Below are 110,302 nucleotides of genomic sequence, written 5' to 3' on the forward strand. Positions count from 1 at the left end.
CCGGGGTCGGCGGCTCCTTCTCCTGCGCACTGCAGCGGGCGGGGGATGAATCAGAGCCGCGGGGGGAGGGGAAGGGGGAGGGGGGACACTGGTGGGGGGGCCCGGGGGGCGGGGAGGGGGCCGGCTCTGCTGATGCACTGCAGCAAGCGCCCAGCCGCCCCTCTGTGTTTGTCCCGCCCATCTTCCCCGCCCTCCGCTCTGCTCTCCACCCCCCACTGCTGCACGCTCCGCCCCAATCTTCCCCGCCCTCCCTTCGGCTCCCCCCATCGCTGCTTGCTCCGCCCCCTATCTTCCCCGCCCTCCTCTCCCACCCCACCCTCGCTCGCTCCCCCCTCTTCCCCCCACCCCCCGTCGCCTGCTCCCTCCTCCCATCTACCGACCTCCCCCTGCGCCCCCACTCTCCCGAGCCCTGTTCTATTTCCCGCCCCTCAATGCCTCCCCCTTCCATCCTCAGCCTAGGAGTAGGACCCCTGGGTCCTGAGCCTGGGAGCTGACGTTGGGAGGAAGACACCTGTCAGCTAGTCGCTCTGCTCCCGTCTCTCTACTACTCAAAACCCTTCATCGGTCAACAGAAACTCCAGACTATATGCTTCAAAGGTCCTCACCATCATCTTACCATCTTCCACTCTTCTCTCCCACTACACCCCAACTGGCTCTCTGTTCCTCTCTGGCCAACCTGTTCGCTGTGCCTCATTCTCATCTCTCCCATAGCTGACTTCTTGCTCACCTGCCCCTATTACTGGAATTCCCTCCCCTTTAGATCCAGAAGACCGCTGTTCTCCCGATCTTCAAAGCCCTCCTGAAATCACATCTCCTGTGGAAGGCCTTCCTTGATTAATGTCTCACCTGCCCCAGGTCATGTCCTCCCAACAGTCAGTTCAACACTCATGCAATCAAAGCCACCCAGAGAATTTCTGTTCTTATGGACTTAGACACCCTTCCCCTAAGTAAGCACTTACTCGTTCACCTATCCATCTTTCTAGGTTCTTTCTTCTGTCTTTAAATTATTTTGTGTCTGTCTCCCCCATTAGCCTAAGCTTCTCCAGGGCTGGTATTGAGTCCACTGATTCTATTACTTAGTACACTGCTCTTCAAACAGTAAGTGCCAGATAAATGCCATTGGCTTCTTGGTGGCAGCTGGACCAGGCCTGCCAGCTCTCCCTCAGCTAAGACAACTGGCCGCCTCCTTTCAGTCTCTCACCTGCCAACCTCTTTATTCCTATTGGCTAAGAACCCGCCCCACCCCGAATACATACACATACGTATATACACAAACTCAGGGCAAAGGGTCCCATGTACCCAAGGGTGTGTGTGTCGGGGGGGTGGGAGAGAGAAGACTATGACTGGATTTGGGTAACACCATATGTGTGTGCATGACTGTGTGTGTAGCTTCATATGTGATGCCATGTGTGCATATTAGTCCCACAGTCACTCACATCCAAAAGCATACACAAACACATACACCCAGAGACAGAAATACATACATCCATGCACCAACACAGACAGACAGACACACAAGAAACATAGTCACACACGCACAGAGAGACTAGCCAACCCCCTGGACAAGACAGAGAGCAAGAAGACAGAGGGGCAGAGGGGAGAAGCAGATGAGAACCTCGGGGTAAAGAGGACAGAGACTCCTTTGACTTCAGCTCTCATCTCTCTGCCGACATCCAAATGTTCTTCTCCAGACCCGGCCTCTCACCTAACCTACAATCCTGCATTTCCTCTGACCTCCAGAACATCTCCACTTGGGCGTCCTTCTAGATTTAATACGTCAAAAAATGAAGTCTTCCCCTCTCCCCCCTTAAGCCCGCACCTCCTCTCCCCTCCCCATCTCTGCAGACGACACCTCCATCCTTCCCGAGCCCGAAGGCCGCAGCCTTGGGGTCATCGGCGACATCGCCTCTTCTTTCGGATCTGACATCCCCGCACCTGTTAAAATCGTGTCAGTTTTTCCTCCACAACATTTCCCTGTTCCTCCCCCGATCCGGGTCCCTAGCCCGGCGCTAGCACTGTATGAGCCTCTTCCCGGGTGTCCCCGCTCCAGCCATTCGGACCGTCCGGTGCAGGCTCCACGCTGCTGCCCCGATCACCTTCCTGAAACGCCGCTCAGCACACACCTCCCCACTCCTGCAAACCTCCGGTGGCTTCCCCTCTCCCCAGGCATCGAGCGGAAACTCCTGCCCAGCAGCTGCTAGTCTCGCCACTGGCTCTCTCCCTCAATCAATCAATCAATCGTATTTATTGAGCGCTTACTGTGTGCAGAGCACTGTACTAAGCGCTTGGGAAGTACAAGTTGGCAACATATAGAGACGGTCCCTACCCAACAGTGGGCTCACAGTCTGGAAGGACTAGACTCCTCCTAACCTCCGCTCTCGTCCCCCATTTCTCCCCAGCTCGCTCCCTTCGGTCCCCCCAAATTCACCTCCGCACGGTCTCTCGGCTGTTCCTCCTCCAGCCCCACGGTCTCGCTGCTCTCCCGGCCTGGAACTCCCTCACCCCCACCGCATTCACCGGATTACAGCTCTCCCGGCCTTCGAAACTTCCTGAAATCCCCACCCGCTCCGCCAAGGTGCCTTCCTTGATTCATTCATTCATTCAACCGTATTTATTGAGCGCTTACTGTGTGCAGAGTACTGTACTAAGCGCTTGGGCAGTACAAGTAGAAGCAGCGTGGCTCAGTGGAAAGAGCCCGGGCTTTGGAGTCAGGGGTCATGGGTTCGAATCCTGCCTTTGGGCAAGTCACTTAACTTCTCTGGGCCTCAGTTCCCTCATCTGTAAAATGGGGATGAAGACTGTGAGCCCCCCCGTGGGACAACCTGTTCTCCTTGTAATCTCCCCAGCGCTTAATACAGTGCTTTGCACATAGTAAGCGCTTAATAAATGCCATCATTATTATTATTATTATTATTACTAGTTGGCAACATATAGAGACAGCCCCTATCCAACAACGGGCTCACAGTCTTGATTCATTCCCGAAACCCGGGTAAATCACTCTCAGCGATTAAAGACACAGATATAACCAATTATCCGTTCAGTTATCGGTTCACCTATTCCATCCTGACATGCTTGGAGCTGGCAGAGCGCGGGGCTGGGCGTCAGAGGAGCCGAGTTCTCGTCCCAGCTCTACCACCATCCTTCTGGGTGACCTCGGGCAAGACATCGAGCCTCCCTGGGCCTCGGTGCCCTCATCTGTAAAATGGGCCGATGAGACCCGTGGTCTCCCTCCCTCTTGGAGGGGCCAGAGTGAGGGGGGTCCTATCTGGTCACGCTGCATCCACCCCAGCGCCGAGCAGGGGGCTTGGCCCAGGGTTAAATGCTGAATGAATCCCGTCGTTATTGCTGTTACTGACTGAGAGCTGCGGCGGACGCCTCCCTGCCTCCCTCCGCATTCCGCTCGGGCCCCGGACGCCTCCCCACGCCGCGAGAATAATAATAATGATAATAATGATGGCATTTATTAAGCGCTTACTATGTGCTAAGTACTGTTCTAAGCGCTGGAGAGGTTACAAGGTGATCAGGTTGTCCCACGGGGGGCTCACAGTCTTAATCCCCATTTTACAGATGAGGTAACTGAGGCCCAGAGAAGTGAAGTGACTTGCCCAAAGTCACACAGCTGGTAATTGGCAGAGCGGGATTTGAACCCCTGACCTCTGACTCCAAAGCCCGTGCTCTTTCCACTGAGCCACGCTGCTTCTCTAAGAAGTCACTCCTCCCCTCCGGAGCGGGCGGGCGGGCGGCCAGGGACCCCCGCGGGGCACTCCCCATCCGGGACCCCCCGGGGGGCTCTCCCGGCCCCGGGGCCCGTCCGCAGCTCCGACCACCTGCCCAACCCCGCGGGACGCAGTCAGGCCGGCGGAGCCCGGACCCGAGGGACGCGGCCGGCCGAGGGCGAGGGCAGGGGCGAGGGCCGGGCCGGGCCGGGCCGGGGGCGAGGGCCCGCGTGGCTCCTGTCCGACCCCAGCCCCCTCCGGCTCTCGGCTGCAGGCGGCAAAGCTCCCCTCCTCCCCGCCGCCACTCCAACGGGCTGGCGGCGGCGGCTGTAATCACAGCGCTGGGCCCCGGCGGCTCCCCTCCCTCCCTCGCTCCCTCCCCGCGCCTCAGAAAGAGATGGAGCCGGTAATTACTACTAATGGATTCGCCCCAGAGGGTTGAGCGAGGCCTAGGCCGGGCGGGAGGCCGGGGAAACCGAGGCCGCGGAGAAGGCAGCCTCCGGCCCCTTGTGGCCCCGCCCCTCGGCCCCCGCTCACTCCGCCACCTTCCCCCCTCATAATAATAATAATAATGGCATTTATTAAGCGCTTACCATGTGCAAAGCAACGTTCTAAGCGCTGGGGAGGTTACAAGGCAATCAGGTTGTCCCACGGGGGGCTCACAGTCTTCATCCCCATTTTACAGATGAGGTAACTAAGGCACAGTGAAGTGACTTGCCCAAAGTCACACAGCTGACAACTGGCAAAGCCGGGATTTGAACCCATGAACTCTGACTCCAAAGCCCGGGCTCTTTCCACTGAGCCACGCTGTTTCTCTGTGGCCTCATCCCTCATCTGGCCCCGTCCCAGGACCCTCTCACTCGGGGCACGTCCCAGGACTCCCTCACTCCACCCTTCCTCCACTCCTCTCTCTGACACCGCCCCCACCCCTCCTTCCCCCTGGCCCTGCCCCGTCTCCGTCACTCCTCCCCTCCCCACTCCAGTGTCCCTGCCACCCCCCCACCAAACTTCATCCCAGATGCCCCCTGCAGCCTCTGGGGAAAGGCCATCTGTCTCACCTGGAAGACTGACGGCTCCTGGAGGGCAGGGCCGGAACCATGGCTGCCTCTTAAACACTGCCCTCTCTCAAGCATTTAGTACAGCCCCCTCTGCTTAGGTATCTAAGGCATTTACTGAATACTCTCTGGCTCTAATAATAATGATGATGATGGCATTTGTTAAACGCTTACTATGTGCCGAGTACTGTTCTGAGCGCTGGGGGAGTAATCAGGTAATCAGGTTGCCCCACATGGGGCTCACAGTCTTAGTCCCCATTTTATAGATGAGGTAACTGAGGTACAGAGAAGTGAAGTGACTTGCCCAAAGTCACACAGCTGACAAGTGGCAGATCCGGGAATAGAACCCATGACCTCTGACTCCCAATCCTGTGTTCTTTCCACTGAGCCACACTGTTTCTCTAACCAAGCAGCAATAGTAGGGATCGGTGGCCCTACTGAACCAAGCAGCTGGGAGGGTGCAGTGGAGTAAGAACCATGGTCCCTCCCATCAAAGATCAGTCAATCATTGGTATTTATTGAGTGCTTACTGTGTGCTTGGGAGAATACGATGGAGTAAGTAGACACTCTCTGTCCTCAAGTACCTTACAATCTAAACAGGGAGGCAGACATGAAAATAAATCACAGGCAATGTAAAAATACATACATAATGCTATGGGGTTATAGCATACTCTCCCACACACTGCTTCTAAACTCGTCTCCACCACTAGTCAGCTGTGTGACCTTGGGCCTATTACATCACTTCTCTGTGCCTCACTAACCTCAGCTGTAAAATGGGGATTAAGACTGTGAGCCCCACGGTGGATATGGACTGTGTCCAATCTGATTAGCTTGTATCTACCCAGTGCTTAGTGCAGTGCCTGGCACGTAGTAAATGCTTCTCCCTGTCAAGAAGCAGTGTGGCATAGCGGAAAGAGCTCAGGCTTGGGAGTCAGAGGTTGTGGGTTCTCATCCCAGCTCTGCCATTTAGCAGCTGTGTGACTTGGGGCAAGTCATCTAACTTCTCTGTACAGTTACCTCATGGGGATTAAGACTGTGAGCCCCATGTGGGACAACCTGATTAACTTGTATCTACCCCAGCGCTTAGAACAGTGCTCGGCACAAAGTAAGTGCTTAACAAACCTGTCTCTCCCCACTTCAGTCTATACTTCACGCTCCTGCCCGGATCATCTTTGTGCAGAAACGCTCTGGGCATGTTACTCCCCTCCTCAAAAATCTCCAGTGGCTACCAATCAACCTACGCATCAGCCAAAAACTCCTCATTCTCGGCTTCAAGGCTGTCCATCACCTCGCCCCCTCCTACCTCACCTCCCTTCTTTCCTTCTCCAGCCCAGCCCGCACCCTCCGCTCCTCAGTCGCTAATCTCCTCACCATTAGGCCTCGTTCTCGCCTATCCTGCCGTCGACCCCCGGCCCACGTCATCCCCCTGGCCTGGAATGCCCTCCTTCCGCACATCCGCCAAACTAGCTCTCTTCCTCCCTTCAAAGCCCTACTGAGAGCTCACCTCCTCCAGGAGGCCTTCCCACACTGAGTCCCCTCCTTCCTCGCCCCCTCCCCATCACCCCTACCCTACCTCCTTCCCCTCCCCACAGCACCTGTATATATGTTTGTACAGATTTATTACTCTATTTATTTTACTTGTACATATTTACTATTCTATTTATTTTGTTAATATATTTTGTTTTGTTGTCTGTCTCCCCCTTCTAGACTGTGAGCCTGTTGTTGGGTAGGGACCGTCTCGATATGTTGCCAACTTGTACTTCCCAAGCGCTTAGTACGGTGCTCTGCACACAGTAAGTGCTCAATAAATACAATTGAATGAAAACAAATGCCATTATTATTATTATTGTTTAGACTGTAAGCTTGTTATGAGTGGGGAAAGTGTCCACTAATTTTGTTGTATTGTACTCTCCCAGGCACTTACTACAGTGCTCTACACTTAGTAAGTGCTCAACGAACACCATTGATTGATTAACAAATACCATTTAAAAAAATACAACTGACAAGATTTGGTGACTGACTATGCAGGTTGAAAGAGGGAGATGAGTCAAGATAAATGCTCAAATTGGCAATTTGTATTCGTACCTAGTAAGTGCTTATATTACATTACTATTATTAGTATTATCATCATCATTATTATTAGAGTGATGGGAAAGTAGTGGGGGAGGAGAGGGTTTGGGTGGGAAGGTGAGAAGTACAGTTTTGGGCATGTTAAGTTTTAGATGGTGGCGGTACATCCATGCAAAGATGTACTGGGGACAGGGGGAGGTGTGAGATTGCACAGGAAAGGAGAGGTTGGGGTTTGTGGAGTCAATTTGGGAATTGTTGGCACAGAGTTGGCAGTTGATGCCGTGGGCACGAATGAGCTCCCTGAGGGAGTGGGTGTAGATGACAACTAGAATGGGATCCAGAACTGAGCACTGAGGGGCCTCCACAGTTAGGAGGTGGAAGACTGAAAAGGAGCGAGGCCTAGTGGAAAGAACATAGGCCTGGAATCAATCAATCAATCAATCGTATTTATTGAGTGCTTACTGTGTGCAGAGCACTGTACTAAGCGCTTGGGAAGTACAAGTTAGCAACATATAGAGACAGTCCCTACCCAACAGTGGGCTCACAGTCTAAAAGGGGGAGACAGAGAACAGAACCAAACATACTAACAAAATAAAATAAATAGAATAGATATGTCAGAAGTCAGAAGACCTGGGTTCTAATCTTGACTCCACCACTTGTCTGCTGTGTGATATTGGGCAAGTCACTTAACCCTCCGTGCTTCGTTCCTGTCATCTGTAAAATGGGGATTAAGACTGAGAGACCCATGTAGGTCATGGACTGTGTCCACCCTGATTAGCTTGTATCTATCCCAGTGTTTAGTACAGTGCCTGGCACACAGTAAGCATTTAATAAATACCATTAAAAAATACAAATTAAAATAAAGTTGCAAGCAATAGAGACTAAGGGTTAGTGAGAGGGGTAGGAGAAACAGGAGAGGAGTGTCAAAGAAATCACAGTTGAGTGTTTCCAGGAGGAGGCGGTCCACAGTGACTAGGGGTGCCAAGAGGTCCAGGAAGATTAGGAGGGAGTATAAGCCGTTAGATTTGGTGAGGAGGTCATCGGTGACTTTGCTGAGAGCATTTCAGTGGAGTGGCAGATGGGGAAGCCAGATTGCAGAGGGTGAGGAGAGGAAATGGAGCCAGTGGAGCCGGGGGATGTAAATATCCCGTTCCTAGAGTTTGGACAGAAAGAGTAGAAGGGAAATGAGGCATTAGAGAGTGAAAGGCAGAGGAGGACCCGGTGAAAGGGATTGAGAGGTTGTGGCCAGAGAAACCAAGGATGGTCCACAGCATCAAAGGCTGCTGAGCAGGCACAGATGATAAGGTAAGAGGAAGCAGGCAACCTGCGTTGAAGGTCCGATAGATGGATTGGAACCAACACGAAGGAATAGATGAAAGGAACAGATGGAGGTTGGAACTGGGCGGGGAAGAGGGTGGAGGCGGTGATGGCTGTATTGGTAGAAAGGAAGGGGACACAGTGCAGTGTGGTCGCTTCGGGCCACTGAGGATCACTCGGGGACACGGGGATGTGTAGCCCGTGTGGGTGTGTGTATGTGCCAGGAATGGGGATGTGTGCAAGCACAGCCCTGGATTAGTTCAGCCCAGATCCCTGGGCTCCTCTCCCTCTAGCTCCCTCCCCACCCAAAACTCCCTATTCTGAGCCAAGCCACTTCTGCGAGCAGCAGCGGGGGAGGGGCTCCACCCTGAACCAGCCCAGTTTGAGGCGACCGCGGGTGCCAGCCTCCCCGCCAGAAGTCGTTCTGGGCCAAGACGACCCCGGCCTCCCTGCTGGAAGTTGTTCGGGGCTGCGGTGGCCCAGGAGTCTCCTGCAGCTAGCTGGCTGAGCTCAGGCAGTCTGGCTCTGGGACGGGCAAGGGGTGAAAGAGAGCATCTCCCCAACCTCAGCAGCAGAGACCGGAGCCCCGTGGAGGGGCAGGGAGGCACAACAGTCAGAGCCAGGTCAGTGCTGGACCAGCTCCCCGCTGGGATCCGGTAAGATCTCACGGCCCCCAGCCTGCGTTGGGCCCAGACAGCTCCGACAGGGTCTGCCTGACCCGTTGTTCCCCCAGCCCGTGGACCACGGGGTCAGGCACTTTCCCAGCCACGACCCTGGCTTCTGCCACCCCTCCCCAAAGTCTTGCTGGCAGCATCTGTGCCCCAACTCACCACCCCTCCCCCGTTTGGGCAGGGGAGTGCAGTCCAGTTTGTTTACTGTTTATTGAAGAGGTTGAACGCAAGGGGGGAAGGGAGGAAAATGGAGGGGGAACGGAGGACGGAAGGCCAGAGGGTCACTTGTAAAACTCGTGCTCCTGCTCGTCTTTCTTGATGACCGTCTTGTATGCCTTCTCGAAGTCCTTGGCCAGGACGATGTAGCGGTTCTCACGCACGGCCAGCATGCCGCCCTGTGGGACAGGGGTCGATACGCCGGGGTCAGTGCCCCGTCCTCGGGGCCACGTCACACTTGCCGCTCTCCCACCCCGCCTCCCCGAGGATCTGGGAACACGCAGGCCCAGAGGACATCTGACAGTGTCGGGAAGAGCAAGGTGGGAGACGGGGCGGCAGAGGTCAGGGGCAGCAGGGGCCGGGAGGGACTGTGAGTGTCCCTCAAGGTTCAGTTGAGGTCTCTATCTCTTCTCACCCTCTCAGAGAGCTCATCTGATTCCGTGGCTTCAACTACCCCTTCTGCACAGAAAACTACCCAATCTACCTCTCCAGCCCAGACTTCTCCTGCCCTCTGCGATCTGACACCTGCTCCTGCCCTCAAAGCATCCGTATGTGGAAGTCCCAAGCACTACTAAGCGCTGAAGGGGATACAAGATGATCTGGTCCAACACAGGGCACAAAGTCTAAGTAACAGGGGGGACAGAGACTGAATCCTCATTTTTACGCATGAAGTAACTGAGGTCCAGAGAAAGGAAGTGACTTGCCCAAAGCTCAACAGACAAGCAGTGAAGCCAGGATTACAACCTTGGTTCTCTGTCTCCCAGGCCCGGCTCTTTCCACTAGGCCACACTGATTCTCCCACTGGGCCACACGGTGGAAAATGTTCAGTCCGCATTTCCCCATTCCTCAATACTCATGAGGAGGTTGCCAATCCATTTCCACATTAGGCAAACTCCTGACCTGTAGCTTCAATCAGCTCTCTCTCACGAAGCACCCTCACTTCTCTCCCACTACACCACAGGCCGACACCTAGCTCCTCTCTAGCCAACCTGCTCCCTGTGCCTTATTCTGATCTTTCTCACAACCGACCTCTTGTTCACACCTTCCCTCCCGCTCCACATCCACCCGACGACTGCTCGCCTCATCTCCAGAACCCCACTAACATCGTCCCCTCCTCCAGGCAGCCTTTCCTCATGAATCACTCAACTCCACAGCCTATTTTCCTCCCAACTGGCAGTGCAGCAGTCCTGGACCCTCACCTCCCAGGCCTCTAGCACTTCAGTCCTGATATTTATACTCCGTTGCATCTTTCTACTTGTAATTTATTTTAGAGTCTATCCTCCACTAGATTGTAAACTCCTTGAGGATAGGGTCCTGTCCACTACCTTCAGTGTTTAACACAACTGCAATCAGCTTCCTCACTGACCTCCCTGCCTCCTGTGCCTCCTCACATCGGACCTTGGATCTTTCAAAAAAAAGTATTCAGTCCACATTGCCCCGGTTCTGACAAACCTCCAAGGCTGTCCATCCACCTCCGCAACAAATAAATTCCTCACCACCAGCTTTAAGGCACTCAGTCAGTTCACTCCACCCTCAGCCCCCCAGCACTTAGGTACACGTCTTTATTCCCTGCCATTTACCCTATCTCTATTTTACTGTCTGTCTCCCCACCTAGACTGTAAGCTTCTTGTGGGCATAAAGTGGGTCTACTAACTCTGTTGTACTGTACTCTCCCAAGCATTTAGTAAAATGCTCTGCACACAGTAAGCGCTCAATGAAAACCGCTGGTGGATTATCTGACTAGCAAGGAGGAGGCTGGGGCCAAGGGGAGGGTCTCACACCTCCTGGCAGATGGAGTTGATGTCGGCTCCTGAGATCTTGTCCGGTCGAGCAACATCTGGGCAAACGATGGTCAAGGACACACAGCCGAGGGGGCAGTGAACCCCCTGCACCAGCCTTCTTCCACTTTCCCGGCCGCCCAGGAGCCTCCTGGCCCCCCTGAGGCTCCGGGGAAGGGAAGGAGACCCCCTCCCTCCCACCCCTCTGGGTCCCAACCCACTGGGCCCCCCCCCATCCAACAAGCCTGGCTCCCTGCCCATCCCACAGGCACAATGCAGGGTCTCAGGTGGATCTCCTGATGGCTGTCCCCAGGAAGGATACAGTCCTCCAGGTCGACCTCCTCAGACAGGTTCATCTTGCTGGTGATGGTGGAGAATATGAGGCGCTTCTGCCTCCGGTCCGGCAAGGGGAATTCGATCTTGCGGTCCAGGCGGCCAGGCCGCAGCAGGGCGGGATCCAACGTGTCGGCCCGGTTCGTGGCCATGATCACCTGGCGGACGGAGTGAAGAAGGTGATCGTGCAGGGGTGGACGGCACCCGCTGCTCCCACCCAGCCAGGCCGAATTCCCTGCTCTCCCGGGCCCAGGGAGGTGACCCAGTCAGGCCTGGACAGACTGTAACCCCCGCTACCCCCCAGCCAGGCCGGGGCAGGCCCCAGGGCTCTTCCCATGCATCGCTGCCCACCTTGACATTGACGTTCTGGTCGAATCCATCCATCTGGTTGAGCAGCTCCAAGAGGATCCTCTGAACCTCACGGTCAGCTGGGGGAAACAACAGGTGGTTTCCAGTCAGGCCTGGACGGTTCCTCCCTGGCCCACCAACCCCAGCCCCGTCTCCAGGCCCACCAGCCTCACCCCCAGTCTGGGCATCAAATCTCTTGGTGGCGATGGCATCAATCTCGTCAATGAAGATGATCGCGGGGGCGTTCTCTTTGGCGAGGCGGAACACATCCCTCACCATGCGAGGACCCTCACCCAGGTACTTCTGGACGAACTCGGAGCCCACCACTCGGATGAACGCCGCTGCAGAAAGAGTGTGCTCAGCCACGGAGGGAGTTGGAGTGCACACACAGAAACCCCTAGATGAATGAGTGTTCAGACGGACTCCCCTCCCGCCCACCCTCAAGAAGAGCGGGTGCTCAGACTACCCCCCCACCCCGAGGAGAGCAAGTGCTCTCCCTACCCCCGTGACTCCCCCTGGCAGGAGAGCAGGAGCTCAGACAGACACCACCCCCCAGGAGAGTGGGAATACAGGCAGCCCCTCAGCCCTGGGAAAAAGCAGACTCAGACTCCAACCCGGAAAAGGGTAACCCTCCCCCACTTCTGGGAACTAGATATTGTGCAGCTCCTGCAGGGGCAGAGCAAGGGGGTCTCACCCGTAGTGTGATGAGCCACAGCCTTCGCCAGCATCGTCTTGCCACAGCCCGGGGGGCCGTACATCAGCACCCCTCGGGGGGGATCGATCCCAATCTGAAAACAGCAGGTCCATGACCCTGGCACCCAGGCCCTGCCACCCCCCGACCTCCTTCCTGCCCCCTCCATCATCAACGCCACCCCCTCACCTGCTTGTACAGTTCAAAATGGGTCAGGGGCAGCTCCACGGCCTCCCGCACCTCCTGCTTCTGGATGTCCATCCCACCAATGTCCGCATACATCACATCTGGCTTCTGGTCTGGAGTAGCAGAGGGGACAGTGACCCCAGAGTGAGCCGGCTCTCCAGTCCTCCTCCTCCTCCTGGGACCTTCCCTCCCCGCCTCCTTCCCTCCCATGGGGCAGAGCTATGTTCACCTGAGGTAAGCATCATGATACTGCTGTCGGCCTCGGGAGGCAGCACATCCACCAGCGCGTTGCTGTGCTTGTGCAGAGCAACCGAGGCATTGGGTTTCAGCAACTCCCGGTCGATAGTGCTCAAGATGCGCACATAGTAGTTGGAGCCTGTGGGGACCGGGGGAGAGAAGACGTGGTTGGGTGGAGCTCAGGAAGGGTGAAAACCCAGGCCCGGTGCTCCCATCCCAGGCCCGGTGCTCCCACCCCAGGCCCAGTCACCCCCGGCCCCGCACCGGTGGTGGAGCCCACGATGGCTGTGTTCTGGTCCACGGCCTCCAGGAACTGGCCGATGACCAGCGGGATGCTCTGGATCCGCTTGACCTCCTCCTGAGCGTGGAGAAACTCCTTCTTCAGGTTCTTCTGCTCATCTTTGATGTACTCCTCCTGCACCTCCAGAAACTCCAGCTCCTGCTGTAGCTTCTGCGGGCCGAAACAGGGGATGGTGGGACGGGGGATGGTGGGATGGGGGAACGCTGCAATGGAGAGTGGGAGGACGGGGACAGAGCCGTGGTGGGTGTTCTCCTCCCGCTCATCACCCTGCAGTTCTCTTCAGATGCTTCAGACCCTCTCCCCGACTTCCCAAAACACACCCACACCCATACACGCTCGCGCACCGGGTCCCCCGTACCTTGTAGCGGCTGTACAAGTCCTCCAGGTCCTCGGGTTCCGGGCCCAGGAAGGACAGGGCCGTGTGAGGTCGGGACACGGCCAGGGCGGGGGCTTCATCCTAAGAGCGGGTGGGAGTCACGGGGAAGCCCCGATATGTTTGCACATATTTATTACTCTACTTATTTATTTTACTTGTACATATCTATTCTATTTATTTTATTTTGTTAGTATGTTTGGTTTCGTTCTCTGTCTCCCCCTTCTGGACTGTGAGCCCACTGTTGGGTAGGGACTGTCTCTATATGTTGCCAATTTTACTTCCCAAGCGCTTAGTACAGTGCTCTGCACACAGTAAGCGCTCAATAAATACGATTGATTGATTGATTGATCCAGCTCGGTTCAGCAGTGGCTACCAATCAATCTGTGCATCAGGCAGAAACTCCTCACCCTGGGCTTCAAGGCTCTCCATCCCCTCGCCCCCTCCTACCTCACCTCCCTTCTCTCCTTCTCCAGCCCAGCCCGCACCCTCCGCTCCTCTGCGCTAACCTCCTCACCGTACGGCCTCGTTCTCGCCTGTCCCGCCATCGACCCCCGGCCCACGTCATCCCCCGGGCCCGGAATGCCCTCCCTCTGCCCATCCGCCAAGCTAGCTCTCTTCCTCCCTTCAAGGCCCTACCGAGAGCTCACCTCCTCCAGGAGGCCTTCCAAGACTGAGCCCCTTCCTTCCTCTCCCCCTCGTCCCCCTCTCCATCCCCCCATCTTACCTCCTTCCCTTCCCCACAGCACCTGTAGATATGTATATATGTTTGTACATATTTACTACTCTATTTATTTATTTATTTATTTATTTATATTACTTGTACATATCTACTCTATTTATTTTGTTAGCATGTTTGGTTTTGTTCTCTGTCTCCCCCTTCTAGACTGTGAGCCCGCTGTTGGGTAGGGACTGTCTCTATGTGTTGCCGACTTGTACTTCCCAAGCGCTTAGTCCAGTGCCCTGCACACAGTAAGCGCTCAATCAATCAATCAATCAATCGAATGTACTGAGCGCTTACTGTGTGCAGAGCACTGGACTAAGCGCTTGGGAAGTACAAGTTGGCAACATATAGAGACGGTCCCTACCCCACAGTGGGCTCACAGTCTAAAAGTGGGGGGGGGGAGGGGGGGATAAATACGATTGATTGATCCAGCTCGGTTCGGCAGCCTCGCCCCCTCCCGGCGGGGCCGGGCCCCTGACGTCACCCCTCAGGGGGGTATGACGTGACGTCACCCCCCCCCGCCCGCCGTGACTCGACACTTTCCGCTAGCCGCCGGGAGGAATCCCGAAGCCGCCCGTCCCGGGAACGCCGGGGGAAGCCGCGAGGTTTCCTCCTGCGGCCCGGGGCCGGGCCCCGTCACCCCCACACCCCCCCCCCCCGGGGCCCCACCTGTGCCTTCTCCACCAGGATCCCGATCTCCTCCATGGCTCCCGAATGCCGCGGTCTCTTCCGTTCCCACTTCCGCTCCTGCGCAGGAAGTCCCGCCCCTAAGCACCAAACGAAGATGCCGGGACGCGCTGCCTCCTGGGAAATGTAGGCTAGGGCCCGGATCCCCTTCGTCGGGCCCGCCATTCGTTACGTTCTCGCGATAACAGCCGGGCTAACTACTGCCTGCTCTTTTGCCGTGTGACCCCAAGAGATCCGAGATGAGGGGGACTGTGGCATCCCCTCAGGCCACAGTTCTGAGTTCCCGGTCAATGCTCCACTTAGACTCCCAAATCTTTCTCTCCAGCCCGGACATCTCTCCTTCACATTGTTGACGGCACAATCAATCAATCGTATTTTATTTTGTTAGTATGTTTGGTTTTCTTCTCTGTCTCCCCCTTCTAGACTGTGAGCCCGCCGTTGGGTAGGGACCGTCTCTATGTGTTGCCGACTTGTACTTCCCAAGCGCTTAATCCAGTGCTCTGCACACAGTAAGTGCTCAATAAATGATTGATTGATTGAGCGCTTACTGTGTGCAGAGCACTAGACTAGGCGCTTGGGAAGTACAAGTTTGCAACATATAGAGACAGTCCCTACCCAACAGTGGGCTCACAGTCTAAAAGGGGGAGACAGAGAACAAAACCAAACATACTAACAAAATAAAATGAATAGATATGTACAAGTAAAAATAAATAAATAGAGTGATCAATCAATCAATCGCATTTATTGAGCGCTTACTGTGTGCAGAGCACTGGACTAAGCGCTTGGGAAGTACAGGTTGGCAACATATAGAGACAGTCCCTACCCGACAGTGGGCTCACAGTCTAAAAGGGGGAGACAGAGAACAAAACCAAACATACTAACAAAATAAAATAAATAGAATAGATATGTACAAGTAAAATAAATAAATAAATAAGAGTAATAAATATGTACAAACATATATACATATATACAGGTGCTGTGGGGAAGGGAAGGAGGTAAGATGGGGGGGATGGAGAGGGGGGCGAGGGGGAGAGGAAGGAAGGGGCTCAGTCTGGGAAGGCCTCCTGGAGGAGGTGAGCTCTCAGTAGGGCCTTGAAGGGAGGAAGAGAGCTAGCTTGGAGGATGTGGGTGTTGTGCCGAGAATCAGCGAGTGAGACCCAAGTAGAAATTTAGAAGTGGATTTTATTAGCGCGCGGCTGCAAGGGGCCAGGGACCCAGATCAAGCAGCCCTGATCCCATTCTCACTGCGTCTTTTATTCAGTTACAGCAACATGGGAGGGAGCATTTAGGAATTTCAGGAATCCAATTAGGACCAACAGGATGCTGTAAATTCTCTGTTTTTACTGCCTTGTAAAGGTTGTTGTTATCTGCCATATGGCCTTGTATAGATAGGTGTGTAAATTCTGTTATCTTCTGTTGTCACTGTCTTGTCAGGATGTCATCTGACCTAGGACCTTACATAGATAAGTGTTACTTGTTTAATGGCCTTGAAGGCATCTGTTGCAGACAATACAAAAAGGAGTTGTTCTCTCAGCCTGCACAAAATGGAGTCAGTCATGTCAAGTCCGCTAGTGGACAACAGGGATGGCTTTTGTCAGGCAGGTCAGGGTGGGGGAGGCCTTGGTTAGGCAGGTTTTGTGGCGGGAAGTTTTTGCGGGCATTCTTCTTCTGTGAAGAAGGGTGTACAAAGGGATGGGAGGAAGGGATGGGAAAACAAAATGGATATCAGACAAACCCGATCACAACATGGGGAGGGAGGGCATTCCAGGCCCGGGGGATGCCGTGGGCCGGGGGTCGACGGCGGGACAGGCGAGAACGAGGCACGGGGAGGAGATTAGCAGCGGAGGGTGCAGGCTGGCCTGCATTGTATCAAGAGATCCGAGCTGACTGTGGCAGCCCCTCAGGTCACAGTTCTGAGTTTCCCGTCCATTCTCCACCTAGACTCCCAAATCTTTCTCTCCAGCCCCGACATCTCTCCTTCACATTATTGACGGCACAATCAATCAATCGTATTTTATTTTGTTAGTATGTTTGGTTTTGTTCCCCATCTCCCCCTTCTAGACTGTGAGCCTGCTGTTGGGTAGGGACAGTCTCTATGTGTTGCCGACTTGTACTTCCCAAGCGCTTAGTCCAGTACTCTGCACACAATAAGCGCTCAATAAATACGATTGATTGATTGATTGATTGAGAGCTTACTGTGTGCAGAGCACTGGACTAAGAGCTTGGGAAGTACAAGTTGGCAACATATAGAGACAGTCCCTACCCAACAGTGGGCTCACAGTCTAAAAGGGGGAGACAGAGAACAAAACCAAACATACTAACAAAATAAAATGAATAGATATGTACCAGTAAAATAAATAAATAAATAGAGTAATAATCAATCAATCAATCAATCATGTTTATTGAGCGCTTACTGTGTGCAGAGTACTGTACTAAGCGCTTGGGAAGTACAAGTTGGCAACATCCAGAGACAGTCCCTACCCAACAGTGGGCTCACAGTCTAAAAGGTGGAGACAGAGAACAAAACCAAACATACTAACAAAATAAAATGAATAGATATGTACAAGTAAAATAAAGAAATAAATGGAGTAATAAATATGTACAAACATATATACATATATACAGGTGCTGCGGGGAAGGGAAGGAGGTAAGATGGGGGGATGGAGAGGGGGACGAGGGGGAGAGGAAGGAGGGGGCTCAGTCTGAGAAGGCCTCCTGGAGGAGGTGAGCTCTCAGTAGGGCCCTGAAGGGAGGAAGAGAGCTAGCTTGGTGGATGGGCAGAGGCAGGGCATTCCAGGCCCGGGGGATGACGTGGGCCGGGGGTTGATGGCGGGACAGGTGAGAACGACGGGTACAACTCCTCCAAGAGGTCCCCTCTGACTAAGCCTTCCTTTCCTCTTAATAATAATAATAATAATAATGGCATTTATTAAGCGCTTACTATGTGCAAAGCACTGTTCTAAGCGCTGGGGGGATACAAGGTGATGAGGTTGTCCCACGGGGGGCTCACAGTCTTCATCCCCATTTTACAGAAGAGGTAACTGAGGCACAGAGAAGTTAAGTGACTTGCCCAAAGTCACACAGCTGACAATTGGTAGAGCTGGGATTTGAACCCATGACCTCTGACTCCAAAGCCCAGGCTCTCTCCACTGAGGGTAGGGGCAAGGGCAGGGACGGGAGCAGGGGCAGAGGGGCAGGGGCGGACTAAATGGACCCTTTGGTCCCGCCCCAGGTTCATCGAGGGGAACCGGGTGACTTCCATCTCCAAGAACGCGCTGAGGGGTCTGCGCTCCCTGACGCACCTGCTTCTCTTCTCCCATTCCCTTCTGTGACTTGCTGTCTTTATTCATCCCCGCACCCAGCCCCACAGCACTAATGTCCGTACCTGTGATTTTTTATTTATATTAATGTCTGTCTCCTCTTCTAGACCGTAAGGTCGCTGTGGACAGGGAATGTGTCTGCTTATTGTTATATTGTACTCTTCCAAGCGCTTAGTACAGTGTTCTGTATACAGTGAGGGCTCAATAAATACGGTTGACTGACTGACTTCCCTACAGTCTGCCTCAGGACTTGTCTACCTGGGTGTCCCGCCCCGCCCCGATGCCTCAAGGTCAACGTGCCCCGAGATGAACTATAGTCCATCCGTCCCCACCCACCTCTGTGGTGACAATAATTAATTAGTGGCATTTAATAATAATAATAATGATGGCATTTATTAAGCGTTTACTATGTGCAAAGCACTGTTCTAAGCGCTGGGGAGCTTATTGAGCTTTACTCTGTACATAGCACATGGGAGCAGTGTGGTCTAGCAGAAAGAACATGGGCCTGGGAATCAAAAGATCTGGATTCTAATTCCGCTTCTGCCATTTACCTGCTGTGTGACCTTGGGCAAGTCACTTAATTCATGCATTCATTCATTCATTCGTATTTATTGAACGCTTACTGTGTGCAGAGCACTGTACTAAGCGCTTGGGAAGTACAAGTTGGCAACATATAGAGACGGTCCCTACCCAACAGTGGGCTCACAGTCTAGAAGGGGGAGACAGACAACAAAACAAAACATATTAACAAAGTAAAATAAATAGAATAGTAAATATACACAAGTAAAATAGAGTAATAAATCTGTACAAACATATATACAGGTGCTGTGGGGAGGGGAAGGAGGTAAGGTGGGGGGAATGGGGAGGGGGAGAGGAAGGAGGGGGCTCAGTCTGGGAAGGCCTCCTGGAGGAGGTGAGCTCTCAGCAGGGCTTTGAAGGGAGGAAGAGAGCTAGCTTGGTGGATGTGCGGAGGGAGGGCATTCCGGGCCAACGGGAGGATGTGGGCCGGGGGTCGACGGCGGGACAGGCGAGAACGAGGCACAGTGAGGAGGTTAGCAGCAGAGGAGCGGAGGGTGTGGGCTGGGCTGTAGAAGGAGAGAAGGGAGGTGAGGTAGGAGGGGGCGAGGTGATGAACTTCTCTGAGCCTCAGTTCCCTCTCTGCAAAACAGGGATTCAATCAATCAGTCATGTTTATTGAGGGCTTACTATGTGTAGAACACTGTACTAAGTGCTTTGGAGAGTACAGTACAACAAAATCAATAATATCAACAATAATAATGATAATAATAGTAACTGTGGTATTTTGTTAAGTGCTTACTATGTTCCAGGAGCTGTACTAAGCGCTGGGGTGGATATAAACAAATCGGGTTGGGCACAGTTCCTATACCACATGGGGCTCACTGTCCCCATTTTACAGATGAGGTAACTGAGGCACAGAATAGTTAAGTGACTTGCCCAAGGTCACACAACAGACAAGTGGCAGGGCTGGGATTTAGAATTTATGACCTTGTGGGCACTTAACTCGTCTACCAACTTTGTTGCATTGTACTCTCCCAAGCGCTCTGTACAGTGCTCTGCACACAGTAAGAGCTCAATAAATGCCATCATTATTATTATTATTAATAAATACCACTGATTGATTGACTCATCCCCAATTCCTCACTGCCTCAGCTCGGACAATAGATGGGGGAGAAATGGGCAATTCAAAATGTCTGCAGTCCAGGAATTGCCCCATTCATATCCTCTTCAATATTATAATAATCATAGTACTTGTTATAATAATTATAGAACTTATTATGTGCTTACTATGTGCCAAACACTGCTCTAAGTACTGGGGTAGATACAAGTAGAACATAATCTGTGTCCCACATAGGACTCACAGTCCTAAACCCCATCTTACAGATGAGGTAACTGAGGCCCAGAGTAGTGAAGTGACTTGCCGAAGTTCACACAGCAGACACGTGACAGAGCTGAGTTTAGAACCCATGACCTTCTGACTCCCAGGACCCTGCTCTATCCACCAAGCCACGCTGCTTCTCCAGTGCCCCGGGCTCCCTCCTTTCTCGGCTGGAGGTGCCTGGCAAGGAGGTGCTGATTTGTGCTGGACCCAAGCAGGGAGGGAGTAGACGATGGGACCAATTTACCGGAACTCTGAGCTCCTTAGCTTCCATCTGCAATGATCAAAAACCTCTGGGGGCCACCCCTTCCCTGGACAGGAGGTGCCTGGCGAGGAGGTGTTGATTTGTGCTGGACCCAAGCAGGGAGGGAGTAGACGATGGGGCCAATTTACTGGAACTCTGACGTCCTCAGCTTCCATCCACTGCAATGATCAAAAAACCTCTGGGGGCCACCCCTTCCCTGGACATTCATCAAACAGTCCTAACTAGCTTCAAGGTTCCCTACCAGCTGTGCGCAGCCCTCAGCACCCAGTAGGCACCCAGAACAGTCAGACCTCTGAGAGACACATGCCAGGGTGGGCTGGGGTCTTCTCTGCCTGCACAGGGACAATGGGCAGCCATAGACCAACGGAAACAGTCGCAAGGCCAGTGGCCCACAGAGACCCCTCTCGGAGGGCCAAATTGGGTCGGGCCGGACCGAGCCTGGCGGCGCCCGCGGAAGGGGCTGCAGCCCGCGCCGGGACAATCAGTCCATCAGTCAATCAATCAATCAATCAATCAGACCAGCTCCCTGCTGCGCCTGCCCCGGTGTCACACACAACCCCGGGCTTGTGAGGACCCGCACAGGATCCGTCGGCCCTGCATCTGTCCAAGTCATTTTCCTCTCCTAACCCAGTGGTCCGCAGGTCCTTCTGCAGGCCGCAGCCGGCTCCTCGGCTGCCCGGTCTGGTGCCCCAGCTTGGGGGCAGAGCCCCTCCATGCCTACCATCGCGGAGTGGCATCCCCTCCCCGGCCCAGCTTCCGCCCCCACGTCCGCTTTGGTGCCGCTCCGCCTCCTCCCTCTGGCCTGGAACTCCCTCCCCATTCCTATTTGACATTAATTAATCAATCAGTCAATCAGTCAATCAATCAATCATATTTATTGAGTGCTTACTGTGTGCAGAGCACTGTACTAAGCACTTGGGAAGCACAAGTTGGCAACACATAGAGACGGTCCCTACCCAACAGTGGGCTCTCAGTCTAGAAGGGGGAGGCAGAGAACAAAACAAAACATATTAACAAAATAAAATAAATAGAATAGATATGTACAAGTAAAATAAATAAATAGAGTAATAAATATGTACAAACATATATACATATATACAGGTGCTGTGGGGAAGGGAAGGAGGTAAGGCGAGGGGGAGGAGGGGGAGAGGAAGGAGGGGGCTCAGTCTGGGAAGGCCTCCTGGAGGAGGTGAGCTCTCAGTAGGGTCTTGAAGGGAGGAAGAGAGCTAGCTTGGAGGATGTGGGGAGGGAGGGCATTCCAGGCCAGGGGGATGACGTGGGCCGGGGGTCGACGGCGGGACAGGCGAGAACGAGGCCTAACGGTGAGGAGATTAGCGGCAGAGGAGCGGAGGGTGCGGGCTGGGCTGGAGAAGGAGAGAAGGGAGGTGAGGTAGGAGGGGGCGAGGTGATGGACAGCCTTGAAGCCGAGGGTGAGGAAGAGTCAATCAGTTGCTTTTATTGAGCGCTTACTATGCCCAGAGCACTGTACTAAGCGCTTGGGAGAGTACAATACAACAGAATTAACAGACACGTTTCCTGACCATAACGATCTTACAGACTATCACACTCCCCAACTTCAAAGACCTACTCAAGTCCTATAGTCTCCCTTGACTAATTCCTTATTTCACCAGGCTATTTACCCTCTCTTCTGCGTCTCGCCTATGCACTTGGGTCTGTATCCCTTAAAGCAGTTTGATACTCACCCTCGTAACACTTAGTACAAATCTGCTACTCTGCCGTTTCCCCTATTTGTAATTTTGTTTTGTCTCTCTCCCCAATTTGACTGTAAACTCCCTTGAGGGCAGGAAATGTGTCTATGTAAAACTGTAAGCTCGTTGTGGGCAAAGAACAAGTCTTCCAACTCTGTTGTATGGCACTCTTCCAAGGGCTTGGAATAGTGCTCTGCATACAGTAAGCGCTCAATAAATACCATCGGTTGATTGATAGATTAATTGATTGGGATGGGCAAGTCGGCCACTGTCACAGTTACTGGAGGCCTGAGAACACGGGTATACACGGACATGAACCGGACATGGGCGTCTGCATGCATATGCGGAATAATGCTCCTCCTCAAGCCTAACTGCTCCCCCACCCGCCCCTCAGCCCCCAGATCACGGGCTGCGGAAAGACAAAGCTCTTCCCCGGGGCCCTTACACTCCTCCTAATAGGGACGGCTGAGGACCGGGCGGGGAGGAGGGAATCTGGCAGTCCTGAAGCCCCCTCCCCACGCCCCAGGAGTCCAGCCGCCCGAGGAAGGCGGACAAGGAAGCGGATGTCCCGGTCCGGGGGGCGGCACGGCCCCGGGGACCAAACAATGACTGGGAGGGGCAGCGCAGGGGTGGGCAGCGCCGAGGGGAGAGTGGGGAGAGAAAGGCCCTGAGGGGACAGGATCCCCGGGGCACATCGCCGACAGAACCCCGCCCCCCGCCCCACTCCTATAAACTCTCGCTCGCCGGCTGACTTCCTCCTGCCACAGCCACCACTGGGGCCGGCGAGTCTGGGGCCAGGGTAGGACCACACTCTCCATCCTGACCTGGTCACCCCCTAGCCAGTGTCGCGTGTATGTGTGTGTGTGTTTCGGGTTGGGGGGTTCTAGCCTCATTGACCCGCTCCATTCTCACTGTCCAGCTGTGACTGGGCAGGCACTGTCCTCACTGCCCGGCTGTGTCCGGGGGTGGGGAGAGGCCCTGTCCTCACTGTCTAGCTGTGTCGGGGGGGAGGACTCTGTCCTCACTGTCCAGCTGTGTCCGAGGGGGCCTTATCCTCACTGTCCGGCTGTGTCTGGGGGACGGCCTGGCCCGGAGGTTTTGAAGGATCGAAGAGACGTTGGTTCCAGCTTCTTTTACCCAGGGAAGATTTGGAGGTTGGGCCCGGCTGAGATCGTGGACAATGAGGGCAGCTGTACTGCTCGTTCTGGGTGAGTGTATGTGTGTGTGTGTGTGCGTGAGCACATCTGTTATGGGTGTGTCTGTGTGTGTGACTATCTGTATCTGCTGTTGGTGAGAATGTGTGTGTGTGTGCGTGTGCACATCTGTTATGAGTGTGTCTGTGTGTGTGACTATCTGTATCTGCTGTTGGTGAGAATGTGTGTGTGTGTGTGTGTGTGTGTGTGTGACTATGAGCATCTGCTGTGGGTGTGAATGTAAATGTGGAAATGTGGGTATCTGGATGTGTATGAGTGTCTCTGTGTGTGTTTGTGTGTGTGTGTTTGGCTCATCTCCTCCATCCGACTAGCCAGTACTTTGGGATTGCACCTTCACCTTCTGGCCCTAGTCCAACACCAGCTGGGGAGGGGGAGAAGAAGGAGGAGAAGGAAGGGGCCGGAGAGAAGGTGGAGGGGGGATGAGAGGGGTAGAAAGAGTGGGGAGGAAAGATGGAAGACGAGACGAATAAGGAGGAGGAGGGGGAAGGGAGAGAAGGTGGAGTGGGATGAGAGGGAAAAAAGAGGGGGACAGCAGATGGAAGACGAACGGGATAAAGAGGAAGGGGGAGGGAAAGACGCTGGAGGAGAAAGAGGGAGAAAGAAGAAGAGGAGGAAGAGAAAGTGCAAGAGGGAAAGAAGAGAAGGAGGACAGACTGGGGGTGCTGTCCACCACTCCCTCTCACCTCATTTCCACCTGCCTCCTCTCAGCCTCGCAGACCCTGTGGCTGTGGGCCGAAGGCAGTGCCGGTAAGCCTGGGGTCGGGGACAATGACGGCGGTGTGGGGAGGCAAGAGCATCTAGAGGGAGGGAGGGAAAGCAGCTGGGGGACTTGACCTGCCCTGAGTGGCCCCCCGCCCCCCAGACCCGCACATGTACCCCTTCGGCGAGGAGGAGGGGGACCTGCTGGTCCCCACGGCAGACGACGCCTCGTCGCCCAAAATCCAGCTTAAGGAACCTTTCCGGCTGTTCGGAGCCGTGCACCGGACGGCCTACGTGAGCGCTGCCCCCCGCCTGCTGCCCGCTGCCCCGTCCGACTCGGCCCTTTCCCTGGCCCCCCTGCCCCTCCGGCCTCCCGCCCCCTGCCTCCCGCCTCGCCCGGGGCCCGCCCCCCGCCCCCCGAGCCGCTCCCCGGGGCCCGCCCCCCGCCCCCCGAGCCGCACCCCGGGGCCCGTCCCCCGCCCCCCGAGCCGCTCCACGGGGCCCGTCCCCCGCCCCCCGAGCCGCTCCACGGGGCCCGTCCCCCGGCTCTCCCGGGGCCCGTCCCCCGGCTCTCCCGGGGCCCGCCCCCCGTCCCCCGGCCTGGCCGGGGCCCTGAGCGCCGCCCCCGCAGGTGAACGTCGACGGGCTGATCTCGTTCTCGGCGCCCATGTCCCATGTGAGGCCGCGCCCCTTCCCGCTGACGGACCGCGTGGCCTGCGTGGCTCCCTTCTGGGCCGATGCGGACACGACGCGGGGAGGGCGGGTCTGGTACCGGCAGACGCAGCGAGCGGACCTCCTGCAACGCGCCGCCGGCGACCTGGCCGCCGGGTTCCGGGCCGCCGGGGTCCCCCGGACCCTGCTCGTGGCCACGTGGGACCGAGTCGCCTTCTTCGGGGCCCGCGGCCTCCGGGTGAGGGCGGGAGCCGGAGGGGGCCGGGGGCGGGAGGGGACACAGAACGAGCCGGAGGAGGACGAGCAGCAACCCGTCCCTCCTGCCCGTCGCCCGCCCTCTTCCCCCCCCCCCCCGCCACGACCCCGGTTCCCCTTCTCCTCCGCCGCCCCGTCCCGCCGCTGACCCCCGTCCCCCGGCGCCCCTGCCCGGTTCTCCGCCTCCCCGCAGGTGAACACGTTCCAGGCCGTACTGGCCGCGGGCGCCGCCGCCTCCTTCGTGCTGCTGCATTACTCCGAGATGCAGTGGACCACGGGAACGGCCAGCGGCGGGGACCCGCACACCGGGCTGGGGGGCGCCGCGGCGCAGGTGGGGCGGGGCCTGGGGTCGGGCGGGGTCCGGCCCCGAAATCCCGCGGGCGGATCGGCGCTCACCCCGCCTGTGGTCCCGGTTCCGCCGCCCAGGCCGGGTTCAGCAGCGGCTTCAAGCACGACTACTTCGCGCTCCCGGGGTCGCGGTCACCCGGGATCCTGCGCTTGGCGGCCGCGAGCAACGTGGGGACCCCGGGCCGCTGGATCTTCCGAACCGACCGCTTCGGGGCCCCGAATGGCTGCGTGGTCCGCGGTGAGTGGGGGCGACCCCCTCCCCAGCCGCCTCCCGCGGGCCCCTCGCCTCCCGGCCTTGGACGGGCCCCAGACGCCCCGCTCCCATCTCTCCCCAGCCCAGTTCCTGCCCACCGGATCCGCCTTCTGGACCGACACCAGCTGCGACCGACGGTGCCGGTGCGCCGAGGGCGGGTCGGTGAGCTGCTGGCCGGAGAGCTGCCCGGAGGGGCAGCGCTGCCGCCCCGCCTACCCCTTCGCCCGCTGCCAGCTGTCGCGGGGCCCGTCCTGCCGGCTGGGCCCGGGCTCGGACCTTCTCACGGCCTCGGGTCAGCTGGTCCGCTTGCCGCCCTGCCCGGCCACCCTGGCCCGGGCTCCCGGTAACGGCACCGGCTTCCTGGTGGAGGCAGAGCGGAGCGGTCGGCTGCTGCGTATGGTCATCCGCGGTCAGGAGATCGTGGTGGACAGGGACTGGACCGGACAGCTGCTGGCGAGTCTCCACCCCCAGCTCCCGGGGCCCTCCCCCCGCCCCGCCCCATCCCGTCCCCGCTCTCCCCAATCCCCGCCCTGCTTCTCCCAGGTCCATCCCTCCAATCAATCAATCGTATTTCTTGAGCGCTTACTGTGTGCAGAGCACTGGACTAAGCGCTTGGGAAGTACAAGCTGGCAACATATAGAGGCGGTCCCTACCCAACAGTGGGCTCACAGTCTAGAAGGGGGAGACAGAGAACAAAACCAAACATACTAACAAAATAAAATAAATAGAATAGATATGTAAAAGTAAAATAAATAAATAGAGTAATAAATATGTACAAACATATATACATATATCATCATCAATCGTATTTATTGAGCGCTTACTATGTGCAGAGCACTGTACTAAGCGCTTGGGAAGTACAAATTGGCAACATATAGAGACAGTCCCTACCCAACAGTGGGCTCACAGTCTAAAAGGGGGAGACAGAGAACAAAACCAAACATACTAACAAAATAAAATAAATAGAACAGATATGTACAAGTAAAATAAATAAATAAATAAATAGAGTAATAAATATGTACAAACATATATACAGGTGCTGTGGGGAAGGGAACGGCCGCCCTGCCGCCCGGCGTCCCGCTAGGGACTCTCGCTTTCCGCTAGGAGACGGAAAGGTCCCTCAGTTTCTCGGCGGGAGATCCTCGCAGCCGGAATCCCTGAGTGACTCCCCCCTGTCCCCTCGCCAGGTGAACGGGGTTCTCTAAAAGGGGGAGACAGAGAACAAATCCATACTAACAAAATAAAATAAATAGAATAGATATGTGCAGGTAAAATAAATAGAGTAATAAATATGTACAAACATATATACAGGTGCTGTGGGGAAGGGAACGGCCGCCCTGCCGCCCGGCGTCCCGCTAGGGACTCTTGCTTTCCTCTGGGAGACGGAAAGGTCCCTCAGTGTCTCGGCGGGAGGTCCTCGCAGCCGGAATCCCTGAGTGACTCCCCCCCGTCCCCTCGCCAGGTGAACGGGGTTCGCTCTGCGCTGCCCGTGCGACTACTCGGCGGCCGAGTCACCGCCTGGAGGGACGTCAGGGCGATGTACGTGGCCACCGACCTGGGAGTGGAGCTGTGGACCGATGGGGGGAGGCTGGATCTCACCCTGCCGCCCCAACCGCCCGCTCCCCTCTCCGGCCTGTGCTCCGCCGCCGACCCCGCCTCGATTCTCCCCGGCCCCGCCTGCGCCGAGCCCGGCCGGTCCTCCGCGGGCTGCACCCCCGCGCAGCGGGCCCAGCTGGCCGCCCCCGACGCCTGCGGGCTCCTGGCCGCCCGGGCCGGACCTTACGCCGTCTGCCGCGGGGCGCTGAACCCGAAGCCCTTGGTGCTCCGCTGCGTGGAGGAGATGTGTCGGACCCGGGAGGCGGGCAGGAGCGAGGGGGCCCTGTGCGCCGTGCTCGCCGTCATCGTCCGGAGTTGCCGAGCTGTTAACCGCATGGACGGCCCGTGGAGGGACGGAGGTCGCTGCGGTAAGTATGTGTTGGGGGGGCGGCGGGGGCGTCACCCCCAGCCCAGCCTCACCCACGTCACTTGGAGCCGGCGCCGCTCCTCAGATCCGTCTCCGCTTCGGCCCCCGTTTCTGGCGCTTAGTACAGTGCCCTGCACACAGTAAGCGCTCTATAAATACGATTGAATGAATGAATGAATGAATGAATGACGCGCCCCCGCCCTCTCCTTCCCTCCCGCGGCCGATCACCCAGCCCCAATCAGGGAGAAGCGAGGGAGATTTCTCTCTCTCTCTCTCTCTCTCTCTCTCTCTCTCTCTCTCTCTCTCTCTCTCTCTCTCTCTCTCGTCCCTCCTCTCTGGATCTCTGCACGGACCCATGCTCCTCCCCGCCCCCGTCCCTCCTCTCTGGATCTCTGCACGGACCCATGCTCCTCCCCGCCCCCGTCCCTCCTCTCTGGATCTCTGCACGGACCCATGCTCCTCCCCGCCCCCCGTCCCTCCTCTCTGGATCTCCGCACGGACCCATGCTCCTCCACTCCCCCGTCCCTCCTCTCTGGATCCCCGCACGGACCCATGCTCCTCCCCTCCCGCTCCCGCGTCCAGACCCCGTGTGCCCCGAGAACAGCCACCTGGAGGAGTGCGCCAGCGGCTGCCCGGCCAGCTGTGCGGACCCCGGGGCGCCGCAGGCCTGCACCCTCCCGTGCCAGGAGGGCTGCGCCTGCAACCCGGGCTTCCTGCTGAGCGAGGAGGGCGCCTGCGTGGCCCGGGCCCACTGCGGCGGCTGCGCCCTGCCCGGCGGCCGCTACCTGCCGCTAGGGGGCGCCGCGCTGCTGCTGGAGGGCTGCGGGCGCCGCTGCGCGTGTCCGGCGGGGGGCGCCCTGCGGTGCGCGCCCCACGCGTGCGCGGCCGGGCAGCGCTGCGGCCTGCGCGGGGGCCGGCCGGCCTGCCTGCCCGCCGGGGCCGCCGCCAGCTGGGTGTCCGGCGACCCGCACTACCGCACCTTCGACGGCGCCGCTTTCAGCGCGCCGGGCTCCTGCCGCTCCGTGCTGGCCCGGACCTGCGCCGCGGGCGGGCCGCCTCCGTTTGCCGTGCGCGTGGACAGCGAGCCCCGAGGGCCCGCGGCCGGGGCCTGGACCCGCCGAGTGGATGTGGACGTATACGGGACGCGCGTCACCGTGCTGGCCCGGGACCGCGGCACCGTGCAGGTGAGGGCCGGAGTCCGTTCATTCGATCGTATTTTGGGAGCGCCTACCGGGTGCGGAACACTGGACTATCAATCAATCGATCGATCGTATTTATTGAGCGCTTACTGTGTACAGAGCACTGTGCTAAGCGCTTGGGAAGTACAAGTTGGCAACATATAGAGACAGTCCCTACCCAACGGTGGGCTCACATTCTAAAAGGCTAAGCGCTTCAAGACTAAGCGCTTGAAGCAGTACAACAATAAGCAGACACATTCCCTGCCCACGGGGAGCTTACAGACAAGTCAGGGGAGGGTCATCCGGGCCGGGGCTTGGTCCCACCCGCCCATCTGTCGTATCCCAACCGCCAAACCTCCGGCTAGGGAGCGTGACCCCCTCGCCCCCTCCCCCACCCCCGCCACGCCAAGGTGACGCCCCCTCCCCCGCAGGTGAACGGGTCCCGGGCGAACTTACCCGTGGTCCTGGCCGGGGGACGCGTCCTCGTCTACTACAGCGGCTCGGCGGCCGTGGTCCGGACCGACGCGGGTCTGTCCGTGTCCTTCGACTGGTCGCACCACGTCTCGGTGACGGTGCCGGAGTCCTACGCCGGGGCCCTGTGCGGGCTCGGGGGCGACTTCAACGGGGACCCCCGCGACGACTTCCGAGCGCCCGACGGCTCGCTGCTGGCCGACGCCGCCGCCTTCGCCGCCAGCTGGCGGGAGCCGGACGCGCCGGGCGCGGCTCCGTGCGTGGCCCCGCGCCCCGCGCCGCGCTGCGCCCGCGAAGCCCAGGCCCGATACGGCGCCGGAGGCGCCTGCGGACTGATCGCCGCCCAGGACGGGCCCTTCCGCGCCTGCCACCGGCCGGACGAAGCTCGGCTCCACCTAGAAAACTGCGTCCACGACATGTGTGTCACCGGCGGGGCCCGGGACACGCTCTGCGCGCTGCTAGGCAGCCACGCGAGGCAGTGCCAGAGCCACGGACTGCCCATCCTACCGTGGAGGGAGCAGGCGGGCTGCGGTGAGGGGCCGGGGGCGGGCCCACTCCCCTCTCCCGTTGTCCTTGTAACCCTGGGGGTTGCCAGTCTAGTGGGGGAGACAGGACACACACACACACAAACACTCTCTCTCTCTCTCTCTCTCTCTCTCTCTCATTCACTCACTCACTCCCGGGTCCTTGGGGAGGGAAAGGGGAGGTGAGAAATACGATCCCTTGTGGCGCTGCTCATCTGAGTTGGAAGAGAAGGGGGAGGTGAAGGGGGCGGGTCATGGCAAACACACACACACTCACTCACTCACTCACTCACTCACTCACTCCCGGGTCCTTGGGGAGGGAAAGGGGAGGTGAGAAATACGGTCCCTTGTGGCGCTGCTCATCTGAGTTGGAAGAGAAGAGGGGGTGAAGGGGGCGGGTCATGGCACACACACACACACACACACACACACTCTCACCAAAACGCACTGCTGTCCCCGCTCTCCCCAGACCTGCCTTGTCCGGCGCACAGCCACTACGAGCTCTGCGGCTCCTCCTGCCCCGCTTCCTGCGCCGGCCCCGTCCCGGGGCTGGGCCTGGGCCCCTCCCGCTGCCCGACGCCGTGCCAGGAAGGATGTCAGTGCGACCCCGGCTTCGTGCTGAGCGGCACCGGCTGCGTGCGCCCGGCGCGGTGCGGCTGCAGCTCCGGGGGCCGCTACTACGTGGCCGGAGAGACCTTCTGGGCGGGGCCGTCCTGCCTGCGCCGCTGCCGCTGCGACCCCGCTTCCCACACCGTGCGCTGCGCCGCCGCCGCCTGCCGGACCGGGGAGCGGTGCGGGATGCTGCGGGGCGTCCTCGGCTGCCACCCGTTGGGCCCGGCCTCCTGCCGCGCGGCGGGCCGCTCGCAGCTCAGCACCTTCGACGGCCGCATCTACGCGGCCCCGGCTTCGTGCGCCTTCGTCCTGTCCGAGCTGTGCGGGGCCCCGGATCCCGCGGACCCCGCCCCGCTGCCCCCGTTCAGGGTCGAGGTCAAGAAAAGGCCCGGCCCACGGGGCCCCGAGCTGGAGGAAGTTTCGGTGCTGGTCAACGGGACCCAAGTGCGGTTCTCGAGAGCGGAGCCGGGCCTCGCGCAGGTAAAGTCCCCGGCCCCAGGAGCCCCACGGGCCCCACCCCCCGCCCCGCGCCTCCTCTCACGGCCCGGACTCTGTCGTCTTCAGGTGGACGGGGAGGCCGTGGCCTTACCCCTGCGCTTTCCCGCCGCCGGGCTGGCTCTGTACCGCGACGGCCCCTTCTCAGAGCTGCAGAGCGACTTGGGCCTGGCGGTCCGCTCAGACCTCGCTTACAGCGTCCACCTCTCCCTGCCCCCACGCTACGCGGGCCGCGTCTGCGGCCTGTGCGGGGACTTCAACGGCGATCCGGCCGACGACCCGCGGCCCCCGCCTCCCGCGCCGAGGGGCGACCCGGCCGACGACCCGCGGCCTCCGCACCTCACGCCGAGGGGCGAGCCGGCCGACGAGCTACAGCCCCCGCATCTCCTGCCGAGAGGCGGCCCGACCGACGACGGCCACCCCGGGAACGGCTCCCGGCGGATGGGCCCGGCCGCCGCCCCCGGGGCCTCGAAGGCGGACCTGGCCCACGGCACGGCTGCGTGGAGCAGCGACGACTGCGACGGAGCCTGCGGGGGGGGCCCACGGCCCCGCGTGCCCGTCCTGCGAGGACCCGCGGCGGCTGGCCGCGGCCAGGGCTCTCTGCCGGCTGGTGCTGGACCCTGAGGGCCCCTTCGCCGCCTGCCACGCCCTCGTGGCCCCGGCGCCCTACGAGGAGGCCTGCGTGAGCGACGCCTGCCTGGACCCCGCCAGCGCTGAGCGGCTCCTCTGCCTGGCCGCGCGGGATTACACCGCCTCCTGTCAGCGCGTCAACGCGAGCCTCCAGCCCTGGAGAAACGCGTCCTTCTGCGGTCAGGGCGGCCGAGGGCTGGCGCGGGGGAGGTGGGGGCCGGGGGCAGCCACGCGGGAGTCACGGGAGGGAGGGAAGGAGGGAGCCCCGGCGCGCGAGGGGGGCTCAGCGCCGCCTCCGGCCCCTCCTCCAGACCCCGGCTGCCCCGCACACAGCCGCTACCGGCTCTGCAGAGACCCCCGAGCGCTCCGCCTCTGTGCCGGCGCCCCGCTCCCCTCCCGCGACCGCCCCGCCTGCTCCGAGGGCTGCGCCTGCCTCGACGGGTTCCTGTGGAATGGCCAGAGCTGCGTCCGGCCGGGACAGTGCGGCTGTGAGCATGAAGGACGCTACTACCACGTGAGGCTAAGGGCCGGCTGGCCCCGCCCCGAAATGCCCCCTAATCGATCAATCAATCGTATTTATTGAGCGCTTACTGGGTGCAGAGCACTGTACTAAGCGCTTTGGAAGTACCAGTTGGCAACATATAGAGACGGTCCCTACCCAACAGTGGACTCACAGTCTAAAAGGGGGAGACAGAGAACAAATCCAAACATACTAACAAAATAAAATCAATAGAATAGATATGTACAAGTAAAATAAATAGAGTAATAAATATGTACAAACATATATACAGGTGCTGTGGGGAAGGGAAGGAGGTAAGATGGGGGGATGGAAAGGGGGACGAGGGGGAGAGTATGGAAGGGGCTCAGTCTGGGAAGTCCTCCTGGAGGAGGTGAGCTCTCAGTAGGGCCTTGAGGGGAGGAAGAGAGCTAGCTTGGCGGATGGGCATTTGCTGAGCGCTTACCGTGGGCTAGGCGCTTGGGAGATTTCAATTCAGGAGAGTCAGAGACACGATCCCTGCCCTCCACGAGCTTGCGATCTAGTGGGGAGTTGACGATCTTTCGATCGATAGAAATTATGGAGCCTCTCGTGCGTGGAGGGCGCGCGACTAAGCTCCGGAGAGCGTGCAGTAGAGAGAATGGCGCCATCCCTGCCTTCGAGGAGCTTACAGTCTATCGGGGGAAGAGGGGGGGACATGGTACCTTACAGACCGGAGGAAGAAGTGCTCAGCTAGTAGAACTAGGTCCATCGGTACAGTACACTGTGCTGAACCACAGTGGGTTGTGACGGAAGGAAAAGAAAACTTAATCAGGGAAAACTTCCCGGAGGAGATGAGTTTTCAGAAGAGTTGGAAAGATGGACAGAGCAGTGGTCCGTCAGATGGAACGAGGGAGGGACTTCCAGACGGGGAGGGAGTGGGCAAGAGATTGGTGACCAGAAAGACGAGAATGAAGCACAAAGAGGAGAATAGCTCGAGGGGAGAGAAGAATGTGAGCTGTGGTGATGTGGGAGAAGAGAATGGAAAGGCGGGAGGAAGAAAGTAGTAGGAATAGTCTTTATTAAGCGATTGAGCATTTGTCAACTAAAGGTGCAACGCACTGAATTGAAACGTATAATTAAGTGCCTTAAGTATTTGATTAAGTGCCTTAAAGCCGATGGGGAGGAGTTTCTGCTTGATGCAGAGAGGTTTGGACAACTTTTGGGGGTTTCTGAAGAGCCTGGTTTCTGAGAAGCGGCGTGGCCTACTGGGAAGAGCATGGGCCTCGGAGTCGGAAGACCTGGGCTCTGATCCCGGCTCCGCCACTTGTCTGTTGCGTGACAAATCACTTAACATCTCTGTGCCTCACTTACCTCATCAGTAAAATGGGGATTAAGACTGTGAGCCCCACGTCGGACATGGACTGTGTCCAATCTGACTTGCTTGTATCTACCCCAGAGCTTAGTACAATACCTGACACACAGTGAAAGCTTATTATTATTATTAACAAATACCATCTTTTGAAAAGCGGAGAACCAAAGGCTTAACAATGATTCGGGAAGAGAATGAAGAATGGACTTAGAGGGGGATGAGGGGAGAAGAACTGGAGGCAGGGAGATCAGCAAAGAGGTGGATCTAATAGGCGAACAGGGATATGACAAGTGTTATAATAAGCGGGTAGCTGTTTGGTTGGAGAGGAAGGAGTGGATTCTGGAAATGTGGGAGAAGGACAGACAGGCCTTAGATCACAATGAACATGCTGACTAAAACAGTAGAAATCAAGGGTAACGCCAAAACTGCGAGTTTGAGAGTTCAATCCATCAGTCGTATTTATGGAGCACTTGCTGCGTACAGAGCACTGTGCTAAGCGCTTGGGAGGCTGCAATATAACACGGTGGCACTGTCGACCGCCACGAGAAAGGAGAGGAGAGGAAAGGATTTGGAAAGTAAGACGGAGAGTTCAGTTTTAGGCTGATGGAGCTTGAAGTGGCGGCAGGACCTCCCTCTAGAGCGGTGTGTCCTGGAGACAGGACGAGGTGGGCGGTTGGGGATGGGAAGAGGGATTGGGGCTAAAAGGGAAGATTTGCAGTCATCCGTGTAGAAGCCGCGGGAGCGGATGAACTCCCTAAGGAAGCGCCTGTAGATTGAGACGAGAAGGTGGCTCCAGCACAGAGCTGTGAGGGACGCCTACGGTTAGGAAGGCGGAAGAGGAGCCAGCCCAAGGGAGAGAAGGCGCAGCCGGGGCGGTAGGATGAGAAAAAGCCGAGGAAAGGGTTGGTGAAACCCGGGTTGGATGGGCCCAGCCCGGCGCCCCTCCAGCTCGGAAGGCTGGCGGGGCCCGCGCCGTCGGGGGGCTGGGGAGGCCTCTGCCGGCGCGGCCGGCGAACTGGCGGGTCCGAAAAGGCGGCTGACGGCCCTTCTCTCCGGGCAGGTGGGGACGTTGGTGTGGCTCCCCGGCTGCTCGAGACGCTGCAGCTGCGAAGCGGGCGCCCGGTTCCGCTGCTCGGCGGCTCGCTGCCCCGCCGGGGAGCGCTGCGCGGTGCGCCACGGCCGCCGAGGCTGCCACGGCCCCATGGGCACCTGCTCGGCCTCGGGAGACCCGCACTACTACTCCTTCGACGGCGCCGTCACCCACTTCCAGGGCACCTGCAGCTACGAGCTGACGCGCTCCTGCGGGCCCGGCCCGAGCCCCGGCGGGCTCTCGTTCCGCGTCGTGGCCACCAACAGGCACTTCCGCAGCCGCCGCGTCTCCTTCGTCAGCCGCGTGGAAGTCTGGCTGCACGGGCCGGGCCTGGCAGCGCACGTGGTCCTGGGCCAAGGCCGGGCCCTGCAGGTGGGCGGGGCCGCAGCGGGCGCGCGCGACCCGGCGGCTCGGCGGGGAGTCCGAGTCCGGGAGCCTCCCGGTGCCGCGCCTACTTGCTCCCCCTCCCCCGTGGCCGCCCACGCTCTGTTCGGAACCGTTCGGAACCGTAAGCGCTCAATAAATACGATTGACGATGCTGAGCCCGACCCCCTCTCCCCACCCCGCTCCCAGGTCGACGGCAGGGCCGCGACGCCGCCGGTGCGGCTGGGCCTCCGGGCGCGCGTAACGGAGGGGCGGCAGGGCGCTGTGGCGGTGCAGGTGGACGAGGAATTGGAGGTGCGCTTCAACGGCCGCGGTGCCGCCGTGGTCCGGGTGGCGTCGAGGTACCGTGGCCGCCTCTGTGGCATGTGCGGGAACTTCAACGGAGATCAGGCCGACGACAAGCTCCTGCCCAGCGGCGCCCCGGCCCCCAGCGATGCCGCCTTCGGGAACGCTTGGCAGACGGACCCCAGCCCCGCTGGGTGCGCCTAACTCCTCTCGCCGGACTTGATCCCCGGGAGCTGACCCCGCCTCCTTCAGGCCATGACCTCCCCCCACCCCCGCTCAATCAATCAATCGTATTTATTGAGCGCTTACTGTGTGCAGAGCACTGTACTAAGCGCTTGGGAAGTACAACTTGGCAACACATAGAGACGGTCCCTACCCAACAGCGGGCTCACAGTCTAGAAGGAGCAGCGTGGCTCAGTGGAAAGAACACGGACTTTGGAGTCAGAGGTCATGGGTTCAAATCCCGCTTCCGCCACATGTCTGCTGTGTGATCTTGGGCAAGTCACTTAACTTCTCTGGGCCTCAGTTACCTCATCTGTAAAATGGGCGTTAACACTGTGAGCCCCACGTGGGACAACCTGATCACCCCGTATCCTCCCCAGCACTTAGAACAGTGCTTTGCACATAGTAAATGCTTAACAAATGCCAATTATTATTATTATTATTATTAGAAGAGTGGGCTCACAGTCTAGAAGAGTGGGCTCAAGTAACCCAAGGCCCTGCTTCCCTCCCAATCAAGACTCTCAGGCCCCTGAAAACCCTGACACAGATCCCGAAGCCCCTCCCCTCCGTGCTCCAGCCCTCCTGCACCCCCCCCCCTCAAACCTTGACCCCAGGGCATCGCCCCCGCAGGTGCCAAAAGGATTCGGGGGAAGGCGAGCCCTGCCCGGACCTGGCGCAGGCGCAGCAGCTCTGCTTCATCCTCGTCAATCGCTCTGGCCCCTTCGCCGAGTGCCATTGGCATGAAAGTCCCGGTCCCTACGCCCAAGCTTGCATCTACGACCTCTGCCGCTACGGCACCGGGAACCGAATGCAGTGTGCCGCGCTGGAACCATATGCAGAGCTGTGCGCCCTGCACGGGCTTCACCTACCGGACTGGAGGGAGGAGCTGGGTTGCGGTAAGCACGGCGCTGGCCACGCCCCCAATCGGCCCCCGGTATTCTTCGAGGGCGAGAGCACAATCAATCAATCAATCAATCAATCAATCAATCGTATATATTGAGCGCTTACTGTGTGCACAGCACTGTACTAAGCGCTTGGGAAGTACAAGTCGGCAACACATAGAGACAGTCCCTCCCCAACAGCGGGCTCACAGTCTAGAAACAGTATAACAGAGGCGGTAGACACATGTTCCCTACATTCAGAGGAGCTTACAGTGTGGGGGGGCGAGGGCAGACGTTAAAATAAATATGGATAGGTGCGTAAGTGCCGTGGGGCTGAGGGAGGGGTGAATAAGGACTCAAATTAATTAAATTAATGATGGCATTTATTAAGCGCTTACTATGTGCAAAGCACTGTACTAAGCGCTGGGGAGGTTACAAAGTGATCAGGTTGTCCCACGGGGGGCTCACAGTCTTAATCCCCATTTTACAGATGAGGTAACTGAGGCACAGAGATGTTAAGTGACTTGCCCAAAGTCACACAGCTGACAATTGGCGGAGCCGGGATTTGAACCCCTGACCTCTGACTCCGAAGCCCGGGCTCTTTCCACTGAGCCACGCAGCTTCTCTGCTTTTCGATCAATGTCGATCGTTCCATCAATCAGCCGTATTTGCTTAGCGAATCTAAGTGCAACGATGACAAAGAGGGCAGAGGACGTAGGAGAGATGAGGCCTTAGTCGGGGAAGGTCTCTTGGAAGAGATGTGATTTCGGTAAGGCTCGGAAGGTGGGATAAGTGATCGCCTGTCGGATCTGAAGGGGAAGGGAGTTCCAGGCCAGAGGCAGGACGTAGGCGAGCGATAACCGGCGAGATCGAGGTGTAGTGAGTGGGTTGGCGTTGGAGGAGCGAAGTGTCTGGGCGGGGTTGCAATAGCCGTCGCCTCCCCCTCGCCCCCCAAGTCGCTCCCTCCCCCTGCCCCACGGCCGGGTCCGGGGAGGCGAGGCGCCGGGGGACGCGGGCGGGGGCTGCGGCGGGGCAGGTGGGAGCCGGGGGCCGGGGGCCGAGCACAGGAAGGGGGAAGGCCCAGTCCCGGCCCCCCCGCCCCCCGCTGAACCCCTCCCGGCCCCGCGCAGGTGTGACCTGCCCGCCCAACAGCTACTACGACTTCTGCGGGCCGCCCTGCCCGCCCACCTGCGGCGGGTTCAACGGCAGCGGCCTGGGCTGCGGCGGCCCGTGCAGCGCGGGCTGCTTCTGCCGCGACGGCTTCGCGCTGGAGGCGGGCGCGTGCGTGGCCCGGGCCCGCTGCGGCTGCGCGCTGCCCGGCGGCCGCTACCTGCCGCTGGGGGGCGCCGCGCTGCTGCACGACGACTGCAGCCGGCGCTGCGCGTGCCGGGCCCCGGGCGCCCTGCAGTGCGCGCCCCACGCGTGCGCGCCCGGGGAGCGCTGCCGCCTGCGCGGGGGCCGGCGGGGCTGCCACCCAACGCGCTTCGGGACCCTGTGGCTCTACGGGGATCCGCACGTGCAGACGTTCGACGGGGCGGCGCTCCGCCTGCACGAGCCCCGACGCTTCACCCTCAGCCGCTCCTGCCGCACCCGCCGCCGCCGCCGCCGGCTCCAGCCCTTCGCCGTCGCCCTCACCGTGGGCCGCGGGCCCGGGGCGGCCGCCTGGGCGCGGCGCTTGGACGTGGACGTGCTCGGGGCGCGGCTCGGTCTGCTGGCGTGGCGACCGGGGTCGGTGGAGGTAGGACCCCACCCCCCGGCCCCGAGCCCCACGCCCCATACCTCTTCTCTCCCGCCCTTGCCCTTTTAATAATATCAATCAATCAATCAGTCGTATTTAGTGAGCGCTTACTGTGTGCAGAGCACTGGACTAAGCGCTTGGGAAGTACAAGTTGGCAACATATTATAATAACAATGATGGCATTTATTAAGCGCTTACTATGTGCAAAGCACTTTTCTAAGCGCTGGGGAGGTTACAAGGTCATCAGGTTGTCCCACGTGGGGCTCACAGTCTTCATCCCCATTTTACACATCAGGTCAGCTGAGGCCCAGAGAAGTGAAGTGACTTGCCCAAAGTCACCCAGCTGACAATGGGTGGAGTCGGGATTCGAACCCATGACCTCTGACTCCAAAGCCTGGGCTCTCTCCACTGAGCCACGCTGCTTCTCTGCTTTTCGATCAGTGTCGATCGTTCCATCAATCAGTCGTATTTGCTTAGCGATTGCTGTGCGCAAAGCACTGGACCGACTGCCTGGGAGAGGACGGTGCAACAGCCCACAACGAGCTCACTGCCTGAGACAGATATTAACATAAGTAAATAATTACGGATAGCTACACAAGCGCTGTGGGGCCGAGGTGAATAAAGGGTGCAAATCCAAGTACGAGGACGACACAGAAGGGAGAGAGATTGGGGAATGAAGGCTTAGTCAGGGAAGGCCCCCCGGAGGAGATGTATTTCTAATAAGGTTTTGAACGTGGGGAAAGTGATCGTCTGTCAGAAATGAAGAGGGAGGATGTAAGCGAGAGGTCGGCGGAGAGATAGACGCCCCGTCCCTCTCCCTCCTCTGGCAGTAGCCCATCACCTGCCGCCTCCTCAGTGATTCCCGCCCCGCATCCTTCACCCCCGCAGGTGAACGGGTCCCGGGCGAACTTACCCGTGGTCCTGGCCGGGGGACGCGTCCTCGTCTACTACAGCGGCTCGGCGGCCGTGGTCCGGACCGACGCGGGTCTGTCCGTGTCCTTCGACTGGTCGCACCACGTCTCCGTGACGGTGCCGGAGACCTACGCCGGGGCCCTGTGCGGGCTCGGGGGCGACTTCAACGGGGACCCCCGCGACGACTTCCGAGCGCCCGACGGCTCGCTGCTGGCCGACGCCGCCGCCTTCGCCGCCAGCTGGCGGGAGCCGGACGCGCCGGGCGCGGCTCCGTGCGTGGCCCCGCGCCCCGCGCCGCGCTGCGGCCGCGAAGCCCAGGCCCGATACCGCGCCGGAGGCGCCTGCGGACTGATCGCCGCCCAGGACGGGCCCTTCCGCGCCTGCCACCGGCCGGACGAAGCTCGGCTCCACCTAGAAAACTGCGTCCACGACTTGTGCGCCACCGGCGGGGCCCGGGACACGCTCTGCGCGCTGCTAGGCAGCCACGCGAGGCAGTGCCAGAGCCACGGATTGCCCATCCTACCGTGGAGGGGGCAGGCGGGCTGCGGTGAGGGGCCGGGGGCGGGCCCACTCCCCTCTCCCTTTGTCCTTGTAACCCTGGGGGTTGCCAGTCTAGTGGGAGAGACAGGACACATACACACACACACACACACACTCTCACTCACTCACTCACTCACTCCCGGGTCCTTGGGGAGGGAAAGGGGAGGTGAGAAATACGGTCACTTGTGGCGCTGCTCATAAGAATAATAATAATAATGGCATTTATTAAGCGCTTACTGTGTGCCAAGCACCGTTCTAAGCACTGGGGAGGTTACAGTGTGATCGGGTTGTCCCACGGGGGCTCACAGTCTTCGCCCCCATTTTACAGATGAGGTAACTGAGGCCCAGAGAAGTGAAGTGACTTACCCAAAGTCACACAGCTGACAAGTGGCGGAGCCGGGATTTGAACCCACGGCCTCTGACTCCAAAGCCCGGGCTCTTTCCACTGAGCCACGCTGCTTCTCCATCCCAACTCGTCTGAGTTGGGAGAGAACTGGGGGGGGGGGGGGGGGAAGGGGGCGGGTCATGGCAAACGCACGCACGCGCACACACACACACACACACACACGCACGCACGCACACACACACAGTGTCTCACTCAAACGCACTGCTGTCCCCGCTCTCCCCAGACCTACCGTGTCCGGCGCACAGCCACTACGAGCTCTGCGGCTCCTCCTGCCCCGCTTCCTGCGCCGGCCCCGTCCCGGGGCTGGGCCTGGGCCCCGCCCGCTGCCCGACGCCGTGCCAGGAAGGATGTCAGTGCGACCCCGGCTTCGTGCTGAGCGGCACCGGCTGCGTGCGCCCGGCGCGGTGCGGCTGCAGCTCCGGGGGCCGCTACTACGTGGCCGGAGAGACCTTCTGGGCGGGGCCGTCCTGCCTGCGCCGCTGCCGCTGCGACCCCGCTTCCCGCACCGTGCGCTGCGCCGCCGCCGCCTGCCGGACCGGGGAGCGGTGCGGGATGCTGCGGGGCGTCCTCGGCTGCCACCCTCAGCTCGTGGCCTCCCCCGGACATTCGCGTCTGAAAAGGCGCCCCGGGTCCGACGCGCCCTGTTCAGGGCTCTTGGAGGACTTGGCTTCGGTCAGAGGGAGCGGGGCTCAGGTAAATCCCGCTCCTGCCCCTCCATAGTTGGGGCCGGGTCGGGTGGGTTCTGGGCGTTGAGGGGACGGGGTCCCCCCTTTATCCTCTCCCCGTCGGATTGGCCATACCACAGCCAGCCCCTCCCACTCTCCCCCCCCCAAATCCCGGTTACAGCCCCTCCTACCTCCCCCATCCTTTCCCGAAAGGCGCCGTGCAGCAACCGGTTTGGTGTTCATCCCTGGAGCCAGCGCTTAGTACAGTGCCTGGCACGTAATCAGAGCTAAACAAATACCATAAAAAAAACAAAACCCAAAAGCCGGGGATGGCGTTGTCCCGCCCTGTCCCGCCCTGTCTGCGTATATCTGGGCAGAGGCGAGGAGCCTTTCGGTGAAGGTGAAAGTCTCACTGCCGCGTGGGCAAAAGCAGCTCCCGTATCCCCGGAGGGAGTGTAAATCCGGGATCGGGCGTTTCACAGAGGGCGGCAAGGAGTGCTTCAGAGCAGTTTCTCCCTCTCAGACGTGCCCGGACCCGGTGACAGCAGCCCTGACACCTCACGACAGACCCTGTTTCCCGCTTCCACCGGTGCTGGAGGGAAGCCCTCCCTGTGGGCGCCGTGCGGTGTCCTCCAGGCTCGCAGGCCCCCTCACTCTTCCCTGCCACTCCCGGGACCCTGAGAGCCCATCCTCGGCCTGTGGGAACGAGGTCTGCACAGCCATCAGCCCGGGCCATGACCTTCTGTTTGCTCAACCCCTATCTTCCTCCAGATCCAGGCCCCTCTCCCGTTCGCCCCTGTATGGTGAGTGTCCACCCCGTCTTCCCCATCTATTCATTCAATCGTATTTATTGAGCGCTTACTGTGTGCAGAGCACTGTCCTAAGCGCTCGGACACTTAATCTGGGCCCTCTGTCCTGAGACAGAAGTTGCTGCTGGGAGTGGCGGTGTGATCATCCCCGCCCCCCTTGACCTAGGCTTCCTTCCCTGGTCCCCACAACCCCTTTCCTTTCATTCATTCAATCGTATTTATTGAGCGCTTACTGTGTGCAGAGCACTGTCCTAAGCGCTCGGACACTTAATCTGGGCCCTCTGTCCTGGGACAGAAGTTGCTGCTGGGGGTGGGGGTGTGATCATCCCCGCCCCCCTTGACCTAGGCTTCCTTCCCTGGTCCCCACAACCCCTTTCCTTTCATTCATTCAATCGTATTGAGCGCTTACCGTGTGCAGAGCACTGTACTAAGCGCGGCTGCTAGAGTGGGCGCCCCTTACTCTCTGGATCGATCCATCCACCCAGTTTGGGAATCTCTAAGCCCTCTTTCTCTCCCCTCCCCCCCCCCCCGCCCTCCAGTCCTGACCCGGGACCCACAGCCGGAGCCCACCGGGGCATGCTGTGCCCAGCCCCCAAGCCTGTAGGGAGTTGAGCTGGGCATCCCGGCGGAAGCATCGTCGGATGTCTGGTCCGCCCATTCCCGACACCCTTCCCGAACCTCCGGACCACGGAGACAATAAACGGATAAACCAGGCCGAGTCCCAGCTGCTTCCAACGCCTGGGATGGAGAGGGTGGGCGAACCGGGGAGATGTCCTGAAGGAAGTGGGGTTCGACGACGAGTAGCCGGGAAGACAGTCTCGAGAGTGAACGGGGAGGACGACACTCCCGACAGAGAAGCAGCGTGGTTCAGTGGACGGAGCCCGGGCTTTGGAGTCAGAGGTCATGGGTTCAAATCCCAGCTCCACCACTTGTCAGCTGTGTGACTTTGGGCAAATCACTTAACTTCTCTGTGCCTCAGGTACCTCATCTGTAAAATGGGGATTCATTCATTCAATCGTATTTATTGAGCGCTTACTGTGTGCAGAGCACTGTACTAAGCACTTGGTAAATACAAATCGGCAACATACAGAGACGACCCCTACCCAACAGTGGGCTCACAGTCTAGAAGGGGGAGACAGTCAACAAAACAAAACATATTAACAAAATAAATAGAATAGTAAATATGTACAAGTAAAATAGAGTAATAAACCTGTACAAACATATACAGGTGCTGTGGGAAGGGGAAGGATGTAGGGCGGGGGGGGATGGGGAGGGGGAGAGGAAGGAGGGGGCTCAGTCTGGGAAGGCCTCCTGGGGGACGTGAGCTCTCAGTAGGGAGAGGAAGAGAGCTAGCTTGGCGGATGTGTGGAGGGAGGGCATTCCAGGCCAGGGGGAGGACGTGAGCCCCCCGTGGGACAGCCTGATCACCTTGTAACCTCCGCAGCGCTTAAAACAATGCTTTGCACATAGTAAGCGCTTAATAAATGCCATCCTCATCATCATCATCAATGGGGAGGGCGACACTCCCGGCAGTGAACGGGGAGGGCGCTGTAGGCGCTGGCCGGCGGGAAGCAGCTCAGGAGCGGCATCGCCGCGGAGCGCCAGCAGAGGGCGCACGAAGCCCGGGGCCGCTCTGGGGAGGCGGGCTTGGGGTGGAGGCTGGGGATTCGGGGGTGGCTGCTGAGAATTGGAGGCTGGATAATAATAATAATAATGTTGGCATTCGTTAAGCGCTTACTATGTGCAAAGCACTGTTCTAAGCGCTTGGGGGATACAAAGTGATCAGGTTGTCCCACGTGGGGCTCACAGTCTTAATCCCCATTTTACAGATGAGGTAACTGAGGCTCAGAGAAGTTAAGTGACTTGCCCGAGGTTACACAGCAGACATGTGGCGAAGCCGGGATTCGAACACCTGACCTCTGACTCCAAAGCCCGTGCTCTTTCCACTGAGCCACGCTGCTTCTCTGGATCCCTCCCCGCCGGGGTCCGGGCCGAGATGGAGGTTTCCAGCACCTCCCACCGAGGCAACAACAGGCTGTCGGGTCAGCCCCGGCCTCGGGGGGTTGGGGTGGGGGGCGGAGGGAGTCCTCGCGGGGAGGGGGCTGCAGTGAAGGAGTTGGGAGTCGGGAGCCCCACATTCTCCTCTCTGCCCCCCGCCCCGGCTGCAGCCGCTGACCATAAGGAATCAGGCTGTGTTTCCCCTCCCCCTCGCCCCCCACCCCTCAATGGGCCGTTGTTCCCCGTCCAACCGTAGACAAAGGCTCTTCTGTGACGGGGAGGGGGACGGGCGGCATCTTCCCAGCGCTCAGGCCCCCGGCCCGAGGAAAGTCGGGGGAGGGGAAGTGCTCACGGTCGGAGCCACCCCCGGCCCTCCGAGCCACCTCGGAGCGTTTAGCGTGGCGTAGTGGAAACAGCACGGGTTTGGGAGTCAGGGGACGTGGGTTCTAATGCCTACTCCGCCACTTGTCCGCTGCGTGATCTTGGGCAAGCCACTTCACTTCTCCGTGCCTCAGTTAACGTATCTGCAAAATGGGGATTAAGACTGTGAGCCCCACGGTGGGACAACCTGATGACCTTGTCTCTACCCCAGCGATTAGAACAGTGCTTGGCACATAGTAAGCGCTTAACAAATACCATAATAATAATTATTATTATTACCCCCGGCCCCCGGCGCCGGGCTCCAGGGCAGGGACAGGGGGAGGACAGGGACGTGGCTGGGGACGGGAACAGGGGATGGGGTGGGGGCCGGGCTTGAGGCGAGCGGAAATAGGAGCCGGGGATGAGTACGGGGGCGGGGACAACTTCTGGGGATTGGGAGAGGGTGGGGCTCTTGGGCGGCTAGGGATGGGCAGGGGCGAGGCCCGGGGAAAGGTCAGACGCATGACTGGCTTCGGGCCGATACCTCAACCTCGCCTCTCGATAAAGGGACGAGGTTGTGGTATCGGCCCGAAGCCTGTCATGCCTCTGACCTTTACCCTGGCCTTGCCCCTGCTCATCCCTAGCCGCCCAAGAGCTGGGGGACACTGGCAGTTGCAGGTCCAATGCGGGGCAGCGCGGGCCCTCCCCGCCCGGTCCCCCACCCCACTCTCGCGGCTTCCAATTGAGGATGGGGTGGTATTCTGGGCCCCGCGAGTCCCGGCGGCAGCGGTCCCCTCTCCCCTCGCCTCCCCTCCCCCCTCTCCTCTCCCCGCACCTCCCCCACCCCCCCACACCTCCCCGTGGCTGCGTCTTTAAACCCCGGCGGGGAGAGGCGGGAGGAGGGGGCCCTAGGTGGGGGTGGGTGGAGCCGGGCCTGTTCATACCTGCCTAGGTTTGCCCAGGGCGCGGCAGGAGGCACAAACAGGCGGATCCCTGCCACTGCCTAGCGACTCCCGCCGCTGCCGCCTCCGCCGCCGCCTTTGCTGCCTTGGTTGCCGCACGGTGAGCGAGGGCTCGGCCCCCGACCCCCGACCCCCAACCCACGGCCCACAGTCCCCACCGGGCTGGGGGATTCTCCGGATGAGGGAGATGGGCTTGATGGGGGCTGGGCGGCCTGAACTGAGGCCTGCAAGGCTCCTTGCGAGGGCCACTGGGACTGAGAGACACAGAGAAGGACAGAGAGAGTGACTGAAACACAGAGAGACAGGGACCAAAATTAGCGTCAGGGTCGCTAAACGTCGGGGTCTGTGGACGTGGACTGAATGGTGCTCAAGACAGGGTCCGGCTGGGGCCCCCTCGGGCATCCTGTGCCCTGTGGGAGTGTAGTGGGGGCCGGGGAGAGAAACTGCCCTTGCAGAGTTATAGCAGGAGGCTGTGGGGCGAAGACAGGGACTCCATACCCTGAGAGAGTGTAGACAGGACACTGCAGAATGTAGACGGGGACATTGCCACCCTGAGGAAGTGCAGATGGGATACTGTGGGGTGTAGATGGGGACAACTGTACCCCGAGGGAGTGTAGACAGGATACTCGGAGTCTAGATGCGGACACTATACCCTGAGGGAGGGAAAACAGGACACTGTGGAGGGAAAATGGGGACACTGTGCCCTGCGAGAGTGCTGGCAGGGCTATCGCGGGCCTGTCGACAGGGACACTGAACCTGCAGGGGTGTAGATTGAGTGCCGTGTTCCGCAGAGTGGGCCGGGGCTGAGAAGTGTTGCTTTTCTGCATTCGTGGGGAAGGGGAGAGAGACGGAAAGGGGTAGAAACAGAGACAGGAGAATTCGGAGATTGAGAAGAGCAAGTCTGCAGGAAATTGCAGAGCCGGTGGAGCTGGTGCAGGGGGATGGGTTGAATGAATTGGGGGAGGGGGGGCCGCTGGCGGAAACTCCGGGACCCATCGAGGCGGACCGGGAGAGGGCAGAGAGCTGGGGCCGTGGAGGGGGACGGGACGGGGGAAGGAAGCTGGAAACGCCATTAGCGGAGTCCGGGGAGTCAGCAGCCCTAATGGGCAGTGCTGGCGGTGGGCCGCGGCGGGGCGCTGCGGAGCCCGGCTCTCGGCCCCGTTGGGGGGGGGGGAGGGGGGCAATGCTGGGGGGGCGGGGGCCGCTGCTGGGGCACCGGGGAGGGCACAGACTGCGCCCGGGGCCAGCTTTTCCTGGTTGGGACCGCGGGGCAGGAGCCTGGGCAACATATGTTTGTACATATTTATTACTCTATTTTATTTGTACATATCTATTCTATTTATTTTATTTTGTTAGTATGTTTGGTTTTGTTCTCTGTCTCCCCCTTTTAGACTGTGAGCCCACTGTTGGGTAGGGACTATCTCTATATGTTGCCAATTTGTACTTCCCAAGCGCTTAGTACAGTGCTCTGCACATAGTAAGCGCTCAATAAATACGCTTGATGATGATGATGATGATGATGGGCCGTGGCCAGACGTGGGGAAGAAGTCCCGCCCCGTCCCGTCCCGTCCCGTCCCCCGCCTCCTCCTTCCGCGCTCCCAAGATCCCGGCCGCCCCGACAATGGCGCGGGGGGCGGGGGAGGGGTGGAGAGCCGGGTGAAATAACCGCAACCTCTTCCAGCATTTCCCGGCAGAGGCAAGCCTGCGGGGCCGCACTGTTCCCTGCGCTGCTCCCTCCTTCCCGCCCTCCGCAGCCCGGCTCAGCCGGGCCCCAGGCTCCGCTCGTTCTGGTACACAGACCAGGACCAAACAGTCCCTGCCCCCACCGGCCTTGGCCCCACTCACTGGGGTCCTGCCCCCATCCTCCACCGGCCTTAACTCCGCTCCCTGGGGGTCTTTCCCCCTCCCCTGCCACTGGCCCCACCCTCGACCCCAGGAGGCCTGGTTTTAGCTCCGCCCCCCGTGTCCTGACCCTGGCTTCGCTCCTCCCTCCAACTCCAGTGAATGCAGCTCTAAGGGACACTGCCTGTCACTGCATGTCTGCTTAGACTGTGAGCCCGCTGTTGGGTAGGAACTGCCTCTATATGTTGCCAACTCGTACTTCCCAAGCGCTTAGTACAGTGCTCTGCACACAGTAAGCGCTCAATAAATATGATTGATTGATTGATTGATTGCTTAGGACTTCTGTGACCGCATGTCTGTCTATGGCCACATGTGATGGTCTGTGACCATGTGGCAGCCCGTGACCATCTGAGATTGACCATCTATAAATGCCAATGTCACCATGTGCCTGCCGATGACCACTTGGGCTTTTCTGTGACTGTCCTGCAGCCTGTGAACATGCATAAATGTCTGTAACCACCTGTGACCTCACTTCTGCCTACGGCCGTCTGGGACCATATGTCTGTATGTGGCTGTTGGTGACCATGTATCAGCCTCTGACCACATGTATGTCTACATGTGACTTTCTGAGAGGAAGGCGTGTTTGTCCGCCTGACAGTCCTGTCGATGGTGCTCTGTCCGGCAGGTCTGCCTGTAGTGATGAAGCTGGGACTCCAGGCTGGGCTTCCAGTGTTACTCCTGCTGCTGCCGGCAGGCAAGTGAGCCCAGGGCCAGAGGGTGGGCGAGTTGGTGGCCCCTTGGCACCCCTCCCAGCAGAGACTTTCTGATTTGGCTTCCTTTTCTCCTTCAGTTCTACCTGTTTCAGCAGCCAATGACCCTGCAGGTGAGTTGGGGGAGTACCCACTTCTCTGACCCCCCCAGGCCCCTCCCCCCCAGTTTTATTGACCTCTTCTCCTCACCAATGCTCTGTTCTTCCCCCCCCCACCCCAGACCCAGACAACCCCTTCTACTATGGTAAGAGTGATGGGGCAACTGTTCGGACCGTTGGTTGGGGGGAGGGAGGGCGGGGATGCGCGTGGGCTGCCCAGGACCTGACCCCTGTCCCCTCTGCTGCCCTCCAGACTGGCACAACCTGCGAGTGGGTGGCCTGATCTGTGCTGCGATCCTGTGTGCCATTGGCATCATCGTCCTCATGAGTGAGTTGGGGGGGCATGGCCAATTGGGGAGGGGGTCGCCTGGCTGAAGAGGGGGCTGCTCCCCCCGTAACCCCTTCAATATCTCCCCATAGGTGGCAGATGTAAATGCAGGTTCAGCCAGAAGCACAAGTGAGACCATTGCCCCGAGTCTCCCCTCTCCCCACTCTCTGAACCCCACCTCTCCCTTGATTCCCCCACCCTCCAGCTCCCCTCTCCTTCAATGACACCCGCCCCACACTTCCCTCTCTCGCTGCTTGAGGGAGGCAGGCGGGAAGCGGGGGGAAGGAGGGCAAGCAGCCACTGGTGGGATCCTGATCTGGTTCTCCAATCCTCCCTCAGCCCCCGCGGTGGGAATGTGCCCACCCCTCTCATGGGCCCAGGTAAGAGTGGTTAAGGGGGGAGGGAAAGCAGGCTGGAGCTGGTGGTAGGGGGACATTTGGCAGGGTGGGGGTGGCAGCACAGGAGGGGGTGGGCAGGGGACGCATTGCAGGTGGTGGCGTGTGACTTCTCTGGGATCCTGCAGGCTCTTCCAGTAACTGCTGAGTCTGGAGCGGGTGGACGACGCTCCCGACCCCAGCCTCTGACCACCTTGACTCCCCACCTCCAGGCTCCTACAGCCTCTGTTCTGTTTTACCACGTTAATAAAGCGTCTCCACACCAACGAGCCCCCAGGCCTGTGGCTGCTGGGGGAACAGGGCACTAGGTGGGTGGAGGTCAGTTTTCTCACATAGCTCTTCTCAGTCCCCCAGAATTCAGACTCCGTGCCTTGACCTTAGGGGATATGATCCAGAAGAGGTGGGGGCAAGGGCCAGAGATGCCCAGAGACTGCCATATAGGCTAAAACTCCCAGAGACCCTGTGTGCCAGAAATGTCCAGAGACCCCCACAGAAGCCCCTCTGTGGTCCAGAGATGCCCAGAACCCCCCAGATGGGCCAGAGGCACCCAGTGTCCTGCCCAGAGATTCCCATGCAGGCCAAAGACCCACAGAGACAGGGGGTGGCGGTCAATGACTGTTTCCCAAGTCTTTACTGCGCTACCTAGCGCCCACTGAGTCATAACCCCGGCACGGAAGGGGCTCTCAAAGGTCTCAGCTCCACCCCCTCCAGCCCAGGGCTGCCCCCTCAAGTCACCACATATCCAGCCCTCCTGGTGTCCTCTGGTGACCCCATCCCCACCCAGAACCAGCCCATGCCTCCGTATTTCTTGCTGATCTCTGCCAGGACAGGTGGTTCCCACTCAGGGGACCCCGGCTCTCTCGTGGGCACTGGAGGCGGTGTCAGCAAGGCCCTTGCCAGCGGGACCAAGCCACAGCTTTGGGCTCTGGGCAGACTGCCCAGGTGGTCCCAGCTGCCTGGGCCCCGGGGGAGGGAAATGGCTCACTCTGCCACCTCCCGCAGAGAGTGACCTTCTACGCCTCTCAGTCTCATTCCAGCTCGGGTTGTCTGCTCCGGGCAGGCCCGGCTTTGCTCTCTGCCAGGCTTGGGGTGTAGGGGAGGACAGGAAATGAGCAGTGTTTAAGAGGGGTGGGATGGAAAGCCAAGAAATGGGCCCCTGTTTGGCGGGGCCACCTGAGCCTCTGCACTAGCCCCGCACCTTCACGTGCCCCCACCAGGTCAGGCGCCGAGGTCCCTAAGGCGGTGCTCGTACACCTGGGTGGGCCCCTTGAAGCAGGCGGCAAAGAGGAAGTGTCGTCCAGCCACCGGGACCAGGGTGAAGGCGCGGGGGGCGGCCAGGGCCGGGGGCCCCAGCTCCTGCAGTGGCTCCAGGACGCCGGGGTCCGGCGCGAAGCGGAACACGCGGCTGTAGGCGAAGTCACTGCCCAGAATGGCGAGCTGCTCCCCGCGTATGCGCAGGGGCTGGAACACCAAGGAGCCGCGGGAGGGCAGGGCCTGCAGCAGCCGGAACATGGCGCCGTCCCAGCGCATCACCTGCGGGCACAAGGGGGTGGAGGGGGCCAGGTGAGAGGGACTTGGGGGATGGGGCCAGGCCAAAAAGAGCGGCCCTGGGAGAGCAGGACATATGGAGGGGGCCAGGCCGGAGAGGGAGGTTGTGGGGGAGCAGGGCGAGGGGGTGGGGTCGGAGGGAGCAGGGCGTGGAGGGGACGGGGTCAAACGAGCTTGGGGTCCCGGGTCCTCACCATGGAGTCTCCGATGACACGGGTGAGGCAGAGCACCAGGTCGGGCCCCGCGCGGAAGTGTCGGGCCGCGTACACGTCCTCGGCCCCGGGCAGGTCGGTGTGGCGCTCGAAGGCCCCAGCGCGCCAGCGGTAGAGCACGGGGCGCTGGGCGGCCGAGGCCAGAAGCAGGTGCGGCTCGCCCGCCAGCAGCAGCGGCTCAGCGTCCGTGTCCCGGTGCCACGCGTGCAGGCTCTGGCGCGGGTAGAAGCCGGGCCCCGCACGGGGGCCAGAGCCGGTGCACAGCAGCGTCGTCCGCCCGGCCTTGCTGGCGTCCACCACCAGGAAGCAGGCGGCCTGGTCCAGCCACAAGACCTCGGCGTCATTGGGCTTGCGCAGCCGCTCGGGGGCCACGGGCTGGGACGGGGCGAGACGCAGGCCGGGCGAGGGGCGCAGCCACAGCTCTGAACCCCCCCACAGCCGGGCGGCCAGCACATACAGCCGGGAGCCCAGCACCAGCGGCTTGCAGGACACCACGGAGCGGGCTGGGGGAAAAGCAGAACAAGACACAGGGCCAGTGCAGGGGCGTGCCCGGGTGTGTGCGTGCGTGCGTGCGTGCGTGCGTGTGTGTGTGTGTGTGTGTGTGTACGTGTGTGTAAACCTGAGCGTAGGCACGGAAAAACACCCATAGGCTTACATAAGTGTGTGTGTACTCAAACGTTTCTGAGTGCATGCCTGTATATGCACTTGTGTGGACAATTTTCTGCAAGTGTGCAGGTGTCTGCATGCCCGTGATTGAGTACCTGTGTGAAGAATAATTACTGTAATATTTCTTAGGTGCCACTGTTTGCTAAGCACTCTACTAGGCGCTGTCCCCACCACATTCATCCTGTCCCCACCACACTGATGTATATATCCTTACATTCCGTTGCTTCCTTTACACATAGTTTAGTTTAATGTTCTCTCCCAAGCACCCAGTATTATTATTATTATCCAATATTATTGATTGGATCAAACACGGTCCCTGTCCCAAATGGGGCTCACGGTCTAAGAGGGAGAACAAATATTTCATCCACATTTTACAGATGAGGAAACTGAGGCACAGAGAAGTGGAATGACCTGCCCAATGTCCCCCAGCAGGCAAGTGGTGGGACCAGGATTAGAACCCAGGTCCCTTAACTCCCAGACCCATGTTCTTCCTACTAGACCTCGCTAAATGCATATGGGAGACATTCCCCTTCTTCTGGAAGGTCACATCCCTCCCGCTCCCCCAGGCAGGGGTGAAGCTGGCCTAACCCTGCGTCTCACCACCTTGCACCGAGTTAAGGAGTTTGTGTGATGGGCGACGGGAGAGACCCAGGGCCTGGCAGGCCGCCCCCACCCCGAGAACTCTCACACGTCGACCAGAACCCCTGCATGGCCCGGTTCATGCCATCGCGGAGCCTCTGAGGAGGGATGACCAGTCTGGCCTCAGCCTGGACACGGAGGTAACGTGGCAGACAGTTGGTTAGGGCAACAGCGGGACCAGATTCTCTTCACCCCACCTTCCACCACCAGTGCTGGGGACCCGCCCAACGTACCAAACCCCTGGCACATGAAGATGTGCCCCTCGTCCCATGTATGGGAGGGTGGGAAGGGATGGGGGGGGGGGGGGCAACAGTCAGATCCCTGAGAAACGGTCAAGTCCCTGGACCCGCCGCCCGCCCCCTACCCCCAGCTGGGATCCACAAGCAGGGAAGGGGCACCCTGCTTCACCCCACCCCGCCACACCACTGGCGCACCAGGCCTTCCTCAATGTACAGGCCACTGAGGAGCTGCCGCCAGCAAGATCAAATGACAACCATTATCAAGGCATCTGATTACACCCCAGGCCCAGCAAGATCTCCCCTAAAGTACTCCTGGATGGGCTACTAAAGAACAGTGCTAGACTCGCACCAGGCCTTCCTCAATGTACAGGCCACTGAGGAGCTGCCACCAGCAAGATCAAATGGCAACCATTATCAAGGTATCTGGCCCCAGGGGCCAGCAAGATCTTCCCTAAAGTACTCCTGGACGGGCTACTAAAGAACAGTCCTAGACTCTCAGTGTAGCTTAGGAATGCAGCGGAGCCCAGTGGACAAAACCTTGGCTGGGGGTCAGATACAGGAAAAGTACAGGGAGCAGCTCTAACCCTTCTAAGCCCTTACTCGGCTCACCCCCTCTTACTTCCCCTCACCAATCTCCTCCTACAGGCGAGCCCGTACACTTGGTTCCCCTAGCACCGCTTGCTCCCTGTGCCCCAATCTCACCTAACCTCACCACGGACCCTTTTCCTACATCCTCCCTCTGGCCTGAAGCTCCCTTCTCCTCTATCTATGCCAGACCACCACTCTCCCCACCTCAGAAAAAGACCTCCCTTAATTAAGCTTTCTTTTCCCAGGCTCCCTCTTGCTCTGCGTCATCTATGTCTTTGGATCTGTACCCTTTAAGCATTTGGTATTCACCCCACCTTCAGTCCCATGGCTTTTGCATATATATCTGTAAATTATTTATATTAATGCCTGCCCCTTCTAGACTGTAAGCTAGACTGTAGGCCAGGAACGTGTCTGCCAACTCCGTTTTTATTTTATGGTACTTGTTAAGTGTTTACTACGTGTCAAACACTGTTCTAAGCGCTGGGCAGTGTTCAAAGTCCGAGAAAGTCATGAAGGAATGACTTTGCAGACTAAGTTCTAGAGGACCACACCCCCAAAAAACCCTATGCAAATGCATGTGAAAGCACCCTGCCAGTCAGCCAGGTGCCATGGGCTGATGATAAGCCTAAAGAAAACTCAAGGGATGTATCAGCCTGCATCAGGGAAGCTCTACACACAAGCCAGAAATTCTTACTGGCAACACTAGGTCAGGGATCATGTCCACCAACTCTATTCCATCAGTGAATCAGTGGTATTTATTGAGAGCTTACTGTGTGCAGACCATTGTGCTAAGCTCAGGAAAGAGTACAGTTCGATAGAACTAGTAGACACATTCCCTGTCCACAATGAGTTTATGGTCTAGAGGGGCTGATGGACATGAAAATAAACAATGGATATGGACATAAGGGCTGTGTGGCTGAAGGTGGGATGAGTATCAAGTGCTTAAGGGGTACAGATCTGAGTGCATAGGTGAACCAGAAGGGAGAGGGAGTAGGGGAAAATGAGGGTTTAGTCAGGGAGGAATTCTTCGTGATGTGATTTTAATAAGGCTTTGAAGGTGAGGAGTGGTGGTCCACCAGATACAGAGGAGGAGGGAGTTCCAGGCCAGAGGGAGGTCGTGGGCAAGTAGCATAGATGAAATCGAGGTACAATGAGTAGGTTGGTATTAGAGGAGCTGAGTATGTGGGCCAGGTTGTAGAAGAAGAGCAGGGAGGTAAGATAGGCAGGGCAAAGGCAATTGAGTGCTTGAAAGCCAATGGTAAGGAGTTTCTGTTTGATGTGGATGTGGGTGGGCAACCTCTGGAGATTCCTGAGGAGTTGGGAGAAGGGGACTGAACATTTTTTTAGAAAAATGATCTGGGCAATCAAGTGAAGTAAGGACTGGTTTTGGGAGAGACAGGAGGCAGGGGGGTCAGAGAGGAGGCTGATGCAGTAATCATAGCAGGATATGGTAAGTGCTTGGATCAGTGTAGTAGCAATTTGGATGGAGAGGAAAGGGTAGATTTTAATGATGTTGTGAAGGTAATAAAACTGATAGGATTTGGTGACAGATTGAGTATGTGTGTTGTCGGTCCCAAGACTGTGAGCACGTTGTTGGGTAGGGATTGTCTCTATTTGTTGCTCAACTGTACTTTCCAAGCACTTAGTTCAGTGCTCTGCACACAGTAAGCGCTCAGTAAATATGATTGATTGAATGAATGAATGAATGAATGAGAGAGATGAGTCAAGGATAATGCCAAGGTTATGCCTTGCCCTGATCTCATCTATCTCACGGCTGACCCTTTTCCCACATCATTCTCCCTTGCCTGGAACTCCCTCCCCCTCCATAGACACCAGGCCACGCTTCTCTCCATCTTCAAAGCATTACTAAGTTCACATCTCCTCCAAGAGGCCTTCCCTGATTGAGCCCTCTTTTCACCAGCTCGCTCTCCCTTCTGCATCCTCTATGCACTCCAATCTGTGACTTCTGGATATTTTGATATTTTCCCCATTCCTAACCCCACAGCACTTATGTACGTGTCTTTGAGTTATTATGAAATACCTATTTATTCATATTAATGTCTGTCTCCCCCTCTAGATTGTAAGCTCATTATGGGCAGGGAATATGTCTGCTAATTCTGTTGTATTGTATTCTCCTAAGCGCTTAGTACAGTTCTTTGCACATAGCACTCAATAAATATGATTGATTGGTTATGGGCTTGTGAGATTGGGAATGTAGTGGTGCTGTCTACAGTGATGGGAAAGACAGGGGGAGGGTGGGGTTTAGGTGAGAAGATGAATTCTGCTTTGGACATGTGGAGTTTTAGGTGTTGGTGGGACATCCAAGTAGAGATGTCCTGAAGGCAGGAGGAAATGCAAGACTGCAGAGAAGGAGAGAGGTTGGGGCTGGAGAAATAGATTTGGATATGGTCTTGTTTAAAGATGGTAGTTGAAGCTTTGGGAACTAATGATTTCTTCAAAGGAGTGGGTGTAGATGGAGACTAGAAAGAGACCCAGAACTGAGTCTTGAGGGACTCCCACAGTTAGGAATTGGGAGGCAGAAGAAGAGTCTGTGAAAGAGCCTGAGAAGGAGTGTCCAGAGAGATAGGAGAAGAACCAGGAGAGGGGAGTGTCGGTGAAGCCAAGGATACGGTAAGTGCTTGGGTCAGTGTAGTAGCAATCTGGATGGAGAGGAAAGGGCAGATTTTAGTGATGTTGTGAAGGTAGTAGAATTGACAGGATTTGGTGACAGATTGAATACGTGTGTTGTCGGGCCCGAGATTTGAGCCCATTGTTGGGTAGGGATTGTCTCAATTTGTTGCTCAATTGTACTTTCCAAGAGCTTAGTACAGTGCTCTGCACACAGTAAGCGCTCAATAAATATGACTGAATGAATGAATGAATGAATGATGTTTCCAGGAGGAGGGGTGGTCCACGACGTCCAAGACAGCTAAGAGGTCAAGAAAGATTAAGATGGAGTAGAGGCAGTTAGATTTGGCAAGAATGAGACAACTGGTAACCTTGGGGAAGGCAGTTTTGATGCAGTGGAGGGAACAGAAGCCAGATTGGAGAGTGTCAGGGAGAGAATTGGAGGAGAAGAAGTGGAGGCAGCAGGTGTAGTTAACTCATTCTAAGAGTTTGGAGAGAATTGGTAGGAGGGAGCTGGGACAATTAACTGGAGGGAGCCGTGGGGTCGAGGGGCTTGGGAATATGTGAGCACGTTTGGAAGCAGTGGGGAAGAAGCCATTTGCAAGTGATCAGTTGAAGATGGTGGTTAAGGAAGAAAGAAGGGAGGGGACAAGTGTTTTGATAAGGTGCAAAGGGCTGGGGTCAGGGGTGCAGGCAGAGGGGGTAGATTTTGAGAGGAGGTGGGAGAGCTCCTCTTGAGCTACTGCTACGAAACACGGGAGAGCGGAAAAAATGGGGAGGAGGGAAGGACTGGAGACGAGCTCAGGAGATTTTGGGGAGATCACGCCTGATGGTTTTAATTTTCTCAATCAAAAATGTGGCCAGATCATTAGGAAGAAGAGATGTGGAGAGAGGGGGCAGGGGGTTTGAGGAGGTTGTTAAATGTCTGAAACAGTCGGTACGGGCAATGGGCATGGGAGCAAGGAGGGAGAAAAAATTAAATCCTCTCCCAAGCATGCACTTAGTACAGTGCTCTGCACACAGCAGGCGCTCAATAAACACTACTCATTGACTGATTGATTCAGCTAAACACTGTCACAGAATTATTTAAACTAGACAGAACATGACCAAGGAGTATCGTCCAAAGTCCTAGAAAAAGTCATGCAAGAATGACAACGTTGATCACTGCATCTTCGGGGCCCACCCCTAGGAAGACAGGCAAAGAAATGTAAACTGCTTCACTGAATTGGCCAGGAGTAAAGGGTAAACGATAAGTCTAAGTAAAACAGGTGATTTATCAGCCTCCACTAGGAAAGCTATGCAAAAATCTATCATAGGATTCTGGAACCTAGGCAGGCCCCTGTTGTGATGGAATGGTCTCCATTTTCACATCTCAGACAATTACTCTCCCTCACTTCAAAGCCTTATTAAAGTCGCATCTCGTCCAACTAAGCCCTCATTTCCTGTTCTCCCACTCCCTTCTGCATCAGCCTTGCACTTGGATTAGTTCCCTTTATTCGCCCCTTCCTCAGTCCCACAGCACTTATGTACAAATCCGTCACTTTTTTATTCATATTAATGCGTCTCTCCCTCTAGACTGTTGTGGGGAGGGAATCTGTCCACCAACTTTATTATATTGTACTCTCCCAAGCGCTTAGTACAGTGCTCTGTACACAATAAAAGCTCATTAAATATGCTTGATTGATTAATGGATTGGTAGAAAACTGAGTTAAGAAGGTCAGCACATTCTCTGGGGAACCGGGAGGCCAAGTGTGGTGGAGGCAGAGGTGGCAGTGGTTTTGGGGACAGGGGAGGGGGCTGTATGAGCTCCAGACAAACTAAAGGTGTGTGTTGGAGGCTGAGCCCAGCTTCTCCATGGCAGAGGGAACTGGACCTCGCGCCGGTGGCCCCCACGCCTCCTCGACCACTGCCTCCGGTGCCGCTTACAGGCCAGACTCAGCACCGAGTGGCAGGGCAGGATCACACAGTCCTGGGACTGAGGTCGGCTTTCCTCCTCCTCCGAGCCTCTAAGCCTCCAAGTGACGCTCACCCTGCCAGAGCTGTGTGGGGCTGATCCCATGGGACACCATCTAGACACCGCCACATCTCCCACCCACCGTTTCTGTCCAAATACTTGGAACAGGTGTACATCTGCTGCCTCTACTTAATAATAATAATAACAATGAAAACATTATTTGTTGGCATTTGTTAAGTGCTTACTATGTGCCAAGCCCTGTACTAAGCACTGGGGCAAATACAAGATAATCAGGTCCCACATGGGGCTCATGCTCTAAGAAGGAGGGAGAACAAGAACAGGTATTGAGTCCCCTTTTTCATTTAAAGGAACTGAGGCACAGAGAAGTGAAGTGACCTTGTGAAGGTCACAAAGCAGACAGGTGAGCCCACTGTTGGGTAGGGACTGTCTCTATATGTTGCCAACTTGTACTTCCCAAGCGCTTAGTACAGTGCTGTGCACACAGTAAGCGCTCAATAAATACTATTGATGATGATGATGACAGGTGGCAGAGCCAGGGTTAGAATCCAGGTCTTCTGACTCTCAGGGTCAGATTCCTTCCCCTTCCTCCCCTCCAACCCCCTTCTCGACCCTGCATAATCTGGCTCTTGTCCACTCCATTGAAACTGACCCCTCCAAAGTCACCACTGACCTCCTTCATGCCAAATCTGATGGCCTCTGCTCCGTCTTAATCCTCCTTGATCTCTTGGCTGCCTTAATCAATCAATCGTATTTATTGAGCGCTTACTGTGTGCAGAGCACTGTACTAAGCGTTTGGGAAGTACAAGTTGGCAACATATAGAGACAGTCCCTACCCAACAGTGGGCTCACAGTCTAGAAGCGGGAGACAGAGAAAAAAACCAAACATATTAACAAAATGAAATAAATAGAATAGATATGTACAAGTAAAATAAATAGAGTAATAAATATGTACAAACATATATACATATATACAGGTGCTGTGGGGAGGGGAAGGAGGTAAGACGGGGGGATGGACGGGGCGAGGGGGAGAGGAAGGAGGGGGCTCAGTCAGGGAAGGCCTCCTGGAGGAGGTGAGCTCTCAGTAGGGCCTTGAAGGGAGGAAGAGAGCTAGCTTGGCGGATGGGCAGAGGGATTGGGGGCATTCCAGGCCAGGGGGATGACGTGGGCCGGGGGTCGACGGCGGGACAGGCGAGAACGAGGCACGGTGAGGAGATTAGCGGCAGAGGAGCGGAGGGTGAGGGCTGGGCTGGAGAAGGAGAGAAGGGAGGTGAGGTAGGAGGGGGCAAGGTGATGGACAGCCTTGAAGCCGAGGGTGAGGAGTTTCTGCCTGATGCGCAGATTGATTGGTAGCCTTAGACACTGGGAACCAGCCCCTTACCCTGGAAACACTATCTAGCCTTGGTTTCTCTCACACTGTCCTCTCCTGGTTCTCCTCTTATCTCTCTGGTGACTCCTTCTTGGTGTCTTTGGCGGGCTCCTCCTCTGCCTAGCTGTGCCACTCCCTAACTGCCACGTCCTAACTATGGGATCCCACAAGGCTCTGTTGTGGGTCCGCTTCTATTCTCTATTCTCCATCTACTTCCAGGCTCCTGGGGAACTCACGTACTCCCACAGCTTCAAGTATCATTTCTAAGTGGATGGCTCCCAAACCTATCTCACTAGCCCCTAGCTCTCCCTGATGTAATTTGGCAAATCTTCCTGCCTGCAAGACATCTATGCTTGGATGTCCCCTCTGGTAACTCAATTTCACATGCCCAAAACTGGGCTCCTCATCTTTGCTCCCAAACCCTCCCATCCCCCTGACTTTCCCATCACTGAGGACAACACTACCATTCTCCCCAACAAAGAAGCCTGCAAAATTGGCATCACTCATGACTTCCTCTTTCTTTCAACCCCCAATTTCATTCTATTGCCACATCTTGTCGATTCTTCCTCCACAACATCTCTGGAATCCACCCCTTCCTGTCCATTCAAACAGCCACCACACTGGCCCTGGCGTTTGTCACATCCCAACTCAATTCCTGCATCAGCCTCCTCGCTGACCTCCCTGCCTCCTTTCTCTCCCCCTGCCAGTCCTTTCATTCACTCTGCTGCCCGGATTCATTGAGAAGCAGCATGGCCTAGTGGCTAGAGCAAGGGCCTGGGAGTCAGAAGGACCTGGATTCCAATCCTGGGTCTGCCACTTGTCTGCTGTCTGACCTTGGGCAAGTCACTTCACTTCTCTGTGCCTCAGTTCCCTTATCTGTAAAATAGGGATTAAGGCTAGGAGCCCTATGTAGGACAGGGACTGTGTCCAACCTGATTACCTTGTATCTACCCCAGTGCTTAGAACAGTGCTTGGCATATACTAAGTGCTTAACAAATACCATAATTATCATTTTTTTCTAAAAAATCATTCTGTGGATGTGCCCCACAACTCCAAAAGCTGCGCATCTCTCTTTGTATCAAGCAGAAACCCCTGGCCCTCGGCTTTAAGGCACTCAATCAGCTCACATCTCTCCTTATAACATCTCTCCTTAGTATTATCATTAGGTACCCTCACTCCTTTCCCGCTACACCCCCGATCATAAGCTTCACCCATCTCATGCCAGTTTTCTCAATGTGCCTTGTTCTTGTCTCTCTCATTATTGACCTCATGTTCAGGCCTTCCCTCTTGCCTGGAACTCCCTCTCCTTCCATATCTGACAGGCCACTACTCTCCCCATCTTCAAAGCCTTCTAAAATCATACCTCGTCCAGTAAGTCTTTCCTGACTAATCTCTCATCTCCCCACCCTAGCTCTCTCCCTCCTATGTCACCTATGCAACTGAGTTCTCCCATCTCACATTTAGGTACTCATCCTACCTGCTCACCACCACAGCATATTTGTACATAACTTTAAACTTTGTTGGTTTAAAAGACTGTGAGCCCACTCTTTTAGACTGAGCCCACTGTTGGGTAGGGACTGTCTCTATATGTTGCCAATTTGTAATAATGATGGCATTTGTTAAGCGCTTACTATGTGCAGAGCACTGTTCTAAGCGCTGGGGGGGTTACAAGGTGATCAAGTTGTCCCACGTGGGGCTCACAGTCTTAATCCCCATTTTACAGATGAGGGAACTGAGGCTCAGAGAAGTGAAGTGACTTGCCCAAGGTCACACAGCAGACATGTGGCGGAGCCGGGATTCGAACCCATGACCTCTGACTCCAAAGCCCGGGCTCTTTCCAATGAGCCACGCTGCTTCTCCTAATTTGTACATCCCAAGCGCTTAGTACAGTGCTCTGCACATAGTAAGCGCTCAATAAATACGATTGATGATGATGATGATGATGATGATGATGATGGTTCCCCCACACCAGCAATTTTAGTCTCTGCCTCCTTTGCTAGAGTGTAAGCTCCTTGAGGATACGGATCACGACTGCTCCCCAGTGTACTCTTCCAAATGCCTAGTACAGTGCTTTGCAGAGAGTAAGTGTTCAGCAAATGCGAATGATTGACTGATTTTACTGTGAGTGCAAGAAAGACAAATATAAGTAGTCTATGTATGTGCATGTAAATGTGTGAATGCCGGACATAAGTAGCAAGACCCAGGATCAGGACCAGGGGAACGGGCAGAGGCCAGGAGTGGAGGGATGGTCTATGCCCAGATACGGAAGGGAAGGGATGTGAGGCAGGGCAGTCAGAGGTCAAGGATTTACCGGGAATGTGGCCATCAGGCTGGAAGCGCTGCAGGGTGTAGTCCCAACGGAGGAAGAGGCAGCGGCCGGCAAAAGGCTGGGTCAGCAGCACGTGGGTCTCCCCGAGGTAGGAGAAGGTCTCAGCCCCCAGAGCGGGCTCCCCCAGCGCCTGCACCCATGACAGCTCTGCCAGGGGACACCGCGCACAGGCACCGGGGTGGGGTGCCAGCGCAGAACGCAACAGGTGTCCAAGGGGGCAGCGGCCAGGGAGAGGGATGGGTCAAGGGGGTCAATGTGCGTGGGGCAGCAAGGACACGCAGAGGAGGGTCAAGTGCTCTGCACACAGTAAACGCTCAATAAATACGACTGAATGAATGAATGAATGGAGGGGACACGGCACGGGGAGGGTCAGTGAGGAAAGAACATGGTGGAGAGGAGGGTCAGCTTGGAGGGAATGGGGTGTGTGGAGGGGGAAGGTCAGCATGGAGAAGATAGTGTGTGGCGGGGATGATCTGCATTGAGGGGATGGGTGTGTGTGTGTGTGTGTGTGTGTGTGTGTGAGCACGGAGGGGATGGTGTGTGTGTATTGGGGGGAGGGTCAGCACGGAGGGGAGGGTGTGCGGAGGGGGCTCAGCACGCACCGGCCACGTGGCAGCGGAAGGCCAGCGGATCCAGAGCGCTGAGCTGAGTCTGGTTCCACGGGGGCGGCCCCACGCAGGTCCCAGCGCCCACGCTGGCGTTGCCCCGGGGCAGCCAGAGCAGCAGCCAGAGCAGGCGGCAGTCACACACGAACGGATTCCCACGCAGGTCCCTAGGGGCGGGGCGGGGCGGGGCGGGCGAAAAGTGGGGGTCGGGGTGGGGAAGGAGGGCGGGAAGCGGGTGGGAGAGCCCTTCCGTGGCCCCCGCCCCCCGCCCCCACTCACACGTGGCTGAGGGTCCGGAGCCCGCGGAACAGCTGCTTCGGAAGCGTCTGGAGCCCGTTATTGGCCAGGCTCCTGCGGGCGGGAAGGCGGCGGGATTACCGTCTGGGCCTGGGTCTGGGTGAGGCCCCGCACGCCTGCACCGCGCCGCCCTCCTCAATCAATCAGTCAATCAGTCGTATTTATTGAGCGCTTACTGTGTGCAGAGCACTGTACTAAGCGCTTGGGAAGTCCAAGTTGGCAACATATACAGACGGTCCCTACCCAACAGTGGGCTCACAGACTAGAAGGGGGAGACAGAGAACAAAACCAAACATATTAGCAAAATAAAATAAATAGAACAGATATGTACAAGTAAAATAAATAAATAAATAGAGTAATAAATATGTACAAAAATGTTCCTCCCCACGGAACTTACAGGTGCGTCAGGGAGCGCAGACCCCTCAGCGCGTTCTTGGAGATGGAAGTCACCCGGTTCCCCTCGATGAACCTGGGGCGGGACCAAAGGGTCCATTTAGTCCGCCCCTGCCCCTCTGCCCCTGCTCCCGTCCCTGCCCTTGCCCCTACCCTCAGTGGAAAGAGCCCGGGTTTGGGAGCCAGAGGTCATGGGTCCTAATCCCGACTCTGCCACTTGTCAGCTGTGTGACTTTGGGCAAGTCATTTCACTTCTCTGTACCTCAGTTACCTCATCTGTAAAATGGGGATTCACCTTGTATCCCCCCAGCGCTTAGAACAGTGCTTCGCACAGAGTAAGCGCTTAACAAATGCCATCATCATCATCATCATCATCATCATCATCATTCTTGCCGCTCCAGCTTCTCTTAGGCAGCAGGGACGGAGACGCCCCGCCCCCAGACGCCGCTCAAAAGAAGCAGCGGCGTGGCTCAGTGGAAAGAGCTCTGGCTTGGGAGTCAAAGGTCATGGGTTCGAATCCCAGCTCTGCCACTTGTCAGCTGTGTGACCTTGGGCAAGTCACTTAACTTCTCTGTGCCTCAGTTACCTCATCTGTAAAATGGGGATGAAGACTGTGAGCCCCACCTGGGGCAACCTGATCACCTTGTACCCCCCCCCAGCGCTTAGAACAGTGCTTTGCACATAGTAAGCGCTTAACAAATGCCATCATTATTATTATTATCATAAAAGACCACTCTGGAGACTCGCCCACACGCTTCCAGGGCCCGCCACCTCCCCACCCCGGAGGCACGTCCACACCTTTCCCTTTCCCAGGCCCCGTCCAGCCGCTCCCCAAACCTCGCCCTCTTGCTCCTCCCGGACCGAGGCCCCACTCACAGGTAGCGCAGGTGGACGAGTCCCGCGAACGCGTCATCTCCGATCACCGCAAAAACGTTGGACGTCAAGAGCCTGGGGGCGGGAGAGAGACGGGGACCAGGTTGGGGTCGATGGCGAGTCCTCCCCGGGAGCCTGGGGCCGGGGACCCGCACTCCGGCCCCGCTTCACTCCCGCCCCCCGGCCCCCTCCTCGGCCCGCCCAGAATTCCCAATTCAATCTCTAATCCACTTCAATACCTCAGCGCCAGCGCCCTTGGATATGTAGCGCGGGACTCTAGCCTGTAAGCTTGTTGTGGAAAGGGGATGTGTCTATTATACTGTCATACTGTACCTCTCCCAAGCGCTTTTAGTACAGTGCTCCGCACACAGTAAGCGCTCAATAAATACGACTGACCGATTTTACGACTTCCTTCTACCGGTCATTTGTTCTAATGTCTGCCTTCTCTCCCGCTAGACTGTAAGCTCTCTGAGGACAGGTTAATGAGCGCTTAGTACAGTCGCTCTGTTTACAGTAGGCCATCAACAAATATTTTTGATTGAATCTGATTGCACCGTGATCTCACCTATCTCGCTGCTGACCCTTTGCCCACATCCTACCTCTGGCCTGGAACAACTTCCCCCTCATATAGGACAGACCATCGCTTTCTCCACCTTCGAAGCCTTATTAAAGTCGCACTTCCTCCAAGAGGCCTTCCCCTACTAAGCCCTCATTTTTCCTAGTCCCTCTCCCCTCTGTGTCGTCCTTGTATTTGGATCTGTACCCAGCAAGCATCCCTGTAAATATCCCTACCCTCAGACCCATGGTATTTATGTGTAGTAATAATAATTATTATGGTATTTTGTTAAGCACTTACTATGCACCAAGCAGTGCTCTAAGCGCTGGGGTAGATACAAGGTAATCTTGTGGGGTTTAATCTTAACCCCAGTCTTAATCCCCATTAATCCCCATTTTACAGAGTAGATAACTGAGGCACAGAGAAGTGACTTGCCCAAAATCACACAGCTGATACGTGGTGGAGGCGGGAATAGAACCCAAATCCTCTGACTCCCAAGCCCGTGTTCCTGCCTCTAAACCACTTTGTGTACATCCGTAATTTATATATTTCTATTAATATCTATTTACCCCTCTAGACTGTGTCTAAAGTGTGTCTACTAACTCTGTTGTACTTTCCCGAGCGCTTGAAGAGGTTGGGCTTGGGAGTCAGTGGTCATGGGTTCTAATTCCTGCTCTGCCACTTGTCGGCTGTGTGACTTTGGACAAGTCACTTAACTTCTCTGTGCCTCAATTCCCTCATCTGTAAAATGGGGATTAAGACCGTGAGCCCCATGTGGGACAACCTGATTACCTTGTATCCCCCCAGCGCTTAGAACAGTGCTTGGCACATAGTCAGTTCTTAACAATACCGTCATCATCATCACACAGTAAACGCTCAATCAATTCTATTGATTGATGGATTGATCATACCAACGGTTCGGATTAGCCCAGCCTATAGCCTCCAAACGGTTGGCCCCAGCTTCTAACTCTCAAACGGCTAATCAAAAACATTTATTGAACATTTACTCTGCACTGAATGCTTGAGAGGGTACAATAGACTAAGTAGACACAATCCCTGCCCTCAAATTACAGGTAGGAGGAAGCAACAGAGTTTAAAGTTATGGACATTAGTGCTATGGTAAGGAGAGAGTTGCGGGGGTGAGGGGCTTCCCAAGGATTTAAGGGATGAGGACTCCAGTGCCTAGATGAAGCTGGAAGGGTGGGATGGAGGGGGTAGTCAGGGACCCCTGCCTATCCCCCGGGCCCCGACCCTATCTCCTTAACTCCTCTCTCCTTTTTCCCCAGCTCTCTCCTAGCTCTCTCCCGACCCTCTTCCCCTTCCCTTTCCCGGCCCCGCACGCACAAGAGATGCAGAGACGGGGTCTTCATGAACGCCCGCTCCGTGAGCCGGGGCACCTCGGACCGCACCAGAGACCTGGGGGAGGGAAGCCGCGAGCGGGAGGCGGGCTCAGCTTCGCCCCCAGCCCCTTCTTTTCCCGGCCCCTCTCCCGCCGAGGCCTATTCCCCTAATCCGCTGACCCGGTTCCCCCAGACCCCGCACCCCCAGCCCGGGTTTCCCCGGCCCCTTCCCCTCCACCCCCGGTTCCTCCCGGCTCCCCCCCGCTCGTCTCCGACCCCGCACCCCCAGTTCAGGTTTCCACGGTCCCTGTCCCCTCGGTCCTTTCCCCCTCGCTCCCGCCCCACCCGGTTCCCCCAGGCTCCCCTCTCCCCCGAAACGAATACCCCCAACTCCTTTCCCCCAGCCCCCGGTCCCGTTTCCCCAGACTCCTATACCCCCGCGGCCCGGCGTCCCCGCTGACCACACATCTTCTGACCACGCAACCCCCGACCCCCGCTCTCCCAAGCTTCCATACTCACAGGGCCAGCAGGCTGGGAGCGAAGCCGCTGGGGACCCCCACGGACCCCTCACACAGCGCCGAGTCCTTGCTGCAGGAGCACGTGGGAGGACATTTCCCCTTCGGGGGTCTCCAGGCCGCACCCCCCGCCAACAGCAGCAGGAAGACGGTGGCCCCCCGACCGGTCATGTCCGCCCCCTCTGCGGGGGAGGGAAGGGGGCGCTGGGACCCCCGGGGATTCAACCGCAGGTTGTGCCTTGAGACCCACGCTGTCCGTCCTTCCCTCTCTCCTTCTGGACCTGTGACCACTCGTCCCTCCGACTGTGGCTGAGGCTCCCCCGGATCTCCGGACCCGCCCCGCCCCTCCCATCGGGGACCGAGCCTGGAACAACGGGTGCAGCGAAGGTCCGGGTAGACAGGATCCCCTCCTCCCTCCCCCCTCCTCCATGCCAGGGAGTGGGGAGGGGCTACCCGCTGGGTCCGGGATGAGAGGCCGGGCGAGGGAGGTGGCGTCGGGGGAGACACCAGGGTCTAACATAAGGCACTGCAGAGTGCTTTGCACATAGTAAGCGCTTAATAAACGCCATTGAAAAAAGAGAGTTCAATAAGTACTATTACCACTACAACAGCTACTATTACAGTATTATTCAATCGCTCATTCAATCGTATTTATTGAGTGCTTCCTGTGTGCCGAGCACTGTACTAAGCACGTGGGGAAGTACAATACAGCAATAAAGAGAGGCAATCCCTGCCCACAGCGAGTTCATGGCCTGCCGGGGGCGGGGGGGGAGACAGGCATCAGGACAAGTAAACGGACATCAATATAAATAAATACACTACTAGTGTCATTAGTAATAGTAATACTCACTGCCACTGCTGCTGCTACTATTAGTATTACCGCTATTGCTGCTGCTGCTACGATTACTACGGCTACCCCTGAGTCCGTGGGACGGAGACACACAGGACCCTGGGGACTTTGTCATCCCCCGGGCCTGGTATGCCCTCCCTCTGCCCATCCGCCAAGTTAGCTCTCTTCCTCCCTTCAAGGCCCTACTGAGAGCTCACCTCCTCCAGGAGGCCTTCCTAGACTGAACCCCATCCTTCCTCTCCCCCTCGTCCCCCCTCCATCCCCCCATCTTACCTCCTTCCCTTCCCCACAGCACCTGTATATATGTATATATGTTTGTACATATTTATTACTCTATTTTACTTGTACATATCTATTCTATTTATTTTATTTTGTTAGTATGTTTGGTTTTGTTCTCTGTCTCCCCCTTTTAGACTGTGAGCCCACTGTTGGGTAGGGACCGTCTCTATATGTTGCCAACTTGTACTTCCCAAGCGCTTAGTACAGTGCTCTGTACACAGTAAGCGCTCAATAAATACGATTGATTGATTGATAGGAGGGGTCAGGGGAGGGAGGAGCCGGGGGAAGTCCTCCCGGGTAGAGCCGGGAAGCGGGGCGGCGGCGGCGGTGTGGGCAGACACTAGGCCTCCTGCGGCCCGAGGTCCCGGCTCTAGGCGAGGCAACAGTCCCCCCTTGTGGCGACTCTCGGGATCGCAGTGGCTCCCGGCTCCCGGTTCCCGGCTCCCCGCGGCCCCGCAGCGCAAACACGCGGTTGATCATTAATCTCCGTTCAGTGACCCCGGAGCGGGCGGGGTGGAGATGAGGAACTGTGCGGCTTCCAACCTGAATGACCCGCGACCCCTTGTACATATCTACTCTATTTTATTTTGTTAGTACGTTTGGTTTTGTTCTCTGTCTCCCCCTTCTAGACTGTGAGCCCACTGTTGGGTAGGGACTGTCTCTAGATGTTGCCAACTTGTACTTCCCAAGCGCCTAGTACAGTGCTCCGCACACAGTAAGCGCTCAATACGATTGATTGATTGATTGATTGACCCCTGGGGCCACAGCCAGCCTAGGGCTAGGGGTGGGGGGAGGCGCGGGGCGCCCGTCGCTGGCCTCTCCCGCCTCTTTCCGCGCCCCTCGGCCCCGGCTGCAGCTGCCAGGTCGTGGCAGGCCGGGCCGGGCGCGCCGGGAGTTAAACTAACGGAATGAAGAGCTGCTGGGAGTCTCCTCCGGTCCGGCCCCTCCCCCGGGCCCGGCCCCCGGCCCTGGCCCGCTTCCAGCCCGGGCTCCGGTTACAGGACCGGCCCGGGCCGCGGGGGAGGCGGGGGCGGTGCGGGGGGCGGGGGGCGGGGCGGACGGGGGGTCTCAGAGCGAACCGGACCCCCGAGCTCACGGCAGAACCCCAGGCGGCTCCCAGTCAGCGGAGATCGTGAGCAACCCCCGCCGAGGCCGCCAATTTCGGACAAGTCCTGGGGAGGGGGCGGGGGGCGGAAGAGGGCAGAGGCGGGGGGTCCTGGTCCCCTCCCGCCGGCCCCGTGGGTGCGGTCGTGCTTGCACGGCTCTGTCTTTCCCATCGAGGCGGGGGCGGGGGTGGGGGGGCCCGCGCGGCCGATCTCTGGGCCTGACGGCCGCGGGGGACCCCTGTTCCTGGGCTGTGTCCCGTGGGAAGTTGTGAGGCTGTGGGTGTGTGACTGAGGCTGGCCCTGGCGATCCAGAAGTCTGACGACTGTGTGACCGACTGGCTGTGCCACTGGCGTGTGACTGACTGACTGACTGTCTGACTGTGTGTCCTTGTCCGGGCGATGGGGCGCACCAACCGGAGTCCCTAACTGTGTGCCTTGGGTGGGTGTCGTTTCCTCTGGAGTTGTATGAGTCCAACTGTACCAGTGTGCGTGTTGGGTCAGCAGTTTTCTGTTCTTGTGTGTGTGAGACTCTAACGGTGTTGGGGTATGTGTGTGTGTCCTTATCTCTGGGGTTGTGTGAAAGTCTAACTGTGTGTCAGTTGAGTGTTTGTGTGTGTGTGTGTGTGGTTATTTCTTTGGCTGTATGAGAGTTTAACTGAGAGGCAGGATGTGTGGGTCGTTTTCTCTGCGGTTGTGTGACATTTTAAGTGCGTGCGTGTGTGTGTATTTGTGCACCAGGGTGGGTAGAATGTCTTCCAACACCCCTGCCCTGTGTTTCCTGTTTCCTCCGTGGCCTGTCGGTGCTGTGCCCAAAGAGTGAAAGAGAGAGAGAGAGAGAGTGGTGTGTGTGTGTGTGTGTGTGTGTGTGTGTGTGTCTGTGTGTGTGTACGCACGCGTGCAGCAGGGGATGTAATGGGGTTGGGGGAGGGAACAGATGCCTGCGGAGTGACGCACAGATATTTCTACCCGCGGGGTCGGGCAGCGCCTGGAGAAACAGCCAGGGGCTGGATGGGCCTACTGACCTTGTTGACAGTGGCCCATGGCTGTGCTCCGTCTCACCCACCAGCCTATTTCCCCCTGTGCCCTGGCGGCGCCCTCTTCACGACCCCCATATCCATCCTGTGCCCTGGCCATACCCAGCCCCCACACCCACCTGGTGCCTTCGCCATGCCCAGCTTCCCCATGCCCTCCTTGCCCACCCAGCATGCTCACCACACTAAGCCCCCCACTGTCTGCATTGCACCCTCGCTGCACTAGGCCTCTCTCTTCCCCCCTTGCCCACCCTGCATTCTCACCTTGCTAAGCCCCCCATGCCTATCCTGCACCCTCACTGTGCCCAGCTGCCCCATTCCCACCTGGTGCCCTCACCATGCCCAGCCTCTCCACACCCTCCTTTCCCATCCTGCACCCTCACCACCCTAAGCTCCCCACTGCCAATGCTGCCCCCTCACTGCATTATGCCCCCCTGCCCCTCCTTGCCCCCCTTGCCCCCTCACCGTGCTAAGTCCTCCATGCCCCCCCTTGCCCACACTACACCCTCACCATAGAAGACTCCCTAAGCTGCCCCCTGGCAGTGCTAAGCCCCCCCCCCCCCCCATGCCCCCTGCAGCTCCATCTGTCAGCAACAGGACAGCCGTTGGCGTCCAGAGGATTTTAGTGAGACCCATCAGGCTGGGGTCGGGCCGGAGGGAGGTGTGGGGTGGGCAGGGCTGACTGGCCCTGTGTGTCCCCAGGACATGGAGCCTTGGACCCTGGCCCTGCTTCTTGGGGCCCTGCTGATCCACGGCCTGGCCTACGCCGCCAGCGGCAGTGAGTTTGGGGAACAATGTCAGTCAGCTTGGGGTCAGAGGTCAGGCTGGGGGGGTCAATCTGAGGTCAGTGGGGGGCCGTCTGAAGTCAATAGGGGTAAGCCTGGGTGGGTTAATCGGTACAGCCTAGAGGCCAGTTTGAGCGGGCCAGTAATGGAATCAGTCATAGGGGACCAGAATGGAGGGGTCAGTGGAGACAGGGATCAGTCTGGTAGTGAAAGGGGATAAATAAATCCATAGCACTTAATGAACTCCTTGTGGGCAGGGAGCATGTCTACCAACTCTGTTATACTGGACTCTGCCAAGTGCTTAGTACAGTGCTCCGCACACAGTAGGAGCTTAATAAATACCATCGATGATGAAGATGTTGATGATTAAGCACTTACTGTGTTCAGAGCACCGTACTAAGTGGTTGGGAGAGTCCAATACAATACAGTAGGCAACAAAGACCTACCCAAAAAGTTTATAGATTAGAAGGGGAGACAGACACTGAATAACAGATGGGTATGTACGCACCTACAGTGAGGGTGGAGTGAAAATGAAAGTGCTTAAGGGTTACAGACCCAAATGTAGAGGTGATGCAGAAGGGTGGGCAAGTAGGGGAAGTGAGAGGAGACAGATTTGGGGGTCAAAGCGATCAGCCAGAGGGGGGTAAAGGGTCAGTCTTGGGGAGAATCATTCTGGGACTCAATGGAGCTCTTGGGGGATCAGCCTGGGGGCTCAGTGGGTCAGTCTTGGAGGTCAGTCTGGGGGCAAGGAGTTCATCCAGTCCATTAGGCCACTCCCTGCCTCTGGCCCCTATCACTCAGACTGCTGTCCCCTCTCCTCCCAGACCCCCAAGAACAAGCTGGGCCTTTTCCAGAGGATCGAGACCCCTTCCACTATGGTGAGATGCGTTTGTGGGACCAACCACTGCCCCAGAGCCCGCAATGTGGATGGGCTGGCTGGGGCCTGGGTCTCTGCACCTGTGCTTGGGCCCCTAAGTCTCGGCATCTGTGTCCCCATGACTCTGCACACGTTTCTCTGTTGTCTCTACAGCTCTTTGCCTCTGTCCGTACTCCCCTGCGTCTCCGTGCCAATGTTTCTAGGTCTCTCTGAATCTTTTTGCATCCCGCTATGTCTCTGTGCCTCTCTCTGTCCCTGCACCTCCCTGCCTCTGTCTCTTCACCCTCGGGGGTGTGAGGGCCTCAGCTCTGTGTCTCCCTCTGCCCAGATTACCAGTCTCTGAGGATTGGGGGGCTGGTCATCGCAGGGATCCTCTTCATCTTGGGAATTCTCATCATCCTCAGTATGTGTGTTGGGCGAGGGCCCGGGGGGGGGGGGAGGGGAGAGGGGCAGAGACTCAGGCAGAAGGGGAGGAGGGGCAGACATACACGGGGGGGAGGGGGGGGAGCAGAGACATGGGAGTGGGAGGGGCAAGATGAGATACGGGAGCTGGGTGGGGGGAAGCAGAGACACGGGACGGGGAGCGGAGGGAACAGAGACAAGGGGGCGGGGGAAGCAGAGAGACTAGAGGGGGCGGGGGAGCAGAGTGAACCAGGACCCGGAGAAGCCTGGCTTGCAATGTTTTCTTTTCCATCCTTCAGGCCGGAGATGTCGCTGCAAATTCAATCAGCAACAGAGGTGAGAGGAGCTGTCCGTCCGTCCATCTGTGTGTCCATCTGTCCGGTCTTGGGCTTTCCCAACCTCCTCGGACTATAGCGCTACCTTTTAGTCTCTACTTGTCTCTCCAGCTCGGACTGTCCGTCTCACGACCTCTCTCTCACCCCATAGTGCAAACATCCTGTGGGCAGGGAATGTTGTTTTTCTCTGCTTCCCAAACACTTTGTCCATGAGGTGCACAGCATCAAGTGGGCGCTCAATCGCATCTATTACAACGACGACTACGATTATTCTTTCTCTATCTGTCTCTTTATCCCTGGCTTATCTCTCTATCTCGGGTTGTATCTACTTCTCTACCTCTGTTTCTGTCTCTTCTTTCCATCTCTCCATCTTTCCACCTCCATCTTCCACCTCTGTCTCTGGATGTCTCTTCCTCTTTCTCTGCCTCTTCGTCTCTGACTGTCTCTCTCTCTCCCGAGGACGGGGGAACCCGATGAAGAGGAAGGGGCCTTCCGCAGTTCCATCCGCCGTGAGTTGGGGGAGTTAAAGGGAAGACGGTAGATGGGGGAGGAAGGGGGGAGGGCGGAGCAGCAGGACCCCCCTCTTCCCTGCTGACACCCCAATCTCTGTCTCCCAGGCCTGTCCAGCCGGAGGAGATAGGAACCCCTCCCCTCGACACCCGACCCTCCCTACAGGTTAGTGAGTCCGTCTTGCAGCGGAGTGGGAGGGGAGGGGGCTTTCGCCCTTTAAGATTATGTGGCTGGAGGGGAAGGGAGTTGGCGGGGAGTGGGGGGAATCGAAGGTGGGGCACTGGTAACTTTAGGTCACCCCTCCTCCAAGGCTTCAATTTCCTCTAACCATCTTTTTTCCCTCCAGGTCCTTCCGGCCCCGATACTCTCCTGGCCCAGCTCGAGGTGGGGGGGGGGGGGTGCGAAGGGATATAGGGCAGGGGGCGGCGCTGTCCCCCTCCCCGAGCTCTGAACCCCCAACCCTGTAATAAACCCGGTTCCATGACTAGGAGCGTCCGTCTGTCCGTCCGCCGAGGGAGTCGAAGGATCGCAGGGCTCGGGGGTTCTCCGAGGCCCCCTCTTCATCCTCCCCCTGCTCTCGTGACCCAAAATCTGGGAAATATCCGTTCCAGGATGCGGGAAACGGGCCTGCGGGGCGGGGGCGGGGGCGGGGGCGGGGGCGGGGGCGGGAGCGGGAGCAGGCGACTTAGGGGGAAAGAAGGGGAAGAAGAGAGCAGGTAGGGAGCGGAGAGGGAAGGTGGGGAGAGGGGGAAAGGCAGGGCGGGGATGGAAGGGGCAGGGGACAGAGGGGGCAGGCCGAGGGGGAGGCGCTGGGAGCGAGGGGGGCGGGGGCGTTGGGGGGAGAGGGTTGACGGGGGGGGGCGCTGGGGGCGGGCTCAGTCCCCGATTCTCTTCCCGCATTGGCTGCCGCCCCTTCCCCCCCCCCCCCCCCCGACACACTCCCCGAGCCGAGCCTCAGCCTGAGCGCAGTCGCTACCAGTCGGACCCTGCCGCCGCCGCCGCCGCCGCCGCCTCCATCTCCATCCCTTCCAGCCGCCGCCTCCCGTCGTCGCTATGGAGGTCACCACAAAGCGTGAGTGCGGGACGGGCCCGGAGCCGGGGGGCCGGGGTCGGGGCTCCGGGGCAACGCGTCACGCCCCGGGCAGCCCCGCTGCACGCTCTCGGCGGGCTTACACGCTCGGCGGCCTCCGGCCCGGTTGCACGCGCATTGCACACGCCTGGCACCGGCGCGCCCCCTCTCCCGCCCCGCGACAGCCCGGCCACCGCCTCTGCACGCGGCGGGACACGCGCCTCCGGGGGGGAAGGCGAGGCTCCGGGGAGACGGAGAAAATGCTCATCCCCGTCGCCATGGTAACGGGAGGCTCCTGCCGGAGCTGCGCGTCCGACTTGACGGTCTCTTCCGTCTGACGGTTTCTCCGCGCGCGCGTGTGTGTGTGTGTGTGTGTGTGTGTGTGTGTGTGTGTGCGTGTGTGTGTGTGTATGTGCGTGTGATGTCCCTGCCTGCGTGTCTTCCTCGGTCACTCCGCGCATCTCTGCTCATCTCTGTCCCATCTCTGGATGACTGCCTGCCTCTACTCATCTCTGCCCGTCTAGGGGGATCTCTTTCCGCCTCGGCCGGTCTCCATCTCGCCCTGCGTTGCGGGGTCATTCCCGGGATGGGGGTGGGCCCGGGAGATGGAGGCCAAGACCAAATGGGGCGGGGCGGGGCGGGGCTGGAGAAGCCGCAGCGACCGCACCCACGGAGCGAGGCTGTGTGCGCGTGCGCCCGCCACACACACACACACACACACACACACACACGCACACACACACACACACACAGAGAGCCTCCCCCCACAAACACACACAGAGACCCAGTCACATGCGCACACACACCCGATCATACCGCCACACACAAAAATCATACAGGTGCTCGGGCGCTGTCACCAGCGCTATCTCCAGACCACCCACCCTCGCCAGGCTGACCCTCCAACTCCTCGCTAAGGCCTCTGGGCAACGCGGACGGGGCCGGAGACCCCCGAAGGGGGTGGTGGACAGGGCAACGCGGGTAATGTCTCGGATCTGCCGAGGAGCGCGAGCTGGGCGGGCGAGGTAGAGGCGGGGTGAAGCAGAGCGGGCGGGCAGCAGTGGACCCAACCGCCCGGAGTCCTCGCTGCGGAGCCGCTAATCAATGGGGAGTTCCGGTGAGGGATGAGCCTTTGGGGGGGTGGGGAGGGGACAACCTGGTCAACCCCGCCCTCTCCCCGCCGGCCACGGTACAGCCTTGCCGGCCCCTCCCCACCCCCTGGCAGCGGGCCAGCCTTGCCAGCAGTCCGGCTCCCCTCCCCGGACAGCCTGTGGGCCAGCCCGGCCCACCGCCCCCCCTCCCCCGCCGGGCCGCGGTCCAGCCGTACTAGCCCCGCTCTCGACTCCCCGGCAGCCGGCCAGCCCGGCCAGTCCCGCCTCATTCCGCCGCCGGGCAGCGGGCCAGTCCTATCCAACCCCCTCCGCTTTGCCCTGCCAACCCTCCCTCCAACGTCAAGCCACGGTCCGGCCCTGCTAGCCCTTCGCCGCCCCCCTCGCCAGGCGGTGGTCCACCCCTACCAGCCCCCCTCCCAAGCCCGGCCGTGGTCCGGCCCTACTAACCCCCCCCCCCCCGGCCGGGCTGTGGTCCCCCCACCCCCCGAGGCCTGGCCATGGTCCAGCCCTGTCAACCCCGCTGCCCGCCAGGCCGTGGCCCCGCCCCGCCCCCAACCCCGGCTCTGGTCCAGCGGTACCGAGCCGAAGCTGCGTCACGCTGCGGGGACCGCGCCCAGCCCCAAGCCCCCGCAGGTCCTGGGGGTCCGGAACCCCGAAAGTGGCACTCGCGACTACGGAGACAGGAGGTCACGCGCCCCCTTCCCTCTCCGCCTCTTCTTCTCTTCTCCCTCCCCATCTTGCCCTAGCTTCCGGCCTCCCGCTCCTGCTGATGCCCCGTTGCCATGTCAACCGCCTCTTTCCCCGGTGTCTCCTGGCAACAGCCCCGGCCCCTCCGGTCCCTCCCCCCGCTCCTTCCCTGGCTCCCGCCGGCCCGGCCCCCCCGTCCCGGCCCCCCCCCCCCCGGGCTGTGAGGGGCAGCGAGGGGGGTGGGGGTCTCGGACGCTCCTCGGACCGTCACCGTCTGTCTCTCCGCAGCCCCGTTCAAGGACCGTCCGGACCGCTTTGAATATGGTAAGTCCAGGGCCGGGGGGGAGCGGGGCGGAGCCGGGCCCGGTCAGACGGGCAGGGCCGGGCCGGGGGGCGAGAAGGGCGAGGCCCCCCGGACTCCCTGACGCCTCCATCTCCCCTGTCACCCAGACTACGACACGGTCCGCACCGTCGGCCTCACCCTGGCCACGATCATGTTCGTGGTGGGAATTATCATTATCCTCAGTGAGTATCCGCCCCGGCACCGGCCTTAGACCCGCCCCCCCCCTCCCCGGGAGTCCCGCCCCGCCCCGATTCCAGCCCCGCGAAGCAGCATGGCTCAGTGGAAAGAGCACGGGCTTCGGAGTCAGAGGTCATGGGTTCAAATCCCGGCTCCGCCACTTGTCAGCTGTGTGACTTTGGGCAAGTCACTTAACTTCTCTGGGCCTCAGTTCCCTCATCTGTAAAATGGGGCGTAAGACCGTGAGCACCCGTGGGACAGCCTCATCACCTTGTAACCTCCCCAGCGCTTAGAACAGTGCTTTGCACATACTAAGAGCTTAATAAATACTATCATTATTATCCAACCCCGCCCCAACCCGGCCCTAGCCCCGTCTGCCCCCATCCTAGACCCCTGCCCGGCTGCTTTTCCTCCCTTCTCTCTGACTCCCACCTCTCCCGACCCCGACCAGGCAAGAAGGTGAAATGCAGGAAAGCGGACTCGAGGTGAGGGGAAAGAGTGAGTGAGTGTGTGTGTGTGTGTGTGTGTGTGTGTGCATGTGTGTGTGGGCGGGGGTCGGAAGAGGAGGAGCCGGGGGAGAGGGTGAAGGGGAGAAGGGGAGGCTGGAGGGTGGAGGAGAGGAGGGGCGGGCCGGGAGAAGCTCTTAATGTCCATCGATCAGTCCTCAACACTGTCTGTCTGTCCGCGCCTCCTGCAGCAGTAAATCCGACCTGCGGCCCATCAAAACTCCAAGTGAGTGTGGGGGGAGGGCGGGGGGCGGCCCCCGAGAAGAGGAGGGGCATGGGGAGGAACCGGGAAGTGGAGGGGACCGGGGCGGATCCTGCGAGGGGGAGGGCGGGGCTGACCTCCCCTCCCCCCCTCTTCCCCTCTCCCCCCCACCCCCCGCCAGCTCCGGCCATGTAGACCGACTCACTGTTCCGCCCAGCAAACCCGGCTCCTCCACCGACCCCGGGCCGGGCCGGGCCGGGCCGGGCCGGGCCAGGGGAGCCGGGGGGGAGGGAGGGGCCGGGGAAAGGGGGCGAGGCCTCCGGTTCCCCGGCTCCCCCGGGTTCCGTCCCCGCGGGTCGGAGCTCCCGTCACCGGGCCGCCCCGCCAGGCCTCTCCCGCCCCGGGTCCGCGGCGCCGCCGGCTTCCCGCTCAGCGCCCCGAGAGACCGAGGAGCTGCCCCCGCCCGCCGCGCCCCGCGGCCTCCGGGCGCCCCCGCCCCCGCCCCCCCTCTCTGTACCGACGCTGAGCTCAATAAACGTGGACAGGTTTTCCTTCTGTTCTTTGTGTCTTTCGTCCTCCTCGCCCCCTCCCCGGCCCCACGGAGCCCGACTCTGCGCCCCCTCCTTCCGCCGGCCCGGGGCCCGACGCCCCTCCACCCGGGGACTCCCCCGGCTCTGCCCCCGGCGGTGCCCCGCCCCGAGGTGCCCCCCGCCGGCTCCTCCCTCCGTGTTTTGATGCCCGGAAACCGGAGAGGAAATGACCGTTTCTGTGACTAAGACTGGTCCCCCCCCCCACTCCCTGCTCCCCGCTCTGCCCGTCCCTTGCAGGCTCCGGACGGACCCTCAGCTCCGAGGTAAGGGCCCCGCTCCGGCCCTGGCCCCTGCCCCCTGCCCCCTGCCCGCTGCCCCTCGGGTTCTGCCCCTGCCCCGACCCCTCCCTGTGCGGGAGGCCCAGCTGCCCGGCCCCCGGGCTCAGCCCCAGCCTCCGCCTCGGACCCCGCCTCTGTCCCATGTGGGAGCCGCGATAGATGCGGACACTAACGGTTTGCGGTTTCTCTTTTTGCGGTCCGCTGCCTGGAGGCTGGACTAGACGGGGCGGGGCGGGGCGGGACAGGGGGTGGCCGGGGACAGGACTAATACTCCTCCCACCGACCCGCACCCGCCCGCAGATGGCCCCGCCGCAGCGGCTCATCCCACTCCACCTGCTCCTCCTGCTCCTGTGCCTGGGGTCGGGCCTGGCCCTCTCCACACCCGCTCCGGGTGAGTGTTCTCGCCCCCGGCCCGACCCGGCCCGGAATGGGAGGGACGGAAGGTTTGCGGGAGGTTGGGACGGGGGGGGACGGGCCCGGGCCAGAAGCTGCAGGGAGCCAGTCAAGGGAATTTACAGGTGGGCAGAGCACTGGGCCGGGGGCCAGACTGGGCACCTGTTTTGCGCTGGGCACCCGGTTCGAGCCCGGCTGGATACTGGACGTCTGCCTTGTGCGGGGTGCTGTGCGGACTGACCGGGTGCAAAGCAGCCGTATACGAATGAGCGACGAGTGGGACTAGCTGGGGGTGGGACAGGATCCCTGCAGGAGGAAGTGGAATTTAAGGAAGTTTTAAAGACCTGTGGGCCAGAATAGCCAGAATATGGACCTGAATAGGGGGACCTCAGTCAGCCAGTAGTATTAATTAGGTGCTTAGTCTGGGCAGAGCATTGTATCTGGGACAGAGCAAGAGAGTCAGGAGTCACAATCCTTGCTCTCAGGGAGTTTCTATCTAGGACAGGAGACAGACACTGTAAGAATTTACAGGGAGAAGGAAGAACTGCAGTACAAAGATGTGGACAAAAGGGCAACGGGAGTGGGGACCGTAAGTAACAAAGTGCTCAGGTGGAAGTGCTGAAGTGGCAGGAGTGGGAGACCACCACTCTCTCCACTTTCAAAGCCTTATTAAAATCATATCTCCTCCAAGAGGCCTTGCTGATTAAAGCCTCATTTCCCCGACTCCTTCTCCCTTCTGCATCCCCTATGCACTTGGATCTGTACCCTCTAGGCCCTTGATATTCACTTTACCCTCAGCCCCACAGAATTTATGTAGAGATCTATAATTTATCAAGCAGTGGTATTTATTGAGCACTTACTGTACACACAGTACTGTACTAAGTGCTTGGGAAAGTACAGTACAGCAGAGTCAGTAGGCACGGTCCCTGCCCATCTTTCTCTTCAGACTGTGAGCTCTTCGTGGGGAGGGAAAATGATCCGGGCAGCAGAGTGCAGTATGGACTGGAGTGGGGAGAGACAGCAGGCAGGGAGGTCAGCAAGGAAGCTGATATGGTAATCAAGGAGGGTGGCAGTTTGGATGGAGAAGGGTGGATTTTAGCAGTGTCATATAGTTAAAACGACAGGATTTAGCGATAGATTGAATATGTGGGTTGAAAGAGAGAGAGGCGTCCAGGATAACCCCAAAGTTATGGGCTTGTGAGACAGGAAGGATGATGGTGCTGTCTACAGTGATGGGAAAGTCAGGGAAAGGACAGGGTTTGGGTGGGAAGATGAGGAGTTCTATTTTGGACTTGTTAAGTTTAAAGTGACGGCAGGACATTCAAATAGAGATGTCCTGAAGGCAGAAGGAAATGTGAGACTGCAGAAAGAGATCAGGGTTACAGATGTAGATTTGGCGATCATCCGCAGAGAGGTGGTAGTTGAAGCCATGGAAGCTGATGAGTTCCTCAAGGGACTGGATGTAAATGGAGAATAGATGGGGACACAGAACTGAACCTTGAGGGACATTCGCAGTTAGGGCGTGGAAAGCAGAGGAGGAGCCCACGAAATAAACTGAGAATAAGCAGCCAGAGAGTTAAGAGAACCAGGAGAGGACTGTGTCACTGAAGCCGAGGAGGATTAGGATGGAGTAGAGGCCCATTGGATTTGGCAAGGAGATCATTGGTGACCTTTGAAAGGGAGGCTTCTGTGGAGTGAAGGGGAAGGAAGCCAGATTGGAGGGGATCTAGGAGAGAATTGGAGGAAAGGAACTTGAGACAGCAGGTGTAGACAGGGAGACAGGAGGTTTGAGGAGGGAGTTTAATGTCTGGAACAACTGGTGAAGGCAATGGGCGTGGGTGTCAAGGAGAATGGAGAAATTACACTGCAAGGCAGAGAGGGCAGCATTAAAGTATGCGAGGATGAACGTGTGGAGGACAAGGTTGGCCTGATACCTAGATTTCCAGCAGCAGCTCTCTGCAGCTCAAGAGCTCCTTTGCACAAGAGCAGAGGAAGCGGACTGTGGAGGTGATCTAGGGCGGTGGATCAGTGGTATGGTGTCTACGAAGGGACAGGGGAGCGAGGGAGTTGAGTTCAATAGAGGGGGGCATGTTGAGGGTGTCAATTTGGTCATCGGGAGAAGGTAGTTTGGATATGGAGGCTAAATGGTTAATGATGACTTGAGAACATTGGATGGGGTGAAAAGATGGGAGTTCTCTGTGGAGGAACAGGACAAACTTGTTGGGAGGAGGTGCATGGGACAGAGGGCAAGTGAGGAGGTTGTGGTCAGATCGGTTTTGATACCTGTCTACATGTTTTGTTTTGTAGTCTGTCTCCCCCTTCTAATAATAATAATGGCATTTATTAAGCACTTACTATGTGCAAAGCACTGTTCTAAGCGCTGGGGAGGTCACAAGGTGATCAGGTTGTCCTATGGGGGGCTCACAGTCTTAATCCCCATTTTACAGATCAGGTAACTGAGGCACAGAGAAGTTGAGTGACTTGCCCAAAGTCACACAGCTGACAAGTGGCGGAGTCAGGATTTGAACCCATGACCTATGACTCCAAAGCCCGTGCTCTTTCCACTGAGCCACGCTGCTTCTAGACTGTGAGCCCGTTGGTGGGTAGGGACCGTCTCTCTATGTTGCCGAATTGTACTTCCCAAGTGCTTAGTACAGTGCTCTGCACAGAGCAGGCGCTCAACAAATACGATTGAATGAATGAATGAATGAAAGAACAGAGGGATTTCAAAGTTGGTGAGGGTAGAGATTGTACAGTGACTACAGTACTCTGTACTCTAAGTGCTTAGCACGGTGCTCTGCATACATTAAGCACTCAATAAATACCACTGATTGATTAAGGGTGGGGTGGCGAGAGATTAATCAAGCCAGACCTTCTAATGGAAAGGGCATGGGCCTTGGAGTTAGAGAACGGGGGCCCTAATTTTGACTCTTTATTCTCCTTACTCTCTCTTTATTGCTGAATTCTATTTTCCAAGAGCTTAGTACAGTGCTCTGCACCTAGTAAGTGCTCAGTAAATACAATTGAATGAATGAATGACTGTCACTTGCCTGCTGCAAGGCCTTGGGCAAGTCATTTAACTTTACTGTGCCTCAGTTTCCTCATCTGTAAAATACGGATTAAGTACTTGTTCTCCCTCCTACTTAGACTGGGAGCCCCTTATGGGAACAGAGACTATATCTAACCTGATTATGATAATAATAATAATAACAGTGTCTTTGTTAAGTGCTTACTATGTGCCAGGCACTGAACGAAGCAAATTGGGTTGGACACAGTCTCTGTCCCCCATGGGACTCACAATCTTAATCCCCATTTTACAGATGAGGTAAGTGAAGCACAGAGAAGTGAAATGACTTGACTAAGGTCACACAGCAGACAAGTGGCAGAACCAAGATTAGAACCCAGGTCCTTCTGACTCCCAGGACCACGCTTTATCCACTAGGCTAGGCTGCTTCTCTATCTTGTATAATGATGATGCAATTTGTTAAGCGCTTACTATGCACCAAGCACTGTTCTAAACACTAGGGTAGATACAAGGTAATCAGGTTGTCCCACTTGGGGTTCACAGTCGTATTCCCCATTTTACAGATGAGGGAACTGAGGCATAGAGAAGTGAAATGATTTGCCCAAGGTCACATAGCAGACAAGTGGCAGAGCCGGGATTAGAACCCACATCCTCTGACTCCCAAGCCTGAGCTCTTTCCACTAAGCCTCTCTGCCTAGCTTGGCATATAGTAAGCACTTAACAAATACTATTATTATCGTTATTAGCAGTAATAATAATAATTAACAATAATAATGATAATCCTGGAGGAAATGATTTCAGAAGGGCCTTCAAGATGAGATGACCAGGATATGAAGGGGGAGGGAGTTCCAGGTAGGAGGAAGGGCCTGAGCCAGGGATCTGGGGGTGGGAGAGATGAGAATGAGTCACAATAAATCAGTAGGTTGGTGTTTGATGCACAGGTAGATGGGCAACCACTGGAGGTTCTTTAAGAGTGGGGAGACATAAACTAACCTCTTTTTTAGAAAAATGATTGCCGGGGTCTCTGGAGATCTTTCGTTGGGTGGGGGGGGGGGGGGGTTGCCATAACTGGGGCAGGGCCTCCAGAGATCATGGAAGGGGGTCCAGAACTGGTCTCCAGCTCCTTCAGGAAGAGAGATGGGGTGGTCGCTATGGGTAAAGATCAGAGTACAGCCCCACCCCCCCAATAACCACTCCTGTGAGTTGTGCCCCCCTCCCTCCCACCATATCAGGTCGGGGGTGGGGGGAGGTGACCTTGTAGATGTTTCCTCACACTGCCCCCCTTCACCACCACTTCCGCCCTTGCTGACCCTCTTTTTCCTTTCCAGATCTTAAGTATGACACGACTCAAGCCCCAACCGCAAAGGCCACAACATGGGCAGGGCAAGGCCCCGTAACATTCACCCCCTCTCTCGCGGGCACCGACACTGACACAGATGACCCTTTCCACTACGGTGAGTCGGGGAGACAGAAACAGAAACCGGGGGGTAGAGGGGGAGGAGGCAGCAAAAGTGCAGGGAGAGGGAGCAGCGGGGTACCACCATGGCCTAGTGGAAAGAGCCCGAGCCTAGGTGTCAGAGCATTTGGGGACCAGTCCTGGCTCTGCCCCTAGCCTGCAGTGCGACCTTGGGCGACCCACTTCACTTCCTCTATGCCACAGTTTCCTACTCTGTAAGATGGGGATTCAGTATCTGATCTTGCTCTAATTAAGACTGTAAACCTAATACGGGCCTGGATTATCTTGCTTCAACCCCAGCACTTAGTACAGTGCTTGGCACAGCATCAGCCAATCAACGGTATCTGTTGAGCATTCACTATGCACAGAGCACTGTACTAAGCGCTTGGGAGAGTACAATACGACAGAATTAGCAGACACGATCCCTGACCATAGTTTAGAGGGAGTTTACCATCGAGAGGGCTGAACCGGGGCAGGGCCTCAGCAGTGTGCGCCCCCCACTCCCGTGTCCCTCTGCACGTGCCCTAGGGCTCGCCCACTCTCTCCCACCCCTTGTCCTCCCCCTAGATGTGCAGACGCTCAGGATGTGGGGGCTGGTGGCCGCAGCGGTGCTGTTCATCACAGGAATCCTCATCCTCACCAGTAGGGCGGGACCTGGGCAGAGTGGGGGGGGGGGGGGGGGCTGGGGAGTTGGGCTGGACGGGCTCTGGGGAGAAGGAGGGAAGCGGGAACCGGGGACTGTCCGGCTGTGCCTCGACCTTTGTTTCCGGACCAGGTGATCGCTGCCCGAGGGGGTCCCTGTGCCGCCGACAGCATCAAAGGTGAGAGGGGGGCGAAGGGGACGAGGGCGGCCCTTCCTGCCCGCCCCACCCTCACTCCTCTCATCTGTGCTTCCACAGTGCCTACAGAGTCGCCCATGAGTGACGACCCTGCGGCCGGCCAACGTCGGGACGGAGCCCACTCCCCACTTTCCGGCCCCATCTCCCACCTCCACTCGTTTCAGCCAAAATTAAAGTGTCCAAAACCGAGTTAGCGCGGTCTGGGGCCAGGAATGCGCGGCGCGGGGCTGGACTGGGCGGGAGCAGAGCCGCCCCAGCCTCTGACAGAGCCAGGGCCTCACGTGGGTGGGGGGCCGGTTTATTTCCTGTGGGGGCCCCCGCCGCCCCCGCAGGCGGCCCCCGCACTGAGGGCTAGGAGGGCGAGCAGGGCCGCCCCGCTGGCCGCCAGCAGAGCCTGTACCGCGGCCTGCGCCCGGCGCAGCTCGGGCGGGTCCGGCGGCGGGGGCCCGGGCCGCGCCAGCACGAAGCGTCCCACCAGCCTCTGGTCCACGAAGCAGCGGTAGAGGCCGGGGGAGGAGACGCGGATACGGCTGCCGCCCGTGGCCGGCTCCAGGACGGGGCCCAGCGGGTCCGACGCGTTGGGCCGCAGCTGTTCCAGCCACGTCAGGGCTCGGGACTCGCCCAGCCAGGCCACGGGCCTGCGGGGGACAACGTTCACGTCAGGGGCCGTCCCCCTCCGGGCCCCCACCAAATAATAGTGAATAATTGTGGTACCCGGTAAGCGCTTACTGTATGCCAAGCACTGTTAGATACCAGGACAATCCCTGTCCCACCTGGGGCTCCCACTCTTCTTACAGAAGCAGCATGGCTCGGTGGAAAGGGCACGGGCTTTGGAGTCAGAGGTGATGAGTTCAAATTCTGACTCCGCCAAGTGTCAGCTGTGTGACTTTGGGCAAGTCACTTCACTTCTCTGGCCTCAGTTCCCTCATCTGGAAAATGGGGATTAAGACTGTGAGCTTCCTGTGGACAACCTGATCACCCTGTAACCTCCCCAGCGCTTTGCACATAGTAAGCGTTTAATAGATGCCATCATTATTATTATTATCCCCATTTTACAGCTGAGGTAACGAAGGCCCAGAGAAGTGATGTGACTCGCCCCCGGTCACACGGCAGTTACGCGGCGGAGTCGGGATGAGGACCCGGGTCCCGCTCCCACCTGTAAATGGAGCCCGAGGGGCAGGTCAGCCAGATGGCGCCGCCGCCCTCGGGGACCTCGTAGCGGCCGGAGACCAGGAGGGGTCCGACGGTGGGTCCGGGCCCGGCCGCGTCGCAGGGCTCCCAGCAGGTCTCGATCCTGAGCTCGGGCCCCCGGCCCGGCCCCGGCAGCTTGGCCAGGCCACACGGCTGTGGGCCGCCAAGGGGCAACAGCGCAAAGCAGAGGCCCAGCCGCTTCCGCTCGGCCGGGGCCCCGCACAGGCCGCACGGCTGCCACGGCCCCCAGCGCGTCAGCAGTGCCGCCCCGCCCCGAGACCCCGCCACCCCCGGCTCAGGGCCCAGGGCCCGCTGGCCCAGCCCTGCGTGGCTGAGCCGCAGGGCCTCGGCCGGCTGGAAGTCCACCTCGTAGAGTGCGCGCGTGTGGCCGTCCTGGTCCCGGCAGCGGTAGAGGCCAGACGCGTTGGGTGGGGGCCGGTCAAGGTGGAGGGCGCCGGACGCCGCCACGGAGGCCCCGGGCGGGAGGAGGCCCCACGGCGTCCGGGGGCCCGGGCCCAGGGGAAGGAAGGCCCAGGCGGCCCCGGGGGCGGCGCACGGGAGCGCGGCGGGGTTGTGCGACACGAAGGCCAGGCGGCAGGGCTCCCCGTTGCCGGGGCATGGGGAGGACCAGGACCCGTGGGACCCCCAAACCAGGGGGAGCAGGAGGAGCGGGGCGGTGGCATCCATGGGAATCCGGGGAGGGGGCGGGGGGGGATAGAAGAGCCAGGCTCACTGTGAGGTCAGCGTGGAACCCGGCTTTGCCACCCCACTGCCCCTCCCAAACGCCCAGTCTCCCCCAGACCTGGCATGGGCCCTGCCTGCCGCTCCCCCACCCACAGCCCCGGCCCCCTCTGCCCGGCACGCTGCCGTGGGCGACAGGGAGCAGATGGTGCAGTGCCAGTCAGCCCCACGACCGCACACACAGCTCGAGCACAAGTCCCACTGGCGGCAGGTACCCCATACCGGACACCGATTGCCTGGCCTCACCGAAGCCCAGGATTCTCCCCTGCCAGAATCCCAGTGTGCAGGGCTTGTGCTGCAGGGTCTGCCCAGTGTACGCAGGGCGGGAGGCCGGGCCGGAGGGTCTGCCCAGTGCCAGGCGGGAGCCTGAGCCTGGCACTGCAATTCCCATGGTGGTCTAAAAGTGGTTCCAACTACCAAGGCAGCTGAAGGCTCAGCTCCCAGAGAACGGCCCTGCCGCAAGGAGGGACATCACCGCAGTCAGGTGGGACGGGACACGAAACCGACACCCCCGCGCACGCACAAAGGGACATTTCTCTGCACGCTGGCCACCCGATAGCCTGGGCACCCTGGGCACGGCCGTGTGGGCCGATGAGCTTGGTTCATTGCCACCACCTCAAAAGAGTCTGTGGCGGAACGGTGATGGTGGCAGCCCGGGGCCCGGCCAGGAATGAGGCTGGCACGGCCCTGGGTCTCGCCACCTGGCCCCAAGTTAAGGAGCGTGTGTGACGGGTGGCAGGAGAGATCCAGGGCCTGGCAGGCCGCCCCCACCCCAAGAACTCCCACGCGTCGACCAGAGTCCTGGCCAGGTTAGTGCCATCGCGGCACCTCTGGGGAGGGATGACAGGTCCGGCCTCAGCCTGGACACAGAGGGTACGTGGCGGACAGTTGGTCAGAGCGACAGCGGGACCACGTTCTCTTGATCCCGCCTAACGTACCAACCCCCCCCCCCACACACACACACCCAGCATGCAAAGATGTGCACCTCGTCTCACTGAGTGGGAGGGCAGGGGGCAACAGAGTCGTGAGAAACGGCCAAGTTCTCGGATCCCCCCCACCCCCACCCTTCACAAGCAGGGAGGGGGCGTCCCACTCTACCCCGCCTCACCCTGCCACGCCCCAACACAGATACACCAGGTCTTCCTCAACGTAAGGGCCACTGAGGAGCTGCTGCAGGGTCTCAAAGATGGCCCTGGGCTCAAAAAGAAGAGAGAGATTCCTGATTGTGACAATTAGCGAGGCATCTCATTACTCCCGCTACCAACAGGATCCTAGCTAGAGAATACTCCTGGGCCTGCTGTCAGAGAGTAGCCTTCAATTAGCAGTATTTAGCTGGCACCGGCAGTGTGCAGAACACTGTGCTGAGCACACAAGAATGAGCAGATGCGATCCCTGCTCTTGAAGAGCCAACAAACTAGCAAAGGAGCGGCTATTCTAGTGAGTAGCGGCCAGGATGAAGAAGGAGAATGGGACATGTACACAGGGTCACCGACCGAAGGCTCCCAGAATCACATTGTGGCTTCCTAGCAGAGCAAAGGGGATGGGAGTCAGAGGATCTGGGTTCAAGTCCTGACTCTGCCATCTGACTGCGTGCAACCTTGGGCAGGTCACTCCACTTCTCTGTGCCTCAGTTCCCTCAGTTGCAAAAGGGGGATTCAATACCTGTTCTCCCTCTTACTTACTGGGAGCTCTTTGTGGCATCTGATTGTCTCCCCTTCTAGACTATAAGCTCACTATGGGCAGGGAATGTGTCTGCTAATTCAGTTGTACTGTACTCTCCCGAGGGCTTGGTACAGTGATCTGCACATAGTAAGCGCTCAATAAATATGACTGATTTATTGATTATCTTGTATCTATCCCAGCACTTAGTACAGGGCTTGGCACATAAGTGCTTGACAAATACCACGCTCATTATTATGAGAAAGGATAAAAGAAAGGAATTATAATAATTATGGCAACCTAATAAATGGGATTTGTTGATTACTGATTGGCCATTCATGCATCTTCTTTGTCCCTGAACTCCAGCTTATAGGATTGTTTGAGCAACTGCTGTGTGCAGAGCACTGTTCTAAGCGTTTGAGTCGTCTACACCCTCTGCCTCGAATTCCTCAACACCAACTCTCTCCTCGACCCCCTCCAATCTGGCTTCCATCCCCTACATTCCACCGAAACTGCCCTCTCTAAGGTCACCAATGACCTCCTGCTTGCCAAATCCAAGGTTCCTACTCTATCCTAATCCTCCTCGACCTCTCAGCTGCCTTCGACACTGTGGACAACCCCCATCTCCTCAACGACACTATCCAACCTTGGCTTCACAGACTCCGTCCTCTCCCGGTTCTCCTCTTATCTCTCCAGCCATTCATTCTCAGTCTACTTTGCGGGTTCCTCCTCCCCCTCCCATCCCCTTACTGTAGGGGTTCCTCAAGGGTCAGTTCTTGGTCCCCTTCCGTTCTCTATCTACACTCACTCCCTTGGTGAACTCATTCGCTCCCACAGCTACAACTATCATCTCTACGCCGATGATAACCAAATCTACATCTCTGCCCCTGCTCTCTCTCCCTCCCTTCAGGCTCATGTCTCCTCCTGCCTTCAAGACATCTCCATCTGGATGTCTGCCCGCCATCTAAAACTCAATATGTCCAAGACTGAACTCCTTATCTTTCCTCCCAAACCCTGCCCTCTCCCTGACTTTCCCTTCACTGTAGATGGCGCTACCATCCTTCCCGTCTCACAAGCCCGCAACCTTGGTGTCATCCTCGACTCTGCTCTCTCGTTCACCCCTCACATCCAATCCGTCACCAAAAACTGCCGGTCTCACCTCCGCAACATCGCCAAGATCCGCCCTTTCCTCTCTATCCAAACCACTACCCTGCTGGTTCAATCTCTCCCCCTAACCTGACTGGATTACTGCATCAGCCTCTCTCTGATCTCCTATCCTCATGTCTCTCCCCACTTCAGTCTATACTTCACGCTGCTGCACGGATCATCTTTGTGCAGAAACACTCTGGGCACGTTACTCCCCTCCTCAAAAATCTCCAATGGCTACCAGTCAACCTACACATCAGGCAAAAACTCCTCACTCTCGGCTTCAAGGCTGTCCATCACCTCGCCCCCTCCTACCTCACCTCCTTTGTTTCCTTCTACATCCCAGCCCGCACCCTCCACTCCTCTGCCGCTAACCTCCTCACTGTGCCTCGTTCTCGCCTGTTCCGCAGTCAACCCCCGGCCCACGTCCTCCCGCTGGCCTGGAACGCCCCCAATCCCTCTGCACATCCGCCAAGCTAGCTCTCTTCCTCCCTTCAAAACCCTACTGAGAGCTCACCTCCTCCAGGAGGCCTTCCCACACTGAGCCCCCTCCTTCCTCTCCCCCTCCCCATCCCCCCTGCCCTACCTCCTTCCCCTCCCCACAGCACCTGTATATATGTTTGTACGGATTTATTACTCTATTTATTTTACTTGTACATATTTACTATTCTATTTATTTTATTTTGTTAATATGTTTTATTTTGTTGTCTGTCTCCCCTTTCTAGACTGTGAGCCCGTTGTTGGGTAGGGACTGTCTCTATATGTTGCCAACTTGTACTTCCCAAGCACTTAGTACAGTGCTCCGCACACAGTAAGCGCTCATTAAATACGATTGAATGAATGAATGAGTGAATATCAGCATTAGAAGGTACTGTCCCCACCCTCAAGGAAGTTACAATCTAGTGGAAGACGGACACTAAAATAAATTACGGATAGGAGGAAGTGATCAAGCATAAAGATAGGTGCAGAGGTGCTACAGGGAGTTGTAAATACTTAAGTGCTCAGGTGAATCAGAAGCTCAGTCAGTTGAACAACCAATGGTATTTATGGATCACTTACTGTGTGCAGGAGCACTGTACTGAGCGCTTGGGAGTATAAAAATGAAGTAAGCAGACACATCCCCGCCCTCAAGGAGTTTACCAATTTAGTGGAGACAGACATTAAGATCAATAGTATAAGAAGAGGTAAATAGTGCTGTGGGTTTGGGTGAATAATTAGGTGTTTGCAATTAGGGACTTATGTGCATGGTGAAACAATAGGGAGGGAAAATAGGATTAGGAGTTGAGAGGATATTCATTCAATCGTATTTATTGAGCGTTTACTGTGTGCAGAGCACTGTACTAAGCGTACAAATCGGCAACATATAGAGACAGTCCCTACCCAACAGTGGGCTCACAGTCTAGAAGGGGGAGACAGTCAACAAAACAAAACCTATTAACAAAATAAATAGAATAGTAAATATGTACAAGTAAAATAAACAGAGTAATAAATCTGTACAAACATATATACAGATGCTGTGGGAAGGGGAAGGAGGTAGGGTGGGGGGGATGGGGAGGGGGAGAGGAAGGAGGGGGCTCAGTCTGGGAAGGCCTCCTGGAGGAGGTGAGCTCTCAGTAGGGAGAGGAAGAGAGCTAGCTTGGCGGATGTGTGGAGGGAGGGCATTCCAGGCAAGGGGGAGGACGTGGGCCGGGGGTCAATGGCGGGACAGGAGAGAATGAGGCACAGTGAGGAGGTTAGCGGCAGAGGAGCGGAGGGTGCTGGCTGGGCTGTAGAAGGAGAGAAGGGAGGTGAGGTAGGAGGGGGCGAGGTGATGGACAGCCTGGAAGCCGAGAGTGAGGAGTGTTTGCCTGATGCGTAGGCTGACTGGTAGCCACTGGAGATCTTTGAGGAGGGGAGTAACATGCCCAGAGCGTTTCTGCACAAAGATGATCCGGGCAGCAGCGTGAAGTATAGACTGAAGTGGGGAGAGACAGGAGTATGGGAGATCAGAGAGGAGGCTGATGCAGTAATCCAGTCAGGAGAGGATGAGAGATTGAACCAGCAGGGTAGCAGTTTGGATGAAGAGGAAAGGGCGGACCTTGGCAATGTTGCGGAGGTGAGACCGGCAGTTTTTGGTGACGGACTGGATGTGAGGGGTGAACGAGTGAGCAGAGTCGAGGATGACACCAAGGTTGCGGGCTTGTGTGACGGGAAGGATGGTAGTGCCGATAGGATAGTCAGGAAAGACTTCCTGGCAGAGATGCGTTGTTAGTAGGGGTATGAAGAGCCGCTATTAAAAATGAGAAGCGGTGGGGCCTAATGGAAAGAGCCCGGGCCTGGGAGTCAGAGGACCTGGGTTCTAACCTGGGTCCTGACACTTCTCTGTTGTGGGATCTTGGGTAAGACTCTTAGAACTTCTCTGTGCCTTAGTTACCTCATCTGTAAATTGGGGATTAAGACTGTGAGCTCCAGAGGGGACAAGGACCGAGTCCAACCTGATTACCTCGTATCTGCCCCAGCACTTAGAACAACACTTGACACATAGCAAGAATTTAACCTATATCACACACACACACACACCAAAAAGATGGGCGCATACGAAAGGGGAAGGAGTTCCAGGCAGGAAGAAAGGTGTGAGCACTCATTCAACAGTATTTATTGAGCTCTGTGTGCAAAGCACTGTACTAGGTGCTTAAAGTTGATGGCACACTGAAGTAGCGTGGCTTAGTGGGTGCCAGAGGACCTGGGTTCTAATCCCAGCTCTGCTACAGGCCCCCGGTGTGACCTAATGCAAGTCACTTAGAGAAGCAGCATGGTCTAGTGGACAGACCTTCTCTCCCTCTACAGCCCAGGCCGCACCCTCTGCTCCTCTGCTGCTAACCTCCTCCCTGTACCTCGTTCTCGCTTGTCCCACCGTCGACCCCTGGCCCACGTCCTTGCCCTGGCCTGGAATGCCCTCCCTCCACATATCCACCAAGCTAGCTCTCTTCCTCCCTTCAAAGCCCTGAGAGCTCACCTCCTCCAAGAGGCCTTCCCAGACTGAGCCCCCTTTTTCCTCTCCTCCTCCCCACCCCCCCGCCCTACCTCCTTCCCCTCCCCACAGCACCTGTATATATGTTTGTACAGATTTATTACTCTGTTTATTTTACTTGTACATATTTACTATTCTATTTTGTTAATGATGTGCATTTAGCTTTAATTCTATTTGTTCTGTCGACTTGACACCTGTCCACATGTTTTGTTTTGTTGTCGGTCTCCCCCATCTAGACTGTGAGCCCATTGTTGGGTCGGGACCGTCTCTATATATTGCCAACTTGTACTTCCCAAGCGCTTAGTACAGTGCTTTGCACACAGTAAGCGCTCAATAAATATGACTGACTGACTGACTGAATGAATGAATGAATAGAGCCTGGGCCAGGGAATCAGAAGGACCTGGGTTCTAATCCCTGCTCTGCCACTAGTCTCCTGTATGACCTTGGGCAAGTCACTTCACTTCTCTGGGCTTCAGGTAGCTCATCAGTAAAATGGTGATCAAGACTGTGCGCCCCATGTGAGATGTGGACTATACCCAATTTGAGTAGCTTGTATGTGCCCCAGTAGTCGCTTAGTACAATACCTGGCACACAGTGAGCACTTAACAAATACCATAAAAAAAGAGAAGAGGGCAAGTAAGGGAAGTGATACAGAAGGGAGAGCTAATAGGGGAAGTGAAAGCAAAAGGAAGGACTCTGGGAGGAGATGTGACTGAAGATGGGGGCTGTGGTGGACTGGCTCATATGCCGGGGGTGGGGAATTCCAGGTAAGAGAAAAGACAGACCCAAGGAGTTGGAGGAGAGAAAGATGAGATTGGGGTACCTGAGTAGGTTGGCATTAGAGGAGCAAAGCATGAGGGCTGGATGGTAGTAGGAGATCAGCAAGATAAGGGAGGAGGGGTTGAGTTGAGTGCCTTAAAGCTGATGGTAAGGAGTTTCTGTTTGATGTAGAGGTGTTTGGGGAACCACTGAAGGTTCTTGAGGAGAGGGGAACTTTTTTAAGGAAAATGATCCTGGCAGGAAGAGTGCAATACAGACTGGAAAGAAGAGAGACAGGAGGCAGGGAGGTTGGCGAGGAGGCTGATGCAGTAGTCAAGGTGGGACATGATAGGTGTTTGGCCAAGCAGGGTGGTAGTTAGGATGGAGAGGAAAGGGTGGATTTTTAGACCTGTTGTGCAGGTACGACTGGCAGGATTTGGTGACTGATTGAACATGTGGGTTGAACGAGAGATGAGTCGAGAATAACGTTAAGGTTTCAGGCTTGTGAGACAGGGAGGATGGTGGTGCTGTCTACAGGGATGGAAAATTCTGGAGGAGGACAGGGTTTGGATGAGAAGATGAGGAGTTCTGTTTGGGCATGTTAAGTTGGAGATGCTCGTAGAGCAGCCAAGCAGAGATGTTCCAAAGGTAGGAGGAAAATGTGAAACTGCAGAGGAGGAGGGAGGTCAGAGCTAGAGAGGGAGATTTGAGTATCATCGGCTTAGAGGGGGTAGCTGAAGCCGAGCGTGCCAATGAGTTCTCCGAGGGATGGGGTGTAGGTGAGAATAGAAAGGGACCCAGAACTGAGCTTTGAGGCACCTCCACGTTTAGAGGGTGGGAAGCAGAGAAAGCCTGTGAAAGAACCTGAGAAGGAGCAGCCAGAGAGACAGGAGGAGAACCGGGAGAAGACAGTGTCGGGGAGACTTTCGTTCATTCATTCAATTGTATTGAGTGCTGACCTTGTGCACAGCACTGTACTAAGCGCTTGGAAAGTACAATACAGCAAATAGAGAGACAGTCCCTGCCCACAGTGCGTTCACAGCCTGAGGGTGGTGGGGAGACAGACATCAATACAAGTAAACAGGCATCAATATAAATAAATAGAATAATAGTTATATACACATGTCCTGTGGGGATAGGAGGGAGGATGAATGAAGAGAGCAAGTCAGGGAGATGCAGAAGGGAGTGGGAGAAGAGGAAAGGAGGGCTTAGGGAAGACTTCTTGGAGGAGATGTGCCTTCAATAAGGCTTTGAAGTGGAGGAGGGCAATTGTGCAGAGCACTGTACTAAGCGCTTGGAAAGTACAATACAGCAAATAGAGAGACAGTCCCTGCCCACAATGCGTTCACAGTCTGGGGGTGGTGGGGAGACAGACATCAATACAAGTAAACAGTCATCAATATAAATAAATAGAATTATAGATATATACACATGTCCTGTGGGGATGGGAGGGAGGATGAATGAAGAGAGCAAGTCAGGGAGATGCAGAAGGGAGTGGGAAAAGAGGAAAGGAGGGCTTAGTCAGGGAAGATTTCTTGGAGGAGATGTGCCTTCAATAAGGCTTTGAAGTGGGGGAGGGCAATTATCTGTCTGATATGAGGAGGCAGGGTGTTCCAGGCCAGAGTTAGGATGTGGGCAAGAGGTCGGCGGCGATAGACGAGATGGAGGTATATCTCCCCACCCTTCTCACCCCCTTACTGTTACTTCAGCACTTCTGCATCACCTAAGCACTTGCATGCACACCAGTCCCTTACCCCCTCCCTCAGCTGAATTTATGTGCATATTTTTATATTCCATTTCTTCCCAGTACCTGCAATTTATTCTAGTGTCTGTCTTCCTGGCTAGAAAGCTCGATGAGGGCAGGGATAGTATCTATTAATGCTATTGTTTTCTCACCACGCTCCATTTCAGCTCCACACCCAAAGTATCTTCCTTAGATGCAAAAACTCAGGCCCTCAACAATACCCTCCCCACTGATCTTGACTCCCTTGCTTCCCTGTCCCTTCGATCTTGTACCACTAACCTGAAACCCTGGATCATCTCCACAGTCCACTTCCTCGGCTCCTGTGTTTGAAGTGCTGTTGGTGGAAATCCAGGTACCAGGTTGACCTTCTCCATCTAAATAATAATAATAATAGGGTTTTTAAGCGGTGACCATGTGCCAAGCACTGATCTAACCACTGGGGTAGATATAAGTTAATCAGGTTGGAAACAGTCCATGTCCCACATGGGGGCCCACAGTCTAAGTAGGAGGGAGTAGGATTTTATCTCCGTTTTACAGATGAGGTAACTGAAGCAGATAAATTAAGTGCCTTGCCCAAGGTTACACAGCAGTCATGCAGAGCCAGGATTAGAACCCAGGTCCACGCTCTTTCCACCAGGCCACACTCCATCTTAATTTCATCCTCATCTACTTTAACTCTGCCCTTTCTAGCAACATCATTTCCCCATCCTGATTTACCCCCATGCTCACTTCCCTCGCTAGTTGTTTCCGACTTCTAAGTTTTTCCTCAAACCGCCTTTCCCCCAACCCCTCACCATCTCTTGCCTCTAACGATTTGGCTGTATACTTTGAAAAAGCTGAAACCATCAGGCATGATCTCCCTAAAATCTCCCCTGCTCTCCAGTCCCCCTCCGCCTGCCCCCTTTGTGACTCTCTCATCTTTCCCAGCAGTATTTCAGAAGATGTTCTGCCAAATCCTCCCCCTCCATCTGCGCCTCTGAAGCCACCCCTTCACACCTCATCAAACACTTGACCATTCCTTTCTTCCTGCTCTGTTCACCCTCTTCAACTGTTCAATTTCCAATGGTTTCTTTTCCATGGCTTTCAAATGTGCTCGTCTCCCCTATCCTAAAAGCCCCTCCCTTTGACCCCACAGCTCCCTCCAGTTATCACCTCGTCTCCTTCCTACTATTCCTCTCCCTTGAGCAAGTTGTCTACACCCACTGTCTCCACTTCCTCTCCTCGGCCCCCTCCGTTCTGGCTTCCACCCCCTTCAATCCTCGCAAACTGCCCTCTCAAAGGTCACAAATGAACTCCTTCTTGCCAGATCTAAAGGCCTATACTCCACCCTAATCCTCCTCGACCCCTCAACTGCCTTTCACCCTACAAACCACTCCTTTCTCTAGGGAACATCACCTAACCTTCGCTTCACTGACACTGCCCTTTCCTGTTCTCCTATCTCCGATGGCTCCAGGTGGCTCCTTCTCGGTCTCCTCCTCCGCTTCCCAACCTCTAACTATAAAGGTCCCTCAGGGCTCGTTTCTGGGTCCACTTCTATGTTCCATCTACACTCACTCCCACAGCCTCAACTACCACCTAAACGCAGATGATTCCCAAACCTACCTCTGCAGCTCTTGCCTCTCTCCTTCCCTGCAGTCCCGTTCATTCATTCAATCAATCGTATTTACTGGGTGTGTGCTGTGTGCAGAAGGCTGTACTAAGCGCATGGAGGAGTACAGTAGCACAATAAGCGGACACATTCCCTGCCCGCCATGAGCTTACAGTCTACAGTCCCACATTTCCTCCTGCCTTCAAAACACCTCTACTTGGCTGTCCCACCATCACATACTTTGAACCTAACATGTTCAAAATAGAACTCCTTCATCTTCCCACCCAAAATTGTCTTCTCCCTTTCTTTCCCGTAACGAGCCCACATTCATTCATTTGTATTTATTGAGTGCTTACTGTGTGCAGAGCACTGAACTAAGCACTTGGAAAGTACAATTCAGCAACAAAGACAGACAATCCCTGCCCACGACGGGCTCACGGTCACACCACCGTCCTACCTACCTCACGCTGTACACAGTTAAGTTCTCAGTAAATACCACTGATTGACTGACTCCCAAACCCCGAGTAGGGTGCTCTGCTGAGAGTAAACACCAACTCCTATGGACGGACTGGGGCCGGACCATCGTGCCCATCCCAAGGATCCGCTGGCACCGGGCTGAGCCCTGGCAGTGGCGGGTGGAGAGAGCAGACCCGCCTTCAGTCCACACTGTGACGACCGGACCAGTGTGCTGGGAAATAATAATAATAATAATAATAATAATAATAATAATAACGGCATTTGTTAAGCGCTATGTGCAAAGCACTGTTCTAAGCACTGGGGGGATACAAGGTGATCTGGTTGTCCCACGTGGGGCTCACAGTCTTAATCCCCATTTTACAGATGAAGGAACTGAGGCTCAGAGAAGTGAAGTGACTTGCCCAAGGTCACACAGCTGACATATGGTGGAGCCGGGATTCGAACCCATGACCTTTGACTCCAAAGCCCGGGCTCTTTCCACTGAGCCACGCTGCTTCTCTAGTAATGACGGCATTCGTTAAGCGCTTACTATGTGCAAAGCACTGTTCTAAGCGCTGGGGGGATACAAGGTGATCAGGTTGTCCCACGTGGGGCTCACCGTCTTAATCCCCATTTTACAGATGAAGGAACTGAGGCTCAGAGAAGTGAAGCGACTTGCCCAAGGTCACACAGCTGACATGTGGTGGAGCCGGGATTCGAATCCATGACGTTTGACTCCAGAGCCCGGGCTCTCTCCACTGAGCCGCGCTGCTTCTCTCAAAAGAAAGTCGGAGAAAGGAGAGCGGGGCTCCTCGGCGTCCCCTCAGGAGGGACGAGTTGGAATCTCCCTCCCGCTCTTTTCCCTCTGAATCCCCGGGCCGGCCCATTAACCGGGGGGGGGGACGCCGAGCGAGTCGGGACGGGGGGTCACGTGTGGGGCCGGCCCCGCCTCCGGGCAGGTGGAACGCTCCGGGCTCCGTTTCCTCGCTTCCGAGTCGCTCACCTGGGCCGGCCCACTAGGTCGCGGCGGGGGGGGACGGGAGGGGCGAAGTCCCCGGGGGCGGCCCGCCCTCCCCTCGGTCCCCACTATTCCTCGCTCCCGCGCTCCCCCTGCCCGTCCGCAGCTGGGCCCGTCCATTTCCGGGGCTCCAGGGAGGGAAGGAGGGGTCAACCCCCCCCCCCCCGCGCGCCCCACCTCTTGGGCCGGGCCCTCCTCCTCCTCCTCCTCGGTGTACCTGGGAGGGTCCATTCCCGGGGCGGGGGGGACTATAGGAGTTATGGACCGGATTCCAGGGGGGGTCCAGCAGGTGGAGGGGTGTCGGGACCCCACGGAACTTGGGGCTGACTTCGACCCTTTTCCCCAAAAGACTGTGGGGAGGGAGATGTGGGAACTAAGCGCAGGCAGGGGTCCGGCGGAAGGTGGATTCCCCTGTCCCCGACGCGGTGGACCGCTCCGGCTCCTGCCCTTCGCCCCCGCCTACCTGGGAGCGTCGGCCGGGACGGGGCGCAGAGCGGGAGCGCCCATGGCTCCGGTGGTCATGGTGACCGTTCCCCTGCCGGGGCTCCTCCTGTTGCTGCTCACCCCCTGGTGCTCAGGTACGGCGGGCCGGGGACGAACGGCCCGTGCCCTCCCCCCCCCCCCCCCGCCCACCACCGGGACTCACCGGAGCAGCAGGACCCGGGAAGGAGAGGTCGTGCGGTCGTGTCCTCTAGGCGGTAAACTCTTTGTGAGCGGGGAACTTGTCCCCCAACTCCGCTCTAGTGCACTCTTCCAATCGTTTAGCACAGTGTTCTGCACATAGTAAGCGCCCAATGAATGCCATTGATGGGCCGGGTAAGATGTGAGCCCACTGTTGGGTAGGGACTGTCTCTCTATGTTGCCAACTTGTACTTCCCAAGGGGAGCCGTGCGGTCGTGCAGGGCGGGTCCTCCAGGCGGTAAACTCTTTGTGAGCGGGGAACTTGTCCCCCAACTCCGCTCTAGTTCACTCTTCCAATCGTTTAGCACAGTGTTCTGCACATAGTAAGCGCCCAATGAATGCCGTTGATGGGCCGGGTAAGATGTGAGCACACTGTTGGGTAGGGACTGTCTCTACGTGTTGCCAACTTTTGTACTTCCCAAGGGGAGCCGTGCGGTCGTGCAGGGCGGGTCCTCTAGCCGGTAAACTCTTTGTGAGCGGGGAACTTGTCCCTCAACTCCGCTCTAGTGCACTCTTCCAATCGTTTAGCACAGTGCTCTGCACATAGTAAGCGCTCAATGAACGCCATTGATGGGCCGGGTAAGATGTGAGCTCACTGTTGGGTAGGGACTGTCTCTATGTGTTGCCAACTTTTGTGCTTCCCAAGGGGAGCCGTGCGGTCGTGCAGGGCGGGTCCTCCAGGCGGTAAACTCTTTGTGAGCGGGGAACTTGTCCCCCAACTCCGCTCTAGTGCACTCTTCCAATCGTTTAGCACAGTGCTCTGCACATAGTAAGCGCTCAATGAACGCCATTGATGGGCCGGGTAAGATGTGAGCCCACTGTTGGGTAGGGACTGTCTCTCTATGTTGCCAACTTGTACTTCCCAAGGGGAGCCGTGCGGTCGTGCAGGGCGGGTCCTCCAGGCGGTAAACTCTTTGTGAGCGGGGAACTTGTCCCCCAACTCCGCTCTAGTGCACTCTTCCAATCGTTTAGCACAGTGTTCTGCACATAGTAAGCGCCCAATGAATGCCGTTGATGGGCCGGGTAAGATGTGAGCACACTGTTGGGTAGGGACTGTCTCTACGTGTTGCCAACTTTTGTACTTCCCAAGGGGAGCCGTGCGGTCGTGCAGGGCGGGTCCTCTAGCCGGTAAACTCTTTGTGAGCGGGGAACTTGTCCCTCAACTCCGCTCTAGTGCACTGTTCCAATCGTTTAGCACAGTGCTCTGCACATAGTAAGCGCTCAATGAACGCCATTGATGGGCCGGGTAAGATGTGAGCTCACTGTTGGGTAGGGACTGTCTCTATGTGTTGCCAACTTTTGTGCTTCCCAAGGGGAGCCGTGCGGTCGTGCAGGGCGGGTCCTCTAGGCGGTAAACTCTTTGTGAGCGGGGAACTTGTCCCCCAACTCCGCTCTAGTGCACTCTTCCGATCGTTTAGCACAGTGCTCTGCACATAGTAAGCGCTCAATGAACGCCATTGATGGGCCGGGTAAGATGTGAGCCCACTGTTGGGTAGGGACTGTCTCTATATGTTGCCAACTTGTACTTCCCAAGCGCTTAGTACAGTGCTCTGCACACAGTAAGCGCTCAATAAATACGATTGATTGATTGATTGACTGTCTCTATATGTTGCCAACTTGTACTTCCCGAGCGCTTAGTACAGTGCTCTGCACACAGTAAGCGCTCAATAAATACGATTGATTGATTGACTGTCTCTGTATGTTGCCAACTTGTACTTCCCAAGCGCGTAGTACAACGCCCTGTACACAGTAAGCGCTCAGTAAATACGACTGATTGATAAGGAGGGACAGGGGAGGGGCGGGAGAGCTGCGGGGCCGGGGGCGACAGGGCGGGAAGAGGAGAGGGATTCAGCGGGAGGGGTGAGAGGTTGTGAGCCCTTTATGGGCAGGCGTCGTGTCTAATCAATCAATCAATCAATCGTATTTATTGAGCGCTTACTGTGTGCAGAGCACTGTACTAAGCGCTTGGGAAGTACAAGTTGGCAACATATCCTACCAACAGTGGGCTCACAGTCTAAAAGAGTCTACCAACTCAATTCATTGTTCTTTCCCAGGGGTTTAGCACACTGCCCTACACGCACGCAGTAAGCACTCAAAAAAACACCACCGATTGATTGGTGGGACGGGGGTGGGGCGGGTGGCCCGGGTTGGGGGCTGGGAGTGGCCTTCGACCTCCATCTCGGATATGCCCCGAACCACCTCCTGGGCCAAGGCCCCGTGTTGGCAAACGGGGTCCCTGGCCCAAAGAGGGGGGTACCACCCCCAGTGCCCACTACACCCACCCTCGCTGACCCTCCTCCCACCCCACGTCTCTGTTGTGGCAGCCCCGGCCGATTCCATCCAGGTGACCGTGTCGGACCCCTTCCACGTGGTGATCCTGTTCCAACCCGTGACCCTGCCCTGCACCTACCAGTTCTCGGGGAACCCCAACGCCCCCATCGTCACCTGGAAGTTCAAGTCCTTCTGCCGCGACCGCATCGCTGACGCTTTCTCGCCGGCCAGTGCCGACAGCCAGCTCAACGCCCAGCTGGCCGCGGGGAACCCCGGCTACAACCCCTACGTGGAGTGTCAGGACAGCATCCGCACCGTCCGCATGGTGGCCACTAAGCAGGGCAACTCGGTCACCCTGGGTGACTACTATCAGGGCCGGCGAGTAACCATCACTGGCAGTACGTGGGGCGGAGGGAGCGGGGCCGGGTTTCCCCCCGGGATCTGATTTCCCTCCCCGGCCCGTGAGCCCGCTCCGGGCCGGGGACCCCACGGGATTCCCTCTTCTACACTTGGTACAGGGCTTTACACAAAGTCGGTGCTTAATGAGCACCAGCAATCCTCCCCGCTGGGGGCAGCTGAGGGGTTTCGCTAATTGGCGCCCGCGGAGAAGAGGAAACAGGATGTGCCGGCTGGGCTGTTTCCCACCACTCATTAGTTGGGCTTTCCCCAAGCCCAAGAGTCCTGGAGGCGGTGGGAGGGTGGGGCAGGGGGTGAGGATGGATGGGAGGCTTGCGGGGGGCGGGGGGGGGGAGCCGGCCGAGGAATGTCGTCCCTGGGCCCCTCGGTCCCCCAGCCCGCCCCTTCCCTTGCAGATGCTGACCTGGTGTTTGACCAGACGGCCTGGGGTGACAGCGGGGTCTACTACTGCTCCGTGGTGTCAGCCCAGGACCTGCAGGGGAACAACGAGGCTTATGCTGAGCTCATCGTCCTGGGTGAGGGCCAGGGGCCAGCGGGCACCCCCGGCTGCATCCTCCCACCCCTCCTCCCGTGTCTGTCTGTCCACCCGTCTGACCACGCTTTGCTCTGTCTGTCCCGGGGCCAGTGGGACACTCCCCCCCCGCCCTAACGCACACGCACAGACCGACAGACAGAGGGGCTGGGGGCAGGGGGCTGCCCCATCGGCTCCCGCTTGGCGACATCCTGATGGAGTAGAGGGCCCGGCCCCCTTCTTCCCTGTAATCCTGTTTCTCTGTCCCTCCAGGCAGGACGCGGGCGGGCGGGGCCCAGCTCCTTCCCGGGTTTGAGATAGGGGTCATGCCAGGTATGGGGGCGGCGGGCGGGGGACAAGGGGGGCAGCTTCTCCCCACCTCTCACCCTAGCTTTTGTGTCCCTACCTCTCCCCCATCCCCGCCCCCCCAACCTGGTGCCCCTCCACCCCAACCCCCGCTTGGTCCTGCAGGGTAGTTAGTCGGAGGCCCCGCCCCGGGGGTTGGTGCTGAGTGCGCGTGCATGCACGCGTGCGTGTCCCGTCGAGTCCCCCGTGTGTCTTGCCGGTCTGTAGCCGCACCAGCCCCTGAGCCCACATGCCCGTCTGTGGCCGTGCCCTTGTCCTCACGCCCCGTGTGCCCCCACAGACTGGTTGTTCGTGGTCGTGGTGTTGCTGGCCGCCCTCATCGTGATCATCCTCCTGGGCGTGTGCTGGTGCCAGTGCTGTCCACACAGCTGCTGCTGCTACGTACGCTGCCCGTGCTGCCCCCAGCGCTGCTGCTGCCCCGAAGCTCGTGAGTGACGCTCCGGCGTCTGTCCATCCACCCGCGGGCCCGTCCGACCGCCTGCTTCCCCGGGGCTCTGACCCGGGAGGCCTGGACCCAGCATCCCCACCTCCACCCCAGGTTCCCCAGGGTTTGGTTTCCGTTCAGGTGCTCCCTCACCCGGGACCGGCTGGGGGGTCTCGGCTCTGGTGACGCTCCCTCTTTGCTCCCGTAGTGTACGCCGCGGGTAAGGCTGCCACCTCTGGGGTCCCCAGCATTTACGCCCCAAGCGTGTATGCTGCTCCCAGTGCCTACACCCACCTGCCGCCAGCCAGGGCTCCTCCCCCTGCATCCATGATCCCCATGGGACCTCTCTACACTGGCTACACCAGCAACGTCGACCAGCAGAGCTCCTGTGAGACTGATAGGAGGATGGGGTGGGGGGGAGGGAAAGCAGAGGAAGGACCCCTGGGGGTTGAGAGGAGGGCTCGGGGTGCTTCCAGGTGTGGAGGGGGTTGTCCAAGGACGTGGGGGAAGGGCTACAAGGGGGCTGTGCAGAGATGGGGAGGACCTCCGAAGTTAGTGACTTGGCTTACCCTCTGTCCTCAGTGGGCCACGACTCGCAGGTGCCATTGCTGAGGGACACAGATAGCAGCGTCGGGTCCGGTAAGGAGCGGGTCACCCCAGTGTCTCCCGAGACTGGCCACGCACCTAGGCCACAGACCTCCTGTGGGGTGGGGGATGGGTTGAGGGAGAACGGTGCTTTGCACATAGTAAGCGCTTAATAAATGCCATTAAAAAAAAACACGTCTAAGGGTTGGGGGGCAAGGAGGTGGCCACGACGTCCACCATTTGCATGTACCCACACAGATATCCGCAGTGGCTACCGAATCCAGGCCAACCAGGACGACTCTATGCGTGTTCTCTACTACATGGAGAAGGAGCTGGCCAACTTTGACCCCGCACGCCCGGGCCTGGCCAATGGGCGTGTGGACAGGGGTAGGCGGCCCAGAGTCCCGCGAGGGGGGTGGGAAGAGCTCCCCCCGCCCTTCCCCTACTCCTCTGACCGTCACCTCCTCTGCCCCCGTAGCCATGAGTGAAGTGACCTCGCTCCACGAAGAGGAGAGCCGTCCCCGCTCCAGGCCCCGCCCCCTCAGCCCCCTCTGGGACGCAGACGAGGACCAGGGCTGGGGCGCCGGGGGCTGGGGCCGGGAGCCAGCGTGGGAGCGGGGGTCTGGTCGGCCTCGGGGGCGGGCCCGCTCTGTGGATGCCCTGGACGACCTGGACCTCCGCTCCAGTTCCGCCGAGTCTGAGGGCCGGAGACGTCCGGCCAGAGGCCGGGCCCAGGCGGGTGCCTATGCCCCGCGCAGTCACAGCCGCGACGACCTGCGATTCATCCAGGATGCTGAGGCCCGGGGTGACCGCCCACGCCCCCATCACGACCCCTACTACTACCAACACCCCCGGGCGCGCTCCCGGGAGCCCCCCTACGACGGGCAGCATCTGGAGGAGGCCCTGAGGAGGAAGGGGGACGGGGAATGGAGGAGGCAGAGGAGGGGGGAGCAGGAGGAAGACGACGAGGTTGAAGATGAGGACCGTGCCGCGGCTTTACCCCCTCCTCCTCCTCCCCCGTACTGCGAAACGGAGTCACAGTCATCCAGGGAACGGAGGCTGAAGGTGCGGGGTGGCTCCAGTGTGGGGGTGTGCGCGCGTGCATGCACATACATACATACGCACACATGTGCGTGCACACAGAGAGGCGGGGCCGGGTTCAGTTCCTGGTCCTGAGGGGCTGCCAGTCTCGGGAGGGGGAGGTAGGATGGTACAAGTTACAGGCCGGGCACCTTTGGGGGGGAAGGGAGGGGCAGGACCTACACCCACACTGTTGCTGATGGTTCGTTTCTTCCCCCAGACCCTGGCGCTGAGTCGAGAGAGTCTCGTGGTGTGAGCTGTGCGAGAATGGCTGATTTTTGTCCGTTTTCTAATTGGGGGAGTGGGGGGGAGGGAGAGGGGGAGACTGTAATAAAGTTTGCAATCTGGTGCTGTATTCTCTGCCTCGGTGGTCTTTTAGACTGTGAGCCCACTGTTGGGTAGGGGCTGTCTCTATATGTTGCCAACTTGTACTTCCCAAGCGCTTAGTCCAATTAATCAATCAATCGTATTTATTGAGCGTTTACTATGTGCAGAGCACTGTACTAAGCGCTTGGGAAGTACAAATTGGCAACACACAGAGACAGTCCCTACCCAACAGTGGGCTCACAGTCTAAAAGGGGGAGACAGAGAACAGAACCAAACATACCAACAAAATAAAATAAATAGGAAAGAAATGTACAAGTAAAATAGAGTAATAAATATGTACAACCATATATACATATATACAGGTGCTGTGGGGAAGGGAAGGAGGTAAGATGGGGGGATGGAGAGGGGGAGTCCAGTGCTCTGCACACAGTAAAAGCTCAATAAATACGATTGATTGATTGGTCGCGCCCGGGGTGTTGGGGGGGGGGGGGGGGGGGCGCGAGGTGGTTCCGGGCCGCTGCTTTCGGCCCCGGGCGCCGCCTTGTGGGCACCGGAGGAAGCGCAGCCTGCGGCCTATTCTTTCCGCGGCGCGCGGGAAGGAGATTTCCGCTTTCACGGTCGCCGGGCTTCCGCTAGACTTTCTAGACTGTGAGCCCACTGATGGGTAGGGACTGCCTCTATAGGTTGCCAACTTGTACTTCCCAAGCGCTTAGTACAGTGCTCTGCACACAGCGCTCAATAAATACGATTGATTGATTTTGTTGTCTGTCTCCCCCTTCTAGACTGTGAGCCCGCTGTCGGGTGGAGACCGTCTCTCGATGTTCGTTCATTCAATCGCATTTATTCATTCATTCAATCGTATTTATTGAGCGCTTACTGTGCGCAGAGCACTGCACTAAGCGCTTGGGAAGTCCCAAGTTGGCAGTACTGGGGTGCAAGAGAGTGAGCCTCAGGTGGGACAGGGACTGCGTCCACCCTAATTAACTTGTGTCTACCCCAGTGCTTAGAACACTATTAGACACGTAGTAAGCGCTTAATGCCTACCAAAATTATTATTAGAACAAGAAGGGCTTGTATCCTGCCATTCGAGTGAATTGCTAAAGGACTGAGCCTCCTCTTTCCCCTCCCCATCCCCCCAGCCCTACCTCCCTCCTTTTATTTTGTTAATGTTTTGTTTTGTTGTCTCTCTCCCCCTTCTAGCCTGTGAGCCCGCTGTCTAGGGACCGTCTCTCTATGTTGCCAACTTGTACTTCCCAAGCGCTTAGTGCAGTGCTCTGCACACAGTAAGCGCTCAATGAGGCTGTGTGACCTCGGGCAAGTCACTTCGCTTCTCTGTGCCTCAGTTCCCTCATCTGTAAAATGGGGATTAAGACTGTGAGCCCCACATGGGACAACCTCATCTCCTTGTGTTCCCCCCAGCGCTTAGAACAGTGCTCTGCACATAGTAAGCGCTTAACAAATACCAACATCATCATTATTATTATAAATACGATCGATTGATTATTATTTTGTTAGTATGTTTGGTTTTGTCTCCCCCTTTTAGACTGTGAGCCCACTGTTGGGTAGGGGCTGTCTCTATATGTTGCCAATTTGTACTTCCCAAGCGCTTAGTACAGTGCTCTGCACACAATAAGCGCTTAACAAGTACCAACAACATTACTGTTATAAATACGACCGATCGATTATTATTTTGTTAGTATGTTTGGTTTTGTCTCCCCCTTTTAGACTGTGAGCCCACTGTTGGGTAGGGGCCATCTCTATATGTTGCCAATTTGTACTTCCCAAGCGCTTAGCACAGCGCTCTGCACACAGTAAGCGCTTAACAAGTACCAACATCATTATTATAATAAATACGATCGATCGACTGATTATTATTTTGTTAGTATGTTTGGTTTTGTCTCCCCCTTGTAGACTGTGAGCCCACTGTTGGGTAGGGACCGTCTCTATATGTTGCCAGTTTGTACTTCCCAAGCGCTTAGCACAGCGCTCTGCACACAGTAAGCGCTTAACAAACACCAACATCATTATTGTTATAAATGCGATCGATCGATTGATTCCGCGATGGCCCACTCTGACCGGGCGGAGCCGGAACCCAGGCGTCCCGCGCGCATGCGCCCGGCGCCGCTGTTTCTCCCGAGCCGCCGTGGGTGCGCATGCGCCTTTCTCTCCGCGCCCCCCCACCCCCCCATTCACCAGCTCTTCGGCTCCCGCACCCCGCCTTTTCCCGTCCCCAAACAATCTCCCGTTCCCGACCCCGGTGGGGGGAGGGGGGTTATTCCCGTGCGCGCGGGAACGCGGCGGCGGACGAGCTCTAGAGGACCCTGAGCGCGCGCCCGCGCCCCATCGCTAGACCGAGCGCGCGCCCGCGCCCCATCGCTAGACCGAGCGAGAGCGCGCGCGCGCGCCCGCCCGGGGCGGCCTCCCCACACCGCGCCCGCGCCCGCGCCCCGCGTCGGCCCAGGGCTCGCGCCTCCGTCGCTGCGCGCGCGCAGCTGTAGCAAAGGAGGAGAAAAAAAAAAAAAGGGAGGAAAAAAAAAATCGAAAGCGGCGCCGGAGGGGGACGAGAGGGAGGGAGGGAGGGAGCGGGGCGGCGGCGGGCGGCGATCGGACACCGAGAACCAGCTCCGTCGCGGGCCGTGGGCACCGGGCCGCCCGTCGCCTCCTCCGCCGGCCGGGACCGGGGCCCCGCGGCCGCCGCCCGGGGAGCCAGGGCGCGGAGGAGGAGGAGGAGGAGGGCGGCGGCGGCGGCGGCGGCGGAGGCATCTCCCCCTCACATGACCCGAGTGTTTGTCCCCGTGATCAGCGCGAGCGGCTCCCGCGTCTCCTCCGTCCCCTCCTGCCGCGCGGCGTGAGCGCCGGCCCGGGCCCCCGGGCCCCCCGGGCCCCCCCCGCCCCCCCCCCCTCCCCCCCTCCCCCTCCCCCCCCCCGGGCCCGCGCCGCCCCCCCCCATGGACATGCTGGATCCGGGTCTGGACCCCGCAGCCTCGGCCACCGCCGCCGCCGCCGCCGCCGCCGCCGCCGCCAGGTAGGTGGGTCCCGTACGGCGGCGCCCGCCGGGGCCCGCCGGGGCCGCCATGATCCGGGCGGGAGCCCGGGACACAAAATGGAGGCCGCGCGGCCGGCGGGGGCGGGGGACCGAAGGCCCGGGGACCGAGGGGACCGAGGGGACTTGGGACGGCGCGGCGGCGGGGGGAGTCCTGCCGTCCGTCGGTAGGCCATCCGCCCCCCCCCCCCGGCGGGGCCGAGAGGGAACCGAGCTGCCTCGGATCCCCGGGCTGATGCCCCCGAGCCTCATCCCCCGGTCAGCCGATCCGTCCCCCTCTCCACCCCCGCAGCCACGAGAAAGGACCGGAGGCGGAGGAGGGAGTGGAGCTGCAGGAAGGTGAGGGACGGGGCTGGGGGTGCGGGGAGAAATCAATCAATCAATCCATCAATCGTACTTATTGAGCGCCTGCTGTGTGCAGAGCGCTGGACTAAGCGCTTGTATTTATTGAGCGCTTACTGTGTGCAGAGCGCTGGACCAAGCGCTTGTATTTATTGAGCGCTTACTGTGTGCAGAGCGCTGGACCAAGCGCTTGTATTTATTGAGCGCTTACTGTGTGCAGAGCGCTGGACCAAGCGCTTGTATTTATTGAGCGCTTACTGTGTGCAGAGCACTGGACTAAGCGCTTGGGAAGTACAAGGTGGCAACACAAGGGCCAGACCACCCCCCAATCTGCCCGGGGAGGAGAGGGGAGGGGGGCCACCCGGTCGGCGCTGACACTCGCCCCCCACCCCACGCCGCAGCCGGGGAAGGCCCCGGGCCTGAGGAGCAGACGGCAGTGGCCATCGCCAGCGTCCAGCAGACCGCGTTCGCCGACCACAACATCCAGTACCAGTTTCGCACAGAGAACAATGGCGGTCAGGTCAAGAAGGGGAGGGGAAGGAGGGGGAGAGGGAGGCAGGGGTCTGGGGAGGCCCCCCCGGGCCGACCCCGATGCCCGGCAGACCCGCGCCGCCCCCTCTTCACTTACCCCCTCCGTGCCGTCTCCCGCAGGTGACGTATCGCGTGGTCCAGGTGACGGACGGTCAGCTGGACGGGCAGGGGGATGCCACGGGGGCGGTCAGCGTGGTCTCCACGGCGGCATTTACCGGGGGGCAGCAGGCCGTGGCTCAGGTGGGTCCGGAAGGTCCCCCGGCCGCAGAGTTCACCTCGTTTGACGCCGCACCCCGATTCCTCACACACTCTCTCACCTTGCCCACCTCCAGGCCGTGATACAGAATCCGTTCAGCAATGGGGGCAGTCCAGCGGCTGAGGCGGTCAGTGGAGAGACCAGGTTTGCCTACTTCCCGGCGTCCGGCGTGGCTGACGCCACGGCCGTGTCGGTGCAGACCACGGACCAGAACCTGCAGGCCGGAGGTGGGGGCAGAGGGGCCTGGGGGGGAGCTGGGGCCCCGGGGGAGGTGGGCAGGGGCAAGGGCTGAGGGAGGATCTGACTCGCCTCCCCTCAGGTCAGTTCTACGTGATGATGACGCCGCAAGACGTCCTGCAGACGGGGACGCAGCGCACCATAGCCCCCCGTACCCACCCTTATTCCCCGTGAGAACTGGGGGAAGCGGGGCCGGGGCCGGTGGAAGCCGGGGATTGGTGGGAGTGGGGCCGGGGCTGGGGGCCGGTGGGGACGGGGGGGCCGGTGAGAGCAGGGCCGGGGCTGGGAGCCAGTGGGAGAAGGACCTAGGGGCCACTATTCCCAACGAGGCTCACAGTGACTGATCCCCTAGGAAGATGGACGGGACCCGGACGCCTCGGGATGAGAGGAGACGAGCCCAGCACAACGAAGGTGACGGCCCCATCCACCCACTCGGGCTTCGTGACCGCCTGGCGTCTGTCTGCTCCCTGGGCTCTGGCCCTCTGAGACCACCTTAGTGTCCAGCCTTCCCTTCCGGGCTGCAGTCCTCTGAGACCCACCTATGGGTCACCCACAGGACCTGAGCATAGGGAAGTTCCCCCCACCCCCTGCCCATCTTCTCACGCGGCCCTGGGTCTCTGTTCACAGTGGAGCGGCGGCGGCGAGACAAGATCAACAACTGGATCGTGCAGCTGTCAAAGATCATTCCAGACTGCAACACAGACAACAGCAAGACCGGAGCAGTGAGATCTCCCCCACTTTGCCCCCAGCCCTGCCCCTTGTCCCACCAGCCCTGTCCCGGCCTGCCCGCACCCCTCAGCCCTGCCTGTCCTGTGTTATCCCCAGGCCCTCTCACCCTCCTGGGCCAGCTGGACCCACCCTCTTCCCACTCCTGGCCTAGCCCAGTCCCACACCCTCCCACCCTTCCGGCCCTGTCGTCCCCTCACTCCCCAACCCCTGGCCTAACCCACTTCCACACCAAGTCTAGTCCTGGCCAATTCCTACACCCCTTACTCCCTCCCAGCCTGCTCCATCTCCGGTCTGGCATGGCCCCATACCCCCTACTCCCTCCTGCCCACTCCACGCCCCCTACTCCCTCCTGGCCTGCTCCCTCTCCCGCCTGGCCCAGCCCCACGTCCTCTGCTCCCTCTCTGGCCTGGCCTAGCCCTACGTCCCCACACATTCCCTGCCCACTCCACCCTGGCACCCCTGTATCCTTGGCCCGTCCCATCCCCACAACACCTATGCTTTACAGACCTGACCCAGCCCAGCTCATTCCTTTGTTTACTTATCTTATTGAATTTATTGAGAGCTTACCGTGTTCAGAGTACTGTTCTAAGCGCTTGTAGGGAGTACAATATAACAGTAAGTAGACACATTCTCGGCCCACAGTAGACTTATAGTCTAGAGGAGGAGACAGACATTAATATAAATAACCAAACTGCAGATATGTACATAAATGCTGTGGGGCTGGGAGTGGGAGGGGCGGGGGGTTGGATGAAGGGAACAAATCAGGGCGATGTAGAAAGGAGAGGGAGAAGAGGGAAGGAGGACTTAGGGAAGGCTTCTTGGAGATGTGCCTTCAATAAGGCTTTGAAGGGGGAGAGAGTAATTATCTGTTGGATTTGAGGAGGGAGGGCTTTCCAGGCCAGAGGAAGGACGTGGGTGAAAGGCTGGCGATGAGATAGACAAGATCAAGGTACAGTGAGAAAGTTAGCACTAGAGGAGCAAAGTGTGCGGGCTAGGTTGTAGTAGGAGAACAGCGAGGTGAGGTAAGAGGGGGCAAGGTGATAGAGTGCTTTAAAGGCAATGGTGAGGAAATTTTGTTCGATGCAGAGGTGGATGGGCAACTAGGTTCTTGAGTGGGGAAACAGATCCTGAACATTTTTGTAAAAAAATGATCTGGGCAGCAGATATGGACTGGAGTGGGGAGAGATAGGAGGCTGGGAAGTCAGCAAGGAGGCTGATACAGTAACCAAGATGGGGTAGGATAAGTGATTGGATTACCGTGGTGGCAGTTTGGATGGAGAGGAAAGGACGTATTTTTGCAGTGTTGCGGAGGTGGACTCAACAGGATTTGGCGATGGATTGAATATGTAGGTCGAATGAGAGGGAGGACTCAAAGATAACACCAAGGTTATGGGTTTTTGAGACAGGAAGAATGGTGGTACAGTCTACAGCGGTGGGAAAGTTAGGGGGAGGACAGGGTTTGGGAGGGGAGATAAATTCAGTTTTGGACATACTAAGTTTGAGGTGACGGAAAGACATTCAACTAGAGATGCCTTGTGGGCCAGAGGAAAACAGACTGCAGGGAGAGATCAGGACTGGAAATGTAGATTTGGGAACCATTGGCATAGAAGTGGTAGTTGAAGCCATGGAACCAAATGAGTTCTCCAAGGGAGTGGATGTAGGTGGGGAATAGAAGGGGAACCAGAGCGGAACCTTGAGGGACCTCCACAGTCAGGGGGTGGGAGGCAGAGGAGGAGCCTGTGAAAGGGACTGAGAATAAGCAGACGGCTATAGGAAGGTAACCGGGAGACGACAGCATCGATGAAGCCAAGGTTGGAGAACATTTCTAGGAAAGGGGGATGATTGACAGCATCTAAGGCAGCTGAGAGGTTGGGAAGGATTAGGATGGAGAGGATCAATGGTGACCTTTGAGAAGGTGGTTTCTGTGAAGTGAAGGGAACGGGATGGAGGCTTATTCCCCCCAACACACACCACCACCCTTGGCCTGGCCTGACGCCCCCTACACTCTTCTTTCTGTCCTGGTCTGTCCCTGCAACGCCCCCCCTGCATTCCCTATACACCCTCCTGGTCCAGTCCATCCTCACACACACACACACACACACACCCCACCGTGCCCGCCCATCCCTGGCCTGGCCCATCCCCATGCTGCCCCACCCCCTGGTCCGGCCTTTCCCTGCAGCCCATCTCCATTCCTCCCACACCCCTACCGCCCGGCCCATCCCCGTTGCCCACCCCCCCACCCCACCAGTGGCTCAGCCTGTCTCTCTACTCCCACACCCCAACAGCCCTGCAGCCAGGCTCGTCCCCACACCTCCCCGACTCCTGGTCTGGATCAGCCCCACGCTCCGGCCCAGCCCATCCTGTGCACCACCCCCCACCCCGCCTTCGTCCAGCCCATCCCCACACCCCTCACACCTGCGGGGCCTGGCCCCGTCCCCCGCACCCTCACACTCTGGTGGCCCATCCCGCGCCCCTCACACCTTGGTCAGCCCGGCCTGTCCCCACAGAGCAAGGGCGGGATCCTGTCAAAAGCCTGTGACTACATCCGGGAACTTCGCCAGACCAGCCAGCGCCTGCAGGACACATTTAAGGAGGCCGAGAGGCTGCAGGTGGACAACGACCTCCTGAGGCAGCAGGTGAGGCCCCTGGGGGTTGGGCAGAGGTCCCTGCCTGCCCCCCAACAGCTCCCAAGCCGGCAGCGCCCATCTCCTCCCCCCACTCCCAGTAGTGACCCTGCTGTTCCCCCAGATCGAGGAGCTGAAGAACGAGAATTCGCTGCTCCGGGCTCAGCTGCAGCAGCACGGACTGGACATTGTGGGGGAGACGCCCCGCCAGTGACCCCTGACCCCGCTGAGACCCCATGCACCTACCCTGAGAGGGAGGGGGTGTGACCCCCCCCCTTCCCCAGGCCCCTGCATTTTTTATAGTAGATTTTTAACAAAATCTGGGAGAGAGCACGTCTGTGGATTCAGCCTCTGCCTCCATCTGTCTGTCCGTCCATCTGTCCGTCCATCTCTGTCTGCCACCTCTCCCGTGCCCCCCACCGCTCCCATCCTCTCTCTGATCCTCAGCAGAGGAAGGGAGGCGTGTGAGGCCTGCCGGATTCTGTACATTCAGAGCTTCCCCCCCTTCCCTCCCCGCCCCCAACACATCAGGCAAGGGCAGCAAACCTCCATCCAGCTGAATGGGGTTGGAGGGTGGGGAGGCTACGGGACTCTGGAGGGGGAGGGGTCAAAGAGCTGGGGGCTGCTCCCCTTTTTCCTCTCCATGTGGCCTGGGGTGGGGGTGGAGCTGAGGGACCCGGGGAGGGGACGGGGGTCTGGCCTGCACCTCTCCAGCCTCCTTCCACCCACCTGTGTGTGTGTGTGTGTGTGTATGTGTGGTGTGTGTGTGGTTTATGAATGAAAGAGAGAGTGAGTGAGTGAGAGAGAAAGGTATTTAAACTGCAATAAACTGGTCTCCACACAGCCCCCCCTCTATCCACGTGTCTGTCTGCCAACCTGCCCGTCCGCCCACACTAGGGGAGACTTGGTCTTGTGGGGGGGTGGTCCTAGCCCCTGTGAGCCCTGCAGCTGCAAACTTCTCCCCCCTGCCCCCCAGGGCTGCCAAGCTATACACTCATGGGACGGGGGAGGGGCTGGGGCTGATCAATACATCAGTCAGTTGTACTTATTGAACACTTATTCTTCAGAGCAAGGGGCTAAGCGCTTGGAAGAGTACAATGCAATAGAGCTGGTTGACATGTTCCCTGTCCCCAAAGAGCTTACAGTCTAGCTGGGGGAGACAGACGTTAATATAAATTACAGACCCATACATAAATGCTGTGGGGCT

At 58.0% G+C, this 110,302-nt stretch overlaps 10 protein-coding genes and 1 long non-coding RNA gene across 14 annotated transcripts; 7 read left to right on the forward strand and 4 right to left on the reverse strand.

Annotated features, from left to right (window-relative positions):
• Positions 1-9,020: 9,020 nt before the first annotated feature.
• Positions 9,021-14,735, reverse strand: PSMC4 (proteasome 26S subunit, ATPase 4). The gene is made up of 11 exons (XM_038766885.1): positions 14,686-14,735; positions 13,278-13,376; positions 12,883-13,069; positions 12,611-12,757; positions 12,385-12,494; positions 12,199-12,292; positions 11,678-11,845; positions 11,508-11,584; positions 11,146-11,314; positions 10,827-10,882; positions 9,021-9,224 (listed from the first exon to the last, which is right to left on the reverse strand). Exons 1-11 carry the CDS (start codon positions 14,719-14,721, stop codon positions 9,111-9,113), a joined length of 1,257 nt encoding a protein of 418 aa, XP_038622813.1. The 5' UTR covers positions 14,722-14,735; the 3' UTR covers positions 9,021-9,110.
• A 14,628-nt stretch (positions 14,736-29,363) lies between these two features.
• LOC119946171 (IgGFc-binding protein-like) lies at positions 29,364-40,233 on the forward strand. The gene is made up of 13 exons (XM_038767617.1): positions 29,364-29,478; positions 29,941-30,563; positions 30,648-31,123; positions 31,173-31,387; positions 31,520-31,722; positions 34,116-34,643; positions 34,719-35,008; positions 35,667-35,932; positions 36,733-36,796; positions 36,874-36,953; positions 37,048-37,655; positions 38,544-39,114; positions 39,737-40,233. The coding sequence occupies exons 1-13, from the start codon at positions 29,364-29,366 to the stop codon at positions 40,231-40,233; spliced, it is 4,536 nt and encodes a 1,511-aa protein (XP_038623545.1).
• A 3,634-nt stretch (positions 40,234-43,867) lies between these two features.
• On the forward strand, positions 43,868-48,006 carry FXYD3 (FXYD domain containing ion transport regulator 3). The gene is made up of 9 exons (XM_038767618.1): positions 43,868-44,101; positions 44,353-44,407; positions 46,835-46,903; positions 47,000-47,032; positions 47,140-47,163; positions 47,271-47,345; positions 47,438-47,474; positions 47,685-47,725; positions 47,869-48,006. Exons 1-9 carry the CDS (start codon positions 43,868-43,870, stop codon positions 47,886-47,888), a joined length of 588 nt encoding a protein of 195 aa, XP_038623546.1. The 3' UTR covers positions 47,889-48,006.
• Positions 47,996-64,840, reverse strand: LGI4 (leucine rich repeat LGI family member 4). The gene is made up of 9 exons (XM_038766879.1): positions 64,514-64,840; positions 63,999-64,070; positions 62,102-62,173; positions 61,230-61,301; positions 60,815-60,886; positions 60,533-60,702; positions 59,913-60,077; positions 49,483-50,003; positions 47,996-49,273 (listed from the first exon to the last, which is right to left on the reverse strand). Exons 1-9 carry the CDS (start codon positions 64,678-64,680, stop codon positions 48,959-48,961), a joined length of 1,626 nt encoding a protein of 541 aa, XP_038622807.1. The 5' UTR covers positions 64,681-64,840; the 3' UTR covers positions 47,996-48,958.
• On the forward strand, positions 64,679-71,169 carry FXYD1 (FXYD domain containing ion transport regulator 1). Its single transcript, XM_038767619.1, has 10 exons — positions 64,679-64,762; positions 64,824-64,896; positions 66,640-66,770; positions 68,478-68,553; positions 69,385-69,438; positions 69,766-69,840; positions 70,139-70,175; positions 70,634-70,683; positions 70,792-70,849; positions 71,031-71,169. Exons 1-9 carry the CDS (start codon positions 64,679-64,681, stop codon positions 70,812-70,814), a joined length of 603 nt encoding a protein of 200 aa, XP_038623547.1. The 3' UTR covers positions 70,815-70,849; positions 71,031-71,169.
• Positions 71,170-71,634: 465 nt separating this feature from the next.
• On the forward strand, positions 71,635-75,268 carry FXYD7 (FXYD domain containing ion transport regulator 7). 3 transcript variants are annotated; one of them, XM_038766909.1, is made up of 6 exons: positions 71,635-71,756; positions 73,838-73,873; positions 74,000-74,074; positions 74,438-74,554; positions 74,767-74,801; positions 74,959-75,268. In XM_038766909.1, exons 1-4 carry the CDS (start codon positions 71,738-71,740, stop codon positions 74,530-74,532), a joined length of 225 nt encoding a protein of 74 aa, XP_038622837.1. In that variant the 5' UTR covers positions 71,635-71,737; the 3' UTR covers positions 74,533-74,554; positions 74,767-74,801; positions 74,959-75,268. The 3 variants fall into 3 exon arrangements, 2 of the variants coding, with proteins under 2 accessions (XP_038622837.1, XP_038622836.1); XM_038766908.1 differs by lacking the exons at positions 71,635-71,756; positions 74,767-74,801; positions 74,959-75,268 and adding an exon at positions 72,507-72,731 and having other exon boundaries at positions 74,438-74,529; XR_005456328.1 differs by lacking the exons at positions 71,635-71,756; positions 73,838-73,873 and having other exon boundaries at positions 74,017-74,074; positions 74,521-74,554.
• A 261-nt stretch (positions 75,269-75,529) lies between these two features.
• FXYD5 (FXYD domain containing ion transport regulator 5) lies at positions 75,530-81,547 on the forward strand. The gene is made up of 6 exons (XM_038766903.1): positions 75,530-75,630; positions 75,946-76,036; positions 80,392-80,517; positions 81,087-81,161; positions 81,295-81,340; positions 81,419-81,547. The coding sequence occupies exons 2-6, from the start codon at positions 75,946-75,948 to the stop codon at positions 81,441-81,443; spliced, it is 363 nt and encodes a 120-aa protein (XP_038622831.1). The 5' UTR covers positions 75,530-75,630; the 3' UTR covers positions 81,444-81,547.
• Positions 81,528-83,236, reverse strand: FAM187B (family with sequence similarity 187 member B). Its single transcript, XM_038767620.1, has 2 exons — positions 82,515-83,236; positions 81,528-81,996 (listed from the first exon to the last, which is right to left on the reverse strand). The coding sequence occupies exons 1-2, from the start codon at positions 83,234-83,236 to the stop codon at positions 81,657-81,659; spliced, it is 1,062 nt and encodes a 353-aa protein (XP_038623548.1). The 3' UTR covers positions 81,528-81,656.
• A 198-nt stretch (positions 83,237-83,434) lies between these two features.
• Positions 83,435-98,506, reverse strand: LOC119945758. 2 transcript variants are annotated; one of them, XR_005456329.1, is made up of 4 exons: positions 98,444-98,506; positions 91,889-91,983; positions 84,399-84,482; positions 83,435-83,743 (listed from the first exon to the last, which is right to left on the reverse strand). It is a non-coding gene; the product is annotated as an uncharacterized LOC119945758 (long non-coding RNA). The 2 variants fall into 2 exon arrangements; XR_005456330.1 differs by having other exon boundaries at positions 84,399-84,487.
• On the forward strand, positions 94,901-101,361 carry LSR (lipolysis stimulated lipoprotein receptor). The gene is made up of 9 exons (XM_038766876.1): positions 94,901-95,249; positions 97,677-98,021; positions 98,436-98,555; positions 99,198-99,344; positions 99,550-99,729; positions 99,924-99,980; positions 100,185-100,313; positions 100,405-100,991; positions 101,227-101,361. Exons 1-9 carry the CDS (start codon positions 94,931-94,933, stop codon positions 101,260-101,262), a joined length of 1,920 nt encoding a protein of 639 aa, XP_038622804.1. The 5' UTR covers positions 94,901-94,930; the 3' UTR covers positions 101,263-101,361.
• Positions 101,362-104,271: 2,910 nt separating this feature from the next.
• Positions 104,272-109,941, forward strand: USF2 (upstream transcription factor 2, c-fos interacting). Its single transcript, XM_038766892.1, has 10 exons — positions 104,272-104,358; positions 104,669-104,715; positions 105,120-105,238; positions 105,370-105,489; positions 105,582-105,732; positions 105,825-105,912; positions 106,095-106,153; positions 106,370-106,464; positions 108,979-109,107; positions 109,220-109,941. Exons 1-10 carry the CDS (start codon positions 104,282-104,284, stop codon positions 109,307-109,309), a joined length of 975 nt encoding a protein of 324 aa, XP_038622820.1. The 5' UTR covers positions 104,272-104,281; the 3' UTR covers positions 109,310-109,941.
• The last annotated feature ends 361 nt before the right edge of the window (positions 109,942-110,302 follow it).

The sequence above is a fragment of the Tachyglossus aculeatus genome, chromosome 26 (assembly GCF_015852505.1).
Source record: "Tachyglossus aculeatus isolate mTacAcu1 chromosome 26, mTacAcu1.pri, whole genome shotgun sequence".
Taxonomy (NCBI): Eukaryota; Metazoa; Chordata; class Mammalia; order Monotremata; family Tachyglossidae; genus Tachyglossus; species Tachyglossus aculeatus.

Coding starts and splice junctions, on each gene's coding strand:
- FXYD1 (XM_038767619.1), top strand. CDS start 64,679: ATGTCCGCCCCCTCTGCGGGGGAGGGAAGGGGGCGCTGGGACCCCCGG. Junction 69,841..70,138: donor GGGAATTCTCATCATCCTCA/GTATGTGTGTTG, acceptor TCCATCCTTCAG/GCCGGAGATGTCGCTGCAAA. Junction 70,176..70,633: donor AAATTCAATCAGCAACAGAG/GTGAGAGGAGCT, acceptor CTCTCTCCCGAG/GACGGGGGAACCCGATGAAG.
- PSMC4 (XM_038766885.1), bottom strand. CDS start 14,721: ATGGAGGAGATCGGGATCCTGGTGGAGAAGGCACAG. Junction 12,758..12,882: donor CATCGTGGGCTCCACCACCG/GTGCGGGGCCGG, acceptor CGGTCCCCACAG/GCTCCAACTACTATGTGCGC. Junction 11,846..12,198: donor TGTGGCTCATCACACTACGG/GTGAGACCCCCT, acceptor CTCTTTCTGCAG/CGGCGTTCATCCGAGTGGTG.
- FXYD5 (XM_038766903.1), top strand. CDS start 75,946: ATGGCCCCGCCGCAGCGGCTCATCCCACTCCACCTGCTCCTCCTGCTC. Junction 80,518..81,086: donor AGATGACCCTTTCCACTACG/GTGAGTCGGGGA, acceptor TCCTCCCCCTAG/ATGTGCAGACGCTCAGGATG. Junction 81,341..81,418: donor TGCCGCCGACAGCATCAAAG/GTGAGAGGGGGG, acceptor GTGCTTCCACAG/TGCCTACAGAGTCGCCCATG.
- LGI4 (XM_038766879.1), bottom strand. CDS start 64,680: ATGACCGGTCGGGGGGCCACCGTCTTCCTGCTGCTGTTGGCGGGGGGT. Junction 61,302..62,101: donor CTCGTCCACCTGCGCTACCT/GTGAGTGGGGCC, acceptor GTCCCGCCCCAG/GTTCATCGAGGGGAACCGGG. Junction 60,887..61,229: donor CTGCGCTCCCTGACGCACCT/GTAAGTTCCGTG, acceptor TCCCGCCCGCAG/GAGCCTGGCCAATAACGGGC.
- FAM187B (XM_038767620.1), bottom strand. CDS start 83,236: ATGGATGCCACCGCCCCGCTCCTCCTGCTCCCCCTGGTTTGGGGGTCC. Junction 81,997..82,514: donor CCCTCGGGCTCCATTTACAG/GTGGGAGCGGGA, acceptor TGTCCCCCGCAG/GCCCGTGGCCTGGCTGGGCG.
- USF2 (XM_038766892.1), top strand. CDS start 104,282: ATGGACATGCTGGATCCGGGTCTGGACCCCGCAGCCTCGGCCACCGCC. Junction 104,716..105,119: donor GGGAGTGGAGCTGCAGGAAG/GTGAGGGACGGG, acceptor CCCACGCCGCAG/CCGGGGAAGGCCCCGGGCCT. Junction 106,465..108,978: donor ACAACAGCAAGACCGGAGCA/GTGAGATCTCCC, acceptor CTGTCCCCACAG/AGCAAGGGCGGGATCCTGTC.
- LSR (XM_038766876.1), top strand. CDS start 94,931: ATGGACCGGATTCCAGGGGGGGTCCAGCAGGTGGAGGGGTGTCGGGAC. Junction 99,981..100,184: donor AGATAGCAGCGTCGGGTCCG/GTAAGGAGCGGG, acceptor GTACCCACACAG/ATATCCGCAGTGGCTACCGA. Junction 100,314..100,404: donor CAATGGGCGTGTGGACAGGG/GTAGGCGGCCCA, acceptor CTGCCCCCGTAG/CCATGAGTGAAGTGACCTCG.
- LOC119946171 (XM_038767617.1), top strand. CDS start 29,364: ATGTGTGTCACCGGCGGGGCCCGGGACACGCTCTGCGCGCTGCTAGGC. Junction 31,723..34,115: donor ATGAAGGACGCTACTACCAC/GTGAGGCTAAGG, acceptor CTCTCCGGGCAG/GTGGGGACGTTGGTGTGGCT. Junction 34,644..34,718: donor CCCACGCTCTGTTCGGAACC/GTTCGGAACCGT, acceptor CCCCGCTCCCAG/GTCGACGGCAGGGCCGCGAC.
- FXYD7 (XM_038766908.1), top strand. CDS start 72,546: ATGCGCACACACACCCGATCATACCGCCACACACAAAAATCATACAGG. Junction 73,874..73,999: donor TCCGGACCGCTTTGAATATG/GTAAGTCCAGGG, acceptor CCTGTCACCCAG/ACTACGACACGGTCCGCACC. Junction 74,075..74,437: donor GGGAATTATCATTATCCTCA/GTGAGTATCCGC, acceptor ACCCGGCCCTAG/CCCCGTCTGCCCCCATCCTA.
- FXYD3 (XM_038767618.1), top strand. CDS start 43,868: ATGACTGGCTTCGGGCCGATACCTCAACCTCGCCTCTCGATAAAGGGA. Junction 47,164..47,270: donor AGACAACCCCTTCTACTATG/GTAAGAGTGATG, acceptor GCTGCCCTCCAG/ACTGGCACAACCTGCGAGTG. Junction 47,346..47,437: donor TGGCATCATCGTCCTCATGA/GTGAGTTGGGGG, acceptor ATCTCCCCATAG/GTGGCAGATGTAAATGCAGG.